The sequence below is a fragment of the Callospermophilus lateralis genome, chromosome 3 (genome assembly GCF_048772815.1).
Source record: "Callospermophilus lateralis isolate mCalLat2 chromosome 3, mCalLat2.hap1, whole genome shotgun sequence".
Lineage (NCBI taxonomy): Eukaryota > Metazoa > Chordata > Mammalia > Rodentia > Sciuridae > Callospermophilus > Callospermophilus lateralis.
Genome location: NC_135307.1, coordinates 117808397 through 117914167, shown reverse-complemented (window position 1 = coordinate 117914167; position 105771 = coordinate 117808397). Strand labels below are relative to the sequence as shown.

Genomic DNA, 105771 nt, shown 5'->3' with positions numbered 1-105771 from the left:
CTTGAATCTCCATCACTTCCCCCACCCCGGACTACTTACCATGACTATTCAGGTCTCCCTATTTCACCCTTTTTAGCACTCCAACATTCTGCTGAGTTTCAGTTGCTGCTGTTGGTAACAGCATTTTCTGAAAGGTCTTACCAGGAACTGCAATTCTTGGTATTTGAATATGTTCCCTCTTCTGAGAAGACAAGTGTGATTTTCTTTGGTTTAGACATTGCCAAAGATAAAACGCTAATGGGGTTCATTCCTGCCACAGATGTTTGAGCTCCTACCAGGAGATGAACCTGAGATGTCAAGTAGGTTTTTGAGGTGGAAAAACTTGGTTCCTGACTTTGAGGAGTGCCTAGTCCAGTCGGAAAATATACCCATCAGTGTGTCGAGTGCGTTGAGATGGTGACATGATTACTTTAGCACAAAAAGGCACACAGAGGTTGCAGGAAAGAACAGAGCAGGTAAATCAGGAGGTTAGAGCTGGCTCTGCAAAAGGGCACAGTGTGTTCTGCAGACCAGGAGGAGAGGAGTTCTTCAGATACTGGCACTGTGCAACTATACTCCTCTGGAGCAGGGCAGAACTTGCTCTGGAAACTGGTTTAGCATGGCTTAAGTGTAAAGTAGGATTGGTGAGTTTGGGAGAGGAGGCTGGAGAGAGATGGGAGGCTTTAGATTTTATGTCATGGGTGAGAGGGAGCAAAGGAAGAGTTCTGAGGCCAGATCCCTTCAGATCTGTGAATTAGAGCTCTAGTTTGTAAGTGGAAGATGGTGTCTAATACTAACCATTGCTGGGTGTGGTGGTACAGGCCTGTAGCTTGGGAGGCTGAGGCAGGAGGATTGCAAATTCAAGGCCATCTTTAGTAATTTAGTGTCTCAAAATAAAACAAAAATAGATCTGGGGATGTGGCTCAGTGGATAAGTGCCCCTGGGTTCAATCCCTGGTACCAAAAACAAACAAACAAAAAAACAAACAAACAAATAAACAAAAAAACCCCCCAAACCACTAGCTAGTTTGTGCTCTGTTTTTAGGAAGTGTGTCCCTGTTCCCATGGGTCTCTTTCTGCTCCCCACCCAGTCTAATTTTCTAAGACTTCTCTTCTTGAGCAAAAGAAGTTCATTCATTCCAGCAATAATAGTGTCAAAATTTCAGAAGGATCCAGTTCAGATCTTGTCTGACATCAGAGTTCCCGTTGAGTCTATTAGTTCTGAAAACAGATTTGGTCAGCAGCAGTGGTTAAGCAGAGCCTGATTACACCAGTTCTGCACATCCAGTGGAACTAAACCCAGTACTAGCTTTTAGACATCTTCTGAAGGTGACTCTGCAAAATTCGAGAAGGAAGAAGCTCTCATTTCGCCGTCACCCAATGATGATCCTGCTGGCTATAGATTCAAGCATTTGCCTACATCAATAAGCTCTTTACTGAATTTAGGTCAATTTTAAAATTGGGATACAGGTCCTTTTGCCAAGGAGCATGTTGTAGACTTCCTAGCTGTTTAGTCTCTATTTGATGATTTTCTGAGTGTTCTAACCTGGGCTCTTAGCAGTCAACTTTATTAGTTCAGGGGCTGTACATGCTAGTGTCAGTAGCAGCTTGGTCAGACTCTGCTCAGAAATAATGAAGCCTGAAAGGCCTGCTTTCCCAAAGGATTCTCTCTAGAGATAGATGCATGAGTTGAACACATCAGCCCAACTTATCAAATACAACTTGATATTGTTGAATGGTAGCTTGAAGGACTTATCTCAGAGGAGTACCCCTTATATTTTTAACTGAGGATCCAGTTTTATTGGCGACTGGATGGTGATAATTGGTCATAATTTTTTAGGGATTATAAAATCACATTTGCCACTTATTCTAAAGATGGTTGTGTTATATGGGTTGCAATGATAGTGTCAGTTTTTTGGCCACCTTTCTGAGCAGCTCTCACCATCTTTTTTTGTGGAATTATCTCTTCCCCATCCAGTATGTAATCTGGAATAACTGCTTTCCCATAGCCAAGTATAAGATTCATGATTCAAGATGGTCCAATCACACGTTACAAGGATTTGTGTCTTCAGCAGAGGACCAAGGAGTATAAATCAGTTGGAATTCACTGATTTTGCTAGTGTGTACATTTCTTCTTGCTATGAAAATTGAGTATCCAGTAAATCCTATCTTACTCAAATTAGCCAGAGCTATTATCTGGGTTTATAAGAACCCTAAGTGATACCATTTACCAGTGTGGCCTACCTTACTTGCCTTGGTTGGAAGGCCAGCTTGGCATGAGTTAACATTAATTTTAGGTTTGTAAACTTCATTAGGTTAAGGAATACGGAGAGAACTGGTAAAGCATTATTTCTGTGCATCTAGAGGAGTTAGTTGACAGGGGAGGATGCTCAGATGTGTGTGGGGGTGGGCAATGTACAATCAGCTGGGGACCCAGATAGGACAGAAAGGCAATTTTCTCTCTTCTGAAGCTGGGATACACTTTTATTCTCCTGCTATTGGGACATCTGAACTTTAGGCACTTGGATTTGTGGACTCTAGGACTTAATACCAGTGGCTCTCTAGGTTTCCTGACTTTGGACTTGGACTGAGCCACATTGCTGGGATACCTGATTCTCCAGTTCGTAGATGTCCTGACATGAGACCTGTCAGCGTCCATAATTACATGAACCAATTCCTCTAATAAATCCCCTCTTCTTCCTTCCTCTCCCGCCTCCCTCTCTCCCTCTCTCTCTCTCTTTCTCTTCTATTGGTTCTGTTTTTCTGGAGACCCCTAATTTAGTTAGCAAGGTGTTACTAGTTGAGATTTCCTACTTTGTTTTAAGTGTCACTTGAACCCATGCACCTCGAAAAAATCAGGCTTTGCAACCAGTAGCTGCAAAGCAATGATGGTGATTGTTTTATTGTTAGCTCAGAAAATCTCTGTTAGGTTCCAAAGGTTGCATGGAAGTTTGTCATCCTCCTCTGCTTGTGTTTGGCAGTGATTTATCCATATCTGCTGTTGTTCCACTTGCTCCCTTCTTACTCATGTCTCAAGCCATTGAAATGTGATCTTGTTCCCACTATTGCAGATGCTCTCAAGTGACAGTGGCCTCCTATTTTCTAAATTCAAGGGACATTGCCCAGGTTTTCTCTTATTTAAATTCAGCTGCTGTCTATTTGCTGATGCCTTCCCCATCTTAGTTCCATCTCTGAATCTATTATTCCAGATAATAGCAATCTATTATTCAGATAGAATCTGTTATCCATCTGCCAGTCAGTCATCTTTCAGTTACTTCAAACTCAGCATGTCTCAAACTGAACTCGTATAGTTTTCTTTCCATTCTCCTCAGTTATGCTCTACCTGGGATCCTTGTCCTCGTTCATGGCACTTACCCTAGGAACCTGGGAATCATTCTGATGATTCCCACATAGTCAATTTACATGGTGATTATATTATTTGGTCACACTAACTTCATCTAGACCTTCATCATCTCCCCTAGAATCTTCTTCACTAGTCTTTCTAATCTGTCCCTGCCATGATACAGTAGTCTTTTGTAAGAATGCAAATCTGATCATGTTATTCGAAGGACATCCCATTGCCTACAAGGCACATGTGAAACTTTTCAGCCTGCCATGCAAGTTTCTTCATGACCTGGTCTTAGCATCTCTCTCCAGCCTTATAAGCTCCCTTGCCTCCTTCGCTGCCTGCTTTTAAGTGATGCTGCTTTACAGTTCCCTGTACAGATACCTACCTGCTTTATACCTTTTCTTTCTATTTTTTAAAAATTTACAGTACTGGGATTGAACCCAAGGAAAATCTACCATGAGCTACATCCCTAGCCCTTTAAATTTTTTTTTTTTTTTTTTTTTTTTTTTTTTTTTTAATTTTGAGGCAGGAAGGGTCTCACTAAATTTCTCAAGCTGGCCTTGGACTTGTCTTCCTGCCTCAGCCTCCCAAGTTGCTGGGATTCCAGGTGTGTGTCACTGAGCCCAGCCTGTTTTATGTGTTTCATAACTTCCCCAACACTATCACTTCTCATTCTGACTGCACTCTCTTAGTGAATATACCTACTTACCTTTGAAAAACTCCACTCAAGAGTTAACTCTTGCCAGGTGCAGTGGTGCATGGCCAAAATCCCAGCTCCTTGGGAGGCTGAGGCAGAAGGATAACAAGTTCAAAGCCAGCCTCAGCAACTTAATGAGTCCCTAAGGAACTTAATGAGACCCTGTCTCAAAATAAAAAAAAAAAAAATAGGGCTGGGGATATGGCTCAGTGGGTAAGCATCTCTGGGTTCAATCCCTGGTACCAAAAAAAAAAAAAAAAAAAAAAAAAAAAGTTTAACTCTTTAAATGTTTTTAAAACTCATTTAAACTCATTTTACTCTTTAAATGTTTTTCCTTTATAGGCAGAATAACCATTCTCATCTTTGTGCTCTCTCAATCCACATAGTCAATTTACATGGTGATTATATTATTTGGTCACACTAACTTATTCACCTATCTATTTCCCAAATTTAGGGAATAGTCCTAAAGGTCATCTAATCTTCTGACACCAGTTTTAAGTTTGGGGGGATCCCCTAAGACCCACCCTCAGATTTGATAATTCACCGGAAGGGCTCATAGACCTCATTGAAAGTCGTTATAATCATGGTTCCAGTTCATTATAGTGAAAGGAAACCGTCAAGTCAGTTAAGGGAAGAGAAGCACAGGGCAGTATCCAGGAAAGTTCCAAACTCAGAGCTTCCAGTTGTCATTTGTTCCCTCTGGTGGAATTATGGACAGCTAATTTTCCCAGTAACTATGTATTACTTGCATAGTATTACCAACCAGGGAATCTCACTCAAGCTTTGGTGTCCAAAGTTTTTATTAGAGCTCAGTCATGAAGAACAATGTAGGTTGTCCCCCACAGGGCTGACCTCTGTCTCCAGCCCCTCTAGAGTCTAGCTGATAATGTGTGATCCAAAGTTGCCCTCCTCTTCAGTCACATTGTTAGGCTGTCCATTGTAGCCTAAGGCTTCCGGGTAAACAAAGATTCTGTTATTGGGCATGTCATTCCAAGGATTTAGAGGTTATTTCCCAGGAGCCAAAGACAAAGGCCAGACCTCTCTTTGGGCAAGATTAAGTTATTAGATTCTAAGTTCCATGAGGTCAAGGACCTGCACTTACTCATATTTAATGATTCCCAGTGCCTGCCATTATGTTCTCTGGATGAGAGCCTCTCCCCACCCGCTGCTACAAATGAGAGTGACCCTAGATAGACAGCTGAATGGAGGTATGTGCCAGGTGCTAATATGTGGTTGGACGCTGCAGATTTCTTCTTTCTGTAGAGCTAGGGAGTGAACCTAGGGCCTTGCGTATGTCTCACTGAATTGCCCGGGCTGGCCTAGAACTTGGAATCCTCCTGCCTCATTCCTTGGACTAGATTGGATTATAGGTGTGTGCTACTATGCTATTTAATGCTGCATACTTCTAAAGACAAGAATTATATCTAGTTCTGTGAGTGTGATTAAAAATATAGCCTAGCTGAGATGGCTGCACACATACAGAATCCCAGCAACTCAGGACACTAAGGCAGAAGGCTCACAAGGGCAAGGCCAGCCTGGGCAACTTAGCCAGACCCAGTCTCAAAAAATAAAAAGGGCTGGGGATGTAGCTCAGTGATAGAACATTTTTCGAGCATGTGCAAATTCCTGGGCTCAGTTTCAACAAGCAAGCAAGCAAACAAACAAACCCCCAACTACTTACATTGGAGGAGGGAAAGAAATGATCCTCCTAGCTACAGACTTCCTTTCTAATAGAGAAATGAGTCAAAACTCCATAATATTTTTTAAACAAATGTTTTTTGATGCTTTCTAATATGTAGGGCAGGAGAAGTAGATGAAATCCTTAACATTTTAGCTTGAGTATAGCTTCTTGCTTTGGTAAAATGAACTGATTTTTTGAGACCTACCCTCTATGGTATTTTGTGTATATACCCCATCTTTACTTCAAAGGAGAGCCAGAGGCTGGGGATATATCTCAGTTGGTAGAGTACTTGTCTTACATGCACAAGGCCCTGGGTTCAATTCCCAGAACCAAAAAAAAAGAGAGTCAGATTAATTGAATTATTTTGTTTCCCTGTCAGGTGCTGAAAGATTTGGTCTTGGGTCTTCATTTGGGGTGATTTATCCTCTCTCCCCACCCAAGAGCATCTACCATCCAATGACAGCACAGAGACAGAAAAGGCCTGGGAGTCTTAGGAGGCTGGCAGGAGCAAAGGTGAATTAAGAATGACTTCAGATGGCAAATGTATAAGGGAAAGGATAGAGTCCACTAATACAGTGTACAGGCATTTGTTCTCATATCCATTTCAAATGACCTTGGTTTTTTTGAAAGGTTGATTTTTTATGTGTTTTGAGGGATCGAAAAGTGACCAGAGGCAGCCTGGGAAACTTCAGAGTTGGCCTTACTATCCGGCCCAGCCTTGAGGCATTCTTTGCACTTTGAGGGATAAGTGGAATTTGAAGAGTTTTGGAGGGCTCTTCTGGCAAAGCCCTCACACAGACTGATAGCATTTGTAGTAAATCTACTTATTTGTAGCAGTCTCCTACATCTTCTTTTGCCCTCTGGTCTGCTCTGTAGTCAGACTTGGGAAGTGGGGAAATAAAAGATGAACCTCAAGTCTATCAGTTCTGCTTTTCACTGGTAACGTTAACAAAAGCTTTTACAAAGAAGGAAGTTGAAACAAGCTTAAATAAGGTCTATCTGTGGACTTATCCTTTCTGCCTCAGCCTCCTATTAACCCAGAGAAGGTGACTGAAAGCAATGAAAGTCAGATACTATCTGTCTCTTATACTAAATGTTTTCTTGCTGGGCACTGTAGTACACACCTATAATCTGAGGCTGAGGCAGGAGGAGCAAAAGTTTTGAGGTCATCCTTAGCATCTTAAGGAGACCCTGTCTCAAAAAAATTAAAAGGGCTGGGGATATATCTCAGTGGCAAAGCATCCTGGGCTCAATCCTCAGGAACCACCCCCTCCCCCCCAAAAAACTGTCACAAGCAACTAATTTTCTGAGGTAACCAAACCAGGTTTTCTTTGATAAGAATTGGACCTTATCTGATAGAAAAGGATGGGCTCCTCAATTCAGCAAACATTGCATGCACTGCTATGTACTATAGGTTGTGGTCTCTTCTGAAGAGAGAGCAATGAATGAGACAGGCCCTTGCCTTCAAGGAACCCATAGTCTAGTGGGAGAGATGGACAAGAAAGTAAATATTTATAATTTAGTGTATTGGAAAAACTCCAGATGCAGGGAACAAGTATAGAAGAAGTAACATAAAATCAGGAATGACGAGTTAGCCTATAATAATTAATTTATGATAATTAAGTAGTAGGTAGAAGTGTCAGATGAGAAAATAGTTTTCCTATGGTCTAAGAAAGAGCTAGCTCATATTTTACTTAAAAAAAAATATGACGGATGGTCCCTTAGAGTGTTGGGTAATGAAGGAAATGTAATCTACTTGGGATAAAATTTTTTACCTTCCTTATAGTCATCTTAGTGATTATAGATTTGGCTTGTAATCAAGGGAAAAAAGGAAAACATGTTTCACCTTAGATAGTTATTAGCATTATGATCTTATTTATTTATATCTTTGTGTTTTAGAAAAATGGCAATAAGAATTTTTTGGTGGACTGCGAGTAGAACTCAACAATAGAGCACTTGCCTAGCAGGCATGAGGCACTGGGTTTGATCCCCGGCACACATAAAAATGAAAACAAATAAAATAAAGGTATTATGTCCATCTACAACTAAAAATATGTTTTTAAAATGTTTCTTTTTTTTAAAATTTATTTATTTATTTTTTAGTTATCGGCAGACACAACATCTTTGTTGGTATGTGGTGCTGAGGATCGAACCCGGGCCGCACGCATGCCAGGCGAGCGCGCTACCACTTGAGCCACATCCCCAGCCCTAAAAATGTTTCTTTAAAAAAAAAAAAAACAGCAAACCCCACAAAAGTATAAACCTTCACTCTCCACCCCCAGGTTTCCCTCTTGTATTTTCTATTGTCGTATTTCAGTTCATGTTAATTTTTTTTTAAACTGGGGATTGGACCCCAAGGATCCACCTGAGCTTCATCCCCAGCCCTTCTTTTTGAAACTAAGTTGCCCATGCTGGTCTTGAATTTGGATCTTCCTGCCTCAGCTACTCTAATTGCTGAGATTACAGGTAAGCTCCTCCATACCTGATTTATGTTAATTTAATATAAATGTGATTTTGTCTGTCACATACAGTCCCTCAACCTTATCACAGTCTTCCCTTCCAGGCCATACAGCCAAACACCCAAAATCTCAAGGAGGCTATATCAGAACATATGGATCTACTTTCTGTATTTCTTGTAAAATAAAGATCAGAGTTTCACTTATCTTATACTTCTATGGTAAGATTATATATAACGAATATCATTTAGAACACTATCTGGGGGAAGTGTAGTAGGGACACAATAAATGTCAATTTATTCTAGTGTATGTGTATGCTATCATTTTTTTACTGAGTTTCATTTCTAGTCTCCAAGATTTTAAAAGACAGGGTCTCACTATATTGCTTATGGCCTCACTAAGTTGCTGAAGTTGGCCTTGAATGTTAGATCTTCCAGCCTCAGCCTCCCTAGTCACTGGGATTATAGGTGTGTTCCACCATGCTTGACAATGAATGTACTATTTCTTGATGTGTGTGTGTTGGTTACATGATTGTGTTCAGTTATGAAAATTCATCAAGCTTCACACTTACATTTGCACTTTTCCTGAATGTATATTTTAATAAAAAAGTAAAAACAAAATGTACAAAAGACCATATAGGGAAAAAAAATCTCCCTTTCATTTGTTTCCATCTCCCAGTTCCCCTCTTAAGAGAAAACCTCTATTACCTTTCTTATGTATTCTTCCAAAGTTTTTCTATGTATAAATGAATTTACAAATGAATATGCTGTTCTTTTTACAAGTGACAGGTATATTTAAATTTTTTTTTTAGTTGTCGATCGACCTTTATTTATTTATTTATATGTGATGCTGAGAATCGAACCCAGAGCCTCACACATGCTAGGCAAGCACTCTACCACTGAGCCACAACCGACAGCATATTATGCACATTTTTTGAGTTTGCCTTTTTTATGTCATTCATTTTTCCCATGTCCTTCCACATGGAATAGACCACTGCAGTGCATAGCCCAGTACCTGGCATATAAATATACCTGTTAACAGACTGTTTTTGGAGGAGGGTTTGGTTTCAATACCCAAACTAGTTTCTATATGTGTTGATGAGCTCAACCTAGTCAGCCTTATTGGGGCAAAGAAGAAAATTTAGCTGGGGTAGAAAGAGATTCAAACACCAGGGTTGTTTTTTTTTTTTTTTTTTTTTTTTTCTTTCTGATGTTCACTAAGAGCAGCAGAAATTGCTACTACACTGTGGCAGAAATAAGGTGAGGCTAGGGGTAGTGGTGCTGCAGTCCCAGCTGCTTATGAGGGTCACGTGAGTCTAGCAGCCCAGCCTAGTCAACTGAGCCAAGTCCCTGTCTGGACAAAGTATTAGGAGAGCATTAGAACTTAGCACCTTCTTCAGTTGTCTGAAGACCCCCTCCTTTGGGTCTCTCTGGGAGGGCCCCAGAGACTAGTTCTTTGGGACTAGCTGTGGCACTCTGGTTCATTGAGTCCCTTTGGTTTGGAATGATACAAAAACAACAGACCCAGCCTTGCCTTCTTGTGTCCCCTACTCCACCAAACTAACACTGTACCCTGTAATCCGATTCCTGTGAAACCCCTAAGCTCTTTGCTGCACTTGCCCGAGTGAAAAATCAAAGGCTTGCAAAGACTGATTCCTGAATGAGGTTCGAAACCGGATGTCGTTTTTTTTTTCCTTTTTGGTGAAGGATTAAAATTAGCTACACTGATGACGATTTACAGAATATAGGCAACTAGGAAAGTGCGTACGTGCTAGATGGGGCCGCAATGAACTGCGTCTGTTCCTCGCACCTGGGCATCCTGGATCTCGCAGCATCTTTCCCGGTGCCTTTCCGTCTCCAAAAGACAAGGAAAGAAATGAGGTGGCAGCGGCAAGTCAGCCCCAGGGGAGGTGCCCGCCAGCAGATAATTTTCCAACGAACGTATTCTCTTCCTTTTCCACAGAGTTTAGCCTCGTAAACTCAACCTTTCTTCCCTCTCCTCCCGCGGTGGAGTCGCCTTCCGCCCCCCGCAGCCCCTCCCCGCGGCCTCCCCTCCTCCCCGGGGCTCCTCTCTGTCTCCCCCTCCCGGACGGCTTCCTGGCTCGGCCGGGCCCTCCTCGCCGCTTGTTTGTGAATGAGACGCTCAGTTTCTCAATGGAGCCGCGGGGGGCTCGGGCGGACGCGGCGCGGCCGCAGCGCTGGCCGTGAGCCGCAAGGGGGGCGCGTTTCCCTCGCTCCCTCCTTCTTCCCCTCCCTCTCGCCGCCGCGGCTTTTGAGGAACCGGGCTGAGAGGCCGCTGCACAGGTCGCGGGGCCCGCATCCCGGAGGACGCCCCGACTGGGCGGCCTCGAGGCGCCGGCACGTTCTGGAAGAGCTGGAGCGTCGCGGAGAAGCGGAACGCCGTGCAGGCCGGCGGCCTTCGGGAAATTTCCGCCGAGACCCTTCGCGCTCAGCTTTGAAAGTTGTCGATTGCATATTTCATTTTTTAATCCCGAGCGGCTGTTAGCTCCTCGCCTGCACTCCCCTTCCCCCCGCCCACAGAGGAGGGGTAGGGTGAGGAAAGAGCGAAGAAAATAAAAGAGGATTTCCTCCCAGAAGAGAGCGACAGTCGGAGAGATTTTTCTAAAGGGAGCAGAGGCGGCGCTTGCAGCCGCCGCGGGCGCCGGGCCCCGCCGGCCCCACCATGCGTGAGCCGGCTTCGAGCTGCTGAGTCTCCGGGACACGGAAGCGGAGGTCGAGCGTGCGGGGCTCTCCTGCTCCCGGACGGCTCCTGTCCGTGGGGCGGCGGCGGCGGCTGCGGCGGAATGGAGCCCGCGACCGCGCCCCGGCCCGACATGGCGCCGGAGCTGACCCCGGAGGAGGAGCAGGTAAGCCGGTCCGCGGCTGCGGCGGTGGGTGTGTCCGAGCCCCCTAGGCCTAGTACGGCGGTGGCTTTCCGCCTCCCAGGGCCCGCTGCGCCATGCTCCCGCGCGGGGCCTGCGAGCTGCTTCCCCTACAGACGACCGCGCCCGGGGCGGTCATTCCCAAACCCAGGGCGCATTGGACTCCCTGCGCCTGCTCCTGGCCTCTTATGTCTTTGAGGTTTCTTGGCCTCATATAGCCCCCACCCCATTCGATGGTAATTGAAGTTCCCCAAACTGGGAGACCCCTCCACCCCTGTGTTTGCAGAACACCTATCTGCCTCCGTCCTTCTACCCTCTTTAAATGTTTTGCTTCTTTTCCGTGAGGGTTTGGTTTTTCAAGGGCAGGAAAAGTCCATTTTGCGGGGTAGGGTTTCTACGGGCTTGACTCCCTTCCCCACAAGAGGGGTGTTCACACTGGGTACACAGATGCCCCAGATTTTCAGGTAAGCCCCTCAGGAGACTCCGACGGCCTTGGTAGGCCTATATGGACAGATTCCGAAAGACCTAGCCCTCTTCGCTCCCACAGTCCCTGGACTTGACCTCCCTATTCTGCTCTCCCAGCCTGGGTGCATCCTCTCACCCTCTCTTCCCTACCCCCATCTCAGCTGACTATCTCCATTTTTCCAAAGCTTACATTGAGCTCCATTGTCCCTTAAACCTTATGACCTTCACTTCCCAGAAGGAAGTGGTTTGCGGTGTCATTTGGGGGGCTTGGGTATGGGAAGAGCCCATTGGGCCATCCCCCCCTCCCCCGCCCTTCCATCTTTGGAGACTTGGACCACTCCTGAGGAAAATGGAAAATCAGCTAGCTGAGATTGGGGGAACCCCAAAAGGTTTCACCATCTCTTGGCGTTGCCCATGCCCAGTCTTAGCTGTGCTCATACATAACCATAGTCTGGTTCTATATTAAAAAAAAAAAAAAAAGTGAAAAAAGAAAAAGGTGAGCCTTGCTGGTAACCCATTTCAAGCTCTCCAGCCTTTGTTCCCAAGGATCACATTTGCTAGCACAGTCTATAGTGTGAAGACAATTTGGTTTTACAAACTAATATTGGTTAATGGGCTTATTCAACGCCTGATTTAAAAAAAAAAAAAAAAAAAAAAGTCCTTGATGTTTCTCCTCCTTCATGGAGATGACGTTTTTCATATTTGGCCTCAGACTAAGGTTTTACCTTTTGATATCTTAATATAATATAAGTATTGGAAGAAAATAAATTTTGTTTTCTACAAGCAGTGGTAATCTTCTGGTAACTGTAATTGGGTGTTACTAAAATGCTAGTATGACCCTAGTGCAAGCAGGAGACCAAGTAGCCTATCCTGCAAGAATTGGGGAAATATTAAGAACTGGGGAAGTACTAAGATATAATATGTTAGGTTGATTTTAAATGGGCAAATCTCTTTTCATCTCTATTTTCAGTCAGATTTGAAATTTCCAAAGACTAAAGATATCAGGCCTAGTATGGTGGCCCACACCTATAATTGAAGCTACTTGGGAGGCTGAGGCAGGAAGATCACAAGTTGTAGGCCAGCCTGGGCAATTTAGGAGACTATCTCAAAACAAAAAGAAACAGAGATGTAGCTCAGTGGGAGAGCAGCCCAAGGTTCAATCCCCAGTACTATTAAAAAAAGAAAGACTGGGGATATAGCTTGGTTAGTAGAGTGCTTGCCTCCCATGCACAAGGCCCTGGGTTCGAGATCCCTAGCACCATAAAAAAAGGAAAAAAAGAAAGAAAGCAATGATGTCACTATTTTTTGAAAGTGGTATTAGATGGCAAATTAAAAAATTAAATCTGAGGAAAATAAATATTAGATTATCAAATATAAATAAATATTAAATTATTGCTTTTTATTATTTTCACCGATTTTTCTTTTTTCTTCAAAATGCCACATTTTCTACAGGTATTTCAAATTATTGAAACAGACATAAAGGCATTTTCTAATTATGATAATACCTGAAATTCACATATTTTAGTTTAATATTGCATAAGAGTACTCTTTTTTAAAATTTCGTACTGTGAATTGAACCCATGGATGCTTCACCACCAAGCCATATCCCCAACCCTCTTTAATTTTTCCCTTTGAGGCAGGGTCTTAAATTGTTCAGGGCCTTGCTAAGTTGCTGAGAACTTCTGTTCTTCCTGCCTCAGCCTCCAAGTCACTAGATTATAGGCGTGTGCCACTGTGCCTGGAAAGAATACTCTTCAGTATTAAAATTTTATTAAAAAAATATTTAAACAGTAGTAAGTGCATGTCAGCCTTATCAAAAGGATTGTCATCAGAAATCACACATTTCATTCCATAATGCTGCCCTATTGCTCAAACCAGTTGTAGAACTCATTTGGGGTTGATTTCAAAGCTTGTGGCAGAATCTTTGCAATATTTTGGTGTTGGAAAAGTTTTGTACTTTTGAGAGTCCATTTTAAAATAGTAAAAAATTCTTTTTTTGGGGAGTGGGGGTTAGTTGGCCACTGAACCACATCTCCAACCCTATTTTGTATTTTATTTAGAGACAGGGTCACACTGAATTGCTTAGCACCTCACTGTTGCCGAGGCTGGCTTCGAACTGGGATCCTCCTGTCTCAGCCTCCCAAGATGCTGAGATTACAGGCATGTGTGAGGGCTGTAAAAGATCTTTTGGAACCCTATTTCATAAGCAAATAGGGAATTGCACTAGATTAGCACATTTTCAGGCAAAAGGAAAAGTGCCCCTTTTAGGGTGTGTGAACTGCCTACAGTTGTTTCTGGAACAGTTCCCTCCTGAATGTTGTCTCTCTTTATATAGTTGTGCCAATCAAAAGCCCAGACATCTTCTTGGACACTATTATGCCTCAGTCTTTCTATATAGTATTCCTCATTTCTCTGTTTCTTGAATTTGTCAACTTCTGCCACCACTGCCACCACCCACCTAGTTCAAATTTCTGTTTCTATCCTGACAGGAATTTTGTTTCTTACATCATCCATTTGTATTTCAGGAGCCAAAATCATATTGCAAATCTGATTGCATCCCCTTCAGCCTGCCTGTCCATAAAATAAGCATTTATAAAATCTGTTTGTCATTTTTTTTTTAATATTTGTTTCTTAGGTGTAGTTGGATACAATGCCTTTATTTTACTTATTTTTATGGTGCTGAGGATCGAACCCAGGGTCTCACACGTGCTAGGCGAGCGCTCTACTGCTGAGCCACAACCCCAGCCCCTGGTCATGTTTTGATGTTTTTGTTTTTGGTGGTGCTGGGGATCAAACCAGAGCCTCATGCATGCTAGGCATACATTCTACCACTGAAACACCGGGAGCCCTCCTTTATGGTTTTTCATTGCTCTTGGGATCCTGTGCAGCCTGCAACCTTGCTAATTCTCATACTTCATCTCTACTCCAGGCACTCTGGTTTATGGTTCTGCATTCTTGACATGTTTCCTCTTACTATGGGATCTTCCTTTTTTTTTTTTTTTTTTCCTTTATCAGGGATTGAACTTATGGGTGCTTAACCACTGAGACATATCCCCAGCCCTTTTTTACTTTTTATTTTGAGACAAGGTCTTGCTAAGTTGCTTAGGGTCTTGCTAAATTGCTGAGGTTGGCTTTGAACTTTGGATCCTCTTGGTGATCCTGTTGCCCCAGCCTCCCTGCCTCAGCCTCTCTGCTTCAGCTTCCCTGACTCAGCTGGGATTATAGGCCTGTGCTACAGGGTTTTTGTACAAACTTCTTTCCTCTGTCTGGAAATACCTCTACTGTGAACTCTTTCCTTATCCCACTGCCCTCAGTTTTTTATTTTCTTATAGAACCTTGATCTTTTTTTTATTGTTGTTGTTGTTACTGAAGGTTAAATCCAGGAGCACTTTACTACTGAGCCACATCCCCAGCCCTTTTTATTTTAAGAAAAGGGTGTTGCCAAGTTGTGGAGGCTGGCCTCGAATTTGCTATCCTCCTGCCTCAGCCTTCTGAGTCACTGGGATTATAGGCATGTGCTATGGCTTCTAGCTTTACCTTGATCCTGATCTTTTGAGTTAGATTAAGTCCCTGCTCCTACCTCTCATTTACTTGTTCTTCAGATCATTTATCACATATTTGTACTTAATGTGATTTCATGACTATACACACTAGGAGGATTGGTACTTTTTGATTTTCTTCACCATCTTGGCACATTGCTTAAACATAATGACTGGCATTTACTGGACATTCTGGAAATACTTGTGGAATGAATGAAGGGTAGTTCTGGTTTGTAAACAGGCAGCAGCATCTCCTTTTAGAATGCCTTATAAAAATAAGAACATTGCTCATTTTACTATTTATTTTGGTGGTACTGGGGATTGGACCCCCAGGGACTAATCCAGTACTAATCTAGTACATGCTAGACAAGTACTCTATCACTGAGCTACCTGCTCATCCCTTTTAAATTTTTGAGATAGGATTTTGTTAAGTTCTCCAGGCTGGCCTTGAATTTGTCATCCTTCTATCAGCCTCCTGAGACATTGTTTTTATATGTATGTATGTGTATATACATATAAAATTTTTTTGGGGGGGTACCAGGGATTGAACTCAGGGACACTCAACCACTGAGTGTCCCCAGCTTCATTTTTTTAAAAAAATATTTTTATTTATTTTTATGTGGTGCTGAGGATCAAACCCAGTGCCTTGCATGTGTGAGGCAAGCACTCTATTGCTGAGCTATAGCCCCAGCCTGACAACTTCATTTTGTATTTTATTTAGAGACAGGGTTTCACTCAGTTGCTTAGTGCCTCACCATTGCTGAGGCTGGCTTTGAACTCTTCGATCCTCCTGCCTCAGCCTCCCAAGATGCTGGGATTATAGGCCTATGCCACCACACTCGGTTTAATATGTATTTTTTCCCCTACATTACTAGGGATTAAACCCAGGGGCAGTCTATCACTGAACTACACCTCCAGCCATTTTTTAATTTTGATTGCCAAGGCTGTCCTTAAATTTGTAATCCTTTTGCCTCAGCCTCCTGAGTCTCTGGGATTACTGGCTTGTGTACTGTACCTGGCTTATTGTGTATGTTAGTATACTTTTTGAAAGTCATTATTACTTCTTGTCATATTTCCTGTATATACATATGTTGCTAAAATGTCTTCATTCGTAATTTTGGTATTTCTTCATTTTTCTTCAGTTCATCCAGAAATAGAGCCTACAATGGCATAATAATAAAAATATGATTTGCCTCTAAGGAGATTACATGTATAATAACAAAGTAATAACAGTAACTTCCCTCAGCTCCTGCTTTGACTCAGACTTTGTATTGGGCATTTCATGTACAATGAATCCTCCCACCAAGGTTGGAATTAATTGCCCTTTTTTTCTTTCTTTTTTTTGGGGGGCAGTGGAGGGGGTAACTGGAGATTGAACCTAGGGCTTTTTACCACTGAGCCACATCCCCAGCCCTTTTTTATTTTTTATTTTGAGACAGGGTCTCACTAAGTTACTTAGGGCCTCGATAAATTGCCGAGGCTGGCCTTGAACTTGTAATTCTCCTGTCTCAGCCTCCCAAGCCATTGGGATTACAGGCATGTATACTGTGCCTGACAAATATTCTCATTTTGCAAACAAGAAAATTCAGACTGGGAGAAGGAAATTACCCAACATCACATAGCTAGCAAGTGATGGAACCATGATTTTCACCCAGGTCTAAATTATTCTACAAATACTGCCAATGTTTCCTCTATCATATTACATTATTTCCTATAAAGTAATTAGCCTATTTACTCAGATGCCTAAGTGATTATATAATAGGTAATTTTCTGGATTTTGATATTGATATGTGTGCTTGGTTTCAATAATGCTTCTTAAAATGTGATGTAAAAGATGCAGAGGAAAATATTTGGAAAACCTTTACTCAGACTATATTGCCAGGATTGGGGCTGTGGCTCAGAGGTAGAGCACTTGCCTAGCACACGTGAGGCCCTGGGTTTGACCCTCACAACCATGTTAAAAAAAAAAAAAAAAAGGTATTGTGTCCGTCTACAACTAAAAAATAAATTTAAAAAAAGCCATATTGCCAACAGAAACATTGAAAACTCTGTGCAAGAAATTGTGATGAAGCCAGGTGTAGTGGCGCATGCTTGTAATTCCTCCAATTTAGGAGACTGAGTCAGGAGGATAGAAAGTAGGAGGCCAGCCTCAACAATTTAAGATCATCAGCAACTTAGTGAGACCTTGTCTGAAAACAGAAAAAAAGGGTTGGGGACATAGTTCAGTGGTAGAGTGTTTCTGAATCCCCCAGAACAAAAACAAAAATAAAAATAAATTACTCTTGGAAAATAATTTGTTGCTTAAGAAAGTGTTGGCAGTTCCCTACTTCAAGGTGTGGCCACAATCACAATAAAATTTTATTTTCTTTGTAGCTGCTGCTGCTTTTTTTCTTTTTCTTTTTTTTTTTTGCACAAGAGAAGTAATTATTTTTGGAGAAAAATACACAATGTTATCGTTCTAAACTAAAAACCCAAATGCTTTTGTGTCATTAATTCATTGCTTTTTTAAAAAAATTATTTTTAGTATTTATTTTTTAGTTGTAGTGAACACAATACCTTTATTTTATTTATTTATTTTTATGTGGTGTTGAGGATTGAACCCAGGGCCTCACACTCACTAGATGAGTGCTTTACCGCTGAGCCACAACCCCAGCCTCTAATGTACATTGCTTTTTGACATGTTTATATGTGCAGGTAAAAGCCTTTCTTAATGGCCTGGCAGTTGGCAATGTGAAGGATAATTTCTACATATCACTACTAATCTTCATTTTCAATGTTATTTTATTTTTTAATATACTAGAGATTGAATCTGGGGTCTCCTTCCTGCTAGGCAAGCACTCTACCATTGAAGCATATCTGTAGCCCATAACTTAGGTTATGCTGTTTATTTATTTTTTTGGTTCTGGGGCTCAAGCTCAGGACCTTGTGCATTGTAGACAAGTGATCTACCACTGAGTTATACCTCCAGCTCCTTTCTAAGGAGACTATTCTTAGAGTTCATATTTATTTAGAATTTATAGCATTGTAACAATTAATAAGGAAATGAATGTAGAGACTTAGTCCAATGGTTACATAGTAAGTACTGAGTAAAGTTAGCTACTATTATATTATTTTTTGGTGGTACTGGGGATTGAGCTACACTTCTAGGCTGCCTGCTCTATCTATCTATCTATCTATCTATCTATCTATCTATCTGGTTATCAGTTTATCTACTTTTGAGACAGGGTCTCTAACTTGCCCAGGCCGGCCTCACACTTGGAATCCTCCTGCCTCAGCCTACTGAGTCATCACTGGGATTATAGGCATGCTGTATAAATTAACATCTTTATGATGCAGTTTTGACAAAGCAGTTTTAAAATCATGCTGTGGTTTTACTTTTATATATGTATGTATTTATTTTGTAGTATCAGGGATTGAATTCAGGGTCACTTTACCACTGAGTTATAGCCTCAGCCCCACCACCTTCTTCCTCTAAATTGCTAAGGCTGACCTTGAACTTGCCTTAGTCTCCCAAATCGCTGGGATTACAAGTATGCACCCCTGTGCCCTACTAAATTAATATCTTTGTAGTGTAGTTTTGAAAAGCAATTTTAATTCCATGTTGTGGTTTTCATTTTGTTTGTGTATGTATGTATATATTTTATAGTACTGGGGATTGAACCCAGGGGTCTTTTACCATTGAGATATATCTCTAGCCATTTGATTTTTTTGAGACAGAGTCTTCCTGATTTATGGATTTGCACCACTGTACCTGGCAGTGATTTTTATTTCTTATTTTTTTTTAATTTATTTTTTTTATAATTTTTTTTTTAATATTTATTTTTTTTAGTTTTCGGCGGACACAACATCTTTGTTTGTATGTGGTGCTGAGGATCGAACCTGGGCCGCACGCATGCCAGGCGAGCGCGCTACTGCTTGAGCCACATCCCCAGCCCAGTGATTTTTATTTTTATAATATAATTTTTAAAGTTAACAATTTAACTGCTGTACAGTAGACTTCAGAGATTTTGGCACTTTTCCCAAGGACCGGGTTTTGTCTTGTTTCTTGTGGCCAAGAACTTCCCTTTTCCCACAGTCTTACATGTCCCGTGCTAAATGTCATCTGTCCCCTGGAAGTAACCATATGTCAAAGACCAAATGATTCATGATGTTAAATTGAGGCCTTTGAAGGAAGGAAAGAAGCAAAGGGAAAGGCGAAAATTTCTCATTTTCATTACTGCTAGTAATTAATGATATTGTAATTGGCATTAGGTAAAATCTCATTTGGATATGAGAATTACTCTTATAATTTCTGAGTGTAGGTCTTAGACTTAGTAATTTTGGGTAAAAGGGCTCTGAAGGTTTTCTTCCTGAAACCTGACCTTCTAGTACTTATGAATTGAAAAGTAAATAGTCCCTCCTTGAGAAAGGAGCTGAACTATTTTTAGGAGGTAAAAATTAAGACACAGTGTGGATTTGAATCTCATTTTCTGATTTGGATCATGTTGAGGTACTTCAACTTTTTCTAAATAGTGAACCTCATTTAATTAATGAATGAATTGTGGACTGGGGATTGAACCCAGTGGAGCTCTCCCTCTAAACTATATCTCTGGTCCTTTTTTATTTTTTGAGATAGGATCTTGCTCAATTGCCCAGGCTGGCCTTGAATTTGGCATCCTCCTGCCTCAGTCTCTTGAGTCCCTGGGATTATAGATGTGCACCGCTGCACCTGATTTAAGCCCCATTTTATAGTAGAGTGACTGGTCTATTGCAGTGCCAACATTAGAAATCTTAGTTCCTATCTTTGATTCACATACCTCCAGTGCAATTCCAGCCATTTTACCTTCAACCTCTTTTGTTCTTTCCATCTTGCTTTGCTATCTCAGATGGTTGGGAGTACTTCCTTTTTCCAAATCAATTACTATAAGATTTTTCTCCTGTGTACACCACAGAAGAACTTCTTGGTTGCCTTCCCTGGCCACTAGAATAATCATCATTTTTTATTTCTGTTTCTCTGGAATAGGGGAAAGTATTTCTATAGCAAGTAGTTTAGGCTGTACTTCTCAGTGCTAGAGAATCTAGAATAAGCAATTTATTTTTATTTTATTTATTTATTTTTTTTTTTGGTGGTACTGGGAATTGAACCCAGGAGTATACTATCACCCCAGTTCTTTAAAAATTTTTTTTTGTTTTGAGACAGGGTCTTCCTAAGTTGCCAAGGCTATCCTTGAGTTTAGAATCCTCCTGAGTCAGCTTCACAGGGTCTGGGATTACGGGCATGTGCCACCACACCTGGCAAGCACTTTCAGATTTGAGTTTGAAGAAACCTCCTAACCTAATTGGTGGGCTAAGGGCTTAGCTCAGTGGCATAGCTCTTGCCTAGCATAAATAAGGCTCTTCTATTCCCAGCACTGTAAAAAGGAAAAAAAAAAAGCATAATATTGGGGGGGGGTGAGTATTGGGATTGAACCCAGCCACTAGATTTTTTTTTTTTTTTTTTTGGTACTAGTGATTGAACTCAGGGGCACTCAACCACTGAATCATAGCCCCAGCCCTATTTCCTGTTTTGAATTTTATTTAGAGACAGGGTTTCCCTAAGTTGCTTAGCGCCTTACCATTACTGAGGCTGGCTTTGAACTCATAATCCTCCTGCCTCAGCCTTCTGAGCCTCTGGGATTACAGGCATGCACCAAGGCACCTGACTAGATTTTTTTTTTTTTTTTTGGTGGGGCGGGTATCAGGGATTGAATTCAGGGGCACTTGGCCACTGAGCCACATCCTAGCCCTATGTTGTATTTTATTTAGAGACAGGGTTCTCACTAAGTTGCTTAGTGCCTTGCTTTTGCTGAGGCTGGCTTTGAACTTGCAATCCTCCTGTCTCAGCCTCCCCAGCCGCTGGGATTACAGGCCTGTGCCATTTACAGGCCTGTGCCCAGCTTCTGTCTAGATTTTTTTTTTAATTAAAAGTTTTTATTGTTGCATTATGATTATTTTTTATAATAGGATTCTTTGTGACATAGTTGTATATGCACATAACATATTTTGGTCATTTTTGTACCTTAGGCATCTTCCCTTGGTCTTTACTGAGATTTAATGAGATCACTAATTTAATGAGATCACTTTCCCTTTTTTCTTTATCTTCCACATGAACATTAGAGTCTTATGTGGTGATGGGGCCAGGCTGAGAAGCTCTGTAACCCATGAAAAACATTATTTGTTTGGTATGAATTGTTATTTCCTAGGTCCAGATTAAAAAATGATGAGACCAAAACAATATAGGTGACTTTCTTTAGTTTCTGTCTCAGATAGTTTCTGTAATATATACCAGTTTTCTTTGAAATATCAAGCCCATTCAAAACATAAACATAACAGTTTTTTTTCTTTTTTTTTTTACGGGAGCAGTATACCTGGGATTGAATTCAGGGGCACTGGACCACTGAGCCACATCTCCAGCCCTATTTTTGTATTTTATTTAGGGATAGGGTCTCACTGAGTTGCTGAGAGCCTTGCTTTTGCTGAGGCTGGCTTTGAACTCCCAATTTTCCTGCCTCCACCTCCAGAGCCTCTGGGGTTACAGTCATACACCACCACGCCCAGCTAGACATTACAGTTTTTTTTTCAGGTTTAGGTAGTGCATATGAAACTAGGATTATAGGGGCTGGATGTGTATCTCTTTATTATAATCTTTTGTGTGCTTAGTTAGCATGAGTTCTTTTTTTTAAAATATTTTTTAGTTGTCAATGGACCTTTATTTATTTATATGTGGTGCTGAGAATTGAACCTAGTGCCTCACACATGGTAGGCAAGCACTCTACCACTGAGCCACCACCCCAGCCCCAATTAGCATGAATTCTTAAATTTGATCTGTAAAACAACAACAACAAAAAAAGGTATAAGATTATGGAATTACTCTGAAACAAGAATTTATCCCCAGAATTGATGGGTATGTTCTAGGCAAAGTGTTCTACCATTGGGCTACATTTCCTTTTTTTTTAGGGTACTAGGGATTGAACTCAGAGAAGTGACCACTGAACCACACCCTCACCCCTGTTTTGTATTATATTTAGAGACAGGGTCTCACTGAGTTGCTTAGTGCCTTGCTTTTTTGGCTTTGAACTTTCTTTTTTTTTTTTAATATTTATTTTTTAGTTGTAGTTGGACCCAATACTTTTATTTCACTTATTTATTTTTAATGTGGTGCTGAGGATCGAACCCAGGGTCTTGCACATGCGAGGCGAGCGTTCTACTGCTGAGCCACAACCCCAGCCCTGGCTTTGAACTTTCAATCCTCCTGTCTCAGCCTCCTGAGCAGCTGAGATTACAGGTGTGTGCCACTGGGCCTGGCTGAGCTACATTTCTAACTTGATGGGCAGGTTCTAAAGAGATTCCTCTATGACTTTAGGACTGATGTGTCTGTTAATTACTTGTTCCTTGCTTAAACACCTAGCTAATCTGTTTTTTTCCCTCCTCCTTCCTGTATTTGGGGATTGAACCCCCAGTGGTGCTCTACCACTGATCTCTTTGTTTTTTGAGATAGGGTCTTGCTGAATTGTCCAGGCTGGCCTCAAACTTGATATCTTCCTGCCTCAGCCTTTTCAGTAGCTGGGATTACAGGTGTCTGTGTGTCATGGCACCTGGGCCTGCATTTGTTTTGATATGCATCATTATTATAAAAAATATATATAGAGAGCCAGGGTTGTGGCTTAGAGATAGAGCACTTGCCTAGCATGCTTGAGGCACTGGATTCAATCCTTGGCACCACATAAAAATAAACAAAATAAATATATTGTGCCTATCCACAACTGAAAAAAAATTAAAAAAATATATAATTATTCATGATATGCTATGAATTAATAGTAAACATCATTATTAAAATCTTTTAAAAAAGGATCAATATTCTCTATAATGATCATGTTTCTTTCAGAATTGATTAAAAACTGCATTTTGTGGAGCTGAAGTTGTAGCTCAGTGGTAGAGCACTTGCTAGCATGTGTGAGGCACTGGGTTCGATTCTGAGCACCTCATATAAATGAATAAGATAAAGGCCCATCAACAACTAAAGAAAATCAGACAAACAAAAAAACCGAAACCCCTGCATTTTGTAAAAAGTGCTGTATGCTCTAATACACATTTAGGATTATAGTGTTAAGTGCCAGGATCCTTATATTTAAGGTCAGTGAAAACCTGGCTTTTTTTTTTTTGTACTGGAGATTGAACCCAGGGGTGCTGTGCCACTGAACTACATCTGCAGGCTCCCCCCCTCCCCGCCTCCCTGTTTAAAATATATTTTTCTTGTAGATTAAACAGTATCTTTATTTATTTTTATGTGGTGCTAAGGATTGAACCCAGTGCCTGGCAAGTGCTCTACCACTGAGCCACAACCCCAACACCCTCAGCCTTTCTTTGTTTTTTTTTTTTAATATTTTTTTTAGCTGTAGATGGACACAATATCTTTATTTATTTATTTATTTTTATGTGGTGCTGAGGATGGAACCCAGTGGTTCGAGGCAGGCGCTCTACCATTGAGCTCCAGCCCCACCCCCATCCCCAGCCTTTAAAAAAAATTATTTATTAGGAGACAGTGTCTCACTAAGTTGTCAAGGGTCTTGATAAGTTACTGAGACTGACCTCGAACTTTTTTTTTCCTTTGTAATATTTTTTTATTGATTAAAAAAAATGACAGCAGAATGCATCCTAATTCTTATTACATGTATACAGCACAATTTTTCATATCTCTGGTTGTATATAAAGTATGTTGACACCAGTTTGTGTCTTCACACATGTACTTTGGATGATGATGTCCATCACATTCCACCATCTTTGTTAATCCCTTGCCCTCTCACCCCTCTGTCCTATCTAGAATTCATCTATTACTCCCATGCTCCCCCTCCCTACCCCACTATGAGTCAGCCTCTTTATATCAGAGAAAACATTCAGCAGTTTTTTTTTTGGATTGGCTAATTTAGCATTATCTTCTTCAGCACCATCCATTTACCTGCAAATGCCATGGTTTTATTCTCTTTTATTGCTGAGTAAAATTACATTGTGTATATGTGCCACATTTTTTTTAATCCATTCATTCTCCCACTGAAGGGCATCTAGGTTGGCTCCACAGTTTAGCTATTGTGAATTGTGCTGCTATAAACAGTGATGCTGCTGTGTCCCTGTAGTATGCTCTTTTTAAGTCTTTGGGGTATAAACCGAGGAGAGGGATAGCTGGGTCAAATGGTGGTTCCATTCCCAGTTTTGACCTGGAACTTGTGAACCTCCTGCCTCAGTCTCCTGCATTGCTTGGGATTGTAGGTGTACACCACTTGGTCCTACAAACCTGGCACTCTTTTTTTTTAAACAACAATTTACAAGTGAAACCTAGGCCTTTTGGTGTGTGATGGTGATGAGTCTTGAAGAGACGTCAGGAATCTCCAGCTACCTCTATAGCTCTAGGCATTTAATGTTTGAATCTGTTTTTTTCTTCTTAAGGAACTTTTGTTGTTAGGCCTGCTTAAAATAAAATACTCATAGTTACAAAATTTTCAGTAAAAAATAGTGAAAATAGTATTCTTGGTCTTTATTCTACAAGAAACTTCTTTTTTTTTTTTTTTTCAAATAAGGAAGAAAAATAATCTAGACTTTGTAGCATTGAAATGAAAGATTTCAAGATAGCCTGGGAATTCTAACAGTCACTGGGCTCATCGGTATAGTCCTTGCCTAGCACGTGGAAGGCTGTGGGAATTCAAACAGTTACCATGTATGAATAATATTTATAGAAAATAATAATGAGACTTGTCTGTAGCTCATTTTAAGCTGCTAATACTTTTTGCATCATCCAGTGATTCATTAATTTCTTTATTTTTAGAGATTGGTTAGGGTTCAGATTATCTTTAAGCACATTGGTGTTGGTGGTGGTTCACTTCAGTTTCTTTTGCTGCTGCTGCTTCTCAGAGAAAACATTTATTTATTCGTTCACTTATTTATTTATGTCATTTTGGGGATTAAACCCAGGGCCTTGTGTATGCAAAGGAAGTGTTCTGCACTGAACCAAGACTCCCAGACTCAGATGAAACTTGAAAAGGTCATCTGATCATCTAAATATGTCCCAGAGTACAAAAAATGGTAGTTTGTATCACCTTCTATATCTTATTAAAACAGCCTTTGTTGGGGGGAAAAATTCTTATCCTATTATTTATCTCAGTTGTTCCCAACTAGAGATACCTTTGGTTGTCTTCCCCTGGGAAGGGTTGGTAAGGGTGGGATGATACTTGTATCTTGCTGGTAGAAGTAAGGAATACTGTTAAATTTCCTCTAAGGTACATGATAGTACCTGACAACAAAGAATTCTGGCTTAAAATATCAGTAGTATCAAGTTGAGAAACCATGGTTTATCTCTGAAGAATTCTGTAGTTAGGAACAGTTTAAAAAATTCTTACTTTTAGCTGGGTATGGTGGCACATGCCTGTAATCCCAGTGATTCAGGAGGCTGAAATGGGAGAATTGCAAGTTCAAGGCCAGCCTCAGCACATTAGTGAGATCCTGTCTCAAATGAAAAAGGAAAAAAACACTGGGGATGTAGCTCAGTAGTAAAGTTCCTACTTTTAAGTTAAAGATGGTTCTTTGCTTAACATATTTGTATATTCAAATATTTATCCCCAGGGCTGGGGGTGAAGCTTAGTGGTAGAATGCTTGCTAAACTCTGGAGCACCAGAACCACAAAACAAAACAAAATAAAAACAGCTGGGTGCAATGGTAAAGGCCTGTCATCCCAGCTACGCGGGGAGCTGAGGCAGGAGGATGTAAGTTCACAGCCAACTGGGGCAAATTAGTGAAACCCTGTCTTATTTTTTACTTTTTTTAAAACTATGTTTTTCATTATTATTATTATTTTTTATTTGTTTTAATTAGTTACAATGATCTTGACATATCATACATACATTTGAATCATTTTTCTGAGTGTACAGGTTGCAGAATCACATTGGTCATGCAGTTACATATATACCACACAGCATGATACCCTGTCTTAAAATAAAAAAAAGAAAAGGGCTGGGAACATAGCTCAGTGGTAGAACACTTTCCTAGCATGTGTGAGGCCTTGGTGTTTTGTACCTAGTACTTGAAAAAAAAAAATAAAATGTCCCCAAATACTGGTTTCAGGTATTCACATCACATACTGAAAAGAGTGCTTAACCCCTAAGCAACATCCCCAGCGCTTCTTTTTTTAAATTTTAAAACAGGGTCTTGCTAAGTTGTCTAGGGCCTTGCTAAATTGCTGAGGCTGGCTTTGAACTTGCAGTCCTCTTGCCTCAACCTTCTGAGTTGCTGAGATTATAGGTGTGTGCTGTGGTGACTGACTGTTCCTTTTTGTGGTACTGGGGATTGAACCTATGCTGTACCACTTAACCACACCCCAAGTCTTTTTTATTTATTACTTTTTAATTTTTATATTGAGACAGGTCCTTGCTGTGTTGACCAGTTTGGTCTCAAACTTGGAATCCTCCTGACTCAGCCTTCTGAGTTGCTAGAATTACAGGCATGTGACATGAAGCCTGACATTACGCTTCACATTGATATTTGACTGTGCCTTGCAGGATATAAGACTTGCTCTCTTTTTTTGTTGTTGTTGTTGTTTGTTTGGTTTTTTTTTGGTACCAGGGATTGAACCCAGGGGCGATTTACCACTGAACTATCTAAGTTTACTTACCCAGGCTGCCTTGAATTTATGATTCTTCTGCCACAACCTCCTGAGTCGTTTTGATCAGTCACAATGAGCAAGGCCTACCCTTTTTTGCCTTTATAAAAAACAGTTGTGGGCGGTGGCTCATGCTTGTAAAGCCCAGTGGTTTGTGAGGGTGAGGCAGGAGGATCACAAGTTCAAAGCTAGCCTTAACAGCTTAGTGAGGCTGTAAGCAACTTAGCAAGACCCTGTCTCAAAATAAAAAAAATAAAAAGCGCTGGGAATGTGGTCTCCAATCCCCTGGTACAAAAACAAAACAAAACAAAAAACCTAAACTGGTTGGACTGGTGGGGTAATTCAGTGCTAGAGCAAAGAGTATGTTTTTAGCATTCTTGAGGTGGGTGGGTTTGATCCCCAGTACCATAGAAACAAAAAATAACCACTCTTAAAAACTACCAGTCTTTAGGGCTGGGGTTGTGGCTCAGTGGTAGAGTGCTTGCATGGCATGTGTAACGCCCTGGGTTTGATTCTCAGCACCGCATAAAAATAAATAAATAAAAAATAAAGATATTGTGTTCAACTACTACCAAAAAAAAAACCAAACTACCAGTCTTTAGTATTCTATATTTCTGTATGTAGACTCTTTCAAATATTGTGGTTTAGCATAATGGAAAATGTATATGGTATACTTATCTATTAGTATCTGGTATGAGATTTCTGCTTCTTAAATTGTTTTTACTGCTTCTTCATTTTATTCATGCTTTTGATTTTATTTAATCTAGAAGATTTTCAATTCTTGTCAAGTCTAAGAAGTTGAGTAAGCAAATTTTCCCCCCAATTTTTTTTTTCTGCTTGTTTTTACTTTCTTTAATTTCCAAAATATTTTCTTATAATCATAAAGAAAGAGGATCCTAGCTGGGTGCAGTGGCACATTCCTGTAATCCCAGCAGATTAGGAGACTGAGATAGGAGGCTGAGGCAGGAGGATTGTGAGTTCAAAGACAGTCTCAGCAAAAGCAAGGCCCTAAGGAACTCAGTGAGACTCTCTCTCTAAATAAAATACAAAATAGGGCTGGGGATGTGACTCAGTGGTTGAGTGCTCCTGAGTTCAATTCCTGGTACCAAAAAAAGGGATCCTGAGAGACCTAAAACCTTGAATCTAATAAAAGTTTTATTTGGAAATGTCCATTGCCTCACTGAGACTAGCTCTTCTATGTCTTGAAAGTCCCTAAAATGAAGAGAAAATGGTATTACTGGCTAGGTTGGAGACTTAAAAGTGATATAGTTGGCAAAATTAAAATGTATAGGATTAACTGAGCAATGTGGTACATGCCTGTAATTCCAGTGGCTGAGGAGGCTGAGTCAGGTGGATTGCAAGTTCAAGGCCAGCCTGGGCAATTTACCAATCCCATGTCTCAAAATAAAAAGTGTTGTGGGGATATGTGGCTCAGTGACTGAGCTCCCATAGATTTCCTAGTACTGCCATTAAAAGAAAAAAAAAAATAACCACAGGATTTTCCAGTGTACTTGTGTTTTCAAAAATTAAAACTTTCTAGCTGGATGTGGTGGTGCATACCTGTAATCCCAGTGACTTGGGAGACTGAAACAGAATTGCAAGTTCAAGGCCAGCCTCAGCAAGGTCATAAAGCAACTTAGTGAGACCCTGTCTCAAAATAAAAAACAAAAAGGGCTGGGTATATGTGGCTCTGTGGTAAAGTGCCCCCCCCCCGCCCCCCTGCCCCTTAAATCTCTAGTACTTAAAAAAAAAAAAAAAAGTTTGAAAACTAGTGATCAAGAAAATACCTAGGGTGCTATTGTTGGCCAAAGAATCATCCAGAAGTGAGTTTAGACATTTAGAACCACTTTAGCCAAGGAAGTTCTGTATTTACAAATTGGTTCTGGAACTTGGTATAAAGCTAGTCTGATCTGGATAAAAAGCTCCAGGAAACATTTTGCTCTAGACTAGGAGTGTTCAGTCCCTGGGAAAGAAACAGTAAGGTAAAGTTTTCAAAGACTAGCATTTGTCATTTCTCTCATCTACCCAGAGAAAGAGTAGAGTCTTTGTCCACTTGAGAAATAGAAATGGAACCAGGATGTCTACATGGTTGAAAAGAAGACATTGAGACTCCTGATTTTCCTGCAGATGGTGTTCTCTGGAGATGTGCTTTGCTTCCAAGGGTATAGAATTAGACACCAGCTGTTATATTCAGGCAGGAAGACCTGCCAACTTTGACATGGCTTTCCATAGTAAAGCTCATGTTACTCTAGTATCAGTTGTCTTGAGAATCTGGTCCTAGGAGTTATGGGATTTTACTACTGAGCCTGCTAAGGAGCTGAGCCCAGTTCTAATTGGAATTGAAAATGGAGGACTGCAGTGAGAACATTCAGATTGTTGGCAGCTTTTTCAAGCTTCATTCTATGTAGGTTTGAAAATGGTCTTTTAGATGATCACTTGGTATAACAGCATGAGCATTGTAGGTTTGTTCCTGAGTCTATCTGTAAGCTTCGTTGGATTTGGAAATATTGATTGATTTTAAAATGGCTGAGATCTAAGATTAGCTTCTGAGATGACTTGCTTTGCCTAATTGCAATCTTCTGGCCAGCTGTGTCCCTTTGAGGGCATAATAGATCTGTGGTGCAAGGAGATGTTCAGGAATAGTTCTACTTTCTTGAGTAGGAGACTCAGAATAGGAGTCAGTTACCTAGAGCAGAGGGTTGGGGCTTAATCTCAGGAAGAAATCATGGGGCCAATTAGATTTAATGTAGATTAACAACAAGTCTTAATTTGCAGGCCACAAATAGATTAGCAGCAAGTTTGATGTACCACCTCCTAGAATGTTGAACTTAATGTCATCAAGTCACTTCTGTCAGAGCCATTTGAGACTTAGGGTTTGCAAATTGAATCAGAGAGAGAGAGAGAGAGAGAGAGAGAGAGAGAGAGAGAGAGAGAGAGAGAGAGAAAATATCATGTTAGAGAGGATATATGAGAGTGAATGTGTTACTGGAGAATCAAGATGGAAGCAATCATCAAGTAGCTTCAGTTGTGCAGAGTAGAGGGATTGTAGAACCAGGAAGAAGGGGCTAATTACTCTTTTCAGAATTCTTACCATTCTGGTTTTATACTGGGCTGATTGTAATTTGCCAGTGACTTTCTTAGAAGTTTAGCACTCAGAACTGGGGATGTATCTCAGTGGTAAAGCATTTGCATAGCATGGGTAAGGCACTTTATTTGATCTGCAGTATCAAAAATCAAATAAATAACAATTGATTTTTTTTGAACTTATCCTTCTTAAATTTCATTTTATTAGATGTAATGTTCACCAAAATTATTGAGCCTTATGTTTCAAGACCTTTACAAATAGTATGTTTTCTTCCCTGCCACATTGTGTGGTGTTCCTCCCATTTTGTAGATGTGGATGTTAAGACTCAAGTTAATTTGCTTAGCTTCTAAACAGTAAGTGATAGAACCTAATATTCAAACTTTTGTCTGTCTGACTCCAAACTTGTTTTGAAGATTGGGAGTGTAGCACTTGCCTCTTATCTGAGAGGCCCTGGGATCAGTCCCTAGCACCACCAAAACACAATAAAACACCATGTTGCTTTTGTATATCATTCTATTACTCATTGACCCATTGCTCCATCCAGTTTGGATCTTTTGGAACTTGCTAAGTTGTGGGGGCTGACTTTGAGCTTGTGATCCTCCTGCCTTAGCAAACCCAAGTTGCTAGGATTATAGGCATGCCACAGCACCCCGTGTTTATGGAACCGATTCTAATTCTAATCTCAAAATTTAACACTTATAACTGAAGAAGGTATTGCAACTCTGATAGATCTCCTTGTTTTGAACACCAGACTTCTGTAATATGCCTATTGCCATCCCTGGCAATGGGACCGCGACACAGATGGATGCAAAGTAAATCAATGGAGAGAGCATGGGGTCTGCAGTCAGAACTGGTTTTGAACTCTAGTTGTATGATCATAAACAGTGAGACTCTGCAAGGCCTTTTTTTAAAAATATTTTTTAGTTGTAGATGGACACAATATCTTTATTTATTTATTTTTATGTGGCACTGAGGATTGAACCCAGTATCTCACACATTCAAGGCAGGTGCTCTACCATTGAGCTACAGCCTCAGCCCTCTGCAAGGTCTTTAACTTCTCTGGGCTTCCATTTTCTCATACTTATAATGTCTTAGTGGGCTGGGGATGTGGCTCAAGTGGTGGCGCGCTCGCCTGGCATGCGTGCGGCCCGGGTTTGATTCTCAGCACCACGTACGGACAGGGATGTTGTGTCTGCCGATAACTAAAGAATAAAATATCAAAAAATTCTCTCTCTCTCTCTCTCTCTCTCTCTCTCTCTCTCTCTCCCTCTCTCCTCTCTCTCTCCTCTCTCACTCTCTCTTAAAAAAAAAAAAGAAAATGTCTTAGTTATCTCTAAAAATTTCTGTTGGAAGGGTTGAATAAAATATGGATATAAAACTCGTGGCTCAGCACTCTGTATAGGCACTCAATAAATTTTCTCTCCTTTCAGGGTATTCCTTTAACACTCCTTTCCCCACTTAGTTACTATTGATTTTTTTTTTTAAGGTTGTGTTTGGGTGGTTGGGTTTGTGATTATTTATTGTTTCCAGCAGGGCCATTTTATGTCCCACTGTGGCAGCACACTTGCCCGTAGAAAGTAGTGGTTAAGAACTGTACCTCAGCTGTGTGCCAGGGTTCAATCCCCAGTACTGCAAAAAAGAAAGAAAGAAAAGAAAAGAAAAAGCGATACTACAGAATTCTCTGATTATGGGTGAATTGCTTAATCTCTTTCTGCTTCAGTTTCGTCTTCAGTAAAATCTGGATAAAACAGTACCTACCATGAAGGGTTGTCATATGAGTTAAATGTTATTCTAAGTAAAGTCCTTAGAATAGTGCCTGGCAGATAGTGCTATTTTAATCCTTGCTACTACAGGTTGAACTTCTCTAATCTGAAATTCCAAAATCTGAGATGCCCAGACTAGGGATGTTCAGTTGGTATAATCTATACAGGTATTCTAAAAAAACTCTGAAATCTGAAACCATTCTTGTTTCAGGTAAGGTTTATTCAACCCGTGTTAATATCTATAAAATATGATAATAATGCCTAGTTTATAGAGTTATTATGTGAATTAAATGAGATAAATATGTCAACTGCTTCACAGTTTACCTAGCAAATTTTTATATAAAACTTTTAGATTAACAGAAATTTTACTGCCTACAAAGATAGGGAGCACTTTTTTTTAAAACTGATTTACTGAAATAAATCTGTTTTATATATCAATGCTATTCAAACTTTATCATCTATAAGAATTACATGTGGCCCTCGCAGTAGTAGTGCATACCTATAATCCTAGCTATTTGGGATTATAGGCAGGATGATGCAAATTCAAAGTCAGCCTGAGAAATTTAGTGAAACTGCAAAAGTCCTGGGTATGTAGTTCTGTGGTAGGACATTCCCAGGGTCAGTCCCCAGTATTTATCAACTGTGAATCTTGTTAAAATCCTTCAGATTCTATCTCGGCAGGTTTGCATAGTGAAGTCTGAGATTCTGTGTGTTTCTCATCAACTCCTGGGTGGTGTCAGTGTTGCTAGACTGAAGACTTCGACTATTACTGCTGCGTATTATAGCTCTTTATTTCTCAGTATAGTTTTCTTTTTCTTTCCTTTGTTTGGTGCTGGAGATTGAACACAGGGGTGCTGTACCAGTCAACTATATCCCTAGCCCTTTTTTATTTTGAGACAAGGTCTCATTAAGTTGCTTAGGTTGGCCTCTAACTTTTGAATCTCCTGCCTCAGCCTCCTGAGTTACTGGAGTTAAAGTGTGTGCCAGTTACACATGCCCATCTTATTTTTCAGTGTAGTCGTGTGTGTTGTTAAAACCCTTGTTTTCAGTGAATCGTTTCTGATTATTACTACTCCTTTTCTAAAAGTTTAAAATTCACCTTTTAGTAAAGAATCCAGGCCCTGTGTGATGGTGAATACTTGCAATCCTAAGGATTGAGGACACTGAGGCAGAAGAAGAATCAGAGTTTGAGATTAGCCTTGGCAATTTAGGGAATCACTGTGTCAAAAAAAAGGACTAGGGGTGTATCTGTGAGGTAGAGCATCCCTGGGTTCAATCCCCAGTACGTCATAGATAAATAAATAAATAAGAATCCAAAGTTTAATGCCTGAAGGATTATTATTAGAATTAAATAAGTATTAGCTACTTGGGAGATTGAGGCAGGTGGATTGCTTGAATCTCGAAGTTCTTGGTGAGCCTGAGCAACAGTAAGACCACCACTTCAAAAATCAAAAAAGAAAGTAAATAAAAACATAAAATATATTCCATTTTAGGGCTCAGTGTGTGTATATATGTGAAAAAGAAATTGGTGTGTTTGCCAAGAATTAATGTGAAAGTTGCTAGGGACTTGGGAACTTTTTTAACACTCAGTAGATGCCCTCTTTCTCAAATTAGGATCACATTTGGTCAGCCCCAGACTTTGACACCTTGGTTTCAGCAAGATCTACAGTACAGCCAGCGTGGTATTGCAGCTACTTATGAGGCTGAGGCAGGAGTATTGCAAATTTGAGGCCAGCCTCAGAAATTTAAGCGAGACTTTGTGTCCAAATTTTTTTTTTTTTTTTTTAAAGAAAGAGTGAGAGAGAGTGAGAAAGAGGGAGAGAGAGAATTTCAATATTTATTTTTTAGTATTTGGGGACACAACATCTTTGTCTGTATGTGGTGCTGAGGATCGAACCCGGGCCGCACGCATGCCAGGCGAGCGCGCTACAGCTTGAGCCACATCCCCAGCCCATCCAAAAAAATTTTTTAAATAAATAAATAAATAAAAGGGATGGGGGTATGACTCAGGTAAAGTGCCCCTGGATTCAAACCCCAGTACCAAAAAGGGGAGGGGGAAAGACTTACAGCAGAGGTTCCCCTAGAATTCTCAGGATTATCAGGTTCTAGAAATCTGGAGCTTGAACTAATTTGGAATAGTTAGGGGGCTACACTGTTTTGAGCTTCAGTTCTCTTTCCACAAGGCATGCTTTTCCCCCTCTTGAAGTTCATACTTATTGATAACGAAATGGAAGAAATACAAATTGACCTAGATAGTTCTTACAAAACTCTGTTATCATTTGCTTTGTTAATAGTTGGCTTATTCTGGGCTATGACTTTTCTTTCACCACTTTTTTTTTTTAATATTTATTTTTTAGTTATCGGTGTACACAACATCTTTGTTTGTATGTGGTGCTGAGGATTGAACCCAGGCCGCACGCATGCCAGGCGAGCGCGCTACCGCTTGAGCCACATCCCCAGCCCTTCTTTCACCACTTTTTTTTTTTTTACTGTTCTTTGTGTATGTTTGTGAATGTGCCTCCTACCCCTAGCCATGTGGGAGATGAAGCCCAGCGTCTCCTGCTGTTTGGGCTATACTCCTAACCTTTGAGTGCCCTTTTAACACCTGTACTCATTTTTGGAGAATGGTGTTCAGCCATATTAGTTTTTTCAGATTGTCTGCCTTTAAATTTGAAATTGGAATAACTTATAATTCATTGCATAATTGTCACAATCTCACTTTTGAGGATTTCTTTTAAAAACACCAGTATCTATCTTAGATTATGAGATTTTAATTCTGTTAATATGCATTTTAAAAGCATTACAATACATGGATAAAAATGTAGGCTTTCTTGAGTTAAAGAACCTGGGGTGGTGGTGGTCAGTGGTAAAACACTCCTGGATTCAATCCCCAGTATTGGTGGGGGATGCATGTATAATTCTTTTACCCCTAACTCATTTCCTTTGATCTTAAATTAAGATCATTGACAAACATTATTTGATGGTATAATATAAAATTCTTTTAAAAATGTTATGTTCAGAAATTCCTAGTATATATATATTTTAGTTAAAGGCTTATAAAATGAATATATTGTGCCACTGTAGTGGTGCACACACACTGTGATCCCAGTGACTTGGAATGCTAAGTTGGAGGCCAGCCTCAGCAGTTTAGGGAGACTGTCTCAAAATAAAAATGGGTGGGGATGTAACTCAGTGGTAAAGTGCCCCTGGGTTCAATCCCCAGTACAGTAAACAAACAAAACATTGTATGTTCATTTCTGCATCTTGAGTAGATAATGTCATAGATATCAAACTTTAGAATGTACAGGATCCAAAGCCTTGGGTTCTAGCCCCAGCAACACACAAAAATGAGATATAGGAGCAAGAGCCTGTAATCCCAGCTATGGGGAACACTGAAGGAAGAAGATTCTTTGAACTCAGGGAGTTCAAGGCCAGTCTGGGGAAGAACTCTACCTCAAAAAACAAAACAGGAGGGAAAATACTCTTTCTTTCAGTGTCTCTAGTCACCCAGTTCTCCTCAGAGGTGTTTCCAGTTTCTTGTGAATACTTTCTGAGTAATATTGTGCCTAGATAAACAAACATGTATTACTTGATGAGATGAATAATAAGTGTCTTACAATCTTTCCATTCCACAACTTGAAAACACTTGGATTTAAACCTCAGAACACCAGTTGTGCCCTTTATTAACCACCCTTGGACAGCTTGCCTAGATTGTGTGAATCTTTGAGATAAAAAGAGAGAGGGGGGGGAGGGAGGGAGGGAGGAGAGAGAGAAAGAGACTGAGTGTGTGTGTGTGTGTGTGTGTGTGTGTGTGTGTGCGCGTGTGTGTGTGTGTGAGAGAGAGAGAGAGAGAGAGAGAGAGATACTGGGCATTGAACTTAGAGGTACTTTACCACTGAGCTACATTGCCAGCCCTTTTAATTTTTTGTTTTGAGACATGGTCTTGTTCAGTTGCCCGGGCTGGCCTCAAACTTATGATTCCCCTGCTTTCGCCTCCAGAGTCACTGGGATAAACCTCAGTCACTGTGCCCTGCTGATTTCTTTATATGGTTAACAATACTTAGCTTGCCAGGGCTGTTGAATAGAATATATGTTCCCTCTTTGGTGAGTCTTAAATGCTTCACAAATGGTTGCTACTGTAGTTGTTTCTCGCTGGGCCATACTTTTTGGAGTGTTAGGGGAATCCTCTATCAATTATGGATTAAATTGCTTTCCTTCCTGATGCTTTCTTATGTATGGAAGAGACCCATGGGCCAAGGGAAACAGAAATAACATTTTGAAAAGAACAGAACATTTTCTGCACGTCAGATATTTGAGGTAGGCTGTTCCTGGTCTGGGACCTTCATACTTGGTTGATGGAATGCTGAAAACCCTACCCCTATACTTTTATTTATTTTTTTTAACTCTTTTTTTTTTTTTTTTTTAGGGACACAATATCTTAATTAATTTATTTTTTTATGTAGTGCTGAGGATCAAAACCAGTGCCTTTCCCGTGGGAGGCAAGCACTCTGCCACTGAGCTACAACGTCAGCCCCTACTCTGCATTTCTTGATGGTAGGAAGTCTTTAGCACTGAGGGGCTTTTAATGATTAATAGATCTATTAACTCTGGTCCTTTGGTGTTGCCTGAAGCTTTGGACTTTTGGAGAGCTGGTTTCCTATAATTCCTTTCTAGTGTGATGTTAATCCTTTAATAGCAGTTAGTTTTTTCTTCTTTGATTCTTACATAGTGATTGCTGTAATACATAGAAGAGTTTCCAGTTTTGGAACCATCCTCATTTGGTTTCTCAGGAGGTGGGTATTAGGTCTTTCTTCATGGGTATTTGGCCCTAGCATTTATTTTTGTTCCATTCCTATTCTTTTGAGGAAACTCCAAACTGATTCTAATAGAGGCTGTGCTATTTTACAGTCTTTCCAACAGTGTAAAAGTGTACCTTTTTCTTTGTATCTTCTCCAGCATTTAAAATTTTATTTCCTTCCTTCCTTCATTTGTTCCTTCCTTCGTTCGCTCGTTCGTTCCTTTCTTCCTTCCTTCCTTTCTATTGGGTTTAAACCCAGGGGTACTTTACCATTGAGCTACATCCCCAGTCCTTTTTATTTGGGACAGCTATGTTGCAGAGGATCTCCCTGAGTTGCTGAGGCCAGCCTTGAACTTGCAATTCTCCTACCTCTACCTCCCAAATTGATGGGATTGCAGGAATGCATCAATGCATCTGGCTTATTGTTTGTATTCTTGATGGGTGCCATTCTAACTGGAGTGAGATGAAATCCCAGTGTAATTTTGATTTACATTTCGTTAATTGCTATAGATGTTGAACAGTTTTTAATATACTTATTGGCCGTTTGTATATCTTGTTTTGATAAGTGTCTGTTTATTTGCCCATTTATTAATTGTAGCCTTTTTTATTTTATTGCTAAGTTCCACCAGCTAGCCTGGAACTTGTGATCTTTCTGTCTTAGTTTCCCTAGTAGCTGGAATTACAGGTGTAGGAAGCTGCGACTGATCAGAATGGAGTTTTTGTTGTTGTTTGTTTTGTTTTTTTTTTTTAAACATTTATTTATTTTTTTTAGTTGTAGTTGGACAAAATACCTTTATTTTATTTATTTGTTTTTATGTGGTGCTGAAGATCGAACCCAGGGCCTCCCACTTGCTAGGTGTGCACTCTACCGCGAGCCACAACCCCAGCCCCAGAATGGAGTTTTTATATTGTATCTTCTCCACAGCTTCTATAATCTTAGCATAGAATAAGCCCTTGGCAATACTTGTACATTCTTGACTATGACTGCATCCCCGAAAGAGCTCTACTGTACTGTTGCTTTGAAGAGAAATATTACTGCTGCTAATCCTAGAGGGTTGTCAGAGAGGAAATTATTTTCTCAACTAAAACAGTAGATACCAGTAGAATCCTTTCTTCTAGCCTTCCCTGAAGCTCTTCCCTTCCTTCAAGGCCCCGCCCCGCTGGGGATTGAATCCAGTGGTGCTCCGTAGAGCTGTATCTTCAGTCCTTTTTAAAGTTTTGGGATAGAGTCTTGCCAAATTTTCAGGCTGGACTTAAACTTTTGATTTTTCCTGCCTCCATTAGAGGTGTGCTTTATTGTGTCTGGCTTTTTTTTTTTTTTTTTTTCTTTTAATTTTCTCCCTTTCCCCTCACTTCTTTTGGTGATTGTAGGGACATAATTATAAAGTTATGTATTTATTAGCATTTTCTGTTGATTTTAGTTTTTAAATCATTAAGAGATGAGGGACTAGTGGTGTAATGTAGTGGGAGAGCAGTTACTTAGCATGTGAGGCCCTTGGATCCAATCCCAATATGTCAAAACAAAACAAAACAAAACAGCAGCAAGCAAGCAGCTGTATGGATGGGATTATTCCCCCTCAAAGTTTCCATTATCATTGTTTCATAGCATCATAAAATCAGAATAGTTTTTTAAACCCTAATAAAGTAAGGCACTATAAAACAGTATTGCTTCAGACAGGTGCCTATAATCCCAGCAACTCAGGAAGCTGAGACTAGAGGATATAGCAAGTTCGAGGCTAGCCTGGGCAATTTAGTAAGACGCTGTCTCATATACTATAAGGACTGGAGATGAAGCTCGATGGTAAAACGACCCTGGGTTTAATTCTTAACATTGGGAAAAACAAAACAAACAAAAAACACCAGACACCATTGCCCAGTTTAAAAATCACATTTTAAGATAAGGCAGTATTTTCCTGATAAAAAGAAAATATTCGGAATAAACCAGTAAATATTAATTTAAAGAGACTAGATTTATTTCCATGTTTGGTGCAGTAATGGTGCTAATGGAAAATTGTATTTTTAATTTAGAAATTCAGTAAACCTCTCCTTGCTGCCTTAACACAAACTAGTATGTGTTTGCTTAGATTCTGCTTCCTAGCAGATTGATGTGGACTGAGGGATTAATAGACACAAAAAGGCAGTAATTCACAATGAAGTAAAGATGGGAAAACAGGCAAGAGGGGAAAGTAATTTTACTAATGCATTTGTCAGAGAATAATGGGGAAGTAGCATATGTCTTGAAATAACGGAGGTAGCCTCAAATTTTCTAAAAAAACAGACATGGTGTATTCTATTCAATCATTTTCATTCTTTTTTTAGTTGTAGTTGGACACAATACATTTTATTTATTTATTTATTTATGTATTTATTTTTATGTGGTGCTGAGTATCGAACCCAGTGCCCTGCACGTGCTGGGCGAACGCTCTACTGCTGGCCCACAACCCCAGCCCCTCATTTTCTTTCTTCTTTTTTTTTTTTTTAATCTTTATATTTAGTTTTAGGTGGACACAATATCTTTATTTTACATTTATATGGTGCTTAGGATCGAACCCAGTGCCTCACACATGCTAAGCGAGCGCTCTACCACTGAGCCACAACCCCAGCCCTCATTTTCTTTATTTAAGTATTCAGTGCAAGATGAGTAACTGCTTTTTTCCTTTCTTTTTTTTTCCTCTCTCTTTCTTTCTTTTTTGGTACCAGGGATTGGAACCCAGGGGCACTTATCTACTGAGCCACATTCCCAGCTTTTTTTAATATTTTATTTAGAGATAGGGTCTTGATGAGTTGCTTAGGGCCTTGCTGAATTGCTGAGACTGGCTTTTAACTTGTGATTCTCTTGCCTTCGCCTCCCAAGCTGAGTTTGCCATTGTGCCTGGCCTTTTTGTTTTGGGGTGGTTACTAGGGGTTGAACCCAAGGGTCTTAACCACTGGGCCACATCTCCAAATTTTATTTTTATTTTGAGACAGGGTCTCACTGAGTTGCTTAGGCCTCACTATAATTGCTAAGGCTGGCCTCAAATTTGTGACCTCCTGCCTCAATTTCATAAGCTGGTGGGTTTATAGGTGTGCTTCACCAAGCCCAGCCTAACTGTATTTTTTGCATTGTGTTTTTCCTTTATTATAATGTATATATTAAGTACTTCCTTTATTATAATGGCAGGTAATCATTAGTTTGATGATGTTAGAAAGAATTGTGTTCAAGATGGTCATGTTAATCCCTGGAGCTGCCACTGTAGTGGGATAATAGGGAGAAAAGGATTCCTGGCTGCAGTTGTTTCTGTATGGCCACGGAGCATGAATGAGGAGGAATTGGTCCTTTAGAGACTTTGTGTGTGTGTGTTTGTGTAAGTGTGTAAGCCTAGGGGCATTCTACCACTGAGTAGCAGCCCAGCTGTTTTTTTCTTTTTTAAGTTGTCAATAGAGATTTATTTTGTTTATTTATATGTGGTCTTGAGAATTGAACCCATGGTCTCACACATGCTAGGCAAGCATTCTACCGCTGAGCCACAATCACAGCCCCCAGCTTTTGTTTTTTATTTTTTATTTTGTGACAGAGTCTCACTGAGTTATCCAGGCTGGGATTTGGAATCCTGCTTCATTCTCTTGAGTCTCTGGGGGATTACAGGTGTGTGCCACCATATCTGGCACCTTTAGAAACTTTTTTGGAGTTGAATACATATTGGAGTTTTCTAACTTTTAAGTACACACTTTTGTTAGAGAGATTGAATTATATAGGCTAAAGAAAGAGAGGGCATGTGATTCTAAGGAACTCTGTCTCTATTGAAAGAAATTTTAGTGTGACTGTTAGTGACTGGAGTAAAGAAGAAAGGGAATAAATAGTCTTCCATTTAGAGACTACCTTGTGCCAGATACAGTAGTGAATGCTTTCTCGTTCATTGTCTCATTCAGCCTTATCTTTCCAGATGAGGAAATTGATCCCCAGAAGGGTTAAATGACTTGTCCAAATAGCACACAAAAATGAGAAGGATGGGTTCTTTCTGATTCACAAACCCACACTAGATTAATTTTTTGATGGTTCATTAAGTGGCTAAAAACTCAGGAGAAAGTTTTTCATTTATTTCATGAGCAGTTTTCTTAGTTCTGGCTTTTCACTTTCTCTCAAGGTTGTCTTGGAACATAGGATTTAGGTACAACCTGTGAAAGTGAGAGTACCAACACATTCCTTGATCTTTTGGATAGTTAACCCTTTGCCTAAAACTCATCTCCAAATTGTAGCTATTTTTGGGAGTTTGATGTAACACAGAGACCATGTTGTCGGTTTTATTCTCTTTGAAACAATTATTTCAATATCAGTAGATGGATGGTGTCTGCCTGCTTAAACGTACTTCTCTATGTTTTATAGCAGGTTCTCTAGTATTTTTAGCTCCATGATCTTAGTCAGAAAACTTGTTTTTACTTATTTACAGTACTGGGGATTGAACCCAGGGGTGTTCTACCACTGAGCTACACCCCAGCCCTTTTTATTTTAAGGTGGGGTCTCACTAAGTTGCTATGGCTGACCTTGAACTTGTGGTCTTCCTGCTTCGATTCGTGAGTGGCTAGAATTACTTCCTGAGTGTGCCACTGTGTCTGGCTGTTTTTTTAAAAAATACGATTATAGGAGAAGTATCTAATTATAGAGAAGTATGTAATTAAAAATAATTATTTTGTCTATGCTGGGACATATCTTACCTTTGTTGGAAAAGTTGGTTGGAGCAGGTTTGGTAATATTAATTTTTTCTATATATGAATTCAGACCTTTTCTTTTTTTTTTTTTTAATTTGCTTTTTTTTTTTTTAAGTTGTAGATGGACACAGTATCTTTATTTATTTATTTTTATGCGGTGCTGAGGATCAAACCCAGTGCCTCGCATATGCGAGGCAGGCCCCCTACCACTGAGCTACACAGCCCCAGCCCCAGATCTTTTCTTAAAGTAAGACCAAAGCTGTTTAAAACTGTGACCACTCCTTACTTGCCAGGTGTCAGCAACTCATGCTTATCATAAGCCTAGATACACTGAAACCACTGACCTTGAATTGAAATATTTTCTAAGTTGCAACTGATCTTTTGGCCCATTATTTCACCAAGAAAATCAAGGAATATTAATTTGAAGAATTTTACTTATCCCTTCCAAAGAGTATGCTGTTCATTAAAGTTGCTAGGACTTTTTTTCTAGTAACCAGCTGGATTACAAATCCGTCTGTATTCAGTGGTTATGATGTTGAATCCATGTGCAAACAGTGATGGAAATCTGATTAGTTTTCTAGAAAAAGGTTGTTAATGACTCCTTTCAAAGGTCCATCTCTTTCAGAGGGATAGGGATGCAGGAGAGTAACTCAAAGGCTGAAGAGAGCAGGTGGTGTGTATATGTTTGTATCTGTAAATATCACATCAATGTTTACAGTACACTGGACTCTCTTCATGCAAGGCCTGGTCAGGCCAAACCAGGAGGAATTGTTCCCCTGCTTAAGGCCAAGAATAACATCCTGACCAGCAGGGGGACAGAGGTCAGTTCAAGGCAACAGCTCTTGGAAGCTACAGGACATTTAGAACTTTTGAACAACTGAGTTTATTAAAAAAGGAAGGCAGGATGTACTTTGAAGGAAGTATGTGAAACCTGTGTACCTTTTTCTTGGGGCATGGTTTATATATGAAAAATGAAAAGTTCTCTACCACCCCTATCCTACCTAGGCTGGTGGCCATGTTGTTCCCTTCATCCAGGCTGGAGTAGCCAGAACTGGAGTCGGGTAGTGCCATTGCTGTCCCCTCTTGCTTACCCAGACCCTGGCCCTCTTTCTGTTCTTGCACTGCTCTAATGAGCTTGGCACTGTGACAGAACATTTTTGTCCCATAACCTGAGTGAATCTTCCCAACAATCCTACGAGGTAGTGATGCTTGAACTGAACTATTAAGGGTTCTGAAGTCAAAACTTGTAAGATTGGGGCTGGGGATGTGGCTCAAGTGGTAGCATGCTTGCCTAGCATGTGTGGGGCACTGGGTTGAATTCTCAGCATCATATAAAAATAAAATAAAGATATTGTGTCCACCTAAAACTAAAAAATAATTATTAAAAAAACTTGTAAGATTAACTGGCAGGAAAATCATTGCTTTTTAAAGTAATTCTACTGGGAGATGTGGAGGTGGGAAGAGTTCCCCATGAACAGATATAAAACTGATAAGCTTAATGCCCAGCTTTTCCATTCAATAGGTGTGGAATTTTTAAACCAAGATTTTGAGGTGGGTGGTCATTTTGTTACCATGCAGATTTAAGACACAGCTGGTCAAGAGCCATTTGGAAGCCCAAGAACACCATTTTACAGAGGTTCTAGCTGTTGCCTGCTTACTTTTAATGTTGATGATTCACGGAGCTTCCAGAACTTAAATGACTGGAAGAATTCATATTTTCTGCAGATGTAAAAGAGCTGGGAAAGGCTTTCCTTTTGTGATTTTGGGCAACAGGATCAACATAAGTGTGTGGCAGGTATCTATAGAAGAAGTCCAAGTCAGGTGCAGGGACAGTGGCCACCATGTTTACTTTGTAACAAGTACAGAAGATGCCACCAATGTCAGATCACCTGATTCAGACAGACAAGATCAGTATTCACCGGAAGACCAAGTCAAGCTTGTTGATTGTTAGATTGTTGGTGTGTTCTAACCACCTCACATGTCACAAAGTAAACATTAGTGTGGATAAGAGTTTGTAGCAGTGTGTCATCTAATAATAAACTCGGACTAAATGTTTATTACTGCTTCATTAATTGGTGAGAGAAGGGACACATCCATCCTCTTTGGAGGGATCTGTTTACTCAATAATGGCACCTTACATTCATAAATTGTAGCAGTTATCTAATAATGTTTCTTTAAATATGTAAGTTAGAGCTAATAAATGGGACGATCACAGTTTAATATAATTAAAACAAAAAACTTGACTGTTCTAGAAGTTATACTTGGATTGTTTTCCTCCTCTCCCCACCAGAAAATGGAGAACTACTTTTATATTTATGTATTTTTATGTAATTAGTACTCTGTTGTTGATTAGTACTCTGTTGTAATTAGTACTCTGTTGTTGATTTGAGAAAATGAATTCCTAAAGTAATAATGTTAAATATTAAAGCTTAAAATCCAGCTGTGTTTGGGAGTGCACACCTGTAATCCCAGTGAATCAGGAGGCTGAGGAAGGAGGATTACAAATTCGAGACTGGCTTTAGCAATTTAGTGATACCCTAAGCAATTTAGCAAGACCCTGTCTCAAAATAAAAATAAAAAGGGCTAGAGATGTGGTTCAGTGTTAATATATCTTCAGTATCAATCTTCAATATCAAAAAAAAAAAAAAAAAAGCAAAGTAATGCATGCCTGTAATCCTAGCAACTTGAGAGACTGAGGCAGGAGGATCAGGAGTTTGAGGGCAGCCTCAGCAACTTAGTGAGGCCCTAAGCAGCTTAGGGAGGTCTTGTCTGAAAATGAAAAATAAAAGGGATGGAGATGTAGCTCAGTGGTTAAACAAAAACCTCTCCATTCAATCCCTTGTACCCTTCCCCCCAAGAAAAAGAATGAAAAAAAAAATCTAATACCAAAACCCCTCAAATAATTATCTTAACAGTTGGGTATATGATGAGCTCATCTCACCTCCTGGTCATTTAGGTGTTCTGCTTCAACCTGTATACTGATTTATCCCTCCCTTCCTTTCTTCCAGTGAAAAGGATTGAATTTAAGGTCTTGCACACGCTAGTAGGCAAGCACTCTACCATTGAGCCATACCCCAACCTAATTTGTCAATTATTTTTATTAAAGATATTGTATACTTAGCTAAGCAGTGGGGAAAGTATGTTTTATTATTCTGGTACTTTATTCTATAAACAACATCAGATAAGCCCAGTAGAGGACTGGGTTTAAAAGATAATATGTTTATTTGCTATGCACAGTGGTACGTTACTGTAATCCCTGGTCCTTGGGAGACTGAGGCAGAAGTTTTTAGGCCAGTGTTGGCAATTTAGTGAGATCCTGTCTCAGATTATAGCTCAGTGGGAGAGTACTCTGGGGTTCAGACCCATTATAGCCCCAAACATAAAACCCTTTCAAAGTCTTCTGGGAAGCTTTCTGAGGAGTTTTTTTTTCCCCCCTTGGGGTGGGGGTGGCGTGTGGGGGCGTTTACCAAGGATTGAACCCAGGGGTGTTTAACCACTGAATCACATCCCTGGCCCTTTTTATTTTTTATTTTTAGACAAAATCTCACTGCGTTGCTTAGGGCTTCACTAAATTGCTGAGGCTGGCCTTAAACTTTTGATCCTCTGATGAGTTTTGTTACTGGGATCTTTCTGTGCCTACTTCTTTTCCCTTTGGTCTTTCCTCATTTTAATGCTGGGCACTCATCCATGGAGGCATCTTAGATGTTTTCTTGGACAAGATCTAAGTTTGCCCTGTTGTCTTCTCTGGGACTTATTTCTTTCGTCTGACTTCAGCTGACTCTGAGCCAAAATGATCTTCTGAAAGCTTTGCTTCATGACCTTTATTTCTTGACTATTTTCATGTACTTTGCTTGATTGTCTTTGCTGGTTCTTTCCATTTCCAGTGATGTAAATTATATTGCCTTAGTTGTAAAGCTTTAAAGCTTAGGTGCAGCTTCAGGCCTCTTAGACTTTTCCCTAGTTTATATAGTTTCTTTGTCCCTTCCTAGAAATTGAGGGAAGAGTCAGGTGCTTTGTTAGAGGTATTGCTGACTCTCCTGGAATTTTGGTTTGTTAATTGTTTAAATAATATGTAGCAATTTGGATTGTATTTGCAAGGTAGGACTTATTGCCAAGACTCTGAAGTAGGTCATTGCCATTACCCTTTCTCCCCTTATTTTTCAACTCAAAAATTTTGTGAAGAGAGATTGACCTTGTCCATGATCATGTAGTTAAGTTTTTTGTTTTGTTTGGTGGTCCTGGGGATTGAACCTTGGGCCTTGCAAATCACTGAGTAACATCCCCAGCTACTTTAGGTTAATTAAATTAAATTATTTGATTTATTTATTTTGGGGGAAGTACTGGGATTGAATCCAGGGCTGCTGGACCACTGAGCTATGTCCCCAGCCCTTTATTTTTTATTTTGAACAGGATCTTGCTAAGTTGTCCAGAGTGGCCTTGAACTTGTGATCTTCCTGCCTCAGTCTCCGGAGTAGTTGGAATTGCAGACATGTGCCATTGTACCTGACTCGGTTTTAAAATGAAATTCTGAAGCAAACCTCATTTTTGTATTACTTAGACTACCCACCCCCCAAAAAAAACTTGGGATTGAACCCAGGTGTACTCTATCTCTGAGCCACATCTCCATCCCTTTTTAATTTTATTTGAGACAGGGTCTTGTTAAGTTTACCAGGCTGGCCTTGAACTCGGAATCCTTCTGCCTAATCCTCCTGAAAAACTGGGATTACAGGTGTGCAATAGTGCACCCAGCTATTACTTATACGTCTGAGCATTGATATAGCTTAACAAATAGTAGATGCTTAATAACGAATGTTAAATAATAACATCTTAACTTTCAGTTGATTGATAATAGGGATATGATTAAAATTCAGAATTCTCATCAGGTTGATCACATTGTGGATTAACAGCTGAGAAAAGTTTCTAGTGTGAAGGGGCATAATAGCTATGTAGAAAGTCTTTAGCAATTCAGAGAATACATGCTCAAAATCTTGATTCAAATCATTCTAAAATGAAGGAGTAGAAGAGTAGTTTGGCTAGAATGAAAATCAGTTATAATGTAAGGAGAAATAGGACTAAGATCAATTCTAGAAACAGACATATTTCCTGCTTGAGGTCAGACAGCAAAAATGAAAAATCCCTACCCCCCCATTAGTTGCTTTCCCCAAAATCACTATCCAGAGAGGCTAGAGGCTACTAATTATTCTTTGCATCCTAGTGCCCAGTCTTTAGGCTGCAGTGTAAAGCTTGGAAGGTCTTATGGGGTCAGCACAAAGAATAGTTTGGCCTTTTTTTTTTTCTCTCAAATATTTTTAGTTGTAGATGGACACGATGCCTTTATTTTATTTATTTTTATGTGGTGCTTGGGATCGAACCCAGTGCCTCATATGTGCTAGGCAAGCACTCTTCTACTTAGCCACAACCTAGCCCAGTTTGGCCTTTTAATTTAAATTCTTCTTAATAGTTTTGCTGCTGTCAAATAGTTCTGTTAATTCCAAAGCCCAAATTATTTTCTGATTGTTTTGCTGTGTCCAGTTGGCTTGTGGGACCAAAATAGCCTCTAAGTCTGCTATACTACACTACATTATATAATATAATCCCTCAGAGGACCCAGCTACTTTTTTTCCCCCTTAAAAAACAACACAGTCAGGCATGGTGGCACATACCTGTAATCCTAGAAACTATGGAGGATGTTGCAGGAGGATTGCAAGTTCAAAGCCAGTCTCAACAATTTGGAGAGACCCTCAGCAACTTAGAAGGACCCTATCTAGAATATAAAGTACTGGGCATATTGCTCACTGGTATAGCACCCCTGTTTTCAGTCCCCACCAAAACTAAAAAGCAACAACAACAAAAAAAATTGTGATATCTTCTCCGTTCTACCCCACCCTTTGAGACCAATTATTTATATCATTTGGGAGCTCTGATCTCCCCTCATGACTTTTCCATATGCTAAGAAGTCCTGTTCTCTGAACCTAATTCTAGCTTCTTTGTGTTGCATAAATTTTAACTTTATTTGGTTTCAGATCTGATTCTCTCTTGTGTCTTTTCCTGCTCTCTGTAGTAAACTTTGGATATAGTCTTACTTGGGAGAAGAATGATAGCTTTTGCCTATTTGTTTGTTTTTTGGTTCCTTAAATGCCTTTTACTAATTGTTATCACTTTCTTTGTCAAACAGGCCACCAAGCAGTTTTTGGAAGAGATTAACAAGTGGACAGTTCAGTACAACGTTTCCCCACTCTCTTGGAATGTGGCTGTCAAGTTCCTCATGGCCAGGAAGTTTGACGTGCTCCGCGCTGTGGAGTTGTTCCACTCCTACAGAGTATGTGGCTTGGAGTAGACACCTCTATGGTTGGGCTTTGGGCTTTTTCAGTGTTGTTTTCTTTTAAGTATACTGCACACACATTGCTTCTTTAATTGCCCCCTTTTCCTGCCATGAAGTCGATCAATATCTAAGAAGAGAGATACTGTGAGAGCTGACGCTGGGCAGAGCAGCTCCTGGAAACACCACTTATATGCCTAAAGTTTGTTGTAGAACTGGATGGTGCTTTTAATGACTGAAGCTAAGGAGGTAACCTGATATCATCCTGGTAGTGGGATAGTTGTTCACACTTGTTGGAGTTTGAGTCATAGCTCTTCACTTTGGCTACCTGCCCCATTTATTCCACTGGTTTTCATGATCTCTGGGAGTTTGAAAACCTATCATTCAGATGAATGCTGAGCTTAATTTAGGAAGGTAGCCCTAGTCCTGGAAAAGAAGAGTAACTATATTACCTAGGTCTATATCTTAACAGTACCTTTATACAAATCAACCAACATTTTCACTTTTTTAAATTTTTATATATTTTTAAATTTTTTTTGTAGTTGTAGAAGGACAGCATACCTTTATATTTATTTTTATGTGGTGCTGAGTATCAAACCCAGTGCCTCATATGAGCTAGGCAAATGCTCTGCCACTGAGCTACAGCCCCAGCCCCTATTTTTTTGTTTTAAAAGGGCTTAGTCTTTGATTCTGTATTTTTTCATTTTTAAAATTTATTCTAATTAGTTATACATGACAATGGAATGCATTTTGACACATTGTACACAAATGGAACATAACTTCTGATTCCCAATTCTGTGTTTTTATTTGCTTCCTCAGCAGTGTCCTTTAAAGCAATCTATATTTAGGGGCCAGAAAATTGTTCTGAAAAGATATAAAATCTCTATAAATTAAAATATTTGGGATAACAATACTAGAATTAGCTTAGAACTGTGGGTCATTCAGTATATTCAATATTTATAAATTTATTCATTGTATACCTACTATGTTCTAGTTGCAAAGATGACCTTTTTCCCCCACTGTAACGCTGGGGATTGATTGATCCCAGGGCCTTGTTCAAGTGCTCCACTGCTGAGCTACATCCCCAGCCCAAAGATTACTATTTAGAAGGAGAGAGTAAACAATTATAGAAATGTCATGAGAAAGCAGCACTGGGTTCCCTGGGAGCACATTTAGTTAGGCGAGTCAGAAGAGCTTTCCTAACTGAAAGGATTTGTAAACTAAGATCTGAAAGATGAGTAGGAATCAAGCAGATGGAAGAGTGTGGCAGAGAACAGCAAGTTCAAATGTTCAATGGAAAGAAAGAAATTCAGCTGAATCAGAATGTTAAGTAGAAGTTGGGGGGCATGGAAAGAGATTGAGTAGCAGAGATAATTAGGGCCAGATTAGAGAGTGTCTGATTTCTGAAGGGCAGAGAAGTTCACTAAAGGTATAAGCAGTGAAATGAATTAGTCATATTGGTATTTCTGGAAAGATTTTTTCCTCACTGTGCTTTGGAAAATGGAATAAAGGGCTGCACTGTATTAGAGACAGACCAATTGAAAGGCTATTGCACTTACAAGGGCAGATGATTGCAGTATTAATAAGGATAATGTAAGAGGAGGTGGAGAGAAGTGGGAAGACTTATAAGTTACTCAAACTGGTATGAGGAAAGAAGAATCAAGGATTTCAGAGTTTTGACTTGCATGTTGGGGTAAATGGTGGAGGTATTTATTTTACGCTGAAGTGGGTATAGGTGTGTGGAGAGAAGGAGATTTTGAGTTTAGTTTTTCTGTGTTAAGTTTGAAGTGCCTTTGAGATATCCAAATAGACATATCTTTTAGTGGTTGGAATATGAATCTAGGCTTAAGAAAAGAAATCCATACTAGAAATAGAGATCATGGTATGACCAAAGTAGAACTGAATATTGGAGCCTTGGGAATGGATGGAGGTCATATTGGGAAGGTGTGAGGAATGGGAAGATTTATAGGGTTAGAATCTAACCATAGACTTTTTCTTCTTTCTTTGGTACAGTATTATTTTGAAAATTGAGAATGCCTTGGGTAGGTTATAGGTCATGCACTCTCCTGTGATGTCACCACAAATATTGTCTTTACTTGCTGCTTTGTCTCTAAAGGTACTTGAATTTGATTTTAGGGAGAGAGAGGAGAAGAACACAAACAAAACATAGTTATTTTTATTTGCCAGGCACTGAGCTAAATTAAAGCACATAATAATTGCTTTATAAAAATTGGCAAAATGAATAAACCAATGAATGAGTAAATTAATGAATAAATGCTCATATAGCTGGGTATGGTGGCACACAGAATCCTGGCTATAATCATGGCTACTTGGAAAGCTGAGATAGGAGGATTGCAAATTTGATGCCAGCCTCAGTAACTTAGACCCTGTCTCAAGATAAAGAGAGCTGGGGTATAGCTCAGATGTAGAGCACTTGTCCAACATGTGCCAGATCCTGGGTTCCATTTCCAGTACAAAAGAAAGAAAAGCCCACAGAAGAAACTGATAATTGAGTACTTGTCATCATAGTGTGACAAGCTTAGTGAGACACCATTTTAAAATAAAAAAAAAAAATTTTAGAAAAAGGGCTGGGGGTGCTAGGGTTGTGGCTCAGGGGTAGAGTGCTTGCTTAGCATGCATGAGGCACTGGGTTTGATCCTCAGCATCACATAAAAATAAAATAAAGGTATTGTGTCCACTTACAGAAAAGAAAAAGGGCTGGGGATGTAACTCAGTGATAAAGTGCTCTGGGTTCAATCCCCAGTACTGGGGGGAAAAATGGTTTTCAAGTGGAGGGAAGGCTCCTATTTAAGATAGGAGAGGCCTAATCCTGGAAGATGTTTGAAAATGTATGCATCCAGACAATTTCTGGGTCTATATTTCCATGTCTTTGTGTAATGTCAGTGCTGCTGCACTTGATCGTGTATCCTAATGATATGGATTGTTTGGGCTTAGGGAGAGGATTCTTACTGATGGAGAGAAAAATATACTATCTCAGGGAATAATAAGGTAGATTTGGACAGAAGTTCTGATAATGCTAGCTGGCCTGGAAGAAGTGACAAAGGAGTTCATAATTTAGTTTACTTCTGACTTCCCTTAGCTCTAAAATTTGTTGGTTTCATGAAGCTGTCCTGTATGTAAAATATTTTCATATTCATCTTGTTGTGTTTCCTATTTAGGAAACCCGAAGGAAGGAAGGTATTGTGAAGCTGAAACCTCATGAGGAACCTCTCCGTTCTGAGATCCTCAGTGGAAAATTCACCATTTTAGTGAGTCTGTGGACCTACCTTATATTGCCTTGTGACTTCCTTTTATAGCTGTTGACCATTTTGGACTTTGTTCCTAGAAGCTTATCCACAGTCAGGAGCAGATTGTGGAGTAGCCATGCTGTTTGGCACAAAATTATTATAGTAATTGAATTACTAATAAGTATTTACTAGAATTACTTATAGTAGTTGAATCATTGAATTATGGAGAATTGGATATATAGTAAGACTTATAAAAGTTTTTTCATTGGTATGTTAAGATTAGTCAAGGCCTTGAGATGGGTATATAATACATCAGAACACATCCTCCCTTATTTATTGGAAGCTCCCTACTTACAAGAGACCTCTTGGCCTCTTGGATAAGTATATGATGGTACTTTGAAGGAAGTGTGGAAACCATGGTCCTGTTTTATGATTCTCTCCTTCTGATTGCTTGTTTTGTTATCCTGCTTGGGAAATTAGTTACAAAGTAATGCAGAATTATCCTTTGATCACTCTACAGTTGAAGATCAAAGAAAATGTATTTTATTTTCTTACTACAAGAATGTGGTTCAGCAAGTGCTGAGAGAATCAGGCATGGAATGATATTAACATTCTTCCCTCTCCAGAGTGATTGGTGCAAGTCAAGGAAGTATTGCCAGCATCTTTTTTTTATGTATTATATCTTTTATCTGTGTAAGTCTTAGTGATTATTGTGATTTTTCTGTTTGAGTTTTAAGTATTTCTTGTTTCATTTGCTTTAGAATGTTCGGGACCCAACAGGAGCTTCCATTGCCCTCTTTACTGCCAGATTGCATCACCCCCACAAGTCGGTCCAGCATGTGGTACTTCAGGCTCTGTTTTATTTGTTAGACAGAGCTGTGGATAGGTAAGCATTGAAATTTTCTTTTAGGTGGTCTACATCCAGAAGGAAAGTGACAGTTATTGACCTGATTAAATTCACAGTGCCTTCATCATGTTCCTAGGATGTACTCAGGGCAGTACTATGAATATAAAACAACCTATGTTTTTGAGGGTATGGCATGTTTTCAGATAGTATCAGGATTTTAGGTATTATAATTCTATAATTCTATAATATATAATTCTATCACCTTAGCTCTATTTCAGGGTAACAGAAGCTGAGATAGCCAATTATTAGCAATTGAAAATTACTTATTATAAGAGAGAGGGAGGAGGTAATGACTTGTGTTGGTTTTTTTTTTTTTTTTTTTTTTTTGCTCATATCAAAACCCTTTGGGGGGCTGGGGATGTGGCTCAAGCGGTAACACGCTCGCCTGACATGCGTGGGGTGCTGGGTTTGTTCGATCCTCAGCACCACATAAAAATAAAGTAAAGATGTTGTGTCCACTGAAAACTAAAAAATAAAATATTAAAAAATTTTCTCTCTCTCTCTCTTTAAAAAAATAAATAATAAATAAAATAAAACCTTTGGGGCCTCAGTTTTTTTGTCTGTAAAAGACGAATGATACCATTTAGTTCAGGGGGTTTTGAGAATGAACATTCAGGAAGAAGAACCCAAAAGTATAAGGTTAAGCAGAATCATTGTTGTAATAAAAATAGACACATAGGCAAAAAGAACTGGCTTAGGCCATCTCTCCTTCCCTCTCTAAATGAGATTCAAGTTCTATAGACAGAGAAACTGAAGTACAAAGAAATTATATGACTTTATTTGTTTAATTATATAAACATAATTAAACTTTGCATTCATCATGTTTATCCTTCTATTAAAAAGTTCATTGGCTTTTTATTATTCAGAAGTTGAGTATAAGCTAAATAAATGTGAACCCTCTTTCCAAATGTGAACCCAGGGCCTTGAGCATGCTAGGTATGCTGTCTACTGTTGTGATGACGATTAAAAAAAAGTCACATGTGTTGGTTCAACTAGGTCCAAGATCTTGTTTTCTTTGCCCTTGGCCAGAGCTGTTTGTACTGTGCTGTATTGTTTTTCCTGCCTTACTTCCTTTTTTCCCTTGTGCTTGCCATTTACAGTTTATTACTGCTTTTGACATCTTTGGTCCTTTGTTAAAAGTGCTGTATTGTGGACTGACACCTCAGAATAGAGATAGCTACTTTAGTCAGTCTGTGAACTTATAGGCTGGAAATAGCCATGGGTGGGGTTGTCTGTCTACTTCACTTGTTACTGCCTTTTTATGTTGCTTTCATATTTATTAGCTTATCCTGTTGATGCTGAGCTGGAGATATATCCAAACACCACACACAACATTATCTTGAATTAGAGAAGTTGTCGAGTGAGGACCAGTAGTCTCAGTGGCCCTATACCTTGCCCCCAACAGAAATGTGGAATTTCTCACCTCTTCTTCCTTTTGGCCGGTCATTAGGCATAATTTCTAGGATGTGATTCTTTTTAAGAGTTTCTTTAGCTCAGGAAATGTATAAAAGACTCTCTTCCTATAAAATGCACTATCAGCCTTCCTCCCTGAGAGCCTTAGAGAGTTGGAGCTCTCACATAGGCATGGCAGGATGTTTGGTAGTGGTTAGATCTTGATTTTTCTAGTGTGAATATTGGATCCCACAGGAGGACCACAAATATAAACATAATTAAACTTTGCATTCATCATGTTTATCCTTCTATTAAAAAGTTCATTGGCTTTTTATTATTCAGAAGTTGAGTATAAGCTAAATAAATGTGAACCCTCTTTCCAAGCATAATATTTCCCCCAATGAGTAGAAAATCCTGTTTTCCTTTGTTTCCTTGAGCCAGAATGGTTTTTCCTCTCCCCTTCTCTTCACTTTGAGGCCTAACTTTCATCATTGGCTTCTTCACCATTCCACCTGTTAGAAATAAAATTTTCTATTAGTACATTATAGTTGTGGATAACATTGGGGTTCATTTTGATGTCATTATATAAGCGTAGAATATAATTTTGTTCCAATTCAGTCCTCAGTACTTCCCCTTTCTTTCCCCTCCTCCCTCCCTCTGTTCCCTTTCCTCTACTGGTTTGCTTTCTATTTACTTTTATATTTTTTAAAATTAGTGCCCCCTCCCCACACACACATGGTGAAATTACTGTGGTATGTTCATATATGCACACAGTATAGTTTGGTCAGTTTCATTTCACCATTCCTCCTTATCCCTGTCCCTCCTCCCTCCCCCTTAGTTTCCTTCCTTTACTCCACTGATTTCTCTTCTGTTTTTGTGGGATTCCCCCAACACCACTTTTTTTTTCCCCTTTCTTTTTTTGCTCTTCCACATGAAAGAAAATATTGAGCCTTTGACAGAAAATTTCTGAGTCTGGCTTATTTCACTTAGAATGGTGTTCTCCAGTTCTATCCATTTACCAGCAAATGCAAAAATTTCACTCTTCTTTACGACTGAGTAAAGCTTCATTGTGTGTATATATCACATTTTCTTTACCTATTCATCTGTTAGTATCTGGGCTATTGTGAATTATCCTGCTATAAATATTGAAGTGGCTGTATCACTATAAGTCTGCTGATTTTAGTTCTTTTGGATAAATAACTGAGGAATGGGATAGCTGGCTCAAGTGGTGATTCCATTCCTAGTTTTTTGAGGAGTCTCCGTACTGCTTTCTAGAGTAGTTGTACTAATTTTTTTTTTCAGTTCCACCAATAATGTATGATAGTAATAATAATAAAATAATTTTTTTACTCTGAATTTAATAGCAGTTATTACCAATACCTGTCATTATGTATTTAATTATACATGGCCTCAGCGTGTCATTTATCTTATTTTTCATCTACCACAGAATGTTAGCTCCTTGAGGGTAGAGAACTTTTCTTTTTAATACTACATAGTGGAAACTTCTAAATCCTTGTAGGGAATGGTATCATGAATATCCACATACCCATCATCCATCTTCTTCAAAGCAATTCATAATCAATATTGTTTCATTGATTGCCTCTCATGTATGCTGTATCCTCGATTCTTTGAAACAAATGTCAGGGACTGTTTTCAACTTTTGTTTTTCCCTGTGGCATGTAGCTCAGGAATCAAAATCAGTAGGGAAGCAGTCAGCGATCACTGTAAACCTCATATCTTATTGCATTTGTACTTATATGCCTTCATAGGATAATCAGTTTCATCTAGGAATATAGAATATAGAATATTCATCTAGGAATATATTATTTTGTAGCATAGCTTCTTTTTATTAAATTCTCTTTCTCTTATCTCTGACTTAAGTTTTAGTCCCTGGAGCCTAGAGGGGAAATCCCATAATTCTTTTAGTAGGCCCTAAATGAATTCATGGAGAAATGGAAATTCTTCAGACTTGTATCCAGGTCCACTCAATAATTGTGTCTCACATTTTTTTTTAATATTTTATTTTTTAGTTGGACACAATACCTTTATTTTATTTATTTATTTTTATGTGGTGCTGAGGATTGAACCCAGGGTCTCGCACATACTAGATAAGGGCTCCACCACTGAACCACAACCCCCGCCCAGTCCCCAGTCTTTTTTTTTTTTTTTTTTGTAGCTGGACATAATATCCTCATTCATTTATTTTTATGTGGTGCTGAGATTTGAACCCAGGACCCCGCACATGCTAGGCATTGCTCTACTGCTGAGCCACAACCCCGCCCCGTCCCCAGTCTGTTTTTGAGACAAGGTCCTGATAAGTTGCTGAGGCTATTCTTGGGATCTTCCTCTCTCAGCCTCCTGAGTCACTTGGGATTATAGGCATGTGCCACCATGCCCCACTGCCTTTCAGGGTTTATGGAAAAGTAGTCAAGATTTAGCAGTAAAAACAAGGTTTTCTGGAAAAACTTGCACATGCCTCAGAATTAGAGATTTTTTGAAATGTCATCTACTAGATGGATGCTTCCATCTTGGATTTTGTTAAAAGAATGAATGTTTGGAGGGTTCTAGAAGATAATACAAAAAATCAAGATACAGATTAACATTGAGAATACTGATTTTTGAGGAATGTGTTTTCTCAATTCTAAATAAATGTAAAAACTTGCTATTAATAGTTTAAATAATTTATTCCCTATAATATTTTGGGAAGATAAATCAAATAAAAAAACAAGGTCTGACTTACTTTGAATGAAATATTTTCATTAAATACATATTTTTGTTCAATGATTGGTTTGCAGCTTTGAAACGCAAAGGAATGGACTGGTGTTTATCTATGACATGTGTGGTTCTAATTATGCCAACTTTGAGCTGGATCTTGGCAAGAAAGTCCTAAACCTGTTGAAGGTAAGGCTGTGGGAGGATTCTCTCAACTCCCCTTCAATGCTTAGTATTTTTTTTTCCCCTATTATTTGGGAAAAGATTTAGGAATGATGTAAACTTTAGATACTAAGTTTAATTTAAAGGTCATCTGTAAGTGATGACTAATATTTGCTTTCTCTGAAAAAGAAATGGTCTTTTTTTTTTTTTTTTGGTGTTACTGGTGATTGACCCCAGGGCCTCAGACATGGCAGGCAAGTGCTGCATCACTGGATGTCACTCTCAGCCCTTGCTAAATTGCCCAGGCTGGATTTGAATTTGTAATCCTCTTGCTTTAGTCTCTTGACTTGATGGTATTATACATGAACCCCCATCATGTGAAGCTTGTTTTTAAGTTTTTCAACTTTTTTTTAAAACATTTTTTAGCTGTAGATGGACACAATACCTTTGTTTTATGTATTTATTATATTTTTATGTGGTGCTGAGAATTAAACCCAGGGCTTTGCACGTGCTAGGTGAGTGCTCTACCGCTGAGCCACAACCCCAGCCCTATTTTTTTTTAAGAGAGAGAATTTTTTTTAATATTTATTTATTTATTTTAGTTATCTGCGGACACAACATCTTTGTATATGGTGCTGAGGATCGAACCCAGACCACACGCACGCCAGGCGAGTGTGCTACCGCTTGAGCCACATCCTCAGCCCCCCCAGCCCTATTTTTTGAATTTTAAAAGGTAATGTGGGGGCTGGGGATGTGGCTCAAGCGGTAGCATGCTTGCCTGGCATGCATGCGGCCCGGGTTCGATCCTCAGCACCACATACAAACAAAGATGTTGTGTCCGCCGAAAACTAAAAAATAAATATTAAAAAATTATCTCTCTCTCTCTGTCTGTCTTTAAAAAAAAAAGGTAATGTGGTTTATATGCCACTCTAAAATCACAAAGCTTCACCAGAGAAACTACACCCTTACTTTGTGTAATGACTTTGATTATTCTATTTCTTTTTTCCTTTTTTTCCTCCGGTGTTGGGAATGTGACCTATGGACATCCTACCACGGAGCTACACCCCAGCCCTTTATTTTTATTTTTTATTTTTTTGCTACCAGGATTGAACTCAGGGCCACTTGGCCACTGTCTACATCCCCAGACTTATTTTGTGTTGTATATTGAGACAGGGTCTCACTGAGTTGCTTAGTGCCTTGCTTTTGCTGAGGCTGGCCTTGAAGTCACGATCTTCTTGCCTCAGTCTCTTGAACCACTGGGATTATAGGCATGCTCCACTGCACCTGGCTCCAGCCCTTTATTTTTATTCTGAAACAAGGTCTGTCTAAGTTACTGAGGCTGGCCTTGAATTTGTGATCCTCCTACCTTAACCTCCCAAATTTCTGGAATTACAGGCATGCATTACCATGCCCGGCTTTCTGTTTCACATTTTTAAAATAGTTAGTAATGACCAACTAAATTGATTTCTGGACTTACTGAGTCATAGCTTGCTGTTGGAAAAGCATTGGTGTGGGAGTCTGTTCCAGGAACTCACTTAGAAGTATTATTGAACTAGACTTTTAGAAGTATTTATTTACTATTACAGCTTCATAACAGAAATCACAGAAAGAGAATGATTACTGTATGCTATTTTCAAGGACTTGTTTCTTTCACTCAGCATTATGTTTTTAAAATTCTTATTTTGGTAAGTAGCTATGATATATTCCTTTTCATTGATCAAAGGATTGATTTCTTTGCATTCTTCATTCGTTGATGAATATACCACTGTTTTATATATTCTCTTATTGATAGCTCCTCAAATTATTTTCTATTTTTTGTTCTGTGGACAGTACTGCTATAAACTAACTTTCTTTATCTCTCTCTCTCACTCCTTTTTTTTTGGGTGTGTGGAACCATAGATTGAACCAGGGATGCTTCAAATCTGGCCCATATCCCTAACCCTTTTTACTTTTTATTTAGAGATGGGGTCTGACTAAATTGGTTAGAGCCTCACTGAGTTGAGGAAGCTGGCTTTGAATTTGTGATCTTCCTGTTTTAGCCTCCTGAATCCCTGGGATTAAAGGCGTGTACCACCATACCCAGCTGTCTTTCTTTTTGAAATGAACATTTTTATACATGTTTTTTGGTGAAGTTTGCAAGAGAGTGTCTTGAGCAATATTTCTCAATCTTTTGTTTTTCCTCCATTTTTTCATGATTGCCTCACTAAAGAGGCTTCTCTTCCCCTCCTTCCCTCCACCCCCTCCTTCCCTTCATTCCTCTGCTTCCTTCTTTCTTTTTTTAATTTTGAGACAGAGTCTCAACTAAGCTGTTGAGGCTGGCTCCAAACTTGGGATTCTCCTACTCCGAGTCATTTGGATTACAGGTGCCACATTACCAGGGCTAAGGAGTCTTTTTAGACCATTTTTCCCTAGTCATTTCTTTTCTTCCTCCTCCTCTTTTTAATTTTTTTTAAATTGTGGTGCTTGGATTTGATCTGGGGGCCCTTGAAAATGCTAGGCAGGTTGTTATTACTGAGCTTAATCTTCAGCAATGTTTATTTTATTTTGCAATAGGGTCTGACTATATTTGTTCAGGCTGGCCTTGAATCTGGCAATCCTCCTGCCTCAGCCTCCCCAGTTGCTGGGATTAGAGGCATGTGTCACCATGACTGGCTCATTTAGACCATTTTAAGATCATTGGCTTTAAATACATTCATATTGCAACAATAACCACTATCCATTTTCAGAACCTTTTCATCATCATGAACAGAAACTCTGTATCCATTAAATAGTAACTTTTTCTTCTTTTTGTTGGTACCATGGATTGAACTCAAGGGTACTGAACCTTTTTATTTTTTTTTTTTTAGAGAGAGAGAGAATTTTTTTAAATATTTATTATTTTAGTTTTCGGTGGACACAACATCTTTGTTTGTATGTGGTGCTGAGGATTGAACCTGGGCTGCACGCATGCCAGGCGAGCGCGCTACCACTTGAGCCACATCCCTAGCCCAACCTTTTTATTTTTTGAGAGAGGATCTCGATAACTTGCTTAAGGCCTAAGTTGCTAAGGCTGGTTTTGAACTTGTGATCCTCCTATTGCAGCCTCCCAAGTCGCTGGGATTACAAGTGTGCACCACTGTACCCAGCCTAAATAATATCTTTTTATTTTCTTTTTTTCTAGTTCTGATTAATCTCTATTCTGCTTTCTATGAATTCACCAAGTATAGGTGCTTATATAAGTGGAATTATTAGAATACTTTTCCTTTTGTCTCTGGTTTATTTTAGCATAATGATCTATAGCATGATTAGAATTTCATTGCTTTCTAAGGCAAATAATATTTTGTGTACGTACAATTTACTTCTCTGTTCATGTTAATGAATACTTGGTTATTTCCACCATTTTACTGTTGTGAACATTAGCTATAAATATCTGGTTGAGTCCCCTCTTAGTTTCGAGAAGTGGAATTACTATTTTATGGTACTATAGATTGAACCCAAATCTCAAGCATGAGTTTATTTATTTATTTTTGCCATGCTGAGGATAAAACAGAGACACAAGCATGCTAGACTCGTGCTCTGACATTGAACTACATTTCTAGAACTGGAAGTGAAATTTGTTGGGTTATATGGTAATTCTATTTTTAACTTTTTAAGGCACAAGTGTGTTACTGGGATTGAACTCAGAGGCATTCTAACACTGAGGTACATATGTAGCCCTTTTTAAAATTTTTTATTTTGAGACAGGGTCTCTCTGAGTTGCTCAGGCTGGTGTTGAATTTGCAATCCTCCTGCCTTAGCCTCCTGAATTGGTGGGATTACAGGGTGGCATCGCCAAGCCTGGAGAGATTTTGCTTTTATAATTTAAGAATTTTATCTTAACCTGGGAGGTGATACATGCCTATAATCTCAGTGACTTGGGAGGCTGAGGCAGGAGGATGGCAAGTTAGAGGCTAGTCTCAGCAAATTAGCAAGACCCTAAACAACTTAGTGAAACCCTGTCTCAAAATAAAAAAGGGTTGGGGATGTGGCTTAGTGTTAAAGTGCCTCTGGGTTCAATCCCCAGTACAAAAAACAATAACAATAAAATGCTAAGACCTTTTTTTTTAAAGTATGATTTGTAGGGATCTGACTTTTTTCCTATATCAATCACTTTTTCTCCTGGTTTTACATATTTAAATAGTCCCCATCCTCAATTTTTTTTTTTTTTTCTGAGCCACAATGTGTATTTTATTTAGATAAGGGGTCTTGCTGAGTTGCTTAGGGCGTTGCTAAATTGCTGAGACTGGCTTTGAACTCAGGATTCTCCTGCCTTAGTCTTTGAACTGATTGGATTGCAGGAGTGTGCCACTGTGCCCAGCCAGTTTTTTTGTTTTTTTGTTTTTTTTTTTTTTTTTTTTTTTAAGATGCTTGGAATTGAACTCAGAGCCTCCTGTGCTAAGCATGTGTTCTACCACTGAGTAAATGTCCCAGCCCTTTTCCCCAGTTTAGACTTTCTCTTTGTAAGCTTTAACAAAATCATAATATCTTGGTAATTTAATATACCTTTGATAATTTAGTTAACTGTCTCCATATTTCTCCTTTATTCACCTTGTCCTCATGATTAAATAATACCATTATGATCAGTTTAGTTTCTCCTTTTAAATTAATTTTAACTTTTATTTAATTTTTACATTTATTTATTTTTATAGCACTGGGGATTGAACTCGGGGCCTTAAAATGTACTGGATAAGCACTTTTATCATAGAGCTATATCCCTAATCCTTTATTTTTTGAGATAGGGTCTCCTTAAATTGAACTTGTGATCCTGCCTCAGTCTCCCAAGTATATGGGACTAGAGGCATGTGCCACCACTTCCTGATGGGAATTGAAAATAAAATTATAATTTTACTTATTTATGTGTGCATGTGTGTATGTATGCTAGCAGTGGGATTGAACCAGGGGCGCTTTCCCAATGAGCCACATTCCTAGCAACAGCACCCCTCCCACCCCCGCCTCTGTTTTTTGTTTATTTGTTTTTTGGTAGCAGGGATTGAAACCACTGAACCATGTCACCAACACTTTTTATTTTGAGACAGGGTCTTGCTGAGTTATTTAGAGCCTTGCTAAGTTGCTGAGACTGGCCTTGAACTTGTAGTCCTCCTGCCTCAGCTTCTTGAGTTGCTCAGATTACAGGCATGTGTCACTGTGCCTGACTTTAAAATTATAGTTTTTTTGTTTTTTTTTTTTTTTAAAGAGAGTGAGACGGGGTGGGGGAGAGAGAGAGAGAGAGAGAGAGAGAGAGAGAGAGAGAGAGAGAGAATTTTAATATTTATTTATTTTTAGTTATCGGCAGATACAACATCTTTGTTTGTATGTGGTGCTGAGGATTGAACCCGGGCGCATGCATGACAGGCGAGCGCGCTACCGCTTGAGCCACATCCCCAGCCCAAAAATTATAGTTTTGATCCTCTTTAGTTTAAAATTATGTTGTGAGAGGGGCTGGGTTGTGGCTCAGTGGTAGAGCACTTTCCTAACACAGGTGAGGTCCTGGGTTTGATCCTCAGCAGCACATAATAATTAATTATTTAAAGGTTAAATTTTAAAAATATTTATTGTGAGAAATTCTTTGAAATCTTCATTGTAAAGTTATATGACATTATATTGTAAGATATACCATTTAGTTAATCACTACTCATTTTGGACATATATGTTCTGTTCAGTTTTGAAATGGTATTCTATTTATTTATTTAGGGACTGGGGATTGAACTCAGGGGCACTTGACCACTGAGCCACATCCCCCACCTTCTTTTGTATTTTATTGAGAGTCAGGGTCTCACTGAGTTCCTTAGTGCCTCACTTTTGCTGAGGCTGGCTTTGAACTCTGGATCTTCCTGCCTCAGCCCACTGAGCTGCTGGGATTATAGGCATGAGCCACTGAGCCCAGCTTCAAGTGTTCTTTTTGACCATCAAAGTAAATGTTTAGGGGTTGGGGACATAGCTTAGTGGTAGAGCATGTGCTTATTATGTGTGAAGCCCTGAGTTCAATCCCCATTTACCATTTAAAAAAAAGGGTAGTGGCTGGGGATGTGGCTCAAGCGGTAGCGCGCTTGCCTGGCATGCGTGCGGCCCGGGTTCGATCCTCAGCACCACATACAAACAAAGATGTTGTGTCCGCCGAGAACTAAAAAATAAATATTAAAAAATTCTCTCTCTCTCTCTCTCTTTCTCCCTCCCCCACTCTCTCTCTCCCACTCTCTCTTTTAAAAAAAAATGTTATTTTAAAAAAAAAAGGTAATAAATGTATTTTTAAAAATAAATCTGTATTTCTGGTTATTTCCTCAGGATAGAGGGTCAGAAATTGATGATCGAAGAGCATGCACAATTTTAAGGACTTATAATGTCAGATGCTTTCTTTCTTTTTTTTAAAAAATATTTTTTAGTTGTAGGAGGACACACAATATATTTATTTTTAACATAGTGCTGAGGATTGAACTCAGTGCCTTACGGGTGATAGGTGAGCACTCTACCACTGAGCCACAACCTTACCCCGTCACCATTCCTTTCTAAAGGTGTTATCCATTCACAATTCTACCAGTAGTATATGAGGGTGCCATAAAGTCATTTAAATGAACAGGTAGCAATTTGCTGTGATGAAGAAGACAATGGCTCCTATTTTCTATAAATCATTCTGTGGAAGCGCAGGTATTTTTCCAGACTGTTTTTTAAATTTGGCAGTTTAAGGGGCTATTAGTATGAATCATTGCATCTTTGAAGAAAAATATGAATTTAGTGGCCTTTGGAATATTTTGTTGTGGATGCTGTCTACTCTCCATAGGGAGTATTTAGATTCTCTAAATTAGCTCACTGAACAGTAACTGAAAAGAACAGAATAACATATCAAATCGAGATTTAGCCTTTTTTCCCCCCCTGTTACTGGCAATTGAATCCAGGGAACTTTAAAAGTGAGTTATATCTCAAGCCCTTTTTATTTTTATTTTGTGACAGGGTCTTGCTAAGTTGCACAGGCTGGCCTGGAGCTTGTAATCCTCTTATTTTAGCCTCTCTAGTAGCTGGGATTACAGGTGTGTGCCACTGTACCTGATTGAGAATTAGTCCTGTGTGTGCATGTATGTAGTACTGGGAATTGAACTTTACCTCTTAACTGTCTCCCCAGTCTTTTTTATTTTTGAGACAGGGGCTTGTTAGGTTTCCCAGGCTGGCCTAGAACTTTTGCTCTTCCTGCCTCTGTCTCCCAAGTAGCAGAGATTTTCTGTGGTGCCAGTGTGCTTGGCTGAGAATTAGTTTCTCTCTCTCTTTTTAATTTTTTTTTTTTTTTAGTTATACATGGACACAATATCTTTATTTTGTTTGTTTATTTTTATATGGTGCTGAGGATCTAACCCAGTGCCTCACATGTTCAAGGCATGTACTCTGCCTTTGAGCCACAACCCCAGCTTGAGAATTAATCTTTTGAAAGTGTTAGAATACAGACAAAAAAAAAATAAGGTAAAAGATTTGTAGTTACAGTTTCCTCTTTTTAGGATGTTTTGGAAATAATTTCTTCACAGTTAGAATGCTAATATTACATAAATCCTGCATCCGAGTAGAGCCAGATTATTGAAAAAACCAAGCATTGTGAATGATTTGTCATTCTTAAGCTTTGTATAGATCATTTGCCTTTGTGCATAGTAGGTCATTTGTGTTTTATTTTATTTATTTTTTGGTGTTGGGGGTCAAACCCAAAGTGTTCTGCATGCTAAAGATATTCTGAACCCCTGAGCTACCCCAGCCTCGGTTATATCTATAGATTGAATAAATAAATTTACAGATGAAGAAATGGGTAAAAAAAAAAAAATGATGATACGGGGCGGGCTGAGGTTGTGGCTCAGGTAGAGCACTTGCCTAGCACGTGCAGGGCCCTGGGTTTGATCCTCAGCACCACATAAAAATAAATAAACAAAATAAAGGTATTTGTCCATCTACAACTAAAAAAAAAAAAATTGCGGCCAATTTGGAAAGCAGTATGGAGATTTCTTGGAAAGCTGGGAATGGAACCACCATTTGACCCAGCTATTCCCCTTCTCAGTCTATTCCCTGAAGACCTAAAAAGAGCATACTACAGGGACACTGCTACATCCATGTTCATAGCAGCACAATTCACAATAGCAAGACTGTGGAACCAACCTAGATGCCCTTCAATAGACGAATGGATAAAAAAAAATGTGGCATTTATACACAATGGAGTATTACTCTGCATTAAAAAATGACAAAATCATAGAATTTGCAGGGAAATGGATGGCATTAGAGCAGATTATGCTAAGTGAAGCTAGCCAATCCCTTAAAAACAAATGCCAAATATCTTCTTTGATATAAGGAGAGTAACTAAGAACAGAGTAGGAAGGAAGAGCATGAGAAGAAGATTAACATTAAACAGGGATGAGAGGTGGGAGGGAAAGGGAGAGAGAAGGGAAATTGCATGGAAATGGAAGGAGACCCTCAGGGGTATACAAAATTACATACAAGAGGAAGTGAGGGGAAAGGGAAAAAAATACAAGGGGGAGAAATGAATTACAGTAGAGGGGGTAGAGAGAGAAGAGGGGAGGGGAGGTGGGGAGGGGGGATAGTAGAGGATAGGAAAGGCAGTAGAATACAACAGACACTAGTATGGCAATATGTAAATCAATGGATATGTAACCGATGTGATTCTGCAATCTGTATACGGGGTAAAAATGGGAGTTCATAACCCCCCCAAAAAAAATTTAAAAAATGATGATACATACACAGATACCAAATTAGATGCAAATTATGAAAAGAGATGTTTCTTTTATATTCAGTTTTTCCTCAGGCTAACTTTTCTTATAATTTTAATACATAGAATTTTGGGGGGATACAATATGTGTGTTGATGGGCTATGTAAATGTATAGGATAACTCCTGATAAGAGAACTCAGAATACTCTTTCAACCATAAAGCTATGGTAAACATGAAGTTAATATTATTAATTTAAATAGTAAGTCATCTTCTAATTTCTTTGTTGTTTGTATTTTTGCTGAACTGGGGATTGAACCAGGGCTATTCTAGTATTGAGCTACATCTCCAGCCCTTTTTAGTTTGTATTTTTTAAGTATTTATTTACTTACTTACTAGGAATTGAACCCAGGGGTGCTTTACCACTGCTCTATATCTCTAGTCCTTTGTATTTTTCATTTTGAGAAAGGATCTTGCTAAATTGCTACTGGTCTTGAGCTCCTGAGTAGGTGGGATTACAGGTATGGGCCACCATGTCTGGTTTAGTTTTTATTTTCAGACAGGGTCTGCTAAATTGCTTGAATTTAGGATCCTGCTGCCTCATCCTATACAGTTGTTGGGCTCATAGGCATTGCCACCTCACTTGATTTCTTTTAACTACTTTTTCTCTAGCTATTGAGAAAAAACTAGAATTAGTCGGTACACTCCCCCTGCTGGGTAAGAATGGAGAGAAGTATAGAAAATCTAACCTTGGGGCTTGAACAGTTATGGGTCCCATTAGGCTTAAATCCTCATACGTTTTTCTCTACAGGGAGCATTTCCAGCTCGTTTGAAGAAGGTGCTTATTGTGGGAGCACCAATATGGTTCCGAGTGCCCTATTCCATCATCAGCCTCCTTCTGAAGGACAAAGTCAGGGAGAGGGTAAGACAAGTTAGCTTTTTCTTATTTGGAGGTGGATAAATTCCCATTTGTACTATTGGAATCCTGTCAATTAATTTGCTACTGTCAAAAAATTCTGGCTTGTTTCCTGAATTCTTCTCTACTTCTGTCAGTGTATTCTCTCCTATCCTCTCTTTCATTCATTCATCAGCTTGGAACACACTGCCTTCCTCACTATTCTGTAATCTCCTTGTATTAGGAACTGGCCATAGTTTATCTGGCTCTTGCATAAGATAGTACTGAAAGAAAAAAAAGAGAAAAGGAAAAAAATAAAAGATGGTATTGAAGGAATGTGTCCTGGAGGTAATTTAAAGATGGCTACTATTTCAGAAATTTTAGGGCAGAGGTGTAGCTCAATGGCAGGGTGTGTACTTAGCATGCATGAGGTCCTGGGTTCAATCCTTACTATCCAAATAAAAACAAAGACAAAAAAACCTAAGAATTGAAAATCAGCATATAATTTAATTACATTAGTTGAGCTGGTGTTAGACTTTGTTCACCTGGATGTATCATTCGGCAGGATGGAGAGGGAGAGTCCCTCACTGTATCTCTTCCTATTTTTATTCCTGGTACTTTCTCTTAAAACAACTTGTTACTTCCAGTTTCACAAGAATGGTTGCAAGTTACTTTAATTCTATTTTAATTTCAGGAGTGCTTCAGGACTAAAAGATTATAGTCTTAGTCAGTGATTGTAACCCTTGAAAGAAAGGGCATATGAAACACTGGCATTATAGAGTAAAAATAATAAACTTTTTTTTTTTTTAAGGGTTTTTTGTTGTTGTCGTTGTGGGTTTTTTTTTTTTGAAACAAGGTCTCACTAAGTTGCCATATTGGCTTCCAATCTTTGCTGTCTTCCTGCATTAGCCTCCCAAGTCATTGGTATTTCAGGCATGTACTACCAATCCTGGCTCTCTTTTTAGAAATATTATCAGAGATTTTTGCAGCAAGGAATTATTATTTTAAATGAATAATGCAGATCTTTATAGCTGAGGTGACTTGGGTCAGAGAGGGGAAAGTGGTGGTGTTTCATACTCCAGAAATTACGTAGAGACCTAATGAGTCAGAGCAAGAGAGATCTTTCTTTCTTTTTCTTTCTTTTTTTTTTTTTTTTTAAGATATTTATTCTTAAGTTTTAGGTGGACACTATATCTTACATTTATGTGGTGCTGAGGATTGAACCCAGTGCCTCATGCATGCTAGGTGAGCACTCTACCACTGAGCCCCAGCCGCAGCCCGAGATCTTTCTTAAAAGAACTCTGTGAGAATACTCCTTAGTTGTGTTCTTGCATATGAATTATACATGCATGTATAAAGTCAAAATACATTGAGTGTCCTATGTAGTCAGGCATTCAACCCTGGGGATTAAACAATGAGTGAGATATTCCTTACTTCAAGGAGCTCACAGTCATCATAGAGGCCATAGAGGTATACATTGGAAAAGACTTGGACTTTGAAGGAGCATAGAAGAAAACATTGCCTCAGGAGGTCAAGGAGGGCTTCACAGAGGAGGTGAACAATGAGCAGGTCCTCAAAGAGGTAAAGGAGGATAGAGGGTGGTTTAAGAAGAGGCAATAGCAAGAAAGAGAAGCTTTTAGGAAGAACAGCATTCCTGCTCCAGAGAAGTTGACTCAGGAGAACCAGCTAGGCTATCTTGGTCCAGCAGGCCATGCCAAGCAGAGAGCAGATTTAAGTATTATGATGACTTATCTAACATTTTTCCTGGTCTGCCCTGTCAATGGGTGGTTGGTTTTGTCTTGATTTCATAGAAATCTGTTTTTGAGAATACGCATACCAAGCTATGAGTAAAACACAAAGTAATAGGCTTAGAATTGGTAGCCTCAGTATAGGGTTGAAAAAAATAACTACTACCTATGTATTGTTAGTGGTCAAAAAGAATACCAGCATGAGATAGTACAGAGAAGCATTGTTAATAGTAGATATAAAGCCTTTGTTCTCTATACCTTCCTTTCAGAAGGTATATAGCAAAGCCTCTAATTCCAGAAGTGAATTTGATACACATTCTCAAAATTCAAACTTGTAGCTGAGAAATTCATTGGACTTAATCCCAGGCAGATGAAATGTATTCTACTTCTTTTATAAATATACCTGGTTTTTCAAGCAAATGTCAACCCATTTCCCAAATTCAAATAAGCACATTTGTTCTTTATCTTCATTATCTGTGCCCCTTTCCTGCCCCAGTACTCACATGGTTCTTTCTGGCCTTCTAGATTCAGATTTTAAAGACTTCTGAGGTTACCCAGCATCTGCCCAGGGAGTGCCTTCCAGAAAACCTGGGTGGGTACGTCAAAATTGACCTCGCCACTTGGAATTTCCAGTTCCTACCCCAGGTGAACGGCCACCCAGATCCCTTCGATGAGATCATCCTGTTCTCCCTCCCTCCTGCCTTAGACTGGGACTCAGTACATGTTCCAGGTCCCCACGCCATGACTATCCAAGAGTTGGTAGACTATGTTAACACCAGGCAAAAGCGGGGGATATATGAGGAGTATGAAGACATCCGTCGTGAGAACCCTGTTGGCACTTTCCACTGTTCAATGTAAGTAGGAAAGTTTTGGGACAGCAATTGGTTATCAAGATGCCTCTGGTGGTACTGACAGCAGCTCTTCCTTATGTGAAAAAGCATCATTCTCACATAATAGTTTTCTCTCATTCAGAAAGAGGTTATCTCCTTTTTTGGTGCTTGCTGCCAATGTTCTGTGCTTTGAAATTTCAGAAGGTCTTTGATACTAATAGAGGATCCTTGTAATAATGGACATGACTTTGGATATTTTCCTGAAATGCAAGTGTTTTTGTTTGTTTGTTTGTTTGTTTGTTTTTTAAACTCAAATGTGCTGTTTTCTATTCTCGTCCTCAGTGTGAGCTCTGGTCTGTTCAGTTTTTCCCTAGAGCATTTATGTGAATCTCTACATCTTGAAACAATGGATGCTGGTGCATTTAAAAGAATCCATAGTCAAAAAAGAAGAGTTGCCTCATATGAATTTAACTTCTTGAAACTTTCCTTCTACATAAATCCTACCACAAAACCAACTGGCTAGTTTATAACTCTGGTTCATAACTTGGTAATATTGATGACAATAGAACATCAATCATCTCTATTACCATATTGCTTTCATTTCTCTTGCCATGTGTTTGTTGTTTTTCGTACTGGGGATTGAACCCAGGCAGGACCTTGTGCGTGCTATGCAAACCCTCCACCATTGACATACATTCTCCAACGCTTATTTATTCATTTAATTTTGTGGTACTGTGGTTGAACCCAGGGATGCTCTACCTCTGAGCTACACCCACAACCGTTCTTAATTTTGAGACAGGGTCTTGCTAAATTGCTAATGCTAGCTTCAAATTTGCAATCCCACCTCACCTTCCAAGTAGCTAGAATTACAGGCATGTACCACCATATCCAGTTATTTTTTATTTGGGGGCAGGTCTCATTAAATTGCCCAGGATGACCTTGAACTTGTTATTCTTCTGTCTTAGCCTCCTGAGTCACTAGGATTACGCATGTGTGCTACCTCACCAGATTCTTGACATGTTTTAAATGGCTACAAAAGAAATCCTCTTTATTACTAATGAACTGTCTTTTGAAAATTAAGGAATCTAGGAGGAGGGAAAAGGGAGATCATGAACTGAAATCGAATTCCATGCATGTATGTGTTTTTGGGATGACCCCAACCACTATATGTATAACTATAAAGCTCTAATAATAATTAAAAAGAAAATTAAGGAATCTGTTTCAGTGGGTCTCAGGCTCAAGTTCCACTTACTGAAAGACTTCTCTGAAGATTTTTATTTCCCATTTATGTACCTTAGTTTTCCTGTGTGTGATATGTGACTGTATGAGTTTTAATGTTTCACCTACCTTAAAGCTTTAGGAATCCATGATTTTGTGAGTACCTGTACTCCCTCAGAATTCTGCCCAGATTAGTCAGGGTGTAAAGAAGAAAATGTAAAGAAATAAGGGGAAATAATTAGGAAAGTGTGATGAGGGCAATAAGAGAGAATTGGCAAACGAGAAGCCAATAAGCAGAACAAGAATGAAAGGAGGGGTGTGTGTGGGGGGGTATAGCTCAGTGGTAAAATGCTTGCCTAGTAAGCATAAGGCCCTGGGTTCGAACTCCAGCACTCCCCTACCTCCCTCCCTGCAAAAAAAACAAAAAGAAAAGGAAAGAAAAAGAAAAAAGAATGTAAATAAAGTAAATGTAGAAAAAGGGAAGCAGAGTATATCACGAGGGGAGAGTATTCTTTTTGTTTTCTCCCTACCAGTGCAAATCACTGTCTATATTTCTGTTTACATTCAATTTCTTTCCCAACCAACTCCCCCCGCCCATAGTCTTGAAGAAGGCAGAACCTTACAGAAGGGAGGAGTACTTGGCAATAGTGAATATTCTGATATTTACTTCATAATCCAGAATTCCAAGGGAGACATAGTCTTTTGGGGTAGTAGTTCTATAAGGACTTGGTATAAGACAGAGTTGGAGTTGCTGAAGATTCTGAGTTCTAGAACTGAAATAGGGCTCCATCTTTCAATAAAGAGGCAAGACTGTAAAGTGTTCTCATCAGACTGTGACATATTCTCTGATTGGCAGATGGCCAAACAGACACCCAAACCTGCTCTTCTAATGCAGTTACCTATCAGCAGTGAAAAATTGCAGAAACCTCTGGAACAAGGTGAGGAAGCCTCAACACAAATGTTGCATAAACAGGATCATACCATATGATGATGAGATGGCTTTTTTACTAGGTGTAATTCTGTGAAGATTCATCTGAATTGTTCATTCTTTTTATTGCTGAGCAGTATGCTGTGCTGTGGATATACCAGTTTGTTTAACCCTCACCTGTTGAAGGACATCTGGATTATTTCTAGTTTTTGGCTATTGCAAATAAAGCTGTTACAAACATTTGTTTCTAGATTTTGTGTGAACATGTTTCTACTTCTGGCATAAGTGTCCAGGAATTCAATTGCTAGGTCATATGGTAATTCTGTGTTTAGCTTTTATGAGAAACTGCCTGTTTTCCAGAGTGTCTATACTGTATTCCCATCAGCAATGTATGAGTAATCAAGTTTCTTCACTTCCTTACCAGCATTTAGTGGTGTCACTATTTTTTATTTTAGCTATTTTGGTAGATGTGTAATCTACCAGAATTATTTAATTTGAATTTCCCTAATAGCTAATGGTGTTGAATCTTTTTTTTAAAAAAAAATCCATCCCTTTTTATTTTTTATTTAAGACAAGGTCTTTCTAAGTGGCCAAGGCTAACCCCAAATATGCTATCCTTTTTGGCTCAGCTTCATGAGAGCTGGGATTATAAGCATGTGACACATTATTCAGCCAGGTTGAATTTTTGTATAAATTGTAAGATTTAGTTTGATATTCATTTATTTTGTTATTGGACATCTAATTTGTTGCAGGTCCCTGTGTTGACAAGGAAATCTTTCCCATTGAATTGTCTTTGCAACTTTTTGATTTGAAAAAATTGGCTAGGGCCAGATGTGGTGGTCCACACCTGTAATCCCAGCTAATTAGGCAGCTGAGGCAGTAGGATCCCAAATTTGAGGTTAGTTTGGGCAACTGAGCAGTTGCCCAGACTTCTATCAAAATAAAAATTAAGAAAAAAAATCTGAGGGTGTAGTTCAGTGGTAGAGTGTTTACCTAGCATGTGCAAGTCCATAGATTTAATCTCTGATACTGGAGGGAAAAAAATCAGGTAGGCACAAGGGGAAATTTTTAAGATGTAGAAAACTACAAAGAATGACCTAACAAATTCCATGCATATCACCTGAACTGAAGACACATTGACACGATAATTAATCTTTTTTGTCATGATTATGTAAGTCTTCTTTATTTTGAGACAGAGTCTCACTAAATTGCTGAGGGCCTTACTGAGTTGCTGAGGCTGGCCTTCAATTTGCAGCCCTCCTGCCTCAGCCTCCCAAGTTGCTGGAATTATAGGCATGTGCACCACACCTGGCTACTTTGAGTCTTTTTTTTTTTTAATTATATAAAAGGAAGAATTCATTATGAATCCGAATTTTCTTCCAATCATCACCCTCAGTTCTTTGCACTTCCCACAAGCAGCTACTGGTACAAATATGATATGTTTCTTTCCATTTAATTTCGTACACATACCCTTAGAATAATATGGAATATTATTTTATGTGGGTGACCTTTGTAAATTTTTCATTTCAATCAATAAGCAGTATTTTTTTTTCAAAAACCAAGTAATACCAAGGGGGAAAAAAAGCAGAAGCAAAATAAGCAATCTTTTGCTTTACTCTCAATTCTACTGTCGATAACCGTCCATTTTCAGCTTTTTTTTTTTCCTCTTAAGACTGGATCTCACTATACCTGCCTGGCCGGTTTCTAACTTGTAGTTTCAAGCCATTGTCCTGCCTCAGCCTCCTAAGTAGCCAGGAGTACAGGCATGTGCTATCATGCCCAGCTTATTTTCAGTTTTTAACAACTGTTTCTCCTGGTATTGTTTCTAAATTAAAATGATTATGATTCTCTTTATTGGTTTTTGTTATAGGTGAGCATTTGATTCTTATATCATGTCACCATTTCTTTCTTAAATGTCTTAAATTTTAATTGAATCAGTAGTCACTGTTTACATTTTTATGACTGATTTTTTTTAAATATTTATTTTTTAATTGTAGTTGGACACAATATCTTTATTTATTCATTTTTATGTGGTGTTGGGGATCAAACCCAGGGCCTTGCCTGTGCTAGGCAAACGCTCTACCGCTGAGCCACAACCCTAGCCCTGATTTTTTTTAACTGCAGAGGTTAAGTGTGCTACTATAAAATGAATAAACATATTAAATAATGAACTAAATCCATTTTTTGTTTCTTCTGGAGTTATCTAATTTTTAAACTGTCTTTTAGTTTTTTCTATACCTATCCTGATTGTTTTTCTGTATGCTTAATCTGATTTATTTTACCCTGTCATTATTGTTTCCCAAGTAATCAAATAGATAGTCATTTGATTTCATTTTTTTTTAATATTTTTTTAAGTTGTTGATGGACTTATATGCAGTTCTGAAAATTGAATCCAGTGCCTCACACGTGGTAGTTGTGGCTCAGCCACTACCCTGATTCCATTTTTATAACTGGAGACATCACTTTCAGAATTTTTTGTTCTTTTGCTCCAACCTAAACTAGTTGTTGGTTATACTTTAGGCCTGGTCTTTGTTTTTCATCCTGTAATTTTTGCTCTTTATTTTGTTAATCCTATTTCCTCACTTATATTGCGTTTGGCAAAGTATAGAATTCTTGGTTAGAAATAATTTTACCTTAGAATTTTTGTAGCAATAACTTCCTTCCTTCTTTCTTTCTTTTTTTTTTTTTTTTTTGTTAATTTTTTTATTTGTTCTACTTAGTTGTACATGACAGTAGAATGCATTTTAATTCATCGTTCACAAACGGAGCACAACATTTTAATTCTCTGGTTTTACACGGTTTAGAGGTGCACAATTCGTGCAATCTCATATATACCTAGGGTAATGATGTCCATCTCATTCCACCATCTTTCCTATCCTGTCTTCTTTCTTTTTTATTTTTATTTACCAGAGATTAAACTCAGCTTAACCACTGACCCACATCCCCAGCCCTTTTTGTGTTTTTAGAGACAGGGTCTCAATAAGTTGCTTATGGCCTCGATAAATTGCTCAGGGACTCACTGAGTTGCTGAAGTTGGCTTAGAACTTGGAATTCTCCTGCCTCAGCCTCCCAAGCAGCTGGGATTACACAGCTGCACCATCATGCTCAACTGGCAATACCTTTCTAATTGCTGGCTACGGTACTAGTAGTCTGTTGTTTCTGTTCCTTCTTAATCTTTTCATTTGTAGTTAACCTCCTTTAATGTTTAAAAATCTTATCATGCTATGTCTTGGTTTAATCCTTTTGTTTCATTCATTATACTGGGTGCTTGATAGGTCTTTTGATCTTAAAGCCTTTGAACTTGGAATATTTTGTTTTGTTTGTGCTAGGGATCTCACCCAGGGCCTTGTGCATTCTAGGGAAACTGTACCACTGAAGCTGCATCCCCATATAAGACATTTATTTATTTTTTCTTTTTTAGTACCAGGGATTGAACCGAAGTCCTGGTGCATGCTAGGCAAGCACTCTACTATGGCTGTGTTACATCTGCAGCTTTAGGACTTTTTAAAAAATTGGTTTTTCATGCTTCCTTCCTGACATGTTTGTTTTCTCCCTGTCTTTATCTCATATCCCTATTAGTCTGATTGGAACTCCTAAAAGTAAGAATTGATATTTTTCTTTTTGTAAAGGGCAAGATAGTAGTTATTTTACATTGTGGATCTTTGTTGCAACTACTCATCACTGTTGGTATTAACATATAAACAGGTTGGCTTTGCCATTTTCAAAAAAACTTTATTAACAAAAGCAGTTGTCCTGACCATAGTTTGCTGATTTCTGCCCTAGAATGATTTTTTTATTTTCTTAATTTTTTTCTTTTTATTTAAATATTTTATTAGTTGTTGCTGGACCTTTATTTATTTCTATGCGGTGCTGAGAATCAAACCCAGTGCTTCATACATGCTAGGCAAGCGCTCTACCACTGAGCCATAACCTCAGCCCCTTAAAAATTCTTATATTTTTAAATTTGTTTTGTGTTCTTGGTAATTTCCTGAACTCTTACCTATTGAAGTTCCTATTTTGGCTATCTTTTTTCCTTTTTTTTTTTATTTTGCTGTGGTGGGATTGAAACATGCCTCACATGCAAAGCAGGTGCTCCACTACTGAGCTAGACATCACAACCCTGCATACAATTTTTAATTTGCAAGAGCTTTTCACTGATTGTTCCTTTTTCAAAGCATCCTCTGCTTGTTTTCTGTACAATGATATTATTTCTTTTCTCTTGCAGGATATTATTTATAGCCTTTTAGCAGTCTTTTTCTCTTATTGAAAAACTATTTTGTCCTTTTTCTCCTATGTATATTTAAACTAGTTCCCTTTGTTTAGGGGCTTTCTTCATAATCTTGAGATCCATGGCTGTTAGTTCACACTTAGTACTGGGATCCTTAACTTGCTTAGTAGAAGTTCTGTTTGTATGGGTGAACTTCAAATTAAAATGATCAGTTTGTACTCCAATTGAGTTTTCTTGCTAGTGGCTATTTACTCATCCAAATCAGAGTTCTGCTGGGTCCAATTTTACACGCCTTAATCCCAGCAACTTCAGAAACCGAGGCAGGAGAATCTCAAATTGGAAGCCAGCCTTACCAACTTAGTGAGGCCCTTAGCAACTTAATGATATGCTGGGGATGTGGCTTAGTGCTTAAGCACCCCTGCCTGGATTCAATGCCTGTACAAAAAAAAAGTTTTTCTGCCTGGGCAAATAAGAGTGACTATGTCTCTAAATAAATAAATAAATAAAATAAAATAAAATAAAAAGGAAAAAGGCTAGGAATGTAATTCAGTTATAAAGTGCCCCTGGGTTCAATCCCCAATACTGAAAGGGTCAGGGGAGAGTTCTCCAATCTCCAGTGTCTTGCCTAGTGGGGATCCAAGCTTGGATATTACTGTAGGATACAACAGGGAGAACTGGGCAGGGATTCTAATTGTATGCCATTTGGATTTTCATTTATTGCTGTTTTTAGATTTTAGATTTTGCCTTCCAGGGTGAGAGACTTGAGGGTATCATTTTGTCTCTGTGTAGATCCCAGCTTCCTGAATTTGGCCAAGCCAATTAACATCTTCCCATCTGCTTTTTCTGCCAAAACAGGTTGAAATCTGTTTGATGTTTTCACTGCTGGTTGGTTTTGTACTGAATAGTTCCTTTATCTCATTCTAGTAAAGCTGCTGGATACAGTAGAGACAGTATGGGTTATCAGTCCACCAGGGCAAACTGGGATTCAGCAAATTAATTTTGAACATCTTTTGAGAAATGAGTAGTAGAAATTTTTGTCTGCAGTTAGATTTTTTTTATGTGTGCTGTATCTTATTTTTTCTCTCCACCCCTTCTTCCTCTTTATTACATATTCCTCATTTCTGTCTGAGACATCATCAGAATTGCCTTTACAGTACATATTTCTACTAAGATTCTTATCACAATCTCTTAGGTAATCTCCAAGAAGATTGAGGCTTTCTGCAAGGCCTCTTCTTCTGAACCCTCACTAGAATCACCCTTCATACTTCATATTTGGCAGTTTAGGCTTTTTCTGGCTTATACTTCCAGATTTCCAGATTCTTCCAAACTTTGCCTGTTATTCAGTTCTAAAGCTGCTTTCATATTTTTAAGTATTTGTGATAGCAGTATTCCACTTACCAGTACCACTCTCTGTTGTAGTCCATGTGGGACTCCCCTTTTCTTTTGAAAGGAAATATCTTTATTTCTATAAGTAATATATATACTTTAAAATGCTAAATGAATACTTGAAGGTGTAGGTCATTGGTAGATAACATGCCCAGCCTGCATGCATCCCTGGGTTCAATTGCCAACACCCCAAAATCTCCCCTAAATAAACAAAAACCCGATTAAATGACATTGAACTATATAGACTCGAGAATGAAAAACTGAACACCAGTGGTAATTGACACTCAGCTTTGAATTGCCGACTTTAAACATATATTTACATACTACCCCTATTTTTTCTTTATTCTAGCTTGTCTATTTCATTTCCTTCAGGTCTCCAGGAAACTTAGAAAAGAACCGCTACGGAGATGTACCCTGTCTTGACCAAACTAGGGTGAAACTAACAAAACGAAGTGGCCACACTCAGGTATGCAGATAAATGCCATCTCTTTTGGATAACTGGGGGAAATTAAACCTCACCCAAAGTGAAACATTAATATTTTAGTAGAATGAAAATGGATACTGAAGGTAGATAAGGTTCAAGTTCTGATTTTGCTACATAGTAATCTGTTACAATAGACAAGTGCCTAAATGCCCATTTCATAGTACTGAGTGGGAAGTAAATTAAATTATTTATGTTAATGTTATGATAGTACAAGATCTGGTTTATTGTAGTTTCTTTTATTGTTAAATTATTTCTCATTTTACTTCTTAGTTGTAAAGGCATGGCTATATAGTCCAATTTGATGAATATATATGTAGCAATACAGGGCAACTTTGATTATATGTGATGAATTTTCCCATCTATATCTGAAAAAAGTTGTGGATAACTACTGTATACATAAATGTCTAGAGATAGAGATGAAATGGCCAGATGACTATTACTTATGTATTAATTTGTTTATATCTGTACATATTAATAAAAACCTCATATGTAAAATATTGAGATATGTAGTAAACATTTTACTCACCCTCACCTTTTTTTTTTTAAAGATAAAAGAGAGAATTTTTTTAATATTTATTTTTCAGTTTCCAGTGGACACAACATCTTTATTTTATTTTTATGAGGTGCTGAGGATTGAACCCAGCGCCCCGCGCATGCCAGGCGAGCACGTCACTGCTTGAGCCACATCCCCAGCCTCACCCTCACCTTTTACGTGCACCTTTAAAAAAAATTTTTTTTTGTAATTGTAGATAGACAATATGCCTTTATTTTATTTGTTTATTTTTATGAGGTGCTAAGGATAGAATCCAGTGCTGCACACATGCTAGGAAAGTGCTCTGCCACTGAGCTACAGCCTCAGCCCCCACATGCACCTTTGTCTTTACTTGTATTTGAGCCATTTTTTAAATTAGTCTCACATGGTTTTGCAGAATACCTCAACTTTATTTCCTTTTAAGTGCATGATATTGTCATTGGCAAGTTTATTCTGAACCAGAATAATCTATTAGGATAATATTAGGATAGTTTTTAATTTTAATTCATCTCATACATTCTCTATATTATAATCATTTACTTATTTCTTTTTTCATATAATATATATGTAGTTGCTGATGAACCTTTATTTAATTTATTTATATGTGGTGCTGAGAATTGAACCCAGTGCCTCATATATGCCAGGCAAGCACTATACCAAGTCACAACTCCAACTCTTCTTATTCTTTTTTTTGTTGTTGTTGTTGTTGTTGATATGAGGATTGAACCCAGGAATGCTTAAACACCGAGTCACATCCCCAGCTCTTTCTGCCTCAGTCTCCCGAGTCGCTGGAATTAGAGGCGTGTGTCACCATACCCAGCTACTTATTCCTTTTTTAAGTAACATCTAACCTTAGAATTTTAGATTAACAACTAACTAGGTATTATATATGTATATATATTTTTTTTCTGATATACCAAGTTTTTTCTGGTGATCCTTATCAAAAAATAGCATTGAGCTAGGTGCAGTGGTGCACAACTTGTGATTCCAGTGACTCAGGAAGTTGAGGTAAAAGAATTGCAAGTTGAAGGTCATTCTGGGCAACTTAGCAAGACCCTGTTTCTAAATAAAACTAAAATTGTCTGGGGATGTAGCTCAGTGGTAGAGAACCTACCTCCCATCCCCATTCAATCTCCAGTATTGGTGGGGGAGAAAAAAAATTGACTGCAATTGCTGTTTCAAAAGAAAGTTATTTAAATAGAATCTCTTCAGCATTACATATATTTAAAGACTTCTTATAACCAAGGGCAATGGTGTGCACTTGTAATTTCAGCAACATAAGAGGCTGAGGCAGGAGAATCACAAGTTCACGGCTTTGTTTTGCTAAATTGCCAAGGCTGGTCTCAAACTTGGAATTCTCCTGCCTTAATCTCTTGAGTTTCTGTGATTATGGGTTTGTACCACTATGTCCAACTCTGGGGGCTAAATATTGGAAAAATCAGTGCTTTGTATTTGAGCATGTATGATATGTGATTCAGGACCCTAGGGTCATAGTTTCAATCTCTCTTGACCCTACTCTTTCAGGCACATGAACTGAACTCACAGCCCTGCCCAGGAGTCTTGCAATTTTCTCCTGTGAAGTATTGCTTAGTGTATCTGGCTACCTGAGGGTAAATTAATCAGTACTGCTGAGATCCTCATAGTCATAGTACATGCTCTGAAGGAATGAAGTAGAATGGTTAACTTGGGGCTATGGAGTCAGATATCTTTATCTGTTTTGTTGAGCGCTGTCTCCAGTTTGTACTGCACTTATTAGACAGGAAGTATGTGAATAAGTGAAAACCTGGGAACTATCCTAGTCCATTCTATAATTAATCTGAAAATAATTGCCTGACTTTTACTCTCACTACTGAAAACATTGGCAGTGGCTTTATTGTGCAGTAAATGAGACATCAGGTTTTTTGTTTGTTTGTCTTTAGCTTTTTGGACATTATTTCTTTATTTAGTTTCAGGGATATTGTATACTCATGGATTTTCTACTTTCAGGATTATTCTTATTTTGTTTCTTGACATTTATTTTCAATAACAAAATCTGTATATTTATAATGTACAACACAATATTTTGAAATATGTATACAAAAACAAAATAATTAGTATACATTGTCAAATGGCTAAATCAAGCTAGTTAATATATGCATTGCCTTACATACTTACTTGGAGCTTTTCTTTCTTTTTTTAATATTTATTTTTTTAGTTGTAGTTGGACACAATACCTTTATTCCACTCATTTTTATTTTTATGTGGTGCTGAGAATTGAATGCAGGGCCCTGCACATGCTAGGCGAGCACTCTACCGCTGAGCCACAATCCCTGTCCTGGAGCTTTTCTTTTTTATTTTATTTATCTATTTGTTTTAGGGACTGGGGATTGAACCAAAAGGCCCTCTACCACTGAGCTATACCCTCCCCTCCCACAACCCTTTTTGTTTTAAGATAGGATCTCACTAAGTTGCTGAGACTGATCTTGAACTTGCTATCCTCTTGCCTAAACTTCCCAAGTTGTTGGGAATGCAGATGTGTGCCACCACCCTGGACAACTCTTTTCTTTTATAAGAGTACTAAGTGCCAGGGTGGCACACCCCTATAATCCCAGCAGCTTGGGATGCTAAGGCAGGAGAATTGTGAGTTAAAAGCCAGCCTCAGCAATTTAGGCCCTAAGCAACTTGGAGAGACCCTGTCTCTAAATATAAAAATATAAAACAGGTCTGGGGATGTGGGTCAGTGGTTGAGCACCCTTGGGTTCAATCCTTGGTACCAAAAAAAAAAAAGTACTGAGGGTTCCACTTTGGTGGTCCTCATGATATAATTACCTCACAAAACTCATAAAGGTTCTGACCCCTAATGCCATCACATTGGCTGTTAGGATTAAAACATGAATTTTGGAAGTGGACACAAGCATTCAATCCATATAAACTTAACTATGTGTTGTGTTTGGTTTGGCTCATCCTCCTATTTCAGTTTGCTCCCAGTCCTATGCTTTGTCTCTGAGGTCATTTTTAGTTGTAACATCTGATGCTTCTTCTGAATTTGCCAATATTCCCGGAAACAAGTGATCTCAGAGACAAAGATGTTAAAAGCTAATATCCTTAGTTATAAAGAAATAATAGGAGTTGGATGCATTAGCACACACCTGTAATCCCATTGACCTGGGAGGCTGAGACAGTAAGATTCCAGGTTCAAGTCCACCCTCAGCAATTTATTGAGACCCCGACTCAAAGAAAGAAAGAAAAAAAAAGCGCTGGGGATGTAGCTCAGTGGTAAAGCTCCCTGGGTTCATTTCTAGTACCAAAAATAAAGAAATAATAGGTCTCCTTTAGAGGTAATATATTTCTTCAAAATATCAAGACAGATTCTGGCATAACTGCTTATTTATTACTTAGGTATGTAGTAGTGTTGATTCCTATATCAGGAAAATCTTACGTACTTTTCTGTGTCTCTTTCCTTGGATCCTCAAAGGTATACACTTGAATGTACCTGGCTGAGAAGAGGTCGAGTAGGTTTTTGCTAACTGTAGGTCTACCTTGAACTGAGAAGCCTGGTTGGGAGTGGGTAAGGCTTTTAGCTTGCTGATCTCCTGCAGGTAGTCTGTTAGCTCAGTGGAGTTGTCTATGTCAGGCTAGAATACTAGTAATGTGGGTGCTAACTCCTTAGGAGGGGAAAAGAACAGAAAACCCCTAACTAAATAAATAGGAGAGTGAAAAGTTGATAGACTGTTTGACTAATGGACACATATCCAAGTTTCATGAGTTTGAACATGAGGTGGAGATGTCTGTAGCCATGGAGTGCTGACACTTCAGATTCCTTTCCATGTGATAGGACCCAGTAGAGTAATGGTAATAGGTTAAAAGAGGAATCACTGACTTCTGTACAATGGAATAGTGCATGTATGGGTTTTCCCTGGTTTGCTATTGCAACTTTTTCTTTTTGGTGATGCTGAGGATTGACCCCAGGGCTGGTGTATCACTGAACTACATTCCCTACTTCTTTTTTTTTTTTTTGAGGGGTTAGGTACTAGGGATTTAACCCAGAATCTGTTTACCACTGAGCTACACTTCCAGCCCTTTTTTAGTTTTTATTTTGTGAGAAAGGGTCTCACTCAGTTGCTGAAACTGACCTCAGGCTTGTGATTCTCCTGCCTCAGCCTCCCTAGTAACAAGGATTACAGGCCTGTGCCACTATGTCTAGCTGAAACTTTTTTTCTTTTATTTTCCTAAACTCTCAACTCTTTTGTCTATCCATTCAACTGTCAACTAGTTATAGTATGATTTGAAAGGATAGATGTATCAGTCTTTCTTTTTTTTTTTTTAAATTAGCCTGGATTAAAGGCAGTTGGCATAGATCTTGTAAATTTAATATAAAATGATATTGCAACCAGGTATGAGGTGAATGCCTGTTATCTCAGTTACTCAGGAGGCTGAGGCAAGAGGAAGATTGCAAGTTCAAGGCCAACCTGGGTAACTTAGTGAGACCATATCTCAAAATCAAAATAAAAAGGTCTAGGGATATAGCTTGGTGGCTTAGGGCTTGCCTAGCATTCACTAGGTCTTAGTATTGATTCCTAGTATGGCAAAAGAAAAAATAAAAAAATAAAGTATGTTGAAGTAAATAAGACTGAAGATGTTGGGAACTGGAAAAAGACCCTGGAAGAGAGGGAGTCAGGAGCTATTTAGAGAGACTCCTTTGAATTTGGCTAGAAGTTGCTTTGCTCAGACAGTAATGGAGTCTGGTTATTGGCCCATCCTATTGATAATCTCAGATATGAGATATAGTTTTCTTCCTTTTTCAGTCCTTGGCCTTTGTGTGTGGTGGGATGGATGGGATGTTCCTACCTAGGTTGTTGACTTGCCTTGGGTTTGGTTCTATGCTATAGTGCTGCAAGCCCCAGTGGACTCTGTTGTTTGGTAAATAACAGATTTAGATATAATTCACATACTACGGGTCCATCCATTTGAAGCTTATGTCAGTTTAATATATTCACAGAGTTGTGCAACCATCACTACAATTAACTCCAGAACATTTTTATCATTTCTAAAAGAAACCCCGTACCCTTGGCAGTCATTGCCCTTTTCCCACTAACTAAAAAAAAAATTAAAAACCAAAACAATTTTAATGTGGTTCAGGGCATTGAACTCAAGGCTTTATGCATACTAGGCAAGTGCTCTATCACAGAGCTATATTTCTCTTCCTTTGTAAAATTTAACTATAAGCTGGGACATTGATGCATGCCTATAATTCCATCTACTTGGGAGGGTGAGACAGGAGGATTGAAAGTTTGAGGCCAGCGTCAGCAATTTAGTGAGGTCCTAAGCAACTTTGCAAGGCCCTTCTCAAAATTTAAAAACGGGCTGGGGCTATAGCTGAGTTGTAGAGGCCCCCTGGATTCTATGCCCTACTACCTCAAAAAAAAGAGAGAGTTTTAAATTTCTTTTTATTTTGAGGTATGGTCTTGCTAAATTGCCTAGGCTGGCCTTGAACATGAGATCTTCCTGCAAGCAGCCTCCCAAGCAGATGGTTACAGGCCTGACTCACTGTGCCCAGCTTCTTCTTTTCACTCTCTTTTTCTTTTATGAAGTGCTGTGGATTGAACCCAGGGCCCTATTGCATGCTAGGCAAGCACTGTACCACTGAACTACACCACCAGCCCCTAATTTTGTTTAATTACAGAGATAGGTAATCTTTTTCATTCAAAGTATTTCATATAAATAAAATCATATAGTATGTGACCATTTGTGTCTGGCTTTTTTCACTTTGCATGAAGTATTTTCATAGTTCATCCATATTATACCCATATATCAGCACTTTACTCCTTGTTATTGCCAAATAATATTCCATTGTATGGACACATTATACTTTGTCCTCATATATCATATATAGATAGATAGATAGATAGGGAAAGACCAAGTTACTTCCTAAAAGAAATAACTTGGCTATTATAGATAATGCCACCATGAATATTTATGTACACATTTTTGTGTGGATGTAGTCATTTTCCTTAGAAGTGAAATTGCTTGGGTCATGTGGCAATTCTGTTTAATCTTTGGAGGAACTGACCATTTTTATTTTATGTTATCACTAGTGTGCATAGAGGTTCCAATTTCTCCACATCCTTTTTCTTTTTCTTTTTTCATTTTTTTTTTCCTTTCTTTTTTTTTTTTTTTTTTGTGTGTGTGTGTGTGTGTGTGGTTCTGGGGATTGAACCCAGGGCCTTATGCATGCAAGGCAAGCACTCTACCAACTGAGCTATATCCCCAGCCTCTGTTTTTCTTTTTCTTTTTGTACTGAGAATTCAGTCAAGTGTGCTTTATCACTGAGTAGCTGAGTACATCCTCAGTCATTTTTATTTTATTTTATTTTTTCGGACAGAAACAAAATAAACTTATTAAAAGAAATATCACATATCTTACGCTTTCATGATAATTACATCTATGTTAGCATGTCATGTCCTGATAGTGCTTGGTACAATATAATGTGCTCTTTATAAAAAATGAGGCCACTTAACTAATGTAGTTAAAATTAGAGAGCTACTCAGTATGTTATGGGTTCAGCAAAACTCCAACCTGGGTCAGAGGATTCCTTTTTATTTTTGAGACAGGGTCTCACTGAGTTGCTGAGGGTCTTGCTAAGTTGCTTAAACTGGCTTCGAATTTGTTGATCCTTCTGCCTCAGCCTCCTGAGTTTCTGGTATTAATGGAGTGTGCCACCATGCCCAACTTTCTTTAAATCCTTACCAACACTTCTCATTATCTTTTTTAATCTGTAGCCATCCAACTGGGTGTGAAGTGGTGATACCACTTATGGTACTTATGGTAGTTTTGTCCATTTCCGTGATGACTAATAATGTTGAGCATCTTTTCATGTGCTATTGGCTATCTGTATATTTTCTTTGGAAAAATGCCTATCTCTTCTTCAGCTTTAAATTAGGTTGTCTTTTTATTATTTGAATTGTATGGTTCTATATGTATTCTAGATACAAGATATAATTCTCTTGTCAAATGTGCATTCCATGTATTGATGATTTTTTAACTTTTTTGGAGGGGGAGCATTGAGGATTAACCCAGGGTCTCACTTGTCTAGGTTAGCACTCTACCATGAAGCTACATCCCTAGCTTTTAAAAAAAAATTTTTTTTTTGAGATGGTGTTTCACTGAGTTGATCAGTCTGGCCTTGAGCTTGGATCCTCCTGCCTTGAAGTACAAAAGTTTTTTTTCTGTGTTTTTTTTTTTTTTTTTAACTAGCACATTTATTGGGTGGGCTAATAATTGAAACTCTCAAGATGAACTGGATGATGCAACAGATGCATCTTTGGTTTAGGAGTCATTCCATCACAGCATCCATGCCCAAATCTGCAGTATACAACTTTCAGGTGCCTCATTTGACCAGACCCAGTGTTATTCAGTCTTTTGGCCTTGGCACTCCAGTTATCCAGTGCTTGTCAGGATAACCACATTTGCCACAGGTTGACTTCTAAAGATGGTAGGGCTTAGAGCCATAGAGGCAGCACAATGTGTACATCTTATTATAGTGCTTTCCAGATGATGATGTTTCTTTTTGTTATCTTGTTTCTGCTGCTGAGACCAAAGAGTGAAGCACAAACGTTTTTAATTTTTTTCTCCCTGTGGTACAGGGGGTCGCACCCAAGCCACTCTACCACTGAGCCACATCCCCAGCTTTTTTTATTTTTTTACTCTGAGACAGGGTCTTGCTAAGTGGCTGAAGTTGACCTTGAATTTTTGATCCTCCTGCCTCAGCCTCCTAAGTTTCTGGGATTACAAGCATGTGCCACTGCGCCTGGCTAAAAATTTTTGATTCTTAATATAGTCAGGTTTGTCTCTTTCCTTTTGCTTGTGACTTTGGTGTCATATCTAAGAAGCCTTTGTCTGGGCCAAGATCACAAAGACTTACTCATATATTTCCTTCCAAAAGTTTTATAGATTTAATCTCTTGGATTAGGTCTTTGATTCATTCTGAGTTAATTTTCATTTTCTGCATGTACACATCCTCCAATTGTCTTAGCACCATTTTTAATATGAATCAACTCTTTAATTCCTCATTTTTTGCCTAGAACTTTGGATTATACTTTCCCTGCACATTATTTTCTAATTCAAATGCTATATTCCATGTACCTACAGTAATGTCTCTTTTTTTATCATTAGACAGATTACATCAATGCCAGTTTCATGGATGGTTACAAGCAGAAGAATGCTTACATTGGTACACAAGGTAAGCTGGTCCAGTCCCATGCTTGTGCCATCTATCTGTGATTCCTTGTGCCAGATGATGCCATAATTTTTAAATATAACTTTAGTTGATATAAAGGTTGGTGGTGGTTGAAGAAGGCAGATGAGAGATACGGGATGTTTGCACTAGGTATGCCTGGAAACTCAATGCACAGAGGTTAACTACAGATTTAAACCCACAATACTACTCCCCCCTTGCAAGTTTTTAGATTGTGCCTTAACAGCCAATCCAAGGGAGTAAGGCATGTTCTTCATGTTCAGAAAGAGCCCAGGAAAGTCAGTGGTGCTTGCAGAGTTCAATTTAGGAATGAGTGTTTGTGTCCTACAAGACCTTTGCTGGTTGGTCCCTGAACCATCATACAACATTCAAGCAAATGTTCTGATGGGATAGTCTATGTTATGTCTGACAGTCAAGTAACAGGAGGCTAAGAGGATTTCAGATGGAGTTTTGATATATGCTTCTACGGGTCCGGTACTCCTGTCTTGGCCTTTGCCTATCTTAACAATACCATATCACATTCAAAGAAGGCTGGAGGAAGCCGGGTGCAGTGGTGCACACCCATAATACCAACCTCTCAAGGAGACTGAGGCAGAAAAATCAAAGTTCAATGCTAGCCTGGGTAACTTAGGAAGACTTTGCCTCAAAATAAAAAGGAATGGTGGTGTAGCTCAGTGGTAGAATGCTTGTGCCAAAGTTCAATCCCCAGTACCACAAAAGAAAAAAGGCAAAAAGAAGACAGGAGAGGAGTCTAGGGATGTAATTTAGTGATAGTAGAATGTGCGTGTGAGGTATGGAGTTCAATCCCTAGCACTAAAAAAAAAAAAAAAAAAGAAAGAAAGAAAATCTAGCAGATACCTCAACCAAGTGATCAAACTGAGTATCTCCAATAAAATTAATATTTAACACAGGGATTGTATATGCCTCCTGACGTGATGCAATGAGAAATGCATATCACCTATGTTGTCAGTCTGGGATTACAGGTGTGGCTCAGTGGCAGAGCATGCATTAGGCTCTGGGTTCCATTCTTAGCATGGGAGATGGAGATAGGGGACCTGAATCAAATCGTGAGAAAACAGACAGATCCAGATTATGGAACATAAATATGAAAACTGACTCAGACCTTTGAAGTTAATACCATTAAAAAAAAAAAAGGACAGAGAACTCTTTTAGATTAAAGGAGACTAATAAAGTAATCAAAGTCAATGTATGATTTGGTATTGGATCTTCAATAGGGAGAAAAAAGTATTAAGGACAAACTCCTAAGACAGTCTTTGTTTCAGCTAATGTTGTATCAGTGTTTATTTAATTGGGTCAGTGTGATAGTGCTACTTTTCTACAAGGGGGATGCCTTTGTTCTCCTAATATGTACTCAAGTATTTAGGAGTGAAATGTCTAATGTCTGGAAGTTTTAAATTTATTTATTTTTATTATGAGAAAAAACATTTAAGATGAACTCTAACCTTTTAAAACTGTAAAAGCACAGTGAAATATTAAGTATAGTCTGCAACTTGAGCCAGGCATGGTGGCATATACCTACAATCCCAGTTACTTGGGAGGCTAAGGCAGGAGGATTGCAAGTGAGAAGCCCTGGGCAATTTAGTGAGACTGTCTCAAAATTAGAAATAAAAAGGGCTGGGGATGTAGCTCAGTGGTAGAGCATTTGCCTAGGATGTGTGAGATCCTGGGTTCAATCCTCAGTCCTGAAGAAAAAAAAAAGTATAGTCAGCCACTTAATTTTTTGAGAATGAATCTAGCTATGTTGCCCAAGCTGCCCTCCAAGTCATGGGCTCAAGTGTTCCTCTCCCCTCAGCCTCTTGGGTAGCTTAGAGTATAGCCATGCACCACTACCCCCAGCTTAGTCTGCAACTTTTAAATAGTTCAGAGAAAAGAAAAATAGGGGTGTCTGTGTGCACAGAAAAGCAGGTCTTGCAAAATGATAGTTTTCTAGCTAAAGAATATATGGGTGCATTGTACTATTTTCTGTAGGTTTGAAATTTTTCAAAATGAAAATTGGAGGGGGAAAAAGGGATAAAGGCCTTTGGATTCTTAGAATGTTGTTAATTGATCTGATGGTCACAATTTCAGATTTTTTTTTTTTTTAAAGGATGACCTTTCCTAAAAGGAGTTCTTTTGGAACCTTAAAAATTGAGAACTATCAGACCTGTGGTCTGCCTGAGAGTAGACAGAGGCTTTACTTAGGATTTCCTTGGTGTGGATGGGCATATTGAGCCTTAGGGTTGGCTTTGGGGGACTTCAGAATGTTCCTTTCTCTAGGTTTAGAAGGAGGGGCGTGCCTAAATTTGCTAATTACATAAGGGTTGAATCCTTTAAACTGACTCAGAAGGTCCTGTGCAGGAGAAAGTACTCCTCTAGGTGTGTGGGAATTCCTCCCCACCCCCTAGTACTGGAGATTGGACCCAGGGGTGTTCTACCACAGAGCTACATCCTTAACTCTTTTTTGAATTATTTAGAGACAGGATCTCATTGAGTTGCTTAGGGCTTTGCTAAGTTGCTGAGGCTGGCTTTGAACTCAAGATACTTCCTGCCTCATCCTCCTGAGCCACTGGGATTATAGGTGTGCACCACTGCAGCAAGACTTCAGTCCTTTTTGTCATCAACCTTAATTAGGTTGACTCAATGTTCAGGTCTCTACCAACTTGACATACATATGCTCACCATAGTTGGATGAAAGCACATAAACATGGGCTTGGCTCTTGTCCAAGGCTTTTGGCTTACTAATTCCACATACAAGGCCACCATGGATGAGGATCAGTCTTCAGTGCCTCTTATAAAGCAGTATTAACACCCATTCCACCTCCAGCAGCAGTACCTTTCTTGGCCATGCCAGTAGGTTACAGGTGAATGCACGTTTGAATATACTGGAGCCTCTTACCCCTGCATAACTTGGGTACAGAAAAAGAGTTGGTATTTTTGAGTCAAGCAATGATCACTTTTAGAAGGCTTCAGCATTCTATGAGGACAGAAGATGGGTCCTGGAATGTTGAGAGGGTTAGTTTGATTGTGTGGCTAACCTTTTGGCTATTATATTTAGTAGTGTGATTATTATATAAAAAGAATATAATAATATATATTCCTACTAATAATAACATCTGTTGAGAACACCTGTTATATCATGTTCATGCTCTCTAATCATTAAAGAAACTCTGCAAGGAAGACTTATTTTTTAAAAATTTTATACACAAGCATACTGAACCCCAAAAGGTTAGGTGACCTTGGATCATATAGTTAGTAAGTGGCAGAACCAGGACTTGAATCCCTGTCTGCTTGTTTGGTTCAGGCCTTCTTGCAAACAAACTCAATGAATTGTTTCACCTATGTTGGTATAAACCACTACCTTTATTTATTCAGAGAAGTCCACTATTAAAGGGCCTAACCTAAAGACCAGGGGAGGGATATACCCTAAAGGTAGAGCATGTGCTTAGTATGTACAGGCCCTGAGTTGAGTCCCCAGCTCCAACAAAAGTGGGAGAGGGTCTAACCTGGGAAGTATAACTTTGTCCTCTTTTTTTTTTTTTTTGGTAGGGGTGGGGTACCAGCAATTGAACTCAGGGGAACTTAACTACTGAGCCATATCCCCAGCCCTATTTTGTATTTTATTTAGAGATAGGGTCTCACTGAGTTGCTTAGTACCTCAGTTTTGCTGAGGTTAGCTTTGAACTTGAAATCCTCCTGCCTCAGCCTCCTGAGCCGCTGGGATTACAGGTCTGTGCCACCATGCCTGGCATAACTTTGTCCTTAAATCTCTCTCATACCTTCGAGGAAGTTATGACCCTTTATGCCCACTGAGTGTGGTGTCTGGTTTTCCAGGTGCTCTGGCTGCTCTAACCTCAGTTCTGCCAATGATTTGACTGGAAAATAAAGTGTAGGAGAGGGGGATGCAGCTTAGTGATAAAGCACTTGCCTAATATATGCGAGGTCCTGGGTTTCATCCCTAGTACTGCAGCTATACCAACAACAGCAAAGCTATGTGGCATAGGAAGGGATGTGGATGAGGTTGGAAGTCAGAAATGTGAAAAAGGTGCTCTCATTTTCTTCCTTTTATTCAGGGCCTTACACTTGCTAGTCAAGTGCTTTATCACTGAGCTAACCCCCAACTTATTTTGAAACAGTGTCTCACTATGTTGCCCAGCTGGCTTTGAACTTGTGATCCTCCTGCCTCAGTTTCCTGAGTAGCTGGGGTTACAGGCATGGCTAAAGCATCTGGTTTCTTATTATCTTCTTGATATGCATACAAGGGTAATGAATATCCACTGTAGAACATTTAGGAATCTACAATAAAAATCACTTACAACCCCAAGATTCAGAGATACTGTTAGCATTTTGCAACACCTCCTCCTATATCTTTTCCTATGCATACATATAGATAATATTTGATAGAATTGGCTTTTTCTACACATCAGCTCAGTTTTTCATGTAATTTTTTTTTTTTCCAATCTAGTGGTATCATAAACACCTGTTTGTGGCAAAAAAAAAAAATACACTTTTTTTTTTTTTTTTTTTGGATACTGGGGATTGAACCCAGGGTGTTTAACCACTGAGCCATGTCTTTTTTTCCTTTCTTTTTTTTTTTTTTAATTTGAGACCGGGTCATGCTAAATTGCTTACAGCCTCACCAAGTTGTTGAGGCTGGTCTTAAACTCGTAATCTTCCTGACTCAGGCTCCTGATTTGCTGGGATTACAGGTTTTTGCCACTGTACCCAGCCTTACGACATCATTATCAATTGTATAAATTTGGGATGTGCTATAATTAAATCCTCTCTTCATGGACATAAAGCTTATGTCCAATAACTCACATGCTTTTGGCAGTGTCTACTTTTGCAAAGATGTAATGGAACTCTAATATCATAAGATGTTAGTGCTTACTAAAAGACTTGAGCACAAATTGTAATGGAACCAGTGAACTTTCAGGCTGATCAACGCTCCTTTCTTTCTTTATTTTCCTCCTTCTTTCGCACCCCCCCCCCCCCCGCTACTTTTTTTATTTAGGTACTGGGGATTGAACTCAGGGGTGTACCCCCACTGAGCACATCCCCAGCCCTTTTTATATTTTCTTTTGAAATAGGGTCTTGATAAGTTGCCCAGGCTGGTCTCAAACTTGCAATCCTCTTGCCTCAGCCTTCCAGAGTTACTGGGATTATAGGTTTGTGCTACTGTGCCTGGCCCAAATCAACCCTTGATATTGAAAGTAGAGAGAGAGAAAAACACTGGAAACATAAAAGGAACCATCCTGAACTGTTTGTTACTTTCTTTTTTTTTTTTTATTTAGTTTTTTATTTGTTACTTTTTTAATTGGAAGGGAGTTGGTATTCCACATGTGTCTTTGATAGTTGCTGAGCATTCATCCCTAGAAGGTTCTAACTATGAAAGGAGAACTTGACAATATGGCCCTTGCTCTAAAGACCATGCTTACTAAGGCATGAATTACCACAAAATAAAATGTCTAATATATGATCGTATAAATTGAATGTTTATGTTGTTTAGACCCAAATGTGCCATCAAGAATTTAGAAGCTGGACACAGTGGTACACAACCATAATCCCAACAATTGGGAGGCTGAGGCAGAAGGATTTCAAGTTCAATGCCAGCCTCAGAAGTTTAGTGAAACTCTATCTTATAAAAATGAGTACATATGGGCTGGGATTGTGGCTCAGAGGTAGAGTGCTTGCCTACCATGCATGAGGCACTGGGTTTGATCCTCAGCACCACATAAAAATAAAGATATTGTGTCCACCTATAACTAAAAAATAAATATAAAAAAATGAATACATATATACAATAAATAAATAAAAAGAGTAGTTGGGTACAGTGGCACATGGCCTGTAATCTCAGCAACTCTGGAGGCAAAGGCAGAAGGATCACAAGTTTAAGGTGAGACCCTTTCTCAAAATAAAAAATGTAAAGGGCTGGGAATATAGCTCAGTTGTAAAGTGCTCTGGGTTAAATAAATTTAAAAATAAGTAAATAAATAGATCAGAGAAGAATAAGTCCTCAAGGAGTGTGGGAGTCAGAGAAAGCTTTGAGGTAGAGGCCATACTTGAAAATGGATAGTAAGTGAATGGCATTGGAGATGAGGGTGGCAGCTTGAGCCAAGGAATATAGGCAAAAGTGCCATGGTGTGTCTGTATTGTGATAGAGCAATTTTTATGAAATATTAAACTGTTGCTGGTATTCAGAACAGACTGGAATGGAAAGAGACCTATTTAGAAAAGTAAACTTATATGGTTTTCATTAACTCAAACAAAAAAAGATGTGGTCCTTATTGCCATAAAATTGGTCAGGAAGAGTAGGAGGAAGGTGAGGGCAAAACTATAAAAGCTAAAATACTTTAAAGGCAGAAATCTAGGATTTGATAACTGCTTCTGCGAGAGGAAGGCAATGGATAAGTCAGATTTGACTTCAGCTTTTTATGACTGAATCCTTTAAGGATGATAGAATTGTTAATAGAAATGAAAGTGTTGGAAGATAATACTAATTTTGAAGGAGACCATTGAAAACATAAGGGAATCTTAGAGATCAGGGAGCACAGGAGAATGGCTTGCTTTTTTTTTTGGTCGTGGTGCTGGAGATTGAACCCAGGGCCTTGTGCATGCAAGGCAAGCACTCTACCAGCTGAGCTATATCCCCAGCGCTGAGAATGGCTTCTTAAGCAGCCAGTTATTATAAGGCTATAAAGCTTAGGTTATAAAGTCACCAAGCTTAGGTGAGATGGAAAGAGCCAGAGACATATACCCAGGTGGGACAGTCATCCTGGTAGTGATGACGGCTGAAGCTCTGATGACTAAGGCACTGAGAAGGTATCTAACATTGCTTCCACACAGTACCTGTGCACATCTTATCCAAACATTTTGCTAATGTGCACATTCTGCATTTATTTTCTTCCTTCCTTTCTTTTCTTTTTTTTTTTTTTTTTTTTTTTTGTACCAGGGATTGAATCCAGGGATGCTTAACCACTGAGATGCATCACCAGCCCTTTTTATTTTTTGAGGCAAGGTCTCAGTAAGTTGCTTAGGGCCTTGCTAAGTTGTTGAGGCTGGCTTTGAACTTGTGATCCTCCTGCCTCAGCCTCCAATGCTGCTGGGATCACTGTGGGTACCACTGTTCCCAGCATATTCTGCATTTGTAACATTTTCCCACACACTGTTGGTGTGGTTTGAAGGACCACAGTGAATAGCAAGTATGGAGCAAGAGCAGGGAGCTAACATATGTGCTTTGGAGTTCTATTTGGAAGAAAAGCAAAAGAACCTGTGAAGGAATATAGTGCTTCCCAGGATCATGTTCCTTATCTTCTTGTATTCTAGGCCCTCTGGAGAATACTTATCGTGATTTCTGGCTCATGGTTTGGGAGCAAAAAGTCTTGGTGATTGTCATGACCACCCGGTGAGTTCATCTTCTTTTTCCTAAAGCTCTCTACCCTCACCCAGACCCCAAGCATGGGTGATTTAAGAAGAAAGTTTAGGGGCTGGGGATGTGGCTCAAGCGGTAGCGTGCTCGCCTGGCATGCGTGCGGCGCTGGGTTCGATCCTTAGCACCACATACAAAAAAAAAAAAAAAAGATGTTGTGTCCGCCAAAAACTAAAAAATTAATATTAAAATTCTCCCTTTCTCTCTTTCTCTCTCTTGAAAAAAAAAAAAAAGAAGAAGAAGAAGGAAGTTTAGGGGCTGGGGTTGTGGCTCAGTGCTACAGCACTTGTCTAGCATGTGTGAGGTATTGGATTCGGTTCTCAGCACCACAACAAATAAATTGAGAAAATAAAGGTCCATTGACAATTTAAAAATATTTAAAAAGAAAAGGAAGTTTAGCTCCTAGAAACTGAAGTGTTGGAATGTGACAGCAATGAGTTAGCAATACTTGTGGCTGGGGAATGTAGCTCAGTGGTAGAGTGTTTGCCTAGCATATGTAAGGCCCTGGGTTTGATTCCCAGCACAACACATGTGCGTGCACATAAACACACAAAACAAAACAGCAAAATACCAAATAAGAGTTAGCTACCTTAGCTTTTTCTTAACTGATGTAGAGTTAACAAACCAGGTTATGGTAGAGATAGATAGATATTTTTTATGTGGTGCTGAAAATTGAACCCAGGGTCTCACATGTGCTAGGCGAGCTACCTCTGAGGCACAGCCCCAGCCCAGAGATCTTACTTTTTAATGCTTATAATTCATAGCTCTTGTGACCCTGGGCCTGTGATAGCCTCTGAGGTCCTGGCCTTGTCCACTAAAGGAAATACTAGGAAACTCGGGACAATTCATCTTGAATCTCACCTGTTTCCAGATAGGCTCTGTCTTCCTGGGTACTAAATCGGTTCCCTTTTGCTGTCCATTTCCTGTGTGTGTGTGTGTGTGTGTGTGTGTGTATGCATGCATGCATATTATAAGGGATTGAACCCAGCATTGCTTTATCACTGAGCTACTGCCTCAGCTCTTTGACAGAGTGTTGCTAAGTTGTTGAGGCTAGTCTCAAATTTGCAATCCTCCTGCCTCTCAGCCTCTTGAATCACCAGGATTACTTGTGTGTGTACTTCAGCTACTTTTGACCATTTTCTTGCTCATCCATATTTCCACCTGTGGGGGAAGAGAAAAAAAGGAGGTAAAACAGTGGGTCAAGCAGGAAGCTTGAAATAAAGGAAGGTTTTTGAAATTTTTGTGTGCAAATCTGCCAAATTTAAAGAATTAACTTAATTAATATTATCATTGCCATTATGATAATTATAACCTATTTCAGATGAAGAGGAAGGAAATGTTTGCTCAGTTGCCTTCTTGAAGGCACTGTTACAGCTGCTTCTGTTTGGAGAGGTAATAGTGGGAGAAGTCTCACCTTGGAGTAATTTAGGACCACTGAATAATGATAATGTGGATTTAATTCCTTTTCATAAACCTGCCTCTAGCATCCAAGACCTATGTCTTTCTCACTCCTTTGTTAGGCAAGGGTCTTAATTGGAGAAGAATAAATAAACAGTGGCTAAGGTAATAGGCCAGAGAGTTCTGTCTGACCCACCATATTTCTCTGCTGTCTCTTTGTGTACTAGAGTTTATCCCAGATATGTGAGATGTGCCATAAAGTATTAGAAAAGACACCAAATGAAACATTAAGTGCACAAAAAGTGTCTGCTAAATGAGCACATGTAGAAACTTTACCTGCTTTTACATCTGCTTAAAATTAAGAGGTTTTTATTTTCTGCCAAGAATCAATGTGTAAGTTAGAGGCAAAGCAGGACATGACATTTCTGTCTATGGGTACAATAGGTCATTGGGGGAGTGGACTTGTTGCTTTGAAGAGGAAGGATGGAGGTTTACCTTGCTCTGTGTGTGTTCAGCTTTGAGGAAGGCGGCAGAAGAAAGTGTGGCCAGTACTGGCCTTTAGAAAAAGACTCTCGGATTCGATTTGGCTTCCTTACGGTGACCAATCTAGGTGTGGAGAACATGAACCATTATAAGAAAACAACACTAGAAATTCACAACACAGAGGTAAATCCGGGTTTCTCTTTATTCCTTTGAAGCTGGGGATAGAACTCCTTCTGTAAAGAAAATTTCTAGAGGTAATAGATAAAGTTCCAGGCAGGTTATATGCTGCTGTTTATCTGGGTACAAAATGAGAATATTCAACTCAGAGCCAATATAGAAATATTATTTCAACATAACAGTGGTGTTACAAATGAGTAAAACTTTTAGGATAAGAAATGTGGATCCTGCAATGCAGCAATTCTACCCTTTCCAAACATTTAATCCTTCCTTTAGATTTGCAGTAGAGAAGCAATTGTGGTAGAAGGGAGACCTTGGCAGAGTGTTGAGAATCTAACAAAACCCAAGGTAGTCAGGAGCAGATAGAAATTACCTCCTTAACTTTTGCATCATTTTTTCATCTAAGGAGCGGCAGAAACGCCAGGTGACCCACTTCCAGTTTCTGAGCTGGCCAGATTATGGTGTCCCTTCTTCAGCAGCTTCCCTCATTGACTTCTTGAGAGTGGTCAGAAGCCAGCAGAGCCTTGCTGTCAGCAGTATGGGAGCACGCTCCAAAGGACAGTGTCCTGAACCACCCATTGTGGTACATTGCAGTGCAGGCATTGGCAGGACAGGTAATATACTTAATGCACCTCTTGGTATATCCCGAGGTGTTAGGGGTTGGGAGGAAGAACAAAGCTGTTCAACCACATTTGTGATTGCAATAAAAAACTCATTTGATCCCTTGGTGGTAAATTGCTATGAAAATTGCTCTTTAATATCCTTTTGGTTATCCCTAATGCTAGGTGCTGGCCAAAATGTACACTTCATAAACTAAGCCCACTAGGGATTGAAGTTTTATACTTTCCATTGGCATGGTTATCTTCTGACCCTGATGCTTTATCTTCATCACTCTGGGTGTTCCAGAGAGTTTAACTGAGTTGTTGCTTCCTTCACATTCCCTTTTTCCAGCTGGGTTCCCACCCTGTTTTGGATTCTGTAGTCTGGAAGTCAGGTAGTAGCTTTTGCCTTAAGGGAATGTACACAGCCGGAACTCCTGGCTTTTCTAGTTCACAGGTCCCTTTGGGAGAAAGTTATGAAGGATAGATTTGTGTTAGGCCTCTATGGAGAACATACAGAGTGTCTGGAAATTGGGTGTGGGAGTACTGTCACTCTGTCCTAGATTGAAGATACATTCCTCTTTGTTACCTACCTTACTTATCCTGTTGACCCCATGTATGTCCTGAGAGACAGGAGGCTTTTGCTTTTCTCTGGCCTTCAGTACTCTGTGACCTCCTTCCTGAGTCCTCCGGCCTGAGGATATCTGGCCTCCTGCCAAGAGGCATCTTGCCTTTGATTTCACTCATCCAATCCTGCCTGGGTTATTTAGTGAAGGGAGGGAGATAAGGGAGGTAAGCCAGACATGACCTTTTCTTTCTTTCTTCAGGTACCTTCTGCTCGCTGGACATCTGCCTGGCACAGCTGGAGGAGCTTGGCACCCTTAATGTATTCCAGACAGTATCACGCATGAGGACCCAGAGGGCCTTCAGCATCCAGACCCCTGAGCAGTACTATTTTTGCTACAAAGCCATCCTGGAGTTTGCAGAGAAGGAGGGAATGGTGCCCTCTGGCCACAGTCTACTGGCCATGGAGGGGCAGTGACTGTCCTACAAGTCTTCTTCCTGCTGGCCAGCCTTCCTTAAACTACCATGGACACCGCTGAGCCTATAGGTTGCCATCAGTTATGCTGAAGCCATGGATCAACCTCTTTCTCGTGTCTCCTGGCGCACGTGTTGCACGCAAGGCAGCCTTTCCCTTTGGCTAGATAGATGTGGTGAAATTGCCACTAGAAAGGGCCAACAATGTGTTCTTAATTCCTAGCACCTGCTATCGAACTGTGCCTTATTAAAACCAAATTGTGGCTATTGATTTTTGCCAGGGGCCCTGAGGTAAGTGGGGAAGGAAACTCCCTCCCCCTTTCCCAATGCCATTCTTTTTCTGGAGGTCTCCTCTCTTCCACTCCTTCCCTTTGCTAGGATTTGATGGGGAGGTTTGTGCTCAGAGAGCTTGACCAAGTTACATAATCTAGAGATTGTCCCGAGTGCCAAGCACGTTTATACATAGGGCATATATTCCAGTCCTTTCTGTCATTCTGTGTGTGTGCGGCTGTGCATATGTGCACTTATGTGTATGGGTCCATATGTATGTGTGTATATAATATATATTGTATGTGATAATATGGTCATATCCTATAAATACATATATACACGGATACTCTTTGTAGACATTTCTGGGGCTCTCTGTTATGGTTCAGAACTCCTTGCTTCTTAGACCTTGCTGTTTATCCTGGACTATCAGGGGTTGGGGATCATGGCTCCTGTTGTCAGACATCAGAGTGATGGAAGAGGACACACACATATCTCCTCCCTTCTCCTTCCACAGGCCCTAATCCTTAAATAATGACTTCTTTCCTTTTGGGTTCTGCCTGTTGGAGCCAAGAATACTGGTTTATGGTGACACTGATTTAATTCAGCATGAATTGTCCTTATCTAACAGTTTTGCTGTTTACTTTGATGATTTTGAGAACAGACCTCCACTGTGATTCCAGACCCTGTCTTTTCTTTCACTCCCCCAAGTGGAGGACCGCAGGTAGAAATGAATTCACTTAGCATTCAGAGCCAAAAGCAATCGGTACGAAGCCTACGAGGAAAAAAGGGAGCCCAGTGTGTGAGAGAGGAATCTGTGAGAATCCCTTCTTGGGAAAACAAGTTTGGGTCCCTTTTTCTTTTGTTTGAAGGTTCCTTTTCTTATACAACGTGGCCCTATCTACTGAGATGCTCATCTCTCCATGCCTGCTAGCTTGCCAGACCCTAGAGCTCAAACTGGGTGGGTCCTGTGCCAATAAAAATCTTAACCCCTGGCTGGGTGAGATGGTCCCTTGCAATCAGTCAAATCCTTCCTACCCAACCTGTTCCTGCCTGCTCCTAGCCTATGCAACCTGATGTGCCAGGGATGGAATCAAGAGCCCCCAACATTCGACATTCCCAAGAACACCCTGGAACCTCCAAACCTTCGTCCCCCATTACAGAAGATGAGGTTGGCAGCTGATCAAACCTCAATAATTTTATACTGTAATAAGCTCTTTGAATGTGTATATTCTTATTTTTTACAATCATTTCATTTTGTATTTAACATCAATGAACTGAGTCAGATTCAGAAAATAATTGTAATGTTCATATTCAATATCTTCAGTGATAGTTTTGTATTTACATATAAATATACCAATATGATCAAATCCTTTTAGCTTCATCAATTTAGTGGGCTGGGAAGGTGAGGAGGGGATCCAGGAACTGGTCTGGGATGGATGGGGAGGTAGCCAGATACCCAAGACTTCAGTATCTGAGACTCAATTCTGACAACCACCCACCTGTCTTTAGGCTAACACTTTAGCTTTAGGCAAAGGGGCCAGCACCAATTGAGTGCTTGCTGTGTGCTAAGCTCAGTGTTAAATGCTTTGTCCCCCATGAGCTGACTGAAACTTTACAGCATTCCTGTGAGATATTATCCTCCCTCCCTTCTCCTATCCACCCCTCTCCTATTTCTGTATAAATGAAGAAGGTGAGGTCCAGAGGGAAACAGTGATTTACAGTGATTTGCTCTAGAACTAGAGCTCAAGTTGTTCTGCTTTACAAAGACTTTGGTCTTTCCACTGTGTCAGAGAAGCTCTCCTTTCAGAATATAAGCAATTTTAAAAATCTAGGTAGATAATCTTGTACCCATCCTCCTTATAGTGGGTTAGAAGGATGACAGGGTTGTTGTCTCCCAGACAAGAACTCTTGGCATGTTCTTTATTTGCAGAATACCAAAAGGGTTATTCTCCCAGGAAAACTGGTCTTTGTGGGAAAATCTGGAGTCATTTGCATTGCACCTATCTCAGAATGGAACCAGAAGTTTTGTCCCTGTAGGAACTCTTCCATATCTTGTAGCTACTTCCTGTTGGACAGTGACAACATACCAAGTCGGTCAGTTCTAGCCTAGAGAGTGCAAATACTGGAGTAATCATGATAATAATCATAATAACCACTAACATTTACAGGTTGCTTACTCCATTCCAGGCACTGTTCAGAGTACTTTCTAGATATTCTGCTCTCCACAACGATTTGAAGTACGTATTGACAAAAGAATTGAAACAGGAAAATTAATTGGTTACAGTTAAGAACCTGCACTCCCAAGTACCTATTCCTCTAGATGCCCTCAAAGAATCCTTCTCCTGATCTGCCAACAAATTTTTCTTGATTTTCTTACTTTAATCAAGAATAGAGCAGATTAAACCAGTTCTTGCCCTGGATGAGCCTCTAGTCTTTTTTTTTTTAATATATATACTTTTTTTTTTTTATTGGTGAGCGTCCATTTTTGGGGGGCAAGCTAGTGTAAGAAGTGAACATAGGTTCTTTGAAATCTGATAGAAAGTCAGGGGAATACGCAGAATTGGTGGAATATATATGAAACAGCATTAATGATAAATAAAAAGTTTGGAGCGGGTAATCTCAAACTATCATTTGTTTGAAGAGGCTATAATCCAGCTGCTCTATAAATTCAGTTCCTCGTTGCTGATTCCTGGGCTTACCCAGTAGATGGGTTTGAGTGACAGAATGATCCAGGTTTGGGAACAGCTGACTTAGTTCACATTCCCTGGTTCTGGAGTATTAGCCAATTGATGTCTACTAGAATGTTCAGTAAAACCCTGAAAAAAAGAGTTCAGTAGTGTCCCTGTCACTCCCATTTTTTATTTGTAGTGAGATTTTTGTTTGTTTTATTTTGTTTGTGATCCTAGGCCTTACATATGCTAGGCAAGTGCCCTACCACAGAGCTACACCCCCAGCCACCTTACCTTTGAAAATTTTATTTGGACAAAGGTGTCCTTGACTTGCCCAGGGTGGTCTCCAACTTCAGATCCTCCTGCCTCAGCTTCTTGAGTACAGGTTTTACAGGCATGCACCAATTATATCCAACTGTCTTTTTTTTTTTTTTTTTTTTTTAAGTCAATATCTTGGGACTATAGATGCACACCAACACCCCTCGCTGTAGCTTTTGCCAGCTTGAATCTATTTATGTTAGGAGGCATTAAAGAAGGTGAAGGAAGGAGAAGCCACAGGAACCCTAGAATCTGTTCAGGAAGTCAGGGTTCTCACACAGGTGACTTAGTGAACAAAGCATGAGAAAAATGTTCAGAGGAGACAAGTAAACTTCTGATTTGATTGATTGTTTTCCTGACTTATTCTGACTAAATTCTGACTTATTTTAACGTTCTCATGGTTTTTAATTCTTTAAGCACAAGAGAGATTCCCACTATCCTCTCTTTTTGTATTATTGTCTTCATCCTGCCCTTCCCTCTTAAAAAGGATGGAACTACTAAGATGAAGGATGTCCCAATATTTTAAGCCTAGGAGGCTCACCACTGTCAGTCTTTATGTGACAATATGCAGGCAAATGACATGAAGAGGACTTTTTCTTGGGGGACTGGACTATTTTATTTAGCAACATGGTCTTATGGACACATGGTTTCTGTCCTCTAAGGATGCTTCCCATCTTTAGAGACAACCAGAAACACATAGAGAAACACTTGTTACAAGTTGAAGAACTGAAAAGTGATGAGCTAAGACACACAAGCTAGGGAGAAAAGTCTTCCTAGAGTGACAACTTTTCTGTGGCTTTGAGTCTTAACCACTCCACCCAGCCAAGTCCTAGTGTCCTAGCTTCTCTCTATCAAAGAAGGGGGCTGCACTGGATGGTCCTATTAGGGGACTAGTTCTTTGTGAGATATAGCAAATACCCATGGAAGAACTATCAGGCCCTCCCTTTTGATGAATCAGCTCCCACTTGCACTCTCCTGTTTCAGCTTGCTTTCCAAATCCCCATTTTGAAGTTGTTGTCACTTCTTTATATTCCCTCAGTTCTCTTCCCTTTTGCCCCCAACTTAAATAGAAAATAGGCTAGGTCTCTTCTGTAATCTCTAAGAAAAACAGAAAAACCATAAATGCTTAGCCCCTAAGCATTTATGGTTTTTCTGTTGCTTCTTATGGGACAGACAGGGTATTTGAAAGCCAAGGAATGAACTGATCAAGGGTCCCAGAGCGTATCACCTATGTCTTAGATTTTTCTCAGGCTTTGGTCACTTCTCATGGGCTATTGTTAGCTTACCAAGGGCAGGAATTAATGCTCCCACACTGCTGCTCTTAATTGACTACAGAGAAGACAGGTCTTTTCCACGAATAGAAACGTAGCACTCAAACCTGTTTACTCTCCACCACTCTTTCTCCATAGCTGTCATATTCTTCCTCCTGTTTCAGATAAATCTGACATGCAGCAGTGTGAAAACCCCACATTTTTCAGGCCCTGTGGGGGGCATAGCTAAGTATACTAGAATCCTAACTAGGGGGTGTTGTATAAGGGCTAGGAACTGTGGTGCCTTTTCACCATTTTGTGTAATATGTTCCTCTTAGCTGTTAGAACTATGATAATTAAATTAGGAAAGCAAGACAGGGAGATGTAGAGAGAAGATAGTCACCACAGGTGTAGCACAGCTCATTTCCCTCTACTATTCTCCTGCATCAAAATCTAGCAACTTGTCCTAAGTAATCTCAAGACTGGCCAGATGCACAGCAGAGCTAAGGGGTGGAGTCATCTTGTGCGATCATTGTTTTATTTTGTCTTTTTTTTTTTTTTTTTTTTTGAGATGGGATCTCATTATGTCGCCTGGGCTCAAATTAAAAAATAAAAAGGGCTGGGTATGTGACTCAGTGGTTAAGCACCCTGGGTTCAATCCCTGGTACAAAAAAAAAAAAAAGAAAAAAAAAGAACAACCAGTGGAAATGGAGGTATGTACTCAAAGTGTCTGTAATTTTATTATTTTTAATTGATAGATTATTAGAGCAATTTTAGGCTCATAGAAAATAACAGGGTTCCCATGTACTCACTCTCCCCACAACTAGTTGCCACTTTAAATAATATCTTGCATCACTGTGATGTTTTTGTTTACAATTCTATGGGTTTTGCAAAATGCATAGTCAGATATCTGACTCCTGGACTCAAGTGCTCCTCCTGCTTCAGGCTCTGGAGAAGCTGGGACTATGTATGTGTTTCATTATACTTGGCTTTCTTCCTTGACTTTTTAATTTTTTTTTTTTTTTTTGCTTCCTAGTACTGGGAGTTGAACCCAGGGGTGCTTTACCCCTATGCTCTTTTTGAGACAGGATCTTGCTAAATCGCAGAGGTTGGCATTGAATTTGTGACCCTTCTGCCTCAGCCTCTGGCATCTCTGGTATTACAGGCATGCACCACCATTCTTGTCCTTCCTTGACTTTTTTTTTTAAAGTATTTTATTAGTTATTGATGGACCTTTATTTATTTTTATGTGGTGCTGAGAATTGAACCCAGTGCCTCACACATGCTAGGCAAGCACTCTACCACTGAGCCACCATCCCAGCCCCTTTTACAGCCAGGTGTGGTGGTGCACACTATATTCTCAATGATTTTGGAGGCTTATGCGGAAAGATCAGAAGTTCAAGGCCAGCCTGAGCAACTTTGAACCTATCTCAAAAAACAAAAAACAACAACAAAAAAAATGTATGTAGCTCAGTGCCCCTGGGTTCAATCCCCTGTACCCAAAATTATAAAAGTAAAGACCAAACACTATTTTTGTGGCAAGCAACCAGTGAAAGTATAGAGTCTGATGTTTGGGGTACATACCTAGCTACCTATGTCAAATTGGGACTTAGTTTTATTTTTAATTTTTGGTACTGGGGATCAAATCCAGGGGTGTTCTCTCTCTCAGCTATGTCCCAGTCTTTTTTTTTTTTTTAACAGGATCTCATAAGTTGCTAAGGGTCTAATGATGTTGCCAAGGCCTGGCCTGATTTTCAATCCTGCCTCAGTCTCTGGAGTCGCTAGGATTACAGGAATGTCACACTGTGCCCAGCAGGACTTTTTTTTTTTGGATAGACGAATCTGGGGAATAGGTGAGGTCAGTGAAGCATGAGACAGGTAAGAAGGATAGATCTTTCTGAGCCACCAACATTTAGGGGATTCCAGGTCAAGGAAGAAAAGCTCCTGAAGGACACTAACAGGCAGAGGTAACTGAGGACAAGGTCTGGCTGCATTATCATAAGCTGCTGAGAGGTAGGAAGTGGCTAGAATGAACAGCATTCAGAAATGTCAATCTAGGATTGACTAGAGGTCTCTACTTGGCAGGGCTATCAGAGAGGAGGCATGAATTTGAGGTGAAGGTGTAGAAATCTCAGTGCTTATGCTGCTCACTCAACTCACTAAAACAAGGCCTACCTTTATTTCCTGAATAAGATTTTGTTTGTTTTTTTGTGTGTGTGCTGGGGATTGAACCCAGGGCCTTGTGCATGTAAGGCAAGCACTCTACCAACTGAGCTATATCCCCAGCCCAGTTTCCTAAATAAGATTTTGAACAAAGAACCTGCAGCCTTAAAAAAGGAAGAAAAAAGTCACCAGCTGGAAGCAGTGGCACACTCCTGTAATACCAGCAGCTCAGGAGGCTGAGGCAGGAGGATCACATAAAGCCTGATAAATTGGGAAACATACTATTATATGTAGTTTCCTGATTTAGACACAGAGGTAAACTAAATTCTCAGCTAGGAAAAGACATTTCAAGGGAGTAAGGAGTAGCACTCTTTAAATCTATTAAAATATTCCTAGTTCCCAAGGCTCCCCAGAAATCAGAAATAGAATATATACAACCTAAGCCAGCAGATTTCGAGAGAGATGGAGTTTATTCACATAGTAGAATTGTTTGGTCTTTTAGGCCTACTACAGGGCTTTTATTTATTTATTTCGGTATGGAGGGGATTGAACCCACGGGCATTTAACCACTGATTTATATTACCAGTCCTTTTTGAGACAGGGTCTCACTAAGTTGGTTAGGGTCTAAGTTGCTGAGGCTGGCATTGAACTTGCTGTCTTCCTGCCTCAGCCTCTGAGTCACTCGGATTAGAGGCATGTGCCACGCACCTGGCCTAAATATCTTAATTACAACCTACCATGAGTACCCTAAAAAACTGTGAATGAGTCCTTTTTAAGAGTGAGGGTGTGCATGTATGATGCATGTGAGAGACTAAGGGGTGTGATAGTTTGGATTTTATGTGTAATTAATTGAGGTCATGTATGTGGTTAGGAGACAAATCTTGCTGCTTTGAGGATAATTTTTTGGAAGGGGTCAGAGATTATCTAGAACAAGTTGGGGACAAATTGCTCTTGGAGTTAGAGAGGTTAGGAGTGTGGAGCAGGAGGGGAGGTAAGGTATTTCTCAAGGCCACAACATGGATCACCAGCCTGAGTATGTATGGAGACAGCTATGGGGAAGTGGATGCAACTCACGATTTGGATCCAGATAGATTTTACCTTGGTTGACTTGACATGGGCAAGTCATTCTACTCAGAGCCTGAGTTTGCTTATCTATAAATAATGATTATATCCTCTAACTCATAAATCCTATGGGAAATTTCACACACAAGAGGCCTGGGAATCAGAACTCCCATGTGGTTTCTCCATGGAGGGCCCTCAGATCCATTCAGTTTTGTTCTCAGTGGTATAGTGGGGAGGGAGGGAAGATGGGTGCAACCCTCAGTGCAGCCAGGGACAATGTTCATAAACCAGATTCACTTCCCAAAAAGTCTGGGACTTGGTTGTGCTGTGCAGATGTCAGCATTAGCCAGAAACAATCACTGGACCTCTTCCAAAGGCCTCCTGTGCTTGACTGCTGTGAGCCCTGGGGGCCCAGAAGTGAGACAGAATGGCTGTCCTGGAGCAGCTCAATGTCGGGGGGTTGAGGGGTGTCAGCAAAGTCTGATTTTCTGAGTTGGGGGAACTGGGTTTCAAATCCTCCACATATAACTTCATCTATAGCACACCACTTGTTGTCCAAGGTCATAGCCAAATGCTTGGGTCTTTGACCTTCACAGAAGCATAGAATATCATCAGATGATAGAGTACATTTTATCACATTTGATCCTCATAATGACAAGGATTCCTATGTTATCCCCTTATACACGAGAGGAGGCTAATTCACAGATAAGGGACTAAATGACAACCAGGGACCCAACATTCAGACTAGTGTTCTTCGGGTTGGGAGTGTGACCCAGTGCTAGAGCACTAACTTAGTATTCACGAGGCCCTGGGTTCAAATCCCCAGCCCTGCAAAAAAGCAACCAGACAAGTGTTTTTTCTGCCCTCCTGCTCAGCCTCTTATCACATTAACACAGCATCTATTGTGCCTTTACCTAAGGCAGAGTCCCTTGAGAAACAGAGCAGGAATCTGAAGTGGGGATCCAGATTTCAGGGAACTCTGTCCTGATAAAGGAAATTGTGACTGACCCTCACCCTAAGGAGGATGGACCTCTACTTCCATGGCTCTGATGGCCTCCCACTGAATACGTAGTCCTTATCTCCTGGCCTTTCTCCTCCATACCCTTTCCCTCAGTGATCCCACCAAGCTACTACTCACATTCCAGTCTCCCAACTCCAGCTGGGATGACCTACTACTCTCAAATTAGCACTTCTCACTTGCTTTCTCTCTTTTGAGGCAAGCTTCCCACATGGACTCTGAAGGAGGGAAGGGTCCATAGAGCCAATGTTTTTACTCCAATTTCCACCCCCATTTCACAGGGAAACTGAGGCCCAAAGGAAGGGATTTACCTCAGACTATAACATCATATAGAAACCTCTTGGGCTGGGGATGTGGCTCAAGCAGTAGCGCGCTCGCCTGGCATGCGTGCCGCCCGGGGTTCGAACCTCAGCACCACATACAAACAAAGATGTTGTGTCTGCCAATAACTGAAAAATAAATATTAAAAATTAAAAAAAAGAAACCTCTTCCACTTCCCACAAAACCCCACAGGCTGCTTCTTTCCCTTACTATCCACATTGAATAAGTCAACCACTGCCTTAAGTCTTTCTCAAACATGGTTCTCCTTTTTAGTCTTCTTATCCACTGCCACACTTATCCACTTATCCACGTCCTGGTCAAGCAGTCATTAGCTGCCACCTGAATTTTTGGGACACTCTCCTAAATGACAGGCCCCCATCTGCCCACAGGATTCTAAGACCCTTCACATTCTGCATATTGCACCTTATATCCGCACTAACTTTCTTCAGTGTCTCAACAAATCTTTCTTGTCCACACAGTGTGCATCCTGGCTCTAGACTCAGCTCTCTTGAACAGACATGTGGGATGCCCCCAGAACTCACTCCTTTTGGTTGGAAGTTATGATAAACAACAAATGATGCATGGAAGGATCTGACTCAGAGATTTGACTTG

The 105771-nt window shown here is 39.4% G+C and overlaps 1 protein-coding gene and 2 pseudogenes across 1 annotated transcript; 2 read left to right on the top strand and 1 right to left on the bottom strand.

The window, feature by feature from the left end:
- Positions 1 to 10723: 10723 nt before the first annotated feature.
- Positions 10724 to 96704, top strand: Ptpn9 (protein tyrosine phosphatase non-receptor type 9). The gene is made up of 13 exons (XM_076851129.2): positions 10724 to 11027; positions 47216 to 47359; positions 50539 to 50628; positions 51369 to 51493; positions 55702 to 55807; positions 65297 to 65407; positions 67654 to 67982; positions 76091 to 76184; positions 84886 to 84952; positions 92291 to 92369; positions 94307 to 94457; positions 94858 to 95065; positions 95878 to 96704. The coding sequence occupies exons 1-13, from the start codon at positions 10965 to 10967 to the stop codon at positions 96090 to 96092; spliced, it is 1782 nt and encodes a 593-aa protein (XP_076707244.1). The 5' UTR covers positions 10724 to 10964; the 3' UTR covers positions 96093 to 96704.
- LOC143393497 (ras-related protein Rab-9A-like) lies at positions 42450 to 42991 on the top strand (annotated as a pseudogene).
- LOC143393496 (large ribosomal subunit protein eL37-like) lies at positions 84001 to 84638 on the bottom strand (annotated as a pseudogene).
- Positions 96705 to 105771: the final 9067 nt, after the last annotated feature.

Bases quoted from the DNA above. Each gene is read 5' to 3' on its own strand.
- Ptpn9 (XM_076851129.2), top strand. From the start codon at position 10,965: ATGGAGCCCGCGACCGCGCCCCGGCCCGACATGGCGCCGGAGCTGACC. The intron at 50,629-51,368 runs GTGAGTCTGTGG...CATTTGCTTTAG, and splicing joins GTGGAAAATTCACCATTTTA to AATGTTCGGGACCCAACAGG. The intron at 95,066-95,877 runs GTAATATACTTA...TTCTTTCTTCAG, and splicing joins TGCAGGCATTGGCAGGACAG to GTACCTTCTGCTCGCTGGAC.